Genomic DNA, 127,421 nt, shown 5'->3' with positions numbered 1-127,421 from the left:
AATACAAATGCTTGTAAATCAAAATAAATGGACATGTCAAAACATTGGATGTGTGAAAATAATCAATTTGCTGCATTGTTAAAAGCAATAATACACTGGTGAACTCAGCATTAGCTACAGACTACATTGGATGACTGAAGAATACATAAAAACGAAGAGCCCAACACAAACATTTTAATCATGTATAAAAGTTCAAAAAACATGTTTCCAGGAATGTGCTTTTCTAAGATCTAACTGTATACTGACCAATCAAAACTACTCCCAGGAACTGCCCAGCTTTATCCTAATTCTTTTAAATTACAAAATTTAATTTTACAATAAATCTAATTTCTCTTTGACGTCTGCAAATTAGTGACTTGCAGCATTTCAAAAAACAAAAATTATGAATAGATGAAGTGGCCTTACGAGGACTTACTGAGATACTTATTCATATGATTTATGTAAGTATGGATTTTTACAAATTCTTTGTTTGTATGGTGCATGTTTTGGTTGTAATATTTATGATTTGTTCAGGACTAATATATATATATATATATATATATATATATATATATATATATATATATATATATATATATATATATGTATATATATATATATATATATATATATATTTCTATATATATATATATATTTCTATATATATATATATATATGTAGTACTGTGCAAATGTTTTAGGCAGGTGTGAGAAAATGCTGTAAAATAAGAATGCTTTCAAAAATAGAAATGTTAATAGTTTATTTTTATCAATTAACTAAATGCAAAGTGAGTGAACAGAAGAAAAATCTAAATCAAATCAATATTTGGTGTGACCACCCTTTGCCTTCAAACCAGCATCAATTCAGCATCAAAACTGGGTGAGGAACAGCCAAACTCTGCTTCCAAGGTGAGGTTGCTTCTGAAGTCATACACCATGGCAAGACTGAGCACAGCAACAAGACACAAGGTAGTTATAGTGCATCAGCAAGGTCTCTCCCAGGCAGAAATTTCAAGGCAGACAGGGATTTCCAGATGTGCTGTCCAAGCTCTGTTGAAGAAGCACAAAGAAACAGGCAACATTGAGGACCGTAGACGCAGTGGTCGGCCAAGGAAACTTAGTGCAGCAGATGAAAGACACTTACTTCCCTTCACAATCGGAAGATGTCCAGCAGTGCTATCAGCTCAGAATTGGCAGAAACCAGTGCGACCCAGGTACACCCATCTACTGTGTGGAGAAATCTGGTCAGAAGTGGTCTTCATGGAAGAATTGTGACCAAAAAGCCATACCTCTGACATGGAAACAAGGCCAAACAACTCAACTATGCACGAAAACACAGGAACTGGGGTGCAGAAAAATAGCAGCAGGTTCTCTGGATTGGTGAGTCACAATGTGAAATATTTGGCTGTAGCAGAAGGCAGTTTGTTCGCCAAAGCAGAGTTTGTTCGCAGGAGAGCGGTACAAGAATGAGTGTCTGCAGGCAACAGTGAAGCATGGTGGAGGTTCCTTGCAAGTTTGGGGCTGCATTTCTGCAAATGGAGTATGGGATTTGGTCTGAATGAATGGTCTACTCAATGCTGAGAAGTACAGGCAGATATTATCCAGCATACAATACCATCAGGGAGGCATCTGATTGGCCCCAAATTTATTCTGCAGCAGGACAATGACCCCAAACATACAGCCAATGTCATTAAGAACTATCTTCAGTGTAAAGAAGAACAAGGAGTCCTGGAAGTGATGGCCCCCGCAGAGCCCTGATCTCAACATCAAGTCTGTCTGGGATTACATGAAGAGACAGAAGCATTTGAGGCTGCCTAAATCCACAGAAGAACTGTGGCTAGTTCTCCAAGATGTTTGGAACAACCTACCAGCCGAGTTCCTTCAAAAATGAAATGTTTATTTTGTTTGTTTTTTTGTTTTTTAAATAAGGTGTGGTACTAGTTTTTTTTGTTTGTTTTTTCAAATTGTGAGAAGGATAGACATAACAAGCTAAGGCTTCAGCCTATACATATTCAGTCATTGCCTTATTGTCTTGATGTATTGATTTATTGCTGTTTGTTGTTGTTGTTTTCTAGGTAAATTTTTTCACATGTAGCATGTTGTATGTAGCAAATATGTGGTAAAAACAACATAATATGAGACAGGAACAACAGAGCAGTACATTATAAAATACATTCTTATATAGCATTCTTCATATGAACACTCCAGAACGCTATATAAGGAAATACAATGAAATTCGTCTTGGCAAAGCTACTGATAATGTTCTTCATTTGAGATTTGAAGGGGAACCTTCTGCTTTTCCTGTAATACCTTCATGTCTGACAGCTTTGAACCACCCACATAGTAATCAGTCAGATGACCTTTGGGAGTCAGCTGCAGTGGATTATCATACCCATACCTTTCCTGGCCACTGATTTGCCCATATACAGGTTAAAACTGCTAATAATCCAACTATTATGACAGTAATGAATAACAATTGAAGTTATTTGATGAAAAGCACAAGTAAAATTCAAAACATTGGTGCTAGCCTTCCAAGCAGTTAAGGGGTCTCCCCCAGCTTACCTACAAAAAATCATCAGACCCTACACCCCTGCCAGACCTCTTCGTTCAGCCTCCACAGGCCACTTGGCACCCCCCCTCCAAACCTCCACCTCACGCTCACAACTGTCTGTTCTGGCTCCACGGTGGTGGACCGAACTCCCCGTGGAGGTCAGAACTGTAGAATCTCTCCCCACCTTCAAGCGCAAACTGAAGACGCACCTCTTCAAGCAGCACGTCTCCCCGTCCCTCCCTACCTCCCTGTGAACCTTAATTGTTGTCTTTGTGATTTACTTTGTGTATCGGTATTTTTAGTTGCCTAGGTAAGCAGTGTTGGATAGTTAAGTTTGGTCACTTTTGCTTTGTTGTTTGTTTGTTTATTTGTTCGTTAAAAATAATAATAATAATAATTTGGCCCTGGTCCTTCTTTGTTGTACAGGTAGCAGTGAAATTGTACTTCCCTCTAGGGTCTTTCAGCGCACTTATCCCTGGTTATGGGTATGCACTTTGTTGTACGTCGCTCTGGATAAGAGCGTCTGCCAAATGCCATTAATGTAATATAATGTAATATCATTATGGAGAAGAATGACATGACTGGATAACTTTGTCTCACTCTTAACAAATAATAACTTAGGAAACAACATGAAGATTCTTCCCCAAACCCTTATTTGTACATTTGTATTACTAACTAGTGTCAGGTAATGTCTAATCGTTTCATTACATCCCCTGCAGTATAGAACTACGGTATAACAAGCACTCATGACTCAAAATATCAAGGAAGGACACCACGAGGATCGCAAAATGTTTTAGTATAATAGCGCCCTCTGGTGTTAAGTATTTTAATTTGCCCTGATATGGGAAATGTGTAAATGGGTTCCATTACATTACATTACATTATTGGCATTTGGCAGACGCTCTTATCCAGAGCGACGTACAACAAAGTGCATACCCATAACCAGGGATAAGTTCGCTGAAAGACCCTAGAGGTAAGTACAATTTCAACTGCTACCTGTACAACAAAGATAAGGACAAGGGCCATTTTTTTTTTTTTTTTTTTTTTTTTTTTTGAACAAACAAACAAACAGAGCAAAAGTCACCAAAGTTAACTATCCAAACACTGCTTACCTAGCCAACTAAAAATACCGATACACAAAGCAAGTCACAGAGACAACAATTAAGGTTCACAGGGAGGTAGGGAGGGATGGGGAGAGGTGCTGCTTGAAGAGGTGCGTCTTCAGTTTGCGCTTGAAGGTGGGGAGAGATTCTATAGTTCTGACCTCAACTGGGAGTTCGTTCCACCACCGTGGAGCCAGAACAGACAGTAGTCGTGAGCGTGAGGTGGAGGTTCTGAGAGGGGGAGGTGCCAAGCGGCCTGTGGAGGCTGAACGAAGAGGTCTGGCAGGGGTGTAGGGTCTGATGATTTTTTGTAGATAAGCTGGGGAAGACCCTTTAACTGCTTGGAAGGCTAGCACCAATGTTTTGAATTTGATGCGAGCCATGACAGGCAGCCAGTGGAGGGAAGTAAGCAGGGGGGTGACGTGTGAGTATTTGGGAAGGTTGAAGACCAGACGAGCTGCTGCATTCTGGATGAGTTGGAGGGGTCTGATGGCGGACGCTGGGAGGCCAGCCAAGAGGGAATTGCAGTAGTCCAGGCGGGACAGAACCATCGCTTGGACCAGGAGCTGGGTTGAGTAGGGGGTGAGAAAGGGACGGATTCTCCGTATGTTGTAGAGGAAGAACCTGCAAGACCGGGTCACCGCCGCAATGTCCTCGGAAAGGGACAGTCTGCTGTCCATCACCACGCCGAGGTTCCTTGCACTGGGTGACGGCGTGAGTGTGGTATCCCCGAGGGAAATGGAGAGATCCAGATGGGGAGAGGTATTAGCAGGGATGAATATCATTTCAGTTTTACCTGGGTTGAGCTTTAGATGGTGGTTGTCCATCCAGCGACGGGTACAATTATTCAAAAGGTAGAGAAAACGTTACCACGTTCTTGCGATTTTTGACTGTAGAGAAGAGCTTTATATTCCTCTTTGATGACACTCAGTCATGCACTCCATAAATGATTTGCTTGTATGCAGTCAATAAAGGTATGCAGTTGGCCTATCAGTTTAAAAATATTTTATGCAACATCATTATGAGCAATAGATATAATAACCCTATGAATATACGGAATGAACACAAAACAGTTTATTTGGTTATGTGTGAATTTAAATGAGAGATTATAGCGTGTTTATAAATACAGTAGCCTACGCACATGCAGTACACAAACATTAGAGGGAGGCAGAGTTCCAAGACAAAAATGCGAAAACTCTGTCTTCACCAGTGTACCGATTGCCAACTTGCTTTTCCCATCAGATTGGCAAAATCTCAGTCGGTTCTGGCTAATTTTCCAAGCAGATTATGATGTATAGTTTTAGTTTTTGAAGTCAGTCTGGCTTTTACGGACTTGCCCGCCCCACAATGCAGTGTATTCCGGCTATTAGCGTTTGACACTGTTATTCACTTACATCGCTTACATTCACTGTTAATCACATTAATACTGAATCTCATGTTTAGTCACGGCGGCACGGATGGTGCAGTGGGTAGCACTGCCGCCTCACAGCAAGGAGGTCCTGGGTTCGAATCACCGTCGGCCGGGGCCTCTCTGTGCGGAGTTTGCATGTTCTCCCCGTGTCTGCGTGGGTTTCCTCCGGGTACTCCGGTTTCCTCCCACAGTCCAAAGACATGCACGTTAGGCTGATTGGAGAGTCTAAATTGCCCGTAGGTATGAGTGTGTGAGTGAATGGTGTGTGTGCCCTGCGATAGACTGGCGACCTGTCCAGGGTGTATTCCTGCCTTTCGCCCAATGTATGCTGGGATAGGCTCCAGCCCCCTGCGACCCTGATCAGGATAAGCGGGTTCAGATAATGGATGGATGGATGGATGTTTAGTCACTATTTCCACATTTATGTCTGTACAAAGATTACATACTGTGTATCAAACAGATCTAGACTTCTATAAATTAAGCGCCTTTCAAGAAATAACGAGTCATTTGGCACAGAAAAAAAAGGCCTACCAAAAAAACTATTTTCAGCATGATTAATTATTTTCTCCATACCGTGCAGATAGCTACAAGTGGGATGTGGGTTTGAATACTTCTTTCATTACATACCTTAAATAATAATTTTACTAAATTTGTTTGTGTTTACTCAGGCTCCCTCATTTTTTTTAAAGATCTGAAGCCATGCAGTGTGACAAATAGCCTATTCAATAATAGAGCAAATACTTTTTCATGGCACTGTGCGTAGCCTATATGTGATTGTATTCTTATTTTACGGCTTGAGGGTTTCTCTAACAATCTGCTTGGGTGACTGCTCCTCAATCTTGGCTAATGTATGTTTTTTCAAAGTGGCCTCAGTGCTTTCATTCATTAGGAGTTTATTCACACAAGCAGATCAATTGGAAAATATTAACTCTGCAAATTAAGCCACATGGGAGCACATGGGAACTGTTGACCTCCCTCCGCAGTCCACTTTTAAGTCTCCCTCAGTCTCAGTCAACTCAAGACTCGTAGCTTTCATGTTCCACTTCAGTTCCTTTTTGGTAAATTATTCTGAGATATGTATGAGCAGCACCATTGTGATTTTTGTAGTGCAATAAACAAATGCTTCAGTGCCCAAGACAGCTCAACTTTCAGAACTTTCACCAGCAGTGATCTCTGAAGACACATCTTTTCAACTAAGCATGAACCTTCTTGTGGAGGATTGGTGTCATTTCCTCCAGAATTCCAGATATTAGTACACTATGCCACAGCATGTACAGCCTACACTGATGACAACTCAGTGGTGTAAAATTCAATTTTCACAAATTTCACCTGTACTTTAACAAAATGAGTAGAACCTGTACAATCTAGACACTCCCTGTAGTAGCTACAGCCATACATTTACACTTGAATGGAGATATCAATGAGTCATGGCTAACCAAGCTGCAAAACGAATGGTTTTCCAGATAGCAAGTGAACAGCTGATTAATTATCGTTAATGATGAACGCATTAGGCGCAGCATAATTCTGAAAAATGTCCCCTGTTCAGATCTGCTAATGGTCCCTAAAATCAATTACCTTTGGCACTGGTAGGTCATTAAGCCTCTATATAAATCATCAAGAGTATTCTTCTTTTGTTGAATATGTGTAGTTTTTCATCATAATCTATTTTTATTATTTTACTACGCTAGTGTTCAGGTGGATTTCACAATCGACTTTGTTTTATAATATTAAGACCTTACTTTGTTTGTGTCAGCTGGTGCATATACAAATGTCTGATCAAGACATTATTTAGCGAATTTAATAATTAAGAGTTGGCACAAAATCCTGAAGCAGATTGGCCCTTGCTGTGCACCCCTGGAATTGAGGCAGGAAATTAACAATGGCATATGATTATAACACCAGTGGGTGGGTTTGCATTGTGGTAGGACTGCATGGGTTTAATAGTAATGTATATGGAAGTACATAAACTGTTGCCCTAGCTTAGCTGGCACTTGTTAAATGAGCTGTCTCCAAATAGGGGTCTCTGTGCCAGACATGCTCTCTGGGCAGAAAAGGGGAAAAAACTTGTGTTTGAGCTTTTTTTCTGACATTGGAAATCAGTTCTGTAAAACCCATTTGCAGTTCAGTAGCAGAACTGAGACATTTTGGGAACTGTCCAGGCATTGGTGATACCCAGCATACATTGTGCTCCTCTGTGTCCTCTGGTTGCCAGCCAGAGTGCAGGATTATATCTGTGAACCTGCAGTATGTAGGTATCCTTGGTTTTTGCACCTATCTTAAAAGCAGAGATATATTCATTCCTCGGTCAAAGCATAACATCCTGTGGGAAACTTTCCTTGCGAACTTCAGAGCACTGCCTTGATGTCTGATTCTGACTATCCAGTAACAGCCTCAGTAGTAACAGCTCGCTGACAGCAAAATGGAGACAGCTGTGATGGTTGGAGAACATGAACGGGAAATGTAAACAGGTTCAGGAATTAAGCCTGTTATATGCGTTTCTCACAGAAATTTAGTTACACTAAAAAAGCCAACATTGCCTCATGTTTCACTACGTGAAAGTACTTTGTAAATTAGCTTTAAATCTGAATATCTGACACTCTGAAGAGGCTTCCAATAGTCTTTGGTAAATTATAATTAAAAAGAAATTTGACTTATTTTATATATATATATATATATATATATATATATATATATATATATATATATATTATATGGGCACACATATATTATTATTGGCACACATTTCCCATGAGGAAAATTTGGGGCTTTGGAGTTGGAGCTCAAAGCTCATTCCCCTTGTACAGTTACGATTCTCTTCGTATGAACCAAAATGGCTTTCTCACGTTGACATTTATTAATAAAGATGTGAAACATGGCCACTGTAGACACCATGTAAGCTGCCAAGAATCCCAGCCCAGCTGAGGAGAGGGAAGTGGAACAGATATACGAGGAAGGAATTAAAATGAAAAGCTTCTAGAAGGCAGCTCCACTCAACTGGGATCAGCTGTCCAAGTAGATGGGTTTTCACCTTCAGAAGGCCAATGCTTTAGCATAGTGTTAGCACACCACAAGTTACATTCGCAAAATTATATATATGCATAGTAGGTCAAAGTATTTCCCTTTTTTGTACTCTTTGAGATTGATTGTAAACAAAAATATTTCCATAAAAAATGATAAGGGGTGCATAATGGCTGCCAGGTACTAACATATATTTTTATAGTCCTGGAGTTGAGACCTCCCCTGCCAGGTTTAGATACAGTATGAGGTCACATGACTCCACATCCCAGTCCCACTGGTAGGTTTGTCCATGTTAATTCCAGCACAAGTCCTGGAACACTGTGGTTGCATATCATGCCTCTTCCCATTGTAGGGAATGAGCAGGCACTGATTACTTGCCCTAATGCATCTAGCAGGCTTGACATAGCTTTACATTCACATATTAAACATGACATATGCATTTACATAGCTTTGCATGGAGTGTTGGCCATTTTAACAAGAGATTTGATCAATGTGTTGTGTGACTTGGATGCTTTCCTGGTCTGTACAGGACACCCTGCACTGTTCTGAAATTAAACAGGAAATGGCTCAGAACTACAGTTAACAGTTATAGAAGTGACATTCCATCATATTTCCTATACATAACAATAAGGAACTCAATTTGATATAATGCTCCCCTACAACCTCAAAAATATGTTGGCTGCCAGCGGTTTCAAAACGTAGCTTGAGCTGGTTAAACCATGTTGAGTATGGAGCTGGTCTAACTAGTCAACCAGCTATCAGCTGTGTCAAAACCTAGTTTAAGCTGTTTTTTTTTCAGAAGGGATCCCTTCAATATGACAAGTTTGTTACAAGCCAATGCATACAGTATCCACCCTAGATGGAGATGTGAGCAAAGACCTTGTGCATCACTATAGTCTTGACCTCAGATCATCTCATATCAATGCAAAAATGGAGGCTACAGTTGAGAGATTTTTCAGCACCAATCTGATTGAATCTAGCACGTTTCACAGCCTCAGTAACAGCTCAGTAACACCATTCATACAGATGGACATATACTGAAGCAATCCGGTTTTGGTATCCTGCCCGTTGGAACAACATCAGCCTTACCCAGGAATCAAAACTTTTACCATTACATTACCAGTCTAGTTCCTTATACTACACTGCCACATTAAGGAGTGAAGGTCCTCAATGATCTTGTGCTGATTATGATATAAAATTATATTATGTGACCAGGAAGAGAGAGAGGCTCTGAATAATGTACACGTGACCTCGGGAGATCAGCATCAGCACACGCAGACACATTCATTCAGATAAGATGGATAAGAGAGAGAGTAGAAGACCCCTTCACTGTGGGCCGAATGCCACGATGCGGAGATGGACGGTGACTCATACCAAGAGTCCTTGGCATCTCGGCCTAATGCGTGCCGGTGCCTTTTCGGCTGATATTGAGGAAACCGGTTTGTTTGACAGGTTTTTGCTTTCATTCCGGTTTCAGCCTGAACATGCTGAGCGTAGTTATTACCGTTTACACACACACAGGTACACACACACGCACACACACACCCCCACACAGAGCACACCATCAGACAGACATGAGCTAGAGCACTTCCATACTGAGTGTAACCCCACAGAGAAGACCACTGACTGGGGAGAAGACACATTCAGGGCAAGCGTGTGTGTGTGTGTTAGAGAGAGAGAGAGAGAGAGAGAGAGAGAGAGAGAGAGAGAGGAGAGAGAGAGAGAGAGAAGAGAGAGAGAGAGAGAGAGAGAGAGAGAGAGAGAGAGAGAGAGAGAGAGAGAGAGAGAGACCCGTTGATTTAGGTCCAACTGAATTGTAGTGATTGCCAAAGTATTAGCAATTCTGCCTGTATTTAGCAATATTTTGCTCATTGGAATTACAAACTGGTGCTATGGTCAGATTACACCAAAATGTAATGCATACAAGGAAAAACACCTCATATGTACTTTCAAATATAGTGGTGGGTCATTGATATTTTTGAAAGGTTTTGCTGAAAGTGGTCCAAGGGGAACCATTTAAGATTAATTGCACAATGAATTCAACAACATACAAGGAAATATTGGCAGAAAATCTGGTTGCCTCTGCCAGGAAGCTGAGTCTTGGTCGTAAATAGATTGTCCAGCAGGACAATGACTCCAAGCATACATCAAAATTTATCCAGAAATGGTTAAGTGGTTCTGAAATGGCAATTTCTGTCCAGACTTAAATCCTATTAAAAACCTATGGTCTGAACTGAAGAGGAAGGTATACCAAGGATATCAATGATTCAGAAAAGTTCTGCATGGAGAAATGGTCAAAATTAGTTCTCTAATCTTATCACAAAGTATAGGAAAAGACTCATGGCTGTCTTTTGCCAGGGGTGTTTGCACAAAGTAAACCAGGGGTACCAATAATTGTGCAGCCAGCTTTTTGGGGAAATCATTGTTTCATAAAAAATGTAAGACTTTGGTTGATTCCATTGAATCATTAATGAAGCACACTACTTCATGTTTTGTTAATAACTGTTATTTTGTATTTTACAGCACATTTGTTTGCACATTTATCAAAGGCGGCAATAAAAAAAAGTTGTCTTTTTTGAACATTTCTTTATTTTAAGTGGGCCTAAAACATTTGTTTTAAGATAGATTATTAAAGCATTAATACTGCATGCATCTAACTGATTGACATACGGTGGGTTTTATCAAACAAATAATATTCAATGTCATAAAATACAAAAAAAAATCATTTATACTGCATCATAGTCAGTCATACTGCTCCAGACAGGATAGCCAGGATTATATTAATACATTTAAAGGAGGGCAACTGCACTTTACAGATAATACCGTTTCCTTGAAACAACTCAATGGAAGTTGTTTTTAAATGATTTAATTGACACACAGTTGTTCAGACCTATGACCTATACACATAATAATTTCATATAAAGTTGTTATTAGGCTATAGTTGGAGGCCATATGATGAGGTAAAGCACACTGTTGGTGCATGGTAGTTTGTATTTAAAACCACATCTCACTGTGATCTCACAGTAAATCCTTTACCCTAACTCTGCCCATCTGTTTTACTTTCATTAATTTATCAGCACAGTCATGAGTGCTTAAGATGTACTTTCATTTTGTTTTACTGGAGTGACTTTTTTATGTGGAAGACTTTATACTTCAAATAAAGACATGCATCATAAAATCTGTGCAGGAATAAATATTTATTAAAAGTATCATTACTCTGACTATTATCATTTTTACAGAAACTACATATGAAGCAAAAATAGCAACCAAAAAATAGATACACATATAGTCCCATGCTAAATGTTCAACAACATCCCCCTATGTGTTAATCAAAATGAAGACACACTGCATTTAAACATAATTTAGTTTGAAAGTCCCTGTGCATATATGTCACTATTTTGGCAACTCCCACTGTAAATAGCAAGGCCAGGAACAGTGTACACACCCAGAAATTACACTCCACTATCCACAGTACTGCGTAACAGGGGAAAGGAGAGCCCTCAACACACCATTGCCAACAGGTATATTTACTTACTGTAAGTTGGATACATCAGTCAAGTCATTTGTGTCACTACTGGAGGTGTATTGATTAATACAGGGATGAATAAGCTCGTAGAACATTATTAAAAATGAGTTCACTTGTTCTCAGTTCTTGATTTTAACACTGCCTTGAATGTAGTGCTAAGTGCCCATCCCATCCAACACAACACACACACGCTCGCACACACACACATCTCCGGGTCTTGCTTTGGCAGCGATGACGTCACCGAGCAAGCTAGTGGGTTGAGCTGAGGGTAGGGAGAGAGAGAGAATCTGGAGTTGAAGGGCCTGCGGAGACAAGGAGCAGAAAGGGGAAAAATCGAAACGGATTTCTGTGTGTCAAGTGTTTTAATAACAACGCGACTGAACTGCAGACATTTATTTCGCGTATCCACCCCCCTCCCCGTGCCCGACTCGACCGGAGTTACACCAAGGTAAGAAACAGGGAGAGAGGAAAAATGGAACAGATTTGACCGTAAAGTTGGTGCGATCGGGGACGGGTAAATGCATGCGATGTCTAGCTTTGCCTTGTTTTGGGGTCCATTCAGAAATCGTCTTTAGCCGATGAAAGATAGCTACATTCGTTTTTAAGAAGCAAAATACATATAATACGGACGCAGGGCTCCGAAAGAGATTGGGGGGGTCCGACCCCTGTGCTGTTTGTATCCATGCGGTTAGACGGTTTCTATTGCTGGTCGTTCGTGCACTCCGGGGTTTGCTTTGTGTGCTACGGTACTACAATAGATGGTTTTTGATATGATCGCGACGATGGCGTTTCCCTTTTATGCAAGGGGAATCGCTTGGACATTTCTGCACGACCTTTGATCTGCCTTTTAAATAAATATATATATTAATATATTAATTATTTTTTAAACCTAATTTTAGAGATTACGCTATTCTCCAAATAAAAACGCACCAGTTAGCTGTGGGCTATGTCACGACGTACTTGCCAACTAGGGCTTTGCACACAATGAAGCCCAACAACGCTAAATTAAATTGCACATTCTCTCTGTGACCACCAACCCGACCCTGTTGTCATTTGCCTATCTGTGATGTGTTATTTGGCAACAGGCTATTGTTTAGCACGGTTTTGAAATAGTAACAATAATAAAAACCACTGTTGATATTCTTGACAACTTGAACATGGTAGATGGTAGCCTAACGTTATACACCATGTCCTACGTTGTATTCTCTCTATCACAGTGCTACATCTGTTATTAACTTACGTTACGTTCTTTATAATTCAAAGCGAAGGCCTAACCTAACCTAAAACAACACTTTTTTTACTGTAAACTAAGACGGAATATCTACTTTAAAAACATTATTTGGATACCCCAATAGTTTAACACGTACGGTCAGTTTTGATCCATTGCCACAGCACCTGCCAGAGCCCTTATTATGAATGCAACGATTTTTTAAATTGTATTTTGACACAGTGCGAAAACCTGTATTATTTATGTGACACTATGGCGGGTTGCATGTCTGTATACTGTATGTACAGCCGGAACGGTCAACAAAAACAGAAGCTATTTCAACAAAGTGAACGCCATTGTAGCCGGACACTATTTTACAGTACATGTTTGGGTCAATATCCTATATTTTCGTTTAGCAGGAAATACAAAATTTCACGTCTCGAAGAAATTTCCCCAAGTGTATGACTTAGTCTATAGCAAAGCTATATCGTTCAATGGGGATTGTTTTCTTGGCAGGCTTAAGGATATGCTGTGACTTCAGGGAGTGAAAAACTAGAACAGAGAACAGCTTGAGATTTTGGCTCGTGCAGCTTTTTGATTGATCTTTGTGACTCACGCTCTGAGCGAAACTTGATAAAAGTAATATTAAGTTCGGTTAACAGCATGCATTTCCCATGCAACTTTGCCTTGTACATTTCACTGGAAACCTCTGAAAGAACCTCTGAAAATTAGAATGTAGATGTGCATTAAAAAAGAAGGTGAAAAAGCTAAGATTAGTGTTCAGTCTGAATTATTATTATTGTTCTTATTGTTGGTGCTGTTGAACTGTTGTTTGGTTTTGTTTTGTTGTTTTTATGACGAGTAACATTTCAGTAATTATATATCAGTAAATATATATCCCTTTTTAAAGATGAAAATATTTACCTTTTCAACTTTTCAATATTTTTTTTTATATTTTAATAGTTAATATTTAAAATGAAATGTTTTTGCTTTACATAGTTGAGTGGAGGGCTTAACACGATAAGTCGCTCTAATATTTCTTTAGTCTTTTATCGATATTGCGACTATATTCTTGATTACTGGGGATTCTGGGAATGTGTGAGAATTTGGAAAATGGCAGGCACAATGATCATTTCGTTTGGGGACTAATACAGGAAACATTGTTGACTTTGAACCTTTTAAAGCTCTGGGCTTATCTGACTTTTTTTTTTTTTTTTTTTAAATGTGAGTAAAGGTGAACTGAGGGACTAGGCTATATACCTGGCCAACCAGGTGAGTTCTGCAAGCAGTTGCTGCTTATCAGATGCACAGCAGTCGGGACACTCCCACTGCTAACATCTCCATGGGAACACAGCACTGTGCATGATTTGGCTTGCGATGACATGCATGTGAAATGTGGGTCGACGTTTTCTCCACTGTGTTTCCTTCACGTGCGGTAATTTGTCCCAGAGGTGTTAAAGAAGTGGTAGTTTACAAAAAATACCTCCCTGCATTTAAAGCTTCGCTGATTTCAGGTTCTGCGTTCTCTCTGAGTGTTTTTGCGTTCCTCTTGGTTTACTGACGATGCAGCCACCTTGGGTGGTTAGACGCATTCTGCTTAAATGTGCGATTCTGAAGAGCTATAATGGAGACAAAGCCCTTCTTGCAGGTTAGCAGTGCCTTAATAAAGACCGAAAGAGTCAAGTGATGAGCCACCATTGCAGTCACAGGCAATGTTTCCCTCCTATGTGAAAGCCAGCGGGTGGGCGAACGTTTTCCCGGCACCTGTGGATTCGGCTTCCCTTTCATCACGTGAGCTTGAGCTGAATGGGTCTCTCCTGTGCGCTGTCCAAAAGCTTTGATTTGTTTCTCTTATCTGTGGTGGTTAGACGGGGGAAGCTCTCAGTTCACCGCATGTGTGGAAGTCTCTGAGTTTGTCCTGCACCGACAGGTTTTCCCTTCTCTTCAGCCAGATTCCATGTTCATTTGGTCATTTTGCCTGTGTGCAGCAGCAGATAACAGAAATCCAATAAGTGAATGCTTAAAAGAGGACCCACGCGTGATGAGTCGAAACAAGGCCGTTTAACAAGTGGTTTGTTCTTCCTCGGCCGCATTATTGGACTCTACCGTTTTCTGCAGGGTACCATGAGGCCCTCCTCCCAGTGACACTTTTGCATTTGTGAGGAAATTGAACGGACCAAAGATCACAAAGCTAACGACAGAAGCTTAGAACAGTCTTTTGGGCCTGCTTTGGTGCCCGCTGCAAAATACTACGCCTCATAATCTGCAGTGCTGCATGGGGATGGAACAGAATGCCATATGGCGCGACCGTTGAAATGCATCATGGGAGCCAGCCTCAACTCCGCAGATGCAAACAGCTGTGTTTTCTGTTCAGCCTCCCTGACCCAGAATAACATTCTGACTCCAGGGTTGTGATTTCTCCCAGTGGAGCTTTTGATTGCTTGTAAAACTGTTTGCGGAACTTGACTTTGATGATCGTAAGTTGTGGGCCTGTGGTTCTGCCTATTAGCCGTCACTCTGGGGTGTTGTTCCAGAGTCTGTGTCAGCTTACGGCAGCAGCCACCTGTTTTGGTCTAAGGTCTGTAGTATTGTTTTACCTGCAGTACTTTGTCTGAGAGGTCCACGAACACCCAAATGTGCAAGGTGCTCTTGGCTCTTGACGCTTTCAACTGACCACTGTGAGATGTTCTTTATGAAGTTGGTTGTGAATGTTTGGCCTGTGCCCCCCCCGTCTTCTGACTACATGGAGTTGGAGCTTGCCTTGGCCAATAGCCAATCAGAGATGATGACAAACTGCTCCTCAGGGAGGGATAAAAGTTCATTGTTGTCAACTCCATCCTTTCGTCACCCTAGATCATAGGATAGGGTCATGGTGCTACAGTCCCTCAGGTTCCATCGCGCAAGGGTCACAGTGTGCGGAGAATGAAGTTTCGGTAATAAATTGGGATGGATATACAATGGCAATATTATTGCACAGGTAGTGTGGCTTTTACTAGAAACTAGCTTAGTTTTTTGAGTGGAAACTTCTCGTTGGTGGTATCCTGCATATGGTAAGACTTAGTTCAGCTCAGAGTGATATGCATTTGGAGTGTTATCTCGCAAAAAATGTTTTGCAGATGCTGTTATCGGTGTATTAACATAATTGACTCTCCAGCATGCTTGCATTTACATACAGTGTAGGCCCACACACATACATTAGCATATTTTGTAGCTGAGTTTATTCTGGAGATGTAGATTGATCAAGGATTAAGCGGCGATGCTCTTCCTCAAAATCTTTTTCAAACATTCTTCTGCCCAGGGTTGAGGCTGACTCCTTATGGACCTCCTGTCATCGGTACTAGATGCATTTCTGGTCCTGATGACTCAAGCAGGTCAGGGTAAAGAAGTACAATCAAGCCCTTGGCCATCAGCAGGGAGTATGAGCTGACTTACTCGACTACACCACCACTGGAATCGCGATTACTCAGTCTTCTCTGGACTCTTGAACGCATGTACAGTATGTGTAAACACCTGACTATGGCTTTGTTTGTGTGGACATGTGGAAAGTGACTTCAGTCAGAAAGATGGTTTCTACTTTTTAGAATATGTGTTCAAAATACTTCCGTTTTATGTAGCTTATGCCAGGCTCATACAAGATCATACTTTTCTGTTCAGAAACATGAGTTTTGAGCAGATGTTGAACAAATATCTACAGTGGCTCCAGAAAGTAGTTTGACCGCTTCACTTTTTGCACACTTTATTGTGTTGTTTTTAACCCATAATGAAAACAAATTTTTAGAAATGTGGGCAAATTTATTAAAACTCTAAAGCTGAAATATCTCATTTCCATAAGTATTCCGGTGCATCTTGTTTGCATTATCCTTGAGCTCTGTGTCTACTATTGGAGCCCACCTGTGGCAAATTGAATTGATTAGACATAGTTTAGCATGTGTATATAAGGTCCCACAATTCACACTGCATGTCAGGACAAAAACCAAGCCATGAAGTCCATGGAACTCGCAATTGTGGCGAGGCATAGATCTGGGCAAGGGTTTAAAACCATTTCTAAAGCTTTGAGTACGGTGGTAAAGTGGGATCCACGCCAGGATCCACATCTTCCTAGAGTTGGCTGTCCGGCCAAATTAAGTAACCAGACAAGATACAGCTGTGTCTTGGTCAGGGAAGTGACCGAGAACAAAACGGTCACTCTAACTAAGCTTTGGAAGTGCTCTACAGAGATTGGAGAACCTGCCGGAAGGATGACCATCTCAGTAGCTCTCCATCAATCAGACCTTTATAGTAGAGTGGCTAGACGGAAGCCACTCTTGAGTAAAAAGCATATTAAATGCCAAAATGGCATTTAAAGCACTCTGAGAGCATGAGCAAAATGATTCTCTGGTCTGATGAAACAAAAAAATGTTGACAGATGCATCCCATCCACTCAGACCAAGTTTAAGAGGATCTGCTTGGAAGAATGGAATGAACTGCCCAACTCCAGGTGTGCAAAGCCTGTAGAGACTTACACAAGAAAACTGTAACTGCTGCCAAAGGGGCTTCTACAAAGTACTTCATTAAGGGTCTGAATACTTATATCAATGAGAGATTGAAGTTTTAGATTTTTGATAAATGTGCAAAAATTGTCAATTGTCTTGTCATTATGAATTATTGAGGTTTGGCTGATGGAACACAATAAAGTCTGCAAAAAAGGGAAGGGGTCTGAATACTTTCTGAAGCCACTGTGTATTATTTCTGTGCATTATTTGAAACTCGTAAGCATGACACCTAAAACAGAAATGTAGACATTTTTGAAGAATTAATAAGCACAACCGTGGTGGCAGTTCCATGGAGCTTCCTTGTGCTTACTTCTGAATATCGTCGAGATGAGACTTGTAGGCAACTAAGGTTTTATCTGTGCTAACTCAACCCACTTTTGGTAACACAGCATCTTCAAAGACGAGCACAGCAATGCTGAGGTTAATCGCTATTACGTTACCTCCTAGCCTGTAAAATCCTCTGAGCTAAGCGAGTTGGACCACATAGCATGTTACGCGTGTATGCAATTTCATTCACCTTCTGAATAGGGAGATGAGACGGGAGAGCGATGGCGAAGGACCTCAGAAGCGGAAAGATCGTTTATTAACGGTGTAGGGAACGGCAGCTACTTAATTTTTCATTAGACTCCATGCTGCCTGGAGAAGGGCATAAAGGTCTAAAAATACACCATGTTAACGGAGAAAGATCTGCACATCAGACAAATTCAGTCACTTTTCCTGAGAGGCTTTCCCCTCCTGGCTCTCCATAACTGAAAACATTGTACAGAGATCAAAGATATTTGGGGCCTGTTCGATACAGAGCTGCGTGTTTATGCATGCCTTGAAAATATAGGCACATTTTTTTAAATAATGATAATCAGCCAAAATGCCCTCCCTCCTTTCAAATCCGCAACCAGGTTCAAAAGAACCACAAGGTCTTCCAGTGAATCGGTTGCCAGAAGGATGATGTTTGTATTGAGTAATACAATGCAAGCATAGTACACTGACATGCTCAGAGAAGAAGGCTTCTCCACTGAAAACAGGCAGAAAAGCACAGCTGTACAGGTCCTCGTATTGAGATCCTGCACGGTGGCACGTCCAGGGGTGTGATGTCACAGCGAAACATTGACGTGCAGGGCACTGCCTCACAGACGAATAGAGTGAAGCCATTGGCACTGATGAGGCATGACTCCACCCACAATTCAAAAACCAAACTTTAATGGCCAATGAGAATTTGGGGAAATAATGTTCTTCATTTTTTTTCCAGAGGAATAGCACAATATTGTAATATATGCTGCCTCTTCACATGGTTTTTTCAGCCTCTAAGTCCTGTACTTGACTGTTTCAGAGCATATTAGGACTCAATAAAATGGTATAATTATAGTATTTAAAGACTTGGCTGGGTCTTACTTGTACTCAACCTGCGGTTTTATATTACTTGTCGGCTATTTCTTTCCCCCCATAAATGGTTAAGGCTGGTTGTTTTGATCAACCACATTGGTGGTTACAGGAAGTGCCTTACATGGAAAAAATTAAACGATGAACCCCAAAGAACACAGAAGGAAATACTTGCTGCTCATCACTCTAAAACCTGTGATTTCCAAAAACTTTTTTGTGTTTTTCCAATTTGAGTGTCTTAAATTATAGTTCTGGTATGGGAATGGTAAGCATCTCCATCATTATTTTTGCTGTATCTGAGCAAGACTGGGACAATATTGGAATTAAATGTGGAGGTTGCTGGCACTTTTCTGGTCAGCCAAAATCATAGTGTGGTGTTGATCTCAGATCTGTCCGGTCACCTTGAGTTGTTTGAAGTGAATTCCCGATAGACATGTAATTGTGTATCTTCTTCTCTGAATTCTTAGAATTTTCTGTCACTTACTATGAATTTCTTTAATACATTTCCTCAAGGCTAGTTTTAACTATCGATAGCTTGGGAAAGTTAAGTCCTTGTGAGCCATTTGTGTTTCTGTGTTTTAGCTTCTGGGAAAAACACACTTCAGAATTCAATATTCTACAAAAACAGGAAGTGTTGCTTTTTTAGCTTGGAGCTGAAATTATTTTTCTGACCTCTCACAGAAATGTAAGAAATGCACATCTTTCAGAGAATAAAAAAATCTCTTAAAACCCAGATCATTGAAATTTGGTCTGCTCCATTACTTAATACAGGCATAAAACAAAGGAACCTCTGAAGATTAGATAGAAATGCAGATTCATCTTGCTTTTACTGCTTACCTCTGAGTGAAAGAACATGGCCTTCCGTGGAGGCAAGACTGCCAAAACTGCAGTTGCCAGCTTTTTCTGAAGATAAAAGGCTCCACTGTTTAAACCGAACTTTCTCAGGACTCAGTGAGGGAGCATTGTGAATTCATACCTGAACAGGGAATGGTTTGGTTGTTGAATCCATGAAGGCATAGACACATATATTATGATGATGTCCTTCAGACAATCTGTAGCTTTCATTTAAGTTTTGTGGATGGATGTTCAGTGGAGAACTTGTTTAAAATAGTGGTTAAAACATCATTATTTTTTTAACTATGATCTACACTTAGTGACCACTATATTAGATAGACCTGTACACCAGCTTGTTAATGCAAATATTTAATCATTTGGCAGCAACTAAATACATAAAAGCATGCAGATGTGGTGAGGAGGTTCAGCTGTTTTTCAGACCAAATGTTAGAAAGGGGAAGAAATCTGATCTCAGTGACTTTGGCTGTGGAATGATAGTTGGTGCCAGACAGGGTGGTTTGAGCATCTCAGAAACTGCTGATCTCCTGGAATTTTAACACACAAGAGTCTCAAGAAAATGGACTTTGCCACTCCTAAAAGAGTTTGCAGAAAATGGTGCGAAAAAAGCATCCAGTGAGCAGCACTTCTGAGGGCAGAAACATGATGAAATGAGAGATGGTCAGAGGAGAAGGGCCAGACTGGTCGAAGCTGACAGGAAGGTGACTAACACAAATAACCATGCATTACACACAATGCGTCAAACCTCTAAGTAGATCAGCAACAGCACTTAATAAGTCTAAAAAAGTGCCCATTGAGTCTATAGCCTTACACATAGAGCAGAAGAAAGGGATGAAAGAAAGATAAAAGGGGGGAAATGACAGACATCTTTACAAATAAGATTGATGTCATGCATCCAAACATTTAGTCATAGTTGCGCGGCTTACCCTGTGCATCAATGTCTGTGACCTTTCTAAACCCAAAATATCAAGAAAATGGGACACCCAAACTGAATTAAAGTCAATAGCAGGCTCCAACCAACCTTTTAAGAAGAGGTCAAGCTTGCCAATAAAAACATAAATCCTTTCTTTATTCAATTCAGTCTGGTTGTCATCATGAACAATCCTAATTCCGGGCAAGCAAGCATGTTTACACTATGGGGAGAGCAAACATCTTGTGTATAAAACCTCGGACCTCAAACCGGCCTTACCTCAAGCTACCACTGCCCTGTAGAAATGCCGGTGCTGACCATGGTCATACAAGTAGGCCTATGACAGAGGCTGGCTACCAGTCATACAGGTAGGCCTATGACAGAGGCTGATGCCATTATAAGTGCAGGAGATGGGCACCCATTGATTCATGTAGAGACTGGCAGTCCTTCCATAGGGTAACCAGGCACTGAAGAACATGACATTGAGTAAAATACTGTTAGCTATCTTACTGGCGAATTGAGGCAAGACCTCTTTCAGGGATTAGTATGATGGCAGGGGGTAGTTGGGCTGTTTCCTTGGGAGAATTGCCCGCTCTAACAACATGTCAGCAATCCCAGAATTCCCATGGTGTCATCCCTTGGCGCGTGTCCTAATCTTCTTTGTGAGAGAAAGAGCAGAATTGCCAGTCTTTGGTCCGGCACGTTCCAGCACGCCTGGCTTAAATCTCCTCTCTAGTGACAAGAACTGGTGGCAACTCAACGACCAGCTTTCATACACTCACATGGGAGCCCATTCCGACACGTACAAACTGTGCCGCCCCGCTCGGTTATGGTACCTTCTTTGATTTATGGGCCGCGGTATTAGAAACGGCGCTGCTTCTGAAACGGCGATAATGAGGGTGTCTCTTTCGGAAAGGTAACGCTGAACGCGGATAAAGAGTGACTGATAACGGAAGCGACCTGCGTCTCGTGGCGGCGCAGCCTGCAGCACACAGTGTTCTGTGAACCAGACGGGCTGCGTTGCGTCACCCTCTAACTGCTGACAGTGATGTTACTCCAGGGAAGCTAAGCCATGTCCTGTCCTGCTAAGTGAATTGTCTGAACGCACAGCCGGCTCCTGCGCCCTCCCACCGTCGCGGTAATCATTACTAAGTTACAGCGTTTCTCATACTCCTCCCTTCCCCGGCCTGCTCTGATCTCTCCTCCTTTCAGGAATACCCCATGGCATTTAGACCTCGGGTGAAAATTTTTGCGGCTGTAAAAAGGAAAAATATAAAGAGAGCTTGAACTCCCACACACTGTATCTGGCGAAACAACCTTTAGTGAAATAACAAATGTTTCTGAAACAGTCCTTCCTCAGTGTCTTGGGTAAAAGATATGACACAGCAGAAGTTTACCACCAGATGTAGTTTTCAATCTATTTTTTGATTTAGTTTTTCTTCTAGCACCTGGCACACTAGTCAGGTGTGCAAACCTTATTCTCCTTTTAAGCACTAAAAAGGAAAGAAAAAGTCAATTTCACTGTCACCCTGTGACTTGTGGCCTGTTGGGTGGTTGCCTGTCTTGTGTGGATTACTGCCACACGACGATAACTAAGAACCCATGTAAGGACTTAAACCGCTTTTCTGATTATGCTTCACCCGTGCGGTTCTGGTCCGAATGCCCAGTGCTCAGCTTTCGCTGTTGCTAGCGCATGGTTGCAGGGGATCTCCTGCAATGGCTGATGGGGAGGCAACCTGAGCGGACTGGCAGATCAAAGAGTCCCAGAGCTCAGCCCGTGCTCTGATTGTCAGGATGCTGTAAATGGGACTCAATCTTTCACTCCCTCTCTATCTGCCCACCCTCTCTCTGCCCCTTCTCTCTCTCTCTCACTCTCACTCCCACTCCCCAGCTCTACTGCATGTCTCTCTTTCTCTTTCTCTCCCTCTCTCTCTCACTTCCTCTCTATCATTCCCTATCAAATTCTCTCTCACTCCCCATCTCTCTCTTTCTCAGGCCCTGTTCATTTCTGGGAGTGGGTGACACAACAGCTGAAGGATGGCAGTTTTATCTGTCACAGTGAACAGTTTACAAAGCTACTGGTTGTGAGTCAAGAGGGAAAAAATCCCCTTGCAGCGAGGGGGTGGGGGGTGGGGGGGGGGGTGAATTTACTTGGCTTGCTGTTTGGAGAGGAAATCCTTCTCTGGTGTGTGGGTGGACTGTGGTGCTTTCCAGGACAGACTTTTCTGTGGGTAACAAATACAGCAAGGACCATTTAAGATTCGGCTGAAGTGCTGTTTTGCTTGAGTGGAGTGTTCCTGTGTGTGTGTGTGTGTGTGTGTGTGTGTGTGTGTGTGTGTGTGTGTGTGTGTGTGTGTGTGTGTGTGAGAGAGAGAGAGAGAGAGAGAGAGAGAGAGAGAGAGAGAGAGAGAGAGAGAGAGAGAGAGAGAGAGAGAGAGAGAGAGAGAGAGAGAGAGAGAGAGAGAGAGAGAGAGAGAGAGAGAGAGAGAGAGAGAGAGAGAGAGTGTGTTCAGGACTGTAGGGCATTGCTGCAGCAGACCAATTGAAAGCTCTGTGATTTCCCTACTGCACCAGGAGTGGTAAAGTCGTTATGGAACAGCAGTAATTTACCGTGCTGCTGATTACTCTGATCACTCCCCCTGTTCTTTGGCTGCTAAGTGCATTCTGGGAAAATATATTATAAACTCACTGTTCCATTTTGACCACTCAGTGGCATTGATGAACAATTAAAATGATAGATAGATAGAAACACAAACGTCTGTTTTGATTATTTTCACTTCTCTGAGATATTTCCTGAGAAAATCGGAAGCAAGTGATAGTCACCTGGGTTTGAAGATTTTCTCATTCCAGCTAGGCCTATAAAGTCATCTCATTAGTTCTTTCACACGAACTCGCGATGCACATTCACAGCCTCCCTGTGAAATAATTTAATGTAATTGCTTTTAAGAGTTGCAGATCTCTCCCAGTCAAACATACGCCTTGTTTGCTCCTGTTTCTCTCGGTGATTATATCACAGAGCTGGGAGCACCTGAAACTGCTGTGGTGTTATTTCGTGACAGCAGGCTTTCCCACTGTGTCGACAAACTCAGGCCTTGGAGTGGTAGATGTCTCAAGGAGTTGCATACTGTAGCTGCTGCAGCAGATTTACGATGGATTAAATAACTCAGAAGGGTAAGTCTGCCACCTTGGGCCTCTCAAAAACAAAGCTCACTGTGACGGGCAAATCATCCCTACACTCCGGAGATTCCCAGGTCGCCATGCAACCGCCTGTATGGAAATACCCTCCGAGTATTCACCTCTCAGACTCGTCACCGCAAACAAAAACAGAGAGCACGAGGTGTGACTTCCTGCGTACAAATACCCTGTCAAACAAAATAATGAAACTTTGTCGCTTTAGCTCGTATTATCATCGACGTGTATTTAAAGTGTTGGCAGGTGCTTGTTGTTTTTAATTTGTTTAATTAACAGAGCTGACCTGTGTGGCTGTTCCGCCGTAATTGCGCGGTATGGTACACGGATTTCCTGCTCTACGTGGCGAAGGCACAGTTATCTCGAAGAGAACCTGCTCTTATCTTATTACCACAGTATGCGTTCATCAGGTAGGCTACTTGTTCATTTGCTCTGTCAGCCTTTTGTAAAGATTCTGTCTTATCGTCTGGACTGGTCTGGGGTTTGCTTTCACTCTCTCACTCTGAATATGACCGGTGTGATGTGACGGCTGAGGTCTAAACAAGCTTCAGGTTCCCACCATTAATACAGGTTTATTTCTCTCAGCACTGGTTCGTTATGGCCTACTAATCTTTATGGTCGAGATCGTCATCAAGACTCGGTGTGTGGATGGATCCAGCTTTCCAGTGTGGAATCATCATCATGCCAGTACCTGGTGAGGGTAGCAGCTTCTCAGTATAGTACAATTCGCAGTCTTGTTGGCCATTTTGGGGTTTAATCAGCAACATTGATTGTTTGATGTCATGTGCAGTGATCTTTCCTCTAGTCCAGTGGTCATCACTCCTGGTCCTGGAGAGCTGCAGGGTATGCTAGCTTTTGTTACTCAGCATTTAACTCATCTCACCTGGTTTCTTGGGTCTTAATTGATTGCTGATATAGCCTAAAGGTGAAAACAAAAACCAGTGAACCCTGCGGTACTGCTCTAGTCAATCAGATTCTGATCTGCCTGCACAAGCTACACTTGAATTGCACCCCTGTGATGCACTGTGTAAGAAGCTCAGCTAGTGTGGACTACAAAGTGATGAGAAGAAGCAGTGGCTACATATTACACAAGCGGCTGTCTGCTTATTTCCCAGAGAATTGAGTCTAATCTAGCCTAATGTGTTCAATTCAAATTTCTTTTTGTACTCACTTTAATGGGGGTTCATTTTCTTGCCAATTTAAAGTAGATTATCTAGAGTCATGCTAATTGAGAATGCCTAATAAAAGGCACGGTATACTTGACGTGAAAGATTGTTAAAGGCAGGTTGCAGAGTTCATCATTTTGGAGGCTCCTGTATTTTTTATGAGCTGGCAGATAATGGCACTTGCATAACTTTTATTGTAATAGGATTTGACATGCCGGCTCAGAATGCACTGTACAGTGTCAATACTATATATTTTTTAATGCACACACACACATATAAATACACTTTTTTCATGAAGGACCATTTATAACCCGTCGGATCAGTTTTTCAGAATGTTGCTATATTCCTGATGCCTCTAGACTTGTCACCAGTCACATTATTCATTGCTTAAATAGTGCAGGCACTGAGTGGAAGTTTACTCAAATACTTTTGTTTTAACAAAGAGGGTGGTGGGGATACCTAAGCTGTATGTTTCTGAAGGTGACCTTGTGCTACATGGAAGAGTTTCTCCTGCTTTCGAGGCTACAGCAATTACCTTCACCACAACTACTGTACTGTACTCCTCTTTCTCCAGTCTGTCCTTGTTATGTCACTTCCTGTTCTGTCCAGTTCTGTTCTGTCCAGCTGGGATTCACATTTGTTTTCTCAGGGCACTGTGATGTGGTCACTCTCTGAATTGAGATATGTTATTGTCTTACCTTATGTAACTCATCAGAGATCTCCGTCACAGAGGATGGGACCTGTGTTGATGGTGGCCTGTGGATTTTTAGTCCAGGCTTGGTGAACCTCACCAGAATTTCCCCCTGATTTTCATTGAATTTCTGCCACAAAGCTGCAAAACAATTAGCAAATCGAATCGAATGTTGTGGTTTATGTCTGTGAGGGCCAGCAGAGTGCTACCTGGCCATGTTTCAATCAGGAGGGGCTAGTTCTAAATGTTGGGAACTGTAAAATGGTTTGAAAATATTGCGATCTCCTCATCCCCCCTGGGCTTATATGTACCAAGGAGGTCAGGGGAAGGACAGGAAATGGCCCAGAGCGTCTCCTTAACCCCTGCACAGCTCCACATTCCAGTGGGTCTTGGATAAGACCAGTCTTTCATGCTTTTTCCCCCTGTTGTTCACCGATTTGTCCGCTGGCACGACAGTGCTCATCACAACCGTCAATTCAGGAGAATGCAGACATGCCTGCGCTCCCGTCCGAAACCGTCTTCGTATCACGCAGTATTTTGGGGTCGCACAGACATGAGTCAGAGGAAGACTCTTCATGTGTGGCTCAGCAGACGAACCATTTGTCTGCTCAAACAGCCAGTCACTGGTTAGTGATTTCATCTCGATGGACTGTACCCCATCCGTGGCCGACACTACAGCCCGTTGTCCGTCACCTTACAGGGCTGCCGACCGCAGTTGCCATTGGCACGCTCCGGATTCAATATCATTCGCAGACCTTGTCCTCTCAGAGCGTTGCAGCCGTAATAACTGACACAAAACTCAATGCTCCACATCCCACCGCTCAGGAGTCAGATCAGCGAAGAGGGGATCACAGGTCACAGACAAACCGATTTCACCCCTCATCCAGTCTCAAACCGAAAAGGTGAAAAGGTTGGTAGCTATTCATTTGAGCATTCCCGGCGTTATTTTCTCACAGGAAACACACGCAATAAATAATCGTGTTCGTTTCAAGAACATCCTATTCCTTTTGGTTTTTGGTTTTTTTTCCCCCCTCTTAGGAAATTTCAGACCTTTGAGTCTTTCGGTAACTCCAGCAGTGCAGGAAGAATCTGTTGCTAATATGAAAGGAGTTGATGGAGATGAGCCGGCTGTCTCTCCAGCTCAGTTCTTCCTCCGTTTACTCTTCTCATCCATTAATTCAGGGCGAGGCAGTACGAGCTCCAGTGAGACGACTTCCCGCTTCCCGCTGACGCTCTGTATCTTCATCACGACTGCCTTCCTCCTTTTCTCCTTCTCAGAGCTCACAGTCTTCCTCTTTCCGCACGCTGAGATTGTTATTGCTCAGTACGATGGATTCAAACTCTATGTCCTTTTGCTAAACCCAATGAAAGGCAGTTTATTTGCCTTAACTAGTTTTTTTTTTTGCAAGACAGAATTCCATTTCAGCCATACAAGTGAATTCCGATTTACACGGGCTGCACTTTTTTGTGCTTAAATGGATGTATCGAATTGCAATGCATCAGGTGGGGTCATATTCATTCTCAATGGACAGGTATTGACCCCCAAGCTCTAACCTCCTCCTGTATCGACGTGCTTTTTTTTCATACTGTTTAGGAGCCAGTCGAAGATGGCATTCATTTTAAAAGGGATTACATTTGTGGGTTGCTATTGCCTGTAAGAGACTTGCATGTAAAATAATTAAAATATTTGCGCAATCTTATTAACTCAAATATTATTGTTGATTTAAAAAAATAAATATTTATTATTCAAAAACCCATATTTATGCTTTAAAACGTAGCTATAAAGCAGAGGTTTAGCCTGCTTAGCTGGCAAGAAGGTAAAATACTCCCGATGAGTTTTCAGTTTTCTGACCAGTAGGAAGGAGGCAGGGGTCCACTGCTGTGCTGCATATTCATGGTCCTCTGCCTCACATAGTGTAGGCCGGCCCTCTATGTCTGCTGCCACTGCGGCAGATTGGCTGTTTGAAGTTAAAGGAAAAATTAATTGAGACCGAAAGAGACGTCAGTTTGATGTTATGAGACAGTAGGGGTTAAGGATTGAAGGAGTCATAACCCGCTGTGCCACGGGGGGAGAGAGAGAGAGGGGGGGAGAGACAGCACTTCCCTGTCTCTCTGGATCTTTCTAGAAGGCTTCCCCACGGCATTCCAAGTAGCTTCTCCTTCAGAAGCATGCTGCCTGCCTATTTTTACCGCCCGAAACGAAGCTGCAGACCGACCGGGGACAGAAACGACTGTTCTTTTTCTTTCTTCTTTCAGCTCATGGCTGGCGAGTGCAACTCGACTGTCGGAAAATTGCTGTAAATTTGCGTTCCGCTGCATCCCAGGGGTTTGTCTTGGCACAAACAGTACACATTATGTTTGTGTTTTTCACAAGCGTAACTTGCTTAATGCTCTCAAATAGTTATGTTGTGTAGACTGTTGCTGTTCCTAAAAGGTCTTTAATTTCAGAGCTCTTTACCAACTCTGTTCGGATTTTTATTACGTGATCATTTGTGCTGCTTTTTTACCCAACTCAATAATGTAAGATAATGCCTAGCTTGGATGGCAGTTCTGTCTACCGAGTGGAAAATAGCTTAATGACTGCAGTGGAACGCCTGCTATTACAGTTGTGCGAGCCATAATTATTTCAGCTGTATCATTTTTTTATTATTAAAAACCCAGCACAGTATTACACTGTATAGATTTATTGTCTGCTGTTTAAACTTGAGATATACACTCACTGAGAACTTTGAACGTTTTTTGAAGGAACTGAGAAGGTTTGGCACGTTGTGTGTTCAGAGATGGTCCACATAGCCTACCACCGTTGTAATGTCTGGTTATTTGGGTAACTGTCACCTTCCTGTCAGCTTTGACCAGTCTGGCCCTTATCCTCTGACCTTTCTCATTAGCTACACGTTTTTGCCTGCAGAACTGCTGTTCACTGGATGTTTTTTGTTTTTCGCACCATTCACTGCAAACTCTAGAGACTGTTGCGCGCGAAAATCCCAGGAGATCAGCCGTCTCTGATATACTCAAACCACCCTGTCTGGCACCAATTATAATTCCACGGTCAAAGTTATTTAGATCACATTTCTTCACCATTGTGACATTTGGTCTGAAAAACAGTTGAACCTCTTGACCGTGTCTGCATGTTTTTATGCATTTAGATGCTGCCACATGATTGGCTAATTAAATACTGCATTAACAAGCTGGTGTACAGGTCTATCTAATAAAGTGCTCAATGAGCGTAGGCTAGTCCTTATTACAATTCCATGGTTTGGCACATTGGTCCTGGCAGTGATTCCATAACAGAAAGTAGGCCTAATTTTTCCAGTAAGACAGGAACCCATGTTGGAATGTGACCTCTAGATTTCCTTTATGACTGACTCTTTCTCCGAGTGTTTTGTTCTCGTCAGAGGTTGGTGTTAGAAGCCCAATGGCTGTCCATTGTTGTCAATGTTTTTTCAGAGGTATAGCAGCGTTAGTCAATGCTGATCTTTGGGGAATGTCAAGGTTCTGGTCTTTTGACTATATTATACACATTGAATTCATTATTTGGATGCCAGATAACTCCCAATTTCACATGCTTCGAGTTGATGGCATGTCTCATTCCTGAAGTGAATGTGAGTCTTATTTAACCAGTAGAAACTGTAGTTTTATCCTACTGCTTTCTTAAAAATAAAAATAAATATGACCGTGTTCAATAATTCAACAGTTTAGCATTGGGAGCCATAAAATGCTCTTGCTTTAAATTAATTGAACGGCACATCTCGAGCATCGCATGACATTCCTTTCCTAGTAATTCAGGAGCCTGTCACTGTCTAAGTGCAGTTTAAACACTGACTGAAAACCTCTATTTTGTGTCAGGTACACAATGCTGGACAAGGCTGATGATATCATCTGTGCACTGCTAAACCTAGTGTTTAAGAGCACCTTGTCTAGGTGACTCGCAGAGCACTTAAAGAGCCTGCCATCATAGCATAGGTGATCAAGCAAAGTCCATATTTAACTTCTTTATGGACGTTCTTGTGTCTGTGGAGTTTGTCTGTTCAGATCGAAGGCTCTGCTTTGTAAAGGTGTTCAGAAATTATTCCACACCCTTTTCCTTGATTGATGGTCCTGTCCAGGCAACTCCTAGAGAGGTCTTAGGGATGTTTCTTTTCCAAGTGCAATTAGGGAAGTTAGCTCAGACTGTTTCTGTATAACTTCTGAAGCAGGTCTTTAAGCCTAATAGTAATGCTTGCAGGGATTGCTCATGTCGGCTACTCCTTGAGTATTCATTCAGAAATTTCCAGTGATGTCTACACCAAGGAACTGCATACTGTGACTCTGGTTGTGACACGTGTGGCTGTGCAGTATATTGGTTAGAAATCAAGGTTTATAACACTTATCCCATGAACAGATCCTCTGGAGCACTCATATTCAATGTATTTTGGCTGAGTTGCCCTGGTAAATATCCAGCTGTAAAGTCTAAATTGATAGCTAGTAGGCCTATGTTGAAATGTTTTTTGTTTTTTTTCCCTGGTTTGCTAAATGTCCAAGTTTGGCAGAACAAGGGCGGCCAGCGAAATAAACCCCGATGACAAGGCAGAGATAACATCTCACACTTGGAGCATCCATTACGGCCTGTCAGCTTAAAACCGGGGCACTAAGAATGGAACACGATCATGCAGAAAGCAGCTAGCGAGCGCGGGCGATAAATTCACCAGTGTGTTGACACTGAGGCACAGGGCGAAGAGTGGGCCTTTCAGGGGAGGGGAGCACACACACACACGCACACACACACACACACATACTGCGTCCCTCCCCCCGGTCATGGCCAGAGCATCATAAACACAGCATTGTCCGACTGCGGACACGTTTCCGCATGCTGTCCACAGTGGGGCTATTTGTGTTAGCGCAGGGATCTGATTCCAGCCGTTCTGATTCGAGCAAAGCTTAGTTGGCCATCTACCAAAGGCTACAGGGGGGACTCGGGCTTCTGTACCTCCTGCGTCATCGTTATGGGAGAGCGGTACAGCACCCCCCACCCCCAGTTGTTTGGATAACCTTTCCCTCTCTGCTTCCTGTTTCAGTCATGGGCCTATCTCCCCCGGCTCGCATCTTCAAGCTGTTTTAATGAAGCTGTGCCTTATGGTCACGCACATTTCACAGTCGGGGTTGACGGCCGGTGTTTTTCTCTTTGTGCACTGAAAAGCGGCGCTATCTGGGCCGAGCATGATGGGTGGCTCCGTACGTTCTCTCCGGTAATCACACGTCTGGTTTACATCAGGCGCGTTAAGCGAAAACGCGCTACGGAAGAGAACAAAGACGGGTGGGTTTTTAGTGGCCTCTGAGTGATGGTGAAAATGCAGATAGCGCGGGTAGCGTTCCCGCATTAGCATAAAAATGAGCTTTTCTTCCTCGCAAAACAAAGCAAACCAGAAACAACAAAAAATTCCAACACAGAAACAAGGCTTTGGGTTAATCAGGGCAAAGACGTTTATAGCTGCAGTGGGTCAATGAAGTGGAAAGCAATTACTGCGGCGTTGCTTTGTGATAAGGTCATGAAAAGCATCCTGTCTCCCACCCTCTCTGACTCTTCTACTGTTTTTACTTCCTGGTCCATTTAGCGTTGCCTCAATATTGTTCCAGTATTCAGAACAGGGTGGCACACTTGACTGTAGCTTTTTTCTGGGACTTGTCCCTGTTATCTGACTGCTACTCTTGTTCTCTGTAAGATGCAGGTCTAAATCTCTTAACACAGATCAGTCAGCCCAGCAGAATCTCAAGCACAGTTCCTCTCCCTGTTGAGGGATGTAAATTACTTGTATTCATCTCTCTGGACGGCATGGCCTTGACTGCAGCTAATGGTTGTGGTGATACTTCAATAGAAACTGGGCATTTGTGATTGAGGACTGTTCTTGCCAAGACAAACAATTCAATTATCACACACTGTATTCAAAAGCAGCCTATTGACGGAGCTTGATGTAATTTATGGTTATTTCTCTGTTGTCTGTCCCGATCGGTGATCTGTAACTAACTCTCACTGTATTGGAAGGGTTCAGATTGACGCTGGTGAATCCAGAACACGTTTCCTGCATGTGGCAATAAAATAATAATTTCTTCAGCTTTCCAAGTTCTATATTTTCATTCATTGTATCTGTAATTGACTATTGTAATTTCCTATGACTGTTGGTCCTGTTCTGTGACTACTGGACCTATTCTCTGGCTACTGGTCAAGCTCGCTGACTATTGATCCTCTTCCCTCACTCTTTCACCACTTTCCATTGCAACCTCAGAAATACAATATTGACTGGTCAACAACAACATGGCTATATAATACTGCAAGCAGCGTGATTATATTGACGCAAGGTAAAACAAAAATGAATGTGTATCCTAATTCGATCCCAAATACAGCTTGTAACTGACTATCACAGTTGTGATTGTCAACTATTTCAACAACTTTTTGAAAAGTTTATGCCACCTCAATTCCTGAGGTTGCGTAAACAATTCCTTAATTGTGTCTCTGGGGCTATGACTGCGTGTATCTGCAATGACAAAGGGGCTCAAAAGTCAAGGATGAGGATCATCGTTTTATTTAGATCCACAAAAATGAATACAATCCCCAAAGAACCTTAGTCATTGATGTTTAGAATTTTCCTGAAAGAGTCAAATCAGACCCCCGTGCATCACATCATTATTTATGCGGATAGAACTAGCCTCAAGCTGTGCTTTTAGAAAATTAGGACATGGTTCAGAAATTTAGCGGTTCTGTCTTGGGAGCCGGTGTTCTCTTTTTTTTCAAATGAATTCAACAGCACAGCAGGCACCATCCCTATCTCGGTAGGGCAGGAGACCACCACAGATACCCGGTTTGAAGAACTCGGCTGACTGAAGACATTTCAGTCACCCGACAGGGGCTATGACATCATCAGCTGGGAGAGTGCGTCGAGCGGCGGCTTGCGTAGGTGACACGGGTAGCGTGTAATCGCAGCCGACCGTCGCCACGGAGGCAATCATGGCGCGGAACAAATCCAGCTGCCTCCAGATGAGTTTCGCCGATGACATTATCGTCCTTCGGGCCCTCACGTAGTGACTCACTCGCAGGAGCACGGACCCCCCGGGGGCCGGATCTGCCGCTCGATTGGCCCCTTGCATGCCACGGCCCCTTCTGGGGCCCCCGCACTGACTCACTCTCATGCGTACACGTTGGCCCTGTCCGTTGTTGTCACGGGTTCCTATTTGACGTCTTCACGAGTCGTTTGGAGAGCGCTTCTCGGTAGCGCACTACCGGCATATTAAGAAGAGCACGATATTCAGGAATCATAACCCCTGCCATCTGTCAGAACAGCAACGCTCGCTGCAACGCTGGATGTCATCGTACCAGACGCAGCAGAAAAACCGACGAGGGCTCTGAAGCCGTGGCACGAATATTAAAAGCGCTGCTCTACATTTGTTGGGAAGCGACACAGCAACATCGGTCAAGCAGAATTACAAACCTCATTGACTGCCTCTATTTCCTCAGGCCTTGAACACATTAGGAGTGCCACTGAACGGTTCCAGAGACTTCCGCCTGTCAGACGGGGCCAAACACCGTTATCTGTTTACATTCTTCCAGTCGGAGTTAAGTAGCCGCGTGTCGGGATCGTACCTCATGTGGCGTTGCATTAAATTTCCCTCTCCTTGTTTCCACTCATGCCTCCGGTTATACATTTTTTAAAAGAACGGCTGGGTTCTGCAGACACGCCTCGCTTCACACAGTGAACCCACAAACCTGTACCGTATCTTTTGCATGCTCTACTTTTATTCCCTTTCATTTTATTCACACTGGACTGGTTTTCTTGACTTTCCCAGAACATGTTTTGTTATTTATGACTTATTAATCACTCCAGTAAGAGCAGTCCCATGTGAGTTTTGCTGGGAACGTTTCCTGGCAAGTTGAAACCTTCCCCAATGGGTTTACTGGACATTTTATCGTGTTTTCAGTGCATCTCCAAACCCCTTGGTTATTTTTATTTCCAGAATTTTGTTTAGTTTACATATTACTATTACTAGATCCATTTTATATCCACTCAGCAGAGTAGATGGAGAGTTTGTTTTTCATTAATCCTGTTCTTTTTTTTAATGCTCCAGTGCCCCTTTCCACCAATTCGGAATGCCCAGTGGTATTTATCAGCCCTTGTCACCACATCCAGCACTATTGATTCTGGAGAGTTCAAACAAGCACAGGCTCTCCTCCTAAGCACGCAATACCCAGCACTGCTCCATGCAGGCCTAGTGCTGTCCTTCTGGCTTTGTTAGGTGCTCTTACATGGAATTCACTCTGGATAGCACCAGCATTTATGTACGTTTGTATGAACACTCTGTACTTCTAAATACATTACATATGCCATGCCACATGTGAACCACTGCATAAGAGAGTGAGTCATGACTGCAGTGCTTGGGAGACAGTTAATATTCAACACCCCTTGCTGAGAGGGAATGGTCACATGGGTAAAATGTTATCCATGACCAAGGCCAAGGTTTCGAATAAAAATACCTGAAAGATGTAAGAAAAGGCAGTCCTGTATTAAACAAGGGACAGGGCAGGGCATTCTGTCCGTGCTCTCCGCCATGATCCCGCTCACATTCCTTGGCGACGGAACATACCATAATAAGGCAAAGAATGGCAAAGAAAAACACAAAGAGCTGCCAGCCTAATGCTGCTCAGTTTAACCGACGACCCTCCTTTGCTGCAGCAGCACGGAGGGTAGCAAGCATTTCCCGCCTTATAAATGCTTCCGGAATGTTCCGCCTCCCGTGCGCTTGAACGGTCTCCCTGTCAAGCATCCCACCGCTACCCAGAATCATGGGTAATTGTGCATTTGTGTCTTTTTGCTGTGCCTACATTTATTAATACGGGTACTTCAGTCAGAGGGTGTTAAGCGTCAGGACTGTGAAGACACATTGATGTAAGTGGTGTGTGTGTGTGTGTGTGTGTGTGTGTGTGTGTGTCTGTGTGTGTGTCTCTGTGTCTGTGTGTGTGTCTGTGTGTGTGTCTGTGTCTGTGTCTGTGTCTGTGTCTGTGTCTGGGGGTGGGTGGGGATTGAAGGTGTATGACATTGCTACTCAGACAGTGTGTTCCGTAGCGTAGCATCATTCGTCATCAAGGGGAATAATTCAGTGGCCGTTACCGTGCAAAATGGAAGACGGGAAGGACAGGTAGAATTGAAAACCAGCCAACTTTCATTCCTTCATTCTTTCATTACCTTTTACCCTGAGATGACGTTGTGAATGTAGAGTGCAGTCTGTAAGTGTTTGGACAGTGACACATTTCTTCTTTCTCACACAAACAGTGACACACTAAAGGCTTAATTACCTCAGCTTCATATGGATGGAAAAACCTTTTCCTCATGCACCAGCTAATCCTGAAGTGCATCCCTCCATGAAAGCACCTGAGCCTAAAGCCTAGGTGTGGTTCTCCAAGGCAGGCCAGAGAGAGAGAGAGAGAGAGAGAGAGAGATAGATAGGGATCATGGGCATGACCTTGCTAAATCCGAGCAGAGATTAGCAGCTATTTTGGGGTCTGTATCTGGAGTTTCTGGTGGACAAAGAACGGGAATTTCCTTTTAGCAGCATTTTTAACACATAGGGTGAAGCCTCTGCCTGTCACGTCTGCTATGTCTGCGTCTTAAATCATTTGTCCAGTCACCCACAGATTAGGCTTAGCAATATTCCTGCCTAGATGGTCCCTCTGGCCATTGGAGCAGTCCCCTTAGCCACTATTACACATTACTGCTTAAGGATCTCTAAATACCACTTTCCAGTCTTGTGATGTCTTGTGAATGGATGCCATTGCAAAAAATTCTAAAACCCAGTTTGCAATATCTGCAGCCGATATAGTGAGCTGACTCCATTTTGAGCACCCTATTTACGATATTTACTGTGATTTTACTGACTCCTGTGGGAGCTGTGTAAAACTTGTTTACTGTACAGTGATAGTACAGACTTCCTCAGGAGCTCTAAACCCACAGTTAATGATTCATGTGCTGAATCTACTCAGAGCTATGTAACACCCTGTTTGCTGTAGGTTCATGGACCCTTTTTGATGATCTGTTGATATTGGTTACCCTAGTTACATTGATTTTGCTGACTCATTAAGGCACTGTGTAAAACTCTTCTTTGTTATAATAGGTTCAATGAATGTATTGGGGTTCTGTTGATACCAGTTACCATAGTTACACAGATTTTTACCCTCTAGGAGCTATGTAAGTCGCTATACTGACCGCTTTTGGAGTTCTGTTGAGTTATGAGCTGTAGGAGGGAGCCTGTCTCCTAAGACTGTGGATGGCTTAAATGTGGAATGTGATAAATCTTTCAAAATGTACATCTCCCATGTGTATCTTGAAATGCAATATAAATTGACCCCTCAATATCAGGACATATAGGATGGAGTGAGGCACCTGACGTTCCCTAGTCCAGCCTTAGTGCACAGAGAGAGAGTGAGAGAGAGACTAGCAGACAGAAGGCAGTGAGAGACTGTGTTCCCTGAGGGCTGTACAGGTAAAGGTCATTCATGTCTCATTGTGTTATCCCCGCAGGGTGAGGTCGGTCTCGTGGGGAGGGGCAGGAGCACAGCTTTATTGTCAGTTCACCGACAAAAGACATTCAGTTAACAGGCTCATTTCCTGCTACTGATGCATAAATTGTTAAAGGAAGCAGGTCTGGCAGGAAAACCCATTCGGACACCCACAGTGTGTTGTTCCGTTGACACCTTGTGTTTAGGGACGGTTCAATGGAGGAAGTAACAAATAGAGGCAGAGAGATAAGGGCCCTTTTCCCTTCCTCTTTCTTTTTTTTTTTCCCCTCTCTCACACATTACTCACTGTAGAGAAGTTCAGAAAAACTATGGCCCTTGTCGGATAAAACCATCTTTATTAGCGTGAACTCAGTGGGGCCTCCTGCCTGAACCAGGCCGAGATTGGTTTTAGATTTGCTATCGATCGATTTTGGCAGGCAGCCCTCTTGCCCGCTGCAGTGTTCGGCTTCTGGGGAACAGGAAACCCAGTGCCCTGCCCGTAGTCCCTCACCCACAGAGACTTCCTGCCGCGGGGGTCTGAAGAGGAGCTGTCTTTGTGACAGCTGTGGAGCATCGGAGACAAACGTGAACGGGACCGAGGCGTGAAACCGCAGGAGGAGCGGCCCCGGGGGCCTGCCTTTGTGCTGTTTCTGAAATAAAAAGAACATCCGCAGTCTCTGAACCCCCCTCCCCCCAGTAGCTGACTACCCCGTGGCCCTGACAGCGCTTCTCCAGAGGCTTCTCCCGCACGGGCTTATTTATCCCGGTCTGCCCATTAGAGAAATTACCGGCACGGCTTCACGGTGCTCTGAATTGTTGAGACGTGCGCCTCTCGGGAAATGGGTTGAGTCATTGTGGGAGTGGGGGGGGGGGGGGGGGGGGGGGGCTTGGCGAAATCGAAGGTGAAAAGAGGTCCTCTCTGTAGGTCGCTAGGGAAGGCTGCGTTTTTACAGCAGAGGAATGGCTAGATTTCATCCTGATTTCTGTCAGTTTGATTTCACTGTGGGTACTGAGGGATGAGCAGTTGACGTGTAGCCTATATGTTTGTGTCTGTGTGTGTATGTGTGTGTGTGTGTGTGTGTGTGTGTCTGTGTCCATGCCCATGTGTGTACCTGTGTGTGCACATGCTTGCTTGTGTATCTGCACATATGTGTGTGTGCGAATAGTAGAGTGAGAATAGTAGAGTGTGCAGAAGTGGTCTATGGATGTGTGTGTCACCAGGCCTCTTGGCAGCACACAGACACTGGAGACTGCAGCCTGTCCTTCAGGGACACTGATGTGGTTTGACTGATGGCAGAGCTTGAGAGCACATCCACATATCCCCTGTTAAACCAAGAAAGGTGACAGTAGAGATGAAGGGATGAATTGGCATTATTGAGCGAATAGTTTTATGTGTTTATGTATACTTTGAGGTATTTTTGTGTTCACATACTGAGGTATATGTGCATTCATGCGTGTGCGTGTGTGTATGGGTGTGTCTCTGTGACAGGAGATGAAGTGTGTAGCTTTGCATAGGCATGGCATACCACACTGCTGATGCAATTACCTCTCACCTCTGAACCGCTAGCTAGCCTGAGCGGCACAACACCGGGTATCTTAGCAAGTCTGCCAGGTAGTGTGTGTGTGTGTGTGTGTGTGTGTGTGTGTGTGTGTGTGTTTGTGTTTGTTTGTGTGTGTGTTTTTGTTTGTGTGTGTGTTTGTGTTTGTTGGTTTGCGTGTGTGTTTGTTTGTGTGTGGTTGTGTGTGTGTTTGTGTTTGTCTGTGTGTTTGTTTGTGTGTGTGTGTTTGTTTGTGTGTGTGTAAGTGTGTTTGTTTCCTCGTTCCCCTCCACAGCTCAGATCGAGTTGGCGCCTCCAACCTCAGCCCATCGACTAAAGGGGTTGCTCGATCTTTGGGACTCATTGGTGCTGGGCATGGATTTAAAGGCCCAGGCTCGGCTCGTAGCGATTGTCATTAGAGTTCTTTGCGTTAAGCTCAGGGGATGTGTTGAGATTTATTGCATTGAGATGAGGCACTGGTACGTGCCTTTGCCAAGGTTGCATGTAGGTTGTATAAGCGCGTGCTATAACTGAAGGCATACGCTTAGACGCCTGCACCCAGGGGCCTCTTGTTCCTGTCGTCTCCTCCGAGTGATGTACAGGCATGTAATCTCACTGGCACTCCATGGCTTCCCAGGAGGAACTCAAACCGGAATCATCCGTTTGGCGAACGCTCGTTGACGTCGTGCTGAACAGCGAAGGCCGCGAGTGATAAGACCAGAGCGGTTCGCCGTTATTTGTTACCTGGGGGAGCGACGACGTACGTACAGTCTTATCTACTCCGCTGGTGAGTTTCCATGCAAATTGAATCAGCATCGAGGCCATAGATATTCTGTCATCAAACATGGCTTGTTTCATCGCTGCACTGTTCGCACCGAATTGTTCATTCTTTTATTTATTAGTCTTATTTTTGGGTAGCTGCATATGTTTGTGTGTGATGTCGGCTCTGGATAATGCTGGTTTGTGTCTTTGCGGCAGACTGAGACGCAGGGACCTTGAGTCGCAGGTAGAAGCAGTCCGTCAATTTGCAAGGACGAGGAGCTGCATTGATTCGATTACATTTGAATATGATTTAGTTTCTTCTGTCTCTTATCTATGTGCAGGAATGAAGGAATGGCAACCATTTATTATTATTATTTTTTTTCAAGGGATTAGACCTTATTCGGCGTCGTTATTGTATTTTTTATTACAGTTTGTACTGCAGGGTTTATTAATCGTGATGTCAGAATGTGAGTAGGAATCAACCTGCAACTCTGTCTCATGGGTTTCCATGCAAATTGAAACCACCAGGGCACGTGTACGTCTGACGATGGGGGGCAGGGGCAGACGAATAGCTGAATAGCGCAGCTGCCGCTGGGTAGAGATTGGAGAGCTCTCCAGAGGGAGATCTCGCGTGAGGAAATTTCTCCAGGCCTTAGTCATTACTTGGGGGCATAGATTCGGCATGGTATCTGCTTTTCGGCGTGTGGAAGACCGAAAGAATCGGAAACATAGTGTGCCATGATGCCCACACCCGCCCTGCCGCCCAAACTAGCCTGTTTACTCTCCTCTTCTTTGACTCGCTAAAGCAGTTTGGCCCCTTGGGGTTAAGGGAGGGTGGGGTAGGAAGGAGTAAAGGGGTTTGTGAACCGATTTCCGGTCGGGGTGGGGGGAGACTGAGGCTTCTACACTGAAAGGCCTGACAGCCTATCCCCTTCCTCGGAGAGAAGATTCCAGAACAAGCTGTTGGTTTTGCGGGGAAAGGCTGCCGCGTCCGTCTCGCAGGGTGAAGGGCGGTATTGTGCGGAATGAATGGAGGCCTGTGAGAATTACGGACAGACTTGAAGAGCAAGTGCCAGCCAGGCCAGTGTGTTTTGACAGGTGGTTAGCTGCTGGCGTAGTCGGTAATTTCGGGCGCTGTGTAATTGTGACCGGCGGTTTACCAAGAGCCTCTGAGGACGCGCCAAGGCCTCTTTCAAAGACAGGTGTCAACTGTGAAGAAGCTGACGTCTAGTCAAGGGCGAAGGGTTCGGGTAGCCAAGCCCTGAACAGGAAACACGCTTCATAATGACACTACTTCTAAAGTTACTCTACTTCCAAGTAGTTTTTGTAGGCAATCATAGAATAATTTTTCTTCATTATGCTCCATCTGTTACCGGTTTAAGACCACTCCTTGGCTCTCCTCCTTGTTTAATGCCCGTCCTCCCACATTTATGTGCCTCATTTATACAAGGTAATTTGCTGGTGTAAATCGAATGCGATTTGCTCAGTCCAGCTTTTGCCTGGAGTGCAAATGGCCAGATAACATATGCAGACTAATTACTTTATCTAGCCAAAAAAACAAATTAAAAGAGAGAGGCTGGCACGTAATTTGCTGCGTATTCCAGAAATTATTTTATTTCTTTCGACCGAATGGGGATGAAGCTTGGCGTGGAAGTCTTGTGTCTCGGTATTACAATCAGACCGGATAAACAGCAGGGAAGGTCCGGGCAGCATCTTTGTGATCAGTGCTTCTTGTGCATTCGCATCACATCAGGAGCCATGGATAGAGGCTTGCGTGATCGTTCAGGAGGTTTAGCGTGTGATAATGCTGGAGAGATTTGATCATAAGTGTGTTCGTACAAGGGTTCACAATAGCTTTGGGGGAGAAAAAGACCCTGCTGCCCATATCTATAGCCAGACAATATCCACAGTGTTACATACATTACATTATTATACGTTACAGGCATTTGGCAGATGCTCTTGTCCAGAGTGACATACAACAAAGTACATACCCACACCGATAACTTCCGTAGAGGGAAGTACAGTTTCAAGTGCTAAGAATACAACAAAGATAAGGACTTGGGCCTTGTAGATTAATCTGACAATGGATTATATCTATAATACTGCTTTTATACAACATAACAGGGCGAAAGAATTAAATGCGCTTAAACACATCGCTCAAAGACTTCATTATGAGAGCTCCCTTTTGGCTCGTACCACTGTGTCACCCCATCACAGTTTCACAGTTTGTCCCTGACTCTTGGGGCCCTTTAACCTTAGCCCGCGCACTAATCCTGAAGTGGCAGAGTGCCCTGTGTGATCTGTGAGCCTCGGTGTGCCTTACCCCCCTGAGCAGCCCTGCCGTTAATGCCTGGGCCTCGATCTGCCACGCCCTGCTCAAGCCCCACATCCCCCCTGGGGAAAGGTCACATGACAAGATCTGTGTTGTCTTGGTTACCCAGGTGCTAAAGAGACTGGGTGTGGCTAGCTGTCAAAGTGGTTGAGGAGGGCCTCTATCTCATTTGAAAGGTGCTCCAGTGGGGAAAGACCGACACACAGCGGGCTGAAGGCTATAAACATAGACCGTAATCCACATCAGTGATTAATGTTATGTATAACAAGCATGCCGTGCTTACTGTACATCTGAGATTGCTGCTGTGCACACAGCAGCTTCAGGGGTTAGAGTGCGGACAGGAGAGAGGAAAGGGACCATTCAAACTGCAGCAGCTGCTGACTGTGCGTGTGTATGTCTGTGTATGTGTGTGTGTGCGCGTGGGTGCGAGTGTGTGTGTTTGTTTTGGCATGTGTGTGTGTGTGTGTGTGTGTGTGTGCATGCACACAAGTGTTTGCTTGCGTGGGTGAGTGTATGTGCGTGCATGCTTTTGCTTGGGCGTGAGTGTGTCTGTGTGAGTGTGTTTTTGATATGGGTAGAGATTCGCCTCGAACACCTACGTCTGGCTCAATCATATGCGGCATTCAAGGCCAGGCTTAAAACCCAGTGTGCTTATCCAAGTTTATTGATTGCATGACACAGATTACTGTATTTTAACTGTGATTTTGTATTACTGCATTTTGTTGTTTTGTACTTTGATTGTTTTATATTTGCGTTCTGTAAAGCACTCTGAGATCATCAATGTATGATGAAAAGCGCTATATAAATAAAATGTATTATTATTATTTTTTGTATGTATTATTTGTGTGAGTTTGTTTTTGCTTGCATATGCTGTGGAGGTTAAGACTCCAGTCTTAACGCCGTGTGTGTGTTTTACTGTGCATGCATACGTGTGCTTCATTCAATGATCAACCATCTGCATTCTTCGCATCCCCCTTGTTTGAATCAATTAGTGCATCCTAATCAATTCTAGCTCAGAAGAGATATGCAGATGACGGTAATGAATTTCACAAAGAAGCCCAATGGGAATTCTTCGCGATCCGGTCGGATAAGCAGGGGAATTACTGTTATACAACCCTCCTTTCCTATCTTTACTTATGCATGCAGATTTATTTCTACCCCTCTGTCATATCCCCGCTGTGTTTCTGTGATACATTCGCAGCGTTACCGTAGAAAGGACTACGGGCTTTGCCAAGATTTTACACTGATGGGAGCACCTAAGCTAAATCTTTCGATAGCGCGTGGAAGCAGCGTCGAGGCCGTGGATGAGCGAGGCGGAATACCTTCCCTGGCTTCATTGCCATGATGTTTGCTCTGAATTGTTTATTCTTTTATTTATTAGGCTTATTTTTGTAAAGCTGCATATGTTCGCATGTCTAGTTGGCCCTGGATAATGGCGGTTTGTGTCTTTGTGACAGACTGTAATGTAGGGGCCTTGAGTCACAGGTAAAAGCAGGCTGTCGCTTTGCAAGGACGAGGCCCTGAATTGATCGGATTAAATTTGAATATGATTTTGTTATTTCTGTCTCTCCTCTGTGTGAAGGAATGAAGGAATGGCAACCATTTTTTTTTCTCAAGGGATTAGACCTTGCCGCGATGTTATTGTATTTTTTATTGCGTGCTGTACTGCAAGGTTTATTAATCGTGATGTCAGAATGTGACTAGGAATCAACCTGAGGAATTGCTGTTTTTTTTTTTTTTTGTATGAAATCTGAATCCATAGACTATTTCAGTGTCTGACACACTCTTAAGATTGATTATGCCATATCATAATGACTCTTCCTGTGGCGATTCTGGTGGCAGTTCACGGAGAGACTAAATACATAATCGTTTTGAATTAAAATACATTCCTATGCTTTACCAAGCTTGTCTAGTGTATTGGAACCTATGAAATATATAAAATGGCAAAAATGCCTTCTGGTCCTCTTGGTTGGCTCAATTGCACCAGGCAAGATCAATTGAGCACAGACAAGTATTTGAATCCGAAGTACGTATTTCTGGGACAGCCCGACATATTAGCGGTGAGGTAATGGAAACAAGACCTGAATTTACCATGGTGTTATTTCATGCTTTTCCCTTTTTCACGCCTATCATTGCTGTAACCACTGGCATCTTTTTGGGAGCATACTGACAAGCCTATGCTCTCTGTCCTCTGCTGCCACTTCTCATTTAACCACCAGAGTTTGCCAGAGTTCAGACAAAATAACAGTTGGGAGGAAGGTATGTCTTATGTGCCTCAACAGGTGGACTTTCAGGCCACCGATGGACCTGAGGGGGCCAGCAGTATCACCCCCCACCAGACTGAAACTGACCCATCCCTAGGTGGCGCTAAAGGCCCTGTCCCTGGCCCTGTTTGCACTGCCACCCTACCCTGGTATTTATGATGCTTCTGAGCAGAACCCTTGAATCATCGCTCGTTCCCCGTGTGAGTCAGCCCTCACATTCATTCTTATAGCGCTAAGTGAGACTGGGGTGATGAATCAATGTTTATTAATGGTGCTCCGACCCTGGGGGAGAGTTTACGGTGAGGTTTTTTAATGTTTTATTTTTAATTTTTTTAAGTAATCTCCGAGAGCATCATTAGGCAGACATGCAGATGCAGTTTCTTCACGCCTGTGGGAGACTGCTGTTAATTGAATCAGTTAAGGGAGCAGCGACAGTAATGCGCTCGTGTCAGCCGTTATGAGCGTGACGGCACGCCGGGCTCGTCGGGGAGAACAGAGCTCCGATTCCCCCACATCTCCCTCCTCAGAGCGGCTGTGTAACATGCGTGTGACTGAGCCAGGAATCTCATTAGGTGTGAAATGGAGGATGCGCTTCTGTTTCGTTTACCCATGTGTGGCAAGTTGGCTCGGTTTTTGCAGGAAGGAAGCAGGGCAATCCGAGAACCACGCCGACTGGTTAAGAAGGCGCACTACGTTGCGAGTGAGTCCAGGAGTTTATATGGTGTGTGTCTTTCCACAGTAAGTGGCTGTGACCGGGGAACCACTGTCTGAGAGAGGTGTTCATGGAGACAGAGCTGGCTACGGACCTGAAAAGCTAGTTTGGTTTGATTTATTTCGTCTTTGTTACTTTGCCTTTATTATTTTTACCCAGAAAAAAACCCCCTCATGGCTCCGTAAATGAAATAAAACGCCGGTGCAATCCAGAATTTCCGTATCCCTGTGTCCTGCTCTTCTGTCCTCCCACGGGTGTGTCACGGCGTGACACCATGGTTTATTGCAATTGGGGATCGGCAACTCGATTGCCATTTTGTTTGCATTTGCCGCCTACGCGTGCACTTTATGCGGTTGAGAAAGTTGGTCCTCACTTCATTCTACAGCGATATGGTATTAAGGCCAGCGGTATGGAGTGGTGATCATTCGTTCGCCTCCGAACCCTCAACACTCGTTTATTCGGCGAAAAAGGCCTTGTGCGTAAGTCTGGGGTGAGTCAGCTTAAAGCAGAGTACTTAACCTGAACAGAAGGTTAGCTGCAGTTCGCTAAGACTCTGCTGTAATAATGGGTAATGTGTCAAAGCTAAACTGTGTAATTGGTTTCCATTGTCCCTAAATGGGGAGCCTTGTGAGAAATAAATGATGTTTCCAATGTAATTTTAATCTGAAGTACAATGCAACAAATGCCTGTGGGCGACCTCAGCTGCGCTTCTTGCATCGTTAGGCCTACATTACGCATGGCGGGGGGAGGCACTGCCTGGGCTGTGTATCCAAACAATGTTCAGTTACAGCTTGTAAAGTAACATATTTTTATCTTTTTTGTGTTCTGTTACAGTCCCTGCTACGATAATGGGGTACCAATGTGTGTAATAAAGATTAAGTTCTGGATATTGAGCCCCTAGGAAGACAGAAAATATGCAAAAAAAAAAGATGTAAAACAGATGAAATGGTTCAAATTCTGGGTTAAACAAAGTAATTCACTTTGGCACCAGAGTTGCTCTGGTGTCGACTCAGCTGGGTTTTGATAATGATGGACAAAATCAAAATCATTAGACTAAATCTCTTTAGCACAGTTTAGGCAGTTCATTATTCTGTGTGAAATTGTTAGGGTTATGCTGTTGTTGCTTTTGTTGTTGCTTAGAGGCCTGTGTTTGACTGCTCAGTTGTAGGGATACAACTCTGTTGGTGTGGGACTGTTTGGTGGGGTGGGGGTGGCTCTCTGTTGTTCGCTCCATTAATGCTGCGTCGAGCGCCGGCTTGCCGTTACCATGGAAACACAGCTAACAATTTCCGTGTGCGCTCCTGGGGGGTTGGAGGTGGGGTAGGAGGTAAAGGAGAACTGAGCTGCGTGTTAGAAATTGGGATTGAATGACTGGTGTTATGTTTTATTAATTCATCGATATCAAATGTAAGTTTTTAAAAGGCATCACCCTATGGCTGGAAGGAGTTTCGAGGCGATCAGCAGCACTGTAAGTGAAACCCAACGGAGCAAAACAACATTCCCCACGGACACCCGGCAACCTCTCCAGCCTTCCCACCTCTTACGTCTCCTCACTTAGCCCTCCCCCTCCGTGGGGCTAAAGGTGTGACCCCTTTTCACCGAATCTCCTGAGGAGCTGTGGAGGTGCAGGGAGGTGGGCGGGTGGGTTTGGTAAGGCCCGTTTGACACAGTTCTTGTCCTTAAGGCTCGAGTGCAGCTCTGCCACCCCTCTCCTCCTGTGTGCCGCTTTTTAAATCCATCAACGGAAGAAATAAAAGCAGCCAGACTGATACTGTCCCTCTCCAAACACCCTGGCTAAGCGTGAAACCAGTGCCTCCTGAGGTCTTTAATGGAGTCCGGGCGGTACCGGGAGGTCGTGGTTATTTTCTCTTGCAGAGTTAAAGAGTGAAATCGAGTGAGGCGGGGTAAACAAGGCCAAGAATTGTCTTGGGGGTTTGTTTATGAATGCCCTGACTGTGCTTGGAAAGTGCAGCTTTGACACATCAGAGGGATGTCTGATCAAAGGCGAAACACTCTGGGGTATTTAGAGAAAGGAGGGAGAATGTCCCATGATGCAGGGCTTCAGGGGAGGATCCACGAATGGTAAGAGAAACTGACTGATGCAGATCCTGTTGGTTGGATCCTTCTTCTTCTCCTCTCTACCTCCGGCGGAGTACATGTAAACAAGTCTGTGTACTCGATTTATTTTTTCAAATAAAATTTGTGTTTGGTGTTTTGTTGTCTGGGGCAGCCTGTAGCCTAGTTGGTACATGACTGGGACCCGGACGGTTGGTGGTTTGAGCCTTGTTGTAGCCAGGTACAGCTGTGGGCCCTTAAGCAAGGCCCTTAACCTCGCATTGCACCATGGGCAATTGTCCTCTGCTTAGTCTAATCAACCATAAGTTGCTTTTGATAAAAGCATCAGCTAAATAACAAATTATTATGATTATTTCTGTTGTTATTCACCTAGCTATCCTGGCAACCCCTTGCACCTGTTCATACAAACTGCACCCATTTGTGCCCCTGGGCTCTTAAATTTCCCAACATCCAGTGGATCAATGCTAATCACTTTTTAGCTTCTCTGAGATACTGCCTCTAATTGGATTCCGGGATCAGACTGATTGTGATGTTTCGGGGTACGGGATCAGTTGTTGAGGGGTCCAGACTGATTGTGATGTTTCGGGGTACGGGATCAGTCGTTGAGGGGCTCAGACTGATTGTGATGTTTCGGGGTTTGGCGGTTGATTGCATCAGCTCGTCCCCGTGTCTGACTGAGGATGAAGCCTATCTCAGGGATATGAGTACGTTTTTCCTTCATTCTGATATAATTCTGTATTTTTATTGACATTTATGACCCTGTTTATTGTTGGCATATGGAATTGTGCAGGCTATGGGGGAAAGCCTTTAAGTAGATGAGTCTGGCTGGCGGGCCTGCATAACTATCCAGAGGGATTTGTCTGGTGTTTACAGTGACCTTTGACCCAGCTTTCTACTGCTGCCTCCACTCTCAAAGTTCTGCCTGTATGTGTGAGGCGAAGCTGAAGACTTTGAAGATTTTTGTGCACTGCATCTTTAATAATGTTTTTCCAGCAGGCTGTTGGACTTTCTCCAGGGCCCTGTTTTGCATTTTGAATCTTTTTCATCCTTTCTTCTTCGACTATTGGATAAGTTTTCTCAGCAGTTTAGATGTTATAACAATGAAAAAATTGAGATGTTTGCTGAAGGAGGAGAGGGAACAGTAAAATGCCATTTTGATTTCTCTCTCTCTTTCTCTCTCTCGCAGATATCTGTGGAGGGTTAATATAGCTAAAAGCTTGAATCACTGGCAGGTGTTGATTACTGGTCGGTGGTTCCTTCCCTCTGAAATAAGCAGAGCAACACCGTGTCATTGTCACAGGAACCCGATGAGACGTCTCATAGGCAGCACTGTGCTTTTGTTGTTTATTTGACTTGTTCACTTGTGATTTTGACCTGTTCACTTGTGATCTAAAAAAATGTATTTATTTTCCAGGTTTAACAGTTATTTTGTCAGAGCGGTTGCCTGCTGCCCTGTGCTACTTTACAGAGCAGGAGGACATTGTTTGCTGCCGTTGTTGGGGAACTAGGTGTTAGGGAGGTTATGAGTGTCCTGCTGTCTCATGAAATGACTCGCCAAGGCCACCCCACAGTTCCCACTCACTCACATCACAAAACTGAACGGAGAGTCTACTTTTGGACAGTTTACTGTGGAAAAGGCTCACCACACCACAAGAAACCGAGCCAGCCCCACCTCACTGTCTCACCCCCACCCTCTCCTGCTGTTTTGTTCTAGAAGCAGGTCAGGTGGCTCTCCCTTTGAGGGGGTGGGGGTTGATGGAGAATGTGAGTCCTTTGCTCATGTTCCTTATCCTGTATCAGATCTTGGTTTAAATGGTAGATGCCATGGCAACCACTGACACAGCAGTGGTGATTGTGTTCACCAGAGGTCCATGCCAAGATAAAGCAAGCTGCTATAAGAACCACTGCTCCATACAGGTGCGTAGAGATTTCAGCAGGTCCTCCTTCTCTTTAAATGAGTAGCATTACTGTCATCAGAGCTCCAGCCATTCATAACTGTTAACACCACTGCTCAAGTCTTAGAGTGCGGTTGCAGTACATTTAGCCATGTCACTGTATCGTCAGTCCCGAAGCAGTGAATCATCACACTGCAAAACACGTCTAGGACATGACACAGGCTAAAGTAGTTGTCACAGAACTCGACAGGCCTGCCACCACTCTGTCAGGGCCGCTCTGTGCTCGTTTGTGTTTGCCTGAGTGTGTCTGAGTGAGGCAGTCAGCATTAGCTCATGGCTCAGCTCTAACACAGAAATGCCAGCTGACTGTAATTCAATCCCGTAGGTAGTTGCATTTCAATCATCACAAGGTCTTTGGCCTGCAAGAATTTCAAAGGGATAATTGCTTCGCACAAACACAGATACCGAGCAGGCTACCCGAAGTAGGCTGTTTGAGTCACTCACTGCCTACCCTTCCTCACTGCGTCTTACGTAACTGTATTACCGCTAAACTGGGTCAAAAGCTTTAATTTTTCCTTCATTTTTCACAGCAGTTCCTTTCGCTATGCTTTCTAGGATAATTTGTGTTCATTTCTTTTCCTCCCGCCTGAGCGTTTTGCTGAAACAGGCTTAAAAGCATGCCGTTCTCGCTTTTTCAAGCAAATTATCTGAAAGTCGTGTCGCACAGTTTCTGGAAATAAATGACCACATTTAATGCTGACAGTATTGTGTTCAAGCCTGGTTCTAAAGAAAATGCTTTTCCCCATTTTTTTTTTGTTCATAGCTTCCCCCAAAAAGCCATCTGCTTGGAGCTTAGACCGTCAAACTTGGGTGGTTGTTTTTTTTGTTTTGTTTTTAAAGGAAGTCTCTGCTTGGACTAGTGCTGATATCACCTTGCAGTCAGGCCCGGGATTTGCATTTGGGGAGCGTTGCGGACTTCGTTTGGGAATGCAGCGAACCCTCCCAGCCTCCCGCCGCTTTGAAGTTGTGACCTTTGAACTCTCTCCCAGGAGTCGGTGGGAAGGCTGGGGTTACTTGGGGAGAATACGAGTAAGATTAAGTTTGACTGGCAGATTAAACAGAATCTGCCTGTCATGTTAAAGATGATGTGCAAGTAGTGATTTATGTTATGTTCATTTCTCTGTGGCAATCACTATGTTCCGAATGACAGAAAAAAATTATCTCACCACTGAATTCCTGGACAGCAAGCCATTAAATCAGCTTGAATTTCCAGTGAGATCCAGTGAGTGAGATCTCTTACGTAACACTTAGTCTGAAAATCTCAACATAATTGCATAATTGTAGGGTAGTGGCTTTAAACCCGCAACATGTTGACACTCACACAGATTATTGAATCCCTGTCTCACGGCACTTCCTCTGTACATGGAAATATTCTGCGGTTTGTGTTTGCACAGATATGAAAGAATATTGTTGGCTAAACAGGATTAGTTTTGCGGTAAACGTTACCATTGCAGCAAAGATACCATGGTATGTCTCTTTTCGACCCTGTGTCTGAAAACTGTGAGATTTCTCTCTCTCTCTTACTGTGTGTATGCGCGCGTGTGTGTGTGTGTTTGTATGCGTGTGTGTGTGTGTGTGTGTGTGTGTGTGTGTGTGTATGCATGCCTGCACTCAGTGAAGCGATGAGATCCAGATCCCTGCAGTTTGCTATGGATCCCTGTGGGGTTGTGGGAACATCCTGGCCTGTAGACACACTGCAGGGTGTGATTATAATTGAGATGCCTGCTCTCCTTCTCTGGGGCGTAAGAGACGTGTGTCGGTGGCTGTCTGTGTCTCGTGCCTGTGAGCTGAACCTAAAGTGGCCTTTAGGGTGTGCTGATTAATCTAATGGTCCACTGTCTATCTGCACCGATTCACTCTGTATATGTAATGCCCCTCTCTACTGCTCCACTCTGTGTCTGTAATGCCCCTCTCTACTGCTCCACTCTGTCTGTAATACCCCTCTCTACTGCTCCACTCTCTGTCTGTAATACCCCTCTCTACTGCTCCACTCTGTGTCTGTAATGCCCCTCTCTGCTGCTCCACTCTGTGTCTGTAATGCCCCTCTCTGCTGCTCCACTCTGTGTCTGTAATGCCCCTCTCTGCTGCTCCACTCTGTGTCTGTAATGCCCCTCTCTGCTGCTCCACTCTGTCTGTAATGCCCCTCTCTGCTGCTCCACTCTGTGTCTGTAATGCCCCTCTCTGCTGCTCCACTCTGTGTCTGTAATGCCCCTCTCTACTGCTCCACTGTGTGTCTGTAATGCCATACTCTGCTGCACCACTCTATATATTTAATGCTCCACTCTATTGCTCTACACTCCATTCTACTGTTCCACTGCATCTTTAATGCCCCCATCTTTATCTCCATTTTGTCACTGTGCAGTTCAGCTACTTTCTTTTAAGCTGAATGCAGGTGTATTGTAATCTCACTACACTAATGTGTCAGGTATAGCATTTTCACTATTTCTCTTAAAGGTCAGACTCGGAAAGCTTTCACTTTGGTCTTCACTCTCTGTCACACGTTCATAATTAAGGCACAGTCTGAGAGCGCTGAGTGCCTTTTAGCACACTCATTTGCATTTGAAAAATATGCTCTGCCTGAGATATGAATCTTACCATGAGTTATTCAGTCTTTTTCGCTGAAGCTAGTGTGTGAGAAAAAGAGAGGCCAAAATGTTTTTTTTCTTTTATTTATTTTCTTGACCCCCCCCCCCCCCCCCCCAAACATTTGTAAATTCAGTAGCTGAGGATGACTGCAATATCTTAGGCCTAGTTCGCCTAGATAATCAGCACCAAACTGTGCATATAGTCTGAGAAATGAGTTCTCTTAGTGGCTGTACTGTACGTGTGTACCCTGAGTGATGCCAAGGTTGCATATATTGACAGTGGTCGCACTCCTGTCTGGATAATAGGAACTGCTTCTCAAAATTTCCACAGAGCAAAGGTCAACTCAAACTGCTGCCTCTGCCATTTCCTGCCATCTCCCGCTCCTCCGCCCCTCATTCCCTTCACACATCTGCCTCTCTATCAGGTCAAGTCTTTCCCACCAGCTGGGGTCAAAGGGGTTGTCGGTCACATGGTTCTCCAGACCTAGAGTGCACTGCAATTGGAGAGCAGATGTACACAAGCACAGCCTGTGCCCTGCTGCTGTCCTGTAAACTGACACCATGAGTATCTCGGTAAACACACGCGTGAACACACACACACACACACACACACACACACACACACGCACACTCACACGCACTTGCACACAGAAACACACACACACACACACACGCTCATGGACACACTGTAACTGACATCGTGAGTATCTCAGTAAACACTCGCGCAAACACACACACACACACACACACACACACAGACACACACCCAGAAACACGCAGGCAAGCACACACACGCTCATGGACACAAGCGCTGGATCCGAAACCGTGAGTATCTCAGTAAATGTACACACACACACACGCACGCATTCATGCATACACACACTCTGGATCCTAATCTGACACCATGAGTATGCCAGCTCATGGGCACACACACTTCCATATATACTGAGGCAACTGTACTGCATAAAGATATGCCCATGTTTACTCTCACTCAGACTTTCATACAACACAACGAGTGCTACTGCATTATACCTCTTCATCTCCGTGGGACTGGGGGCTGGGTAGGCTAGATAAAAGGGTTCTGTGTGTGTGTGTGTACGTGTGTGTGTGTGCGTGCGTGCGTGCGTGTGTGCGTGCGTGCGTGTGTGTGTGTGTGTGTGTGTATATACAGGAAGCAGCAGAGGGGCCTGAGACAGGGAAACTGCAGCGTAGTGGTTCAGGTAAATGACTGGGACCCGCAAAGTTGGTGGTTCAATCCCCGGTACACACGATAAGATCCACACAGCTGTTGCGCCCTTGAGCAAGGCCGTTAACCCCACATTGCTCCAGGGGGGATTTTCCCCTACTTCCCCAGTCCTGTCACTTTGAATAAAAGCGTCAGCTAAATACCATGTAATGTAATGAGAATAAATAGACATTTATTTACTTTAACTACTGTTTATGTTGTAAGTCCTCTGTGGTATTCATGAATTAATATGCTTATTATAAGCATGCTTTTATTGTTGCCTGTCCCCTTGTTAAAGGTGGAAAACTTGGCAGCGTTAGAGAACTAGGCCATGGATTCTGAACATTTGCATTCTGTCCACAGTTTACTGTCCTACATTTACATCTGCTGTCATCTGTTGTTGCTTCCCATTGGCATCACTTTAAAATACAGGACAATAGAGAATGAATAGAATATTGTCTGGGCACAGTCACCAGTGAGCAGAAGTTAAATATTTTATGGTTGTGAGTTGAAGCATATTTGAAATGTATTGATGTTTATATTTATCCTTATTGTGCAGTGCTTGTCCGTTTAATTTCCCATCGGCTTTCCACCCTCACACACACACAGACACACACATTCAGCCCGACTCCTGACCAGTGCCTCTGCTAAACGAAGCGTAGCCCATGTGATTCCACATTTCTTAATGGGTGAGCAGTGGTGGAGCTTGTGGCTGATTCACCTGCCTCTGACTGAAGTCCTGTCCCCTCCAAAGCCCATAGACTACGCCCAGACTCCCATTACATTAAAGTCTAAACAACTGAGGACCAAAGTCCAGATCTAATCATAAGCTCCCGCTCCGTCGTTTATAGGGTCAGCCGCTGAAACGAGCAAGGTCGGCATGAGGTCATCGCCAGCAGTTAACATTACTTTTACCTCGGGGTTATGTCTCGCTTGTTCATGCAGTTTGGAGTTTACTACTGTATGTGAATTCACATTCAGAATAATGCTTGAGGGTACAACAGCAGTGCAACACCTAGCTATTGAACTTGCAGCCTCCCAGTCCCATGGTTCTCACACAGCTGCCATCTGTGGAGGCAGAAGTGTGTCTTTCCTCTGTTTGAAATGTGTTCTGGCGGAGAGTATTATTTAGAGTTTTGAACTTCGAACTTCAAAATCTTAAAGCGTATCACCCCTTTTAAAACCAAGTTCAAAATTGTACAACAGAACACAAGAAGCCATTCAGGCAGGGTTTTTTTCTGTCAGATAGACTTCTCTTTCAAAATTCCTCTCAGTGTTGTAGTATCCCTTCTCTTGACTACTTGACCTGTATTGCTATTTTCTTGGTGCAAATGTAAAGGAATAACACAGGCCCGGAGAAAAATAACAGAAGTACCTGTTAGCAATTTAGCTCCTGTTTAGCAGCAGGATGAGAAAAACGGAGTCATTGGCTCATTATATCTTTTAACACCTACAGTATGTCCAGTGCTTTGCCACTGCTAGCTTTTTTTTTTTTGTACATTTAAATATAACAGCATTTATCTAGAAGTTGCTGCAGTCAGTGCAGAGCACATTTCATTCCTTTCTTCACACTGAGTTAGACATGAATATATATGAAATTATATGAAGACACATTTTCATATTCATAAACAGTTTGTATTGACAGTTTAAAAACTGTAAAATCCAGTGGTACAGGAAATGAGTGACTGCACTGGACAGGGCTGACCCCAGCATTGCCTACCCCCTCCTTCATGTTGTTTTGAACTTGATTGCAGAAGCTGAACTTATTTATTTTTTATTTGTCTGGAAAAAGCCCCACAGATAGGATTACTGCACTCAGTTAGAATTGAAGCCTGGTGTGTTTTGTCTGCTTGTCCGAATCTCAAAACGCAGTCCCAGACACATTTATGCAATTACATTAATCTGAGAAACCTGACACAATGGGTTGGCTTCTGGTGGAGGGGCAAGCCTGTCTGTCAATTCTCAGTTTGTTTGTCCTTTACAACAACCCTTCCAATTTGCAGTTAATGTTGTTGTACCCTTTCCTTTGAAAACGATATTTCAGCACCTCTGAATACGAATCAGCGAATCACCTTTAGTGTCATAGGCTGTAGATTTATGTTTTGCCTGTTTCACCTGCATGGTTTGCACATGATCTTAAGAATGATGTTATTTATACAGCTTTAACAAAGCTAGGTCTAATTTTAACTAGCCTAATTCTTGGTTTCATAGGTGTCTTACTCATTGCAGTATTGCATTTTCTCTGCTCACTTTTATAAAGCTGCCAGCTTATATTCAGCGAAATGCTTGGCTAAGTGGCTTGGGTGCCCGGGGCAAAGGTTTAAAACTGTGGTCTGCTTGGGTATATTCTACAACATAAAGACCATCTAAAATGTTAAGAAACTCAACTCAGAGCACTGAAGTATACAGATTGTAGATTTCGGTGTAATTAGCAGTCAGCTAGCTGCTCTCTCCAAGGCCGTAAGTTCTTACTGTAAGCTCTGCAGTTCCAACTGAGAGAGGGCATAGTTCCTGGGATATAATGGAGCGTTATCCTACGCAGTCACATGCGTGTGGTGTGTGTGTTTCTGCATGCATGTGTGTGGGCGTGTGTGTGCGCTTGCTTGTGCAGAGGGAGAGTTGGTGGGGGTAAGGCTTATAGGTCTTAGGTAAGAGTGATGGATTCAGTCACTTTGGGCGATGCTGTCTAGCCACAGTGCTCGCTAGAGACCCATTATTTTGAAATAGAAGGGGTGATGGCTCAGAGTCGCATATCATAAAGAGAAGAGCAGAGAGGTAGCCGTCCCGCGAGACGAGAGGGGCTCTTTCCCAATCGCGCACCGTAAAGAAGTGGACAGTTTATGCGTGGTAACAACTTTTTTCCACTCTGACCGTTTCTGTCGCACATCGTGAAATGAAGTGGACAGCGCGACTGTGTAGCAGCGACCGGTTTCCCCCGCAGAAGAGAGAGAATGGTGTCAGGGTCGCGCGTCGCTCAAAGAAGCGGACAGTGTTTGTGTGGGAGCGGTGTCAGCATGAGTGCGGCTCTCTCTCGCTTTCATGAGGAGTGAGTGGAGGCCGCCCCTGGCAGGCTCGGAGCGTCGTGTCCAGCGCTGGTGTAAGGACGACCGCCTGGCAGGAACAGGAAACGGCCTGTCACCGCAATAACTGCGCGCGGCTGAACCTCAAATGCGGCTCGAGCAGGAGTAAGCGCTTCTCGGAAGGGTGTTCCGTCTCTCTCTTTCTCTCCCCCCTTCTTTTTCTTTCTTCCCTCCCTCTGTTCCTTCCATGTGACCGCACTCAACCCTTGTACGTTCATCTCTCTCTCTATCGTTCCCTCACTCCTGCTTTTCTAACATGCCTCCCCATTTTTCTCCATCCCTACTGCCCTCCACATCTTCCCTCTTTCTCTCCCCCCTCCCCCACCTTCCCTCCTCCCCCACTCTCCCTCCGTCCGCGATTCCTTCCCTCTCCGTGAGGCTTGGGAATACATTACCCAGCCTTCCGCTGTTTCACACAGTTTGGTGGAGGATACATCCCTGGATTTGTTTTATTTATCGGTTATTAAGCCTGTAGCCGTACGGAGCCAGCAGCTCCGGAAGCTTCTGGAGACTTCACACCCACACCGCCTCAGCGGCTGCGTTTCGTTCCGCCGGCTCTTCGCACAGAGGATTAATGCGCGGCGGCGACGGCGACGGCCCTGTTATTTACGAGAACGGCCTGCCCTCCTCCCCCGGGGTACACAGCGGCCCCCGATCCGTCCGCGTTTGCCGCTGCACGTGTGCCACTTTTTCGGGTTTCCTTGACGGCGCTCTTTTGTTTGTCTGGAGAGTCGGAGCGCTAGACTCCCCCGGCTCCCGCGAGTTGCCCTAATTCCAGCTCGCCACTGCCAAGAGCGACATTTCACGGCAGGGAATTGAGACGGACGGGAAATAAGGGGGTGCCAAGGGAACATCCGTTTGGTTTGTGGGCAGCCAGGAAACCAGGCAGATGTTCTGAGAAACAGGTGGACCACGGATTACTTATGTACGGTTGGACATTTTCATTCTGAAATGAAAAAGAGGGAGGGAAGCATTTTAAAGTGTTTTTCTTTTAAATGCAAGCAACGACTGTAAAGACATCCTAGTACTTTGGCAGTACATCGTGACCTTGGAATTATTATGTGGGTTTTGAGATATTGAGCTTCAGAGATAAAGGGATGAATAGGCTCCAAGCAGATGCAGCCTTTTAAATGTTCACTAACTCATTTTTTTTTAAAATGTCAGTTAGAACCTTATAATTCTATGGTCTCCGCATCTCTTTGCCAATGTATCATCATGAGAAAGCAGTGGGAGACAGAAAATGTTTTGGAGAAACATGTTGAGTTGCAGTCCATCTCCAGGGGGCGATTGAGAAACGTTTGTCTCTGTGAGCTGAGGAAAAGGCATTAACAGCCCCTCTCCCCCTCTCTGGTTCTGTCTCTTTCAGAAGGACTCCATGAAAGATGACAGAGGAGGTCATTGTCATCGCCAAGTGGGACTACACGGCGCAGCAGGACCAGGAACTTGACATCCGGAAAAACGAGCGGCTGTGGCTGCTGGACGACTCCAAGACGTGGTGGAGGGTGCGGAATTCCTCCAACAAGACGGGCTACGTGCCGTCCAACTACGTGGAGCGCAAGAACAGCCTGAAGAAGGGCTCGCTGGTCAAGAACCTCAAAGACACACTGGGTAAGGGCCGGGAGCCTTGTGTCTGAGTCCATGAGTTTGTGAGTCCATGAGTCTGTGAGTGCGTTTCTCGGTGCACTTATGTCTTGGTGTGTGTGTGTGTCTCGGTGTGTGTATTTGTTAGTACTTGCTAACTTGTTTTGGGCGGAAGCCAAAACATAAATGTGATTTCACATGATTGAGCTCTGTTCCTCAGTTGAGGGTGGAGGATACCTCTGGTTGTTCCTTGCAGTCTTTGTGCCTGAAATTTTATGAGGAAAACAACAAGGTTGTAAAAAAAGTCCTGTGAAACCAGCAAACCAGCAGTGACAACTGCAGTCTCCTGAGTGTGAGTCATGTGCTATGCGAGTTCAGACAGGGCCAGGCTTGCTGTGATGTGTGTCTTGTCTGACGTCTCACCATCTCCCCTCGGTGTTTATTTGTTGTGAGATGAGTTGTGTGATACTAGCTGTGCCGTGGGCCCTGTGCGAGAAGGACACGGCATCTGAGCTTGTAGGGTTACACGCCGCTTTAAACACTGATTTTTAAACTGCGGGGAGATCTCTGCAATGAAACACCTCACTGTGGTCCTCGGTGCCTGGCAGAGAGGAGTGTGAGTGTAAGTGTGTGTGCGTGTGTGTATGCGCATCTTTGGGAGCATGTGTGTGTTTGCCTGTGTGTGTGTGTGTGTGTGTGTGTGCGTGCCTGTGCTCGGGCGGATGTGTGCATGTTTTTGTGTGTGTGTGTGTGTGTGTTTGTTTGCGTTTGTGTGTATTGCATGTATGTGTGTGTGCATCTATGAGTCTTTCTGTATGTTTGTGCATGTGTGTCTTTGTGTATGTGTGTGCCCACCTGTGCATATGTGTATGTGTGTGTGTGTTTGCCTGTTTGTGCTGTGAGTGTCTTGGCCTGTGAGTAACACCAGTGGCTCTCCAGGGTGACTGGAGTGTAAATAGGGCTGTAGTGGTTGGATCATGCGTGGCGTGGAGACTGGGGCAGGATGGATGAGCTCTTTCTATGGATTACCTGCTCTGTCTCACTAGAGCTCTCCGGTAGGTCTCACACTCATCTGCCTGGGCTCTGATTGGCACAGGCCCTGGGGTGTGAAACCAAGCTTTTGGCACCTATCTTAGCAGGCGCAACCTGCTTTTCTGTGAGCCAGCTGTCCTGTGCTCCGTAGCGGTTTCTCCGGGGGGTCCCGTGATACTTCTGAGTACAAGGACGGTGATGTGTCCAAATCCAGCACACCAGTAACCGGGTACCTCTTGCCCTAAAATGGTAAAATGGTAAATGGTTGGCATTTATATAGCGCCTTTATCCAAAGCACTGTACAATTGATGCTTCTCATTCACCCATGCATACACACACTCACACCGACAGTGATTGGCTGCCATGCAAGGCGCCGACCAGCTCGTCAGGAGCATTTGGGGGTTAGGTGCCTTGCTCAGGGACACTTCGACACAGCCCGGGCGGGGGATCGATCCGGCAACCCTCCGACTGCCAGACGACTGCTCTTACTGCCTGAGCCATGTCGCCCTAAGAATTAGCTTTTGGTTTTCCCATCTTTTGGCCTTTGTTAAATTCCATTTTCGCATTATGCACTCCATTTCTCAACAGACCCATGCAGCCTCGCAGACACCTATCTTCGCTCTCTAATTTTAGCCGCATTCACCCCCAGAGCTGGTAAAATGCATTGAGGCAAATTGTCTTCTCAATGCGTCTGAATTAGCGACCATCTCCAGTCGGTCTTGCAGTCGAATCGGCAGTGGCAGCCGTATGTGATGTGATGGGGAGAAACGCATCCACCTTACAGTGAAGTCTGAAGCATTACGGCAAACGCAGGGAGGTTGATTCAGGGCGCCGGGCCGGACAGCCAACCAGCAAGACGGATAGGTACCTGCCGGGGCTCCGAGGTTTAATTAATGTGTGGAGCCTTGGAACCCAAACAAACATATCCGAGGAGAGAAACGGTTTGCCGGGGCTTTTGTCGTGTAATTATTCTTCTGGGCCATGAATCAGGGGGCAGGTGTGGTGTTTTCCCATCGATCCTTAGAAGCCGCCCCGGTTGATGAAGCGTTTCCATATCTCCGGTTCAGGGGGGCTGCGGGGGAGGGGGAGGTGTGAATGATTTGTTGATCTGTTGATCATGTGCTGAACGCGAGGGCCCCCCCGAAGAACCGGCTCATGCTGGTTTCTTGGCCTGTCTGCCCAGGTCCCCCAAAATCATAACCAGGTCATGGAGCAGTGCCATTTTCAGTCAGGAGGGGGCTGCTGGCATCATAGTGATGGAAGCGGAAATCTAGCGCTTGCAGTAATGGCAGTATGAGTCATAGTGATGGAAGCAGGATGCTTTCTGTCCGGAATGTTGGGGTGATGGTGATGGAAGTGGGAATCTCGTGGTTGTAATGATGGATGCGGGAATGTCGGGATTGTAGTGATGGAAGCAAGAATTTCCCATTCATAGTGATGGAAGCGGGAATCTAGCACGTGTAATAATGGAAGTATGACTCTCTGAGTCATAGTGATGGAAGCAGGAAGCTTGCAGTCCGGAATCTTGGGGGGATGGTGATGGAAACGGGAATCTCTGGTTCGTAGTGATGGAAGTGGGGAATCTCTGGGTCATAATCATGGAACTGGGAATCTCGTGGTCGTAGTGATGGAAGTGAGAATTTCCTGTTCATAGTAATGGAAGCGGGAATCTCAGGATTGTACTGAGGGAAGTGGAAATGAGCCACTTGCCAGAGGCAGGAGTGCATTGGCGATAACTGTGCTGTCCAACAAGGATTGGACAATGTTACGATTCGTCCAAGGTATCCAACAAAGGGGGAGGGAGGAGGGAACATTTTCCATCCCTTACCATAAACCATAGAATTTGTATAAAAAAATTAAGCCATTATGTGCAATGTTTTTTTGGTTTTTTTTGGAAACATAAAGGGCTGAATTCAGCGGAATATTGTCCATTGCAATAGTTTCTTATCAGACTGACCGGAATTGCTGAAGGAGGGTGTACATTTTTCAAGCCACAGGCTACATGCGCTTAGGAAACCACCCTGGGAGTGCCGGAATCTTCCTTGGAAGCAGCAGCCACTGGAGACGAACACAGAGAATGTGCTGAACCAGCGGAGCTGTCCTGCAGCTAGGCGGGAATGCAATTAAGGGCCCAGAACAAACAGCGAGAGGCACGGCGATGTTCCGGCACGTTCTTCTCCCGGCCTCCCATCCTGCACCATCAAACATGTGGCTCTTGGTCAGCAATGCATCCTTACTGAGAGAAGGTTCCGGATGCAAGCCCAGTCAGACGGAGCAGAGACGGCATCTGGGGCATTTAGAAGGGAGCCTTTGCTCAGCTAAAGTATTGAGATGTAGGAATAATGATGCCTCTCCCTGCAAGGTTGTCCCCTGCAGAGTCTAATGAGCTGTTCTCTCTACCCAGTCACGAAAAAATGAGTTTTTGGTTAGCAGACGGCTCACGAATGTCAAGGTGTGGCGAATGATTGACGTTTCGCTGCCTGTGGGTCCACCGCTGTGTGATCGATACTTGGCGAACACCCTCATTTCTCTGATTTGTGTTCATCTCATTACCAGAATCTCAAGGTCACTGTCGTACCTTTATAGATTGCCTGTAGCTGAGATTAAGAACCTGGAGGAATATGATTACGCAAGACTGGTGACATCTTCTGCATGCGAGACCACTGGGGTGGACCCCATGTGTCCCAGGAGATTTCGTAGGGTACTGATGTGGCTGCTCTGATCTCGCTTAGCCCAATCACATCCTCGGTTGTATTTTATAAAGCCTTTGCCATCCAATTAAGTTTATTTGATAATGACAGACCATCTTGCGCATTCCCGTCAGGTGGTGAGCTCTCAACGCAAACCCACCCACACCCACTTCATTCCTCCCTGGAGCATTGTTTTGCTTTTAGATGCCTGCTTGTGATTTCAAAAGACCAGAACAAAATGGCCATGTTTTAAACAAAGAACCACGCACTAGACGTGGGAGGAAATTGTTGGTTGACATGATTGATATGTTAGCAAAAATGAAAAAGAAAATCACTATTCCTGACAAAATCTTTCTGCATGTGAAGTAGCAGCACTACATTAGAAAATAAAATGTTGGGATGTGGACTATAGTTTTATCTAGGGCAACAAAGATGCATCCTTGTATACTATACTTGTTCTACACTCATGTAGATTTAATTAAAATGAGTCTCAAGAACTAAGCATATTACTGTAGTGTTGAATGCCAACTTGTGTAAACATGACATCACTTTTTCTCCCAGAAGTACATGTTAAGGTCCATACCGTCCACAGCCTGAAACTAGACCCCATTCTCCACACTATTCATAATTACAGAAGAGCTCCCCTTGTGGCAGCAGTAAGAAAAGCAATTTTGCAATTTTATCACAGCATATGAAGGGTTGAAAATCTGTACACGTATTCAAGTTCGGGTGGAAAAAACGGATATATTTTAAATATTTAATTCTCCTCCTGAATAATTACACCAATTAAAGCTGTTTTCCTTTACATTGTAACATTAATGAACACTATGATTGCCCCCTCTGTAGAGTAATTAATATTTAATGTTTTCATCAAATTAAAAGGTCATTAAAATACAATTCAAGTCCCCCTCCCACAGGCTTGTATATCATAAGAAATATTAGTTGTTAAAGATTAATTTGGCTGGCGTTGTCCATGGGCAAGTATTGCTGAATTTACAGTATACGGCAGTGTGTCTAGGGTTTATCTACCGTCTCTGATTATCAGTATCTACTGTATAGTTAATAAATATTGCTAGAGTGGAGAACTGGAGAATGTACAGTAAAATATTAACATTTACAGGCACCTTAAATTGGAGAGATAAGCAGGAAAAATCTTCATATCACAAACTATCAAGAGTTCAGCAGTTCAGAATATTAATTTCTTCAAGATTTTTCAGAGTAAACACGGTATAAAATGGCTCTCTGTCGAGAAGGGTTTCTTTTTTAATACTTCCGCTACACTTCTGACGCCGGGCCCCGTCCCTGAGGCTCCAGCTGTGCGGAGTTTGAGAAAGGAAATAAAGTGACTGGTGAAATAAACAGGGAGTCCCCCTGGGATGAGAGCCTCTGCTATACAGTAGCCCTTTCAGATCCCTCCATCTCTCTCTCTCAAACACAAACACACGCACACATACACATAAAAACATTCACTCACTCTCAGCCAAACACACGCTTGCACACATACACATAAAAACATGAACTCACTCTCAGCCAAACACACACACACACACAAACAGAAAAAACATGAACTCACTCTCAGTCAAACACACGCACAGGCATACACATACACATAGAAAAACTTTCGCTCACTCTGTCAAACACAAACAGAAAAACATGAACTCACTCTCAATCAAACACGCTTGCACACACACACAAAACAACATTCACTCACTCTCAGTCAAACACACACACACTCACACGCAAACAGAAAAACATGAACTCACTCTCAGTCAAACACACGCACAGGCATACACATACACATAGAAAAACTTTTGCTCACTGTCAAACACAAACAGAAAAACATGCACTCACTCTCAGTCACTCACTCACACACACACACACACACACACACACACATTCACACGCACACTGAAAAACATTCACTCACTCTCAGTCGAACACGTGCACTCGTACACACACAGAAAAGCATGCACGCTCAGTCGAACACACACACAAACACACACTCTCTTTCCCCCCCCCTCTCCCCCCGCGTACTTTCTGTCAGTTCTCTCTTTTCCTCTCTCGCTCCCTCCCTCTCTCCTTTAGGCCCTTTGCTTCAGAGATATTTTTACCTCGATAGACAAATATCAAAGTGTGCTCTCACTGCAGAGAGTGCCGTACCCACATAGCTGCATTTCAGCTTTAAAGTTTATATAACAGAATGTTCTGGAAGGGCAGACACCTCATAGGCGAATAAGGGCAGAAAAAAAAAACTTTTTAGTAGAGCATCACAGCATCGATTGCTATAAACGATACTTTGCAGCTACCCAAACTTGGGGGTCACTCTCATTGTAATTCATTGTGGAAATGAGCCAATATTTTCCAGAGTAATTCAGGTAGAATGGCCCAACTGATATGCGTGTGTGTGTGTGTGTGTGTGTGTGTGTGTGTGTGTGTTTGTATGTACTCTGCTTATGTATCTGTGTACTTGTGAGTGCTTGTCTGTCTATGTGTTTGCATATGATTCAGTCTATGTCTTGTGGCATGTATTCCTGTTTGTATGAGTTTGTGTGCTTTCCTACATGTGTGTGTTTCTGAATGTGTCCATGCTTCTGCGACTAGGGAGTATACACTATTTTTTTGGGTCAATGCTCTTCGGTCTATATTCTTCCCTGAAAGCTCTCTCTATAGCGAGCGGAGCAGGTTCATTGCTGAAGTGATGACTTTTAGGCTTGTGGGCAGTTGCTTTGACACCTCTGGCGTGGAGAGATTGGATTTTGCTGAAGGGAAGAGACCAACGACCAGAAAGTTTCCAGGGCAGAATATTCTATTCATCCCTCAGAGTGGTATTAACCTACTTTAGGACAGCACTCTCTCAAACTAACGCAAGGCCCCAGCCCTGCTCTCATTCTTCCATTGAAACCACTTCCATTACAGGCCACAGGCTCCTTCCTGTACGCTCTACACTCTACACAGCCCTAAATTACAGCAGGCCCGAGGCGTGGCGTCTGACATCGGTGCTGCCCGTTATCGATCCGAGTATTGACCCGTAATAGACTTGCACAGCCTAATGGTAATGGCCCAGACGCTACCCTCGAACACCCATTGCATTAATCGCTGCATCTCCAATGCCCCTCAGCTCAGTTATTTCTGCCGGCACGTTAAAATAACCTTGGACTAATCGCGCCGTTCTGGACGGAGGCACAGAGGATTGTGCATGTCACGCTTGCAGCTTGGCGGCTAGGGTCAAGGGGGTCCCGGGGAAGTGAGAATTCTTTTTTTGGTAGAAGCTTAGCCGGTCGAGGTCGAGGCGCTGGGGCGCAGAGTACTGTCATGGCATCGGTGAATTCCCAACTCCCCCCCGTGTGTCCGCAGGGTCACCCTTCCTCTCCTGTTTTGCGGAGGCTCCTAAAATAAAAATCGAAGCATGAGCTTGGTAACGGCCTTAAATGGCCTCCCCTATGACGGATGGTTCGATGGAGACCGCCCCCGGAGGGGCAGCGTTTTCAGGCTACCTGCTTAAGCTCAGGATGTTCCAGGTGCGGTGTCTTCTGGGTAACTCCCTGAAGGTCGTCAAGGCTGGCACACTCTTAGGGGGAAATGATGCAAAGGCTCTTATATGTGAGGTGCCTTTTGAAGATAGTTTTGTTGGGTCCTGGACGAATATGCGTTAACATGGTATTTCTAACGCAATCCAAAAATTACGGAACTATAAGTGACTGAGAAACTAAAATAGGGGGCTATCTACTCTGCCACATGTGCTTCGACAAAACTTAAATAACTGCCAGTTTTTCAGTGTTTTGCTTTTTTTTTTTTTTTTTGAATTTGAATTAGCAAGTTAGCAAGCTAGCCTGTTAACATTGACTAGCTAGTCTCCGGTTTGGCTTCTTTGCTGCCTTGTTTATATCGGCCAGCTCGCTCCCTTGAGTCAAAACTCAGCTATAGCCACCTCAAGTTTTTTTTTTTAAGCTAGTAATTCAGGAGTTATGAATTGTGTCGCAACAGTTCTGCTGTGCAACACCAGCTCTGAAGTTGCAATTCCTGTCAGTCACATTGTTGTTCCTCTGTATTGACGAGATGTCACCCTCAGAAAGTGAGTGTCATCGCACAAGTAATCTGTCAAAAGCCTGCATAGTCTTTGCCAATACTCCAAGCTCTCTGCCTTCTTCTTTCCTCCCTGTCCCTAAATGCTTATTGGTTGCTGCTGGGGTTACAACCCCCTCCTCCCACTATTGTTCACAGATTCTCCCATATCCTCCATTAATGAGCCGTTTTTCTCTTGAACAGACTCGGCGACGACCTGCTCTCGGAGCAACCCCTCATTCCTCTTTGTTTATCTTTTCACTGGGCCTTTTAAGGAATATGTATCTTTTGTGTTGCAGATATCAGCAGGATATCTTTTGCATGATAATGAGATTGAGAGATGGGGGTGGGGGGGTCATTCTTTCTCGTAATGCTTTCAATACTCGAAAACGGGAAGTGGCAAGCAATTGCATGTACTGAAAGCATGACATTTTAAATTGCTGGGCAATAAAAATAAAAGATAAATAAAAATGAGGAGTTGTATTGGACAAATCTCTGTGTTTTGTTGGATGCTCAGACTTCACCTGATTTTGACACATGCGTTTTCCCAGAATCCCCATGGGCAGAGATTTGTATAATGTACCACTTATGGATCATTGGCTTTGCTCCCCTCCAACAGGAAGTGACCTTGTGCTTCACAAGGACACAAGTTTTTTAGTTATTTATTATTTATTTACTCCTCTGAAATGCACAGGGCCCACAGCCAAGATTGCCCCCCCCCCCCAATTCAACTAATTATTGCCGCCAGCTGGGTTTTTATGGACTCACTCTTCACTTGTACTGCGCTAAGCAAATGGGTATGGAGCCAGGACACTATTTGGCGACCACTGGGACTTTAAATGGGCCAGGAAATGCTGAACAACTTAAATAAATAAATAAATTAATTGAAAAAATGAGATCACAAGCACATAAATAAACAAATCAATCATTCTGCAGGATGACAGTGGAATGCCATTAGGGTTTTAATGATGTGCCTCCCTCCCCAATTCATAGCCTTCTTATCTGTCACCCGGTAAACAAACATGACTTGTGGACAGAGGTCTCTTACTGAGGCGCCTCCAGCCCCCTGAATAATTAATCCATTAATTGACGCATGTAAGCAGATTAGCTTGAGCCTCCTGTGTGCGCATTGTTTGTGTCACGGCTGAAGACGTTTCTCGTTTACTTGCTGGGGCTTGGGGGGTGGGGGGCTGTCCCTTACTCCCTCACTCCCTCACTTTATCACTCCATCACTTCCTTCTCTCTCTCATCTGCATCTCAGAGGCAGCTTGCGCTCTCTCTCTCTCTCACACTCACTCACACACATATAAACACTCACGCACGCGCACACACACACACACACATATACACATATAAACACTAACACTCTGTCTTAAGTGAGGCATATTCAATCCTGCTCACACAGATATTCAAGTTCAAAACCACAATGCTAACAGTTGAGGTGTGCCAGTGGGTGGCGTCAGTGGGTGGCGTAGTCGACCAATTCCACAGTTCAAAACCTGGACGATTACCTCCTGTTACAGCCTGTTACAGTTGACATACATGTAGACAGCTACAGATGGAAGTTCCAGGAAAGAAGTTTGCACTGCAGTGTACTTCTAACCCTCACAGTCCCTGCTCTGTACTCCCGCCTACTGCTAAGACTGCCACTGGACTTGTCCAGATGTACACTGATGTGGGCTGTGGACGTCAGTGCTCCTTCTGTCGGCTCTAGTGAGTGCTGTGGAGGATGGTCGGGTGGGTAGCTGGATCGACAGGCCGGCCCTGATCTCCTGCCAGCACGCCCGTCTCTAATCTCCGGCCCCTTGATATGGAAATACGGGCTCCCCCCGCAAGCCGGTGGGCCTCTGTGGACTCGGGCACATCCATTAAAACCCGCCCTTCCGTGCCATGGCACAGACTGTGGCCCTCTCACAGGGACATCTCACAGGGTTTGTTGGAATGTTCTGGAAGTTTCCATCTGTACGTCAAAATCCACACCATGTTTATTTCTACTGTACAGTACCATTGAATATTGTGGATGTCGACAGTGACAAAATGGTTTTTCATACTTCTTGTTTTTTTTTTCCATGTGTCGAATTTGCCACTAAAGGCTAGAAGTGTTGAGTTACCTGCCTATTTTGGTGTTCTTACTGTACGTGGGTTGTAGTTTGTAGCAAGCACATTTCGCTGAAAGCATAAAGAGAATCTGAAGAGGCTCCTTAAAAGCAAGTTCAACTACTTTGCTATAACTGTTGCCAGTCGTGTGTCCTTTAAAAAGTTGCCTTAATGGATTTCAGAGAAACATACTGAAAACATATTTAAAATATTTCAGTTCTGTAGCAATATTGAGGTGAATATACTGGCATCAGCTTTGAAAAGAATGTGTAATTGTGTAGTTAGTATGTGTGTGTGTGGATATGGCTGTAGGCGTGGGTGTGTTGGACAGCTAAGCTAATGTACGGTGAGAGACGTATTGTGAAATGTTTGGATTGAACAGGAGTGTAAGAGGTCTGTCTCTTGTCAGTGTGGCTGATTAATATCTCATTGATGATTGATGGATGTGGATGGGAGTATGAGGGGTTGAGGAACGGGCGGGGAAAGGCTACTGAATTAAATTACTTTTTTAAACAATCAACGTATATATATCTACAGTATATCTAAGGACAAGCATCAGTATATCTAAGGACAGTCATCAGTACATCTAAGGACAATAGTCTAATCTGTAACTGCTATGACCAATAGTCTCGGGTCTAGATGCGGCTGTGGCTAATAGTCTGGTGATGTCATATGCTGATCTGATATGAGCCAGAGGTGGCCTTTACACAGACCAAAAATTTACAGAAAGAAAGAAAAACAATGTCATATAAACCTCCAGTACGTCTTGGACGCACTAATTAACTGGCCTCTCAACGTATGGAGAGTGAATTTCAGAGACCTGTGCTTTGGTCCAGTGTATGTCTTGCGGTGATGCATCCTACGTTTCCAGTCCACGGTTGGCCCCTTTTGGCCTGCTGGGATTTTGCAGGTAAGGAGGAGAGAGGTGTGGATAATTGGATCTTTGTTAAACAATGAGAGCTGTTTGAGTTGAGATTCACTGTGCTCTCTGTGTTCAGACAAAACAAGGTTTTAAACGCCAATTAACTGTGATACAGATTACCAGGTCTCTACACTCTGGTGCGCCCGCCTCCTCTCCCTGCCAAAGTAGTTTAGTGTCTAAACTACGACCTGATAAAGATGAGCTGATGCTGAAGTTAGAGCAGCACTAGCTTCCGCGATATGACGTATATACGAGTGAAACAGATCTTTCAGGGACATTTTTGAAGGGCGGGGAGTCACTTTCATTGATGTCAAATGAGGATACATGACGCTGTGTGGAAAGGATATTGATTAGAGTGGAACGGACCTTTGATCGACATACACAGCCACTGGTACACGATGATGTGAAATCTCGTAAAATCTCATTTTCCAGGAAGTGGATGGAAAGAAGACTTATTACAGTATTACAATTTTTTTTGGAATATATACTTTAAGATGTGTTTGTAAAGGTTATGAAGAATTCACCATAGAAAAAGTTCATTTTGATTGCAGCTTGTCTTTTAAGAGTGGGAAGATTGATTGCCCTACCATGCCATTGTTGTGTCTGATCAGAGACACACAAACACAGAACAGACACAACAATGCCATGGAACAGACACAACAATGGCATGGTAGAGATACCTTCCTTAAGGAAACTGTTCATGAGTCTCCCCAATAATCAGATTTGTAAAACCCTTCACCCTGTAATTAACTGCAATGGTTGACCAATCACACCTGATATTCACATTCCAGCAGTGATGCATAGTATTCCAGTGGCAGAAAATATCGGCAGAAAGTTGAGGGTTGAAATAGCGGGTGGGGAACTGCAGTCGTGGGGTACTTGATCACAGTGTTTTCACTCTATATGCGGCAGAGTTAATGAGTCAAATTGTTAAGGTATACTGTATTGTTGCTGTAGATTTAGAGGATCTCCTGGGAAATAATAGCTTAGATGTGGGAGAAAAACCCTCATCATCCAATACACTGGTAACACCTGCTGAGTTACATTGATATTGGCTCCTATGATTAGGAAGTGAATGAATGTTTTAACATGGGTGATGCTAATAAGTAGTGCTAGAGATCAGACAGTCACAGGGTGTGTCTGATCTCTTTTCTTATTCTGCCGTTGTGTAATTACACATATTAGTTATTTCTATTGGCGCTAAATTTTCATGACAGTGTACCTTCTTTGCTTTGTTAGCTTTGTTATAAAACAACTCAACTGCTCAGAATGTGTGAGAACTAGTGATGCTTCAGCAAGCAACACTAATATCAAATCAAAGGATATGAATCCACGAGAGGATCAGTTTTTTTCTGAGAATGTATCTTTCTCTTGTGCCTTCCATTTGACTGGTATCATTATGATAAGGGTGTTTATTGTTACATGGGGAATTGTATTCTACTCAACTATGAGTGCTACTGAGCAAGATTTCCTGTGTTAAACACACTGATAATGTCCACTAAAATTCCCGAATATGCTTTCCTTAAAAATATAACCCTTTAAATTCAGTATATTGCTAAAAAAAAACACCACAAGTCCACATATGTAAAATAATTGTTACATCTGATTGTCGTTTGTCGTTGGTAATATGTGGGTGAAGTGGAGTAAAAACATGGCCAAACATGGCTGTTTAGATGCAGGCCATCCAAACCCGGAGTACAGGGTACAGTTTGCAAATGGACTCAGTGTTAGCCGTGTGATATCCAAGATCCATTTTGCAGCTTCTGCAAACTACAGTTCTGCTTCCTTCAGTTAAATCCTCTCATTAGCTGTGTGCAACACTTACCAAACATTCTTAGATGTTAGGGAGACGTACAGTAATCTGCTTATTGATGGTTTATTCAGAGTTTCTTGCCATGATGCTGCAGCTTTAGTGTTAATTGGCTCATTTGTGAACAAATAGCTTCTACGGAGAAGGAAATTGTTGCAGTAATGAGATTATGTGACAAGGGCGAGTGACGTCCATTAAGGCTGTAACGGTGGCCTCCCACACCATCTCACGGTAATGTTGCATTGCATCATGCTTCTCGTAATTGCATCAATTGCATCTCCGCTTGCATACTGCAAAAACTGCATTCACCACATCTGCGGGGCACTGTCATTCCAAACAGTGTCTCTTTCACTGTACTGACATGGCACCTATCTATGTGGGGTTAGTTGATTTGTATTGGAATGCCCTGGCATGCTGCATTTCCCTTTGCCGGGCATTTGTCACCATGACATCGAGCGTAGCTGTAGGCTCTCTGGTCTTGATCCCGGAGACGTGGTTTTGCAGTACAGAAACTGGCCAGCTGAAGTCCAGATGTCTTGCTAATGGTTTGGCATGGGGAAATATTTGGATACTAGTGGCCTGGGGGCTTTGCGGTAGTTCTAGACGGTCTCAGTTACGTGATGATCCAGTCTCAGAACGCGACTAATAAAGCCGTGATGTTGTCGACTGCAGCACGGCGTAGTGTCTGGTGACTCGCTGACATTTCGACTGTCGCCATCCCTGTGGCCTTTAGTCTATCCAGTGACAGTCCTGACATTTTATAAGACATGATTAATCATCCATGTTTCCCCATAGTGTTTTGTGCCCATGGCTGGAAGTGTATTGTTGTAAAGAAAAATTCTACAATCGCATCCGTATTTCTATCTCGTATCACTCTGTACGGAGTGGTGACTGCAGGAGTTGGCCTAGGTTTCAGAGTGTTTGCTTTTTCCTTGTAAATACAAATTGTGCTGCCTATTCAGCCATCGCCATATCTGAAGATGCCTTGAGCTTATCTCCTTTTTATGCTTTTTCATCTTTTTTTTTGTTGGATGTCTTAAAATATGCATATCAGCGTTCATTCCTGCAACCTAACCCCCAGTATCAATTTAGGAGGGTACCGACAAGCATGTTTTCTCCCCTGAGAAAGCACCTTTTTGCATAGCATGGTTCACAAGTCAGGCTGGCAACCAGTAATTGGTGTAAAACAAATACCATGGCCAATAACTGGTCGTGTTGTTGGTTCTGCATGTAGGCTACCCAAAGGTTTTGTGAGAGGTTAAAGGCCTTGGTAAATCTGGCCCTTAAGGTGCAGTTCGACAGATGGACTTGGTGGCGCTCGATCAACCAGCAGAGTTCTACTCGGGTGTACACTAGAGCCAAATGTGCAGTACCCTGTGGGCTAACAGGAAAAGCCATCACTGTTGTGATCCGGATTCGATAACAGACCGTGGAATCCATCCATAGTCCAGTGCCTTAACAGGAGAATCCTCTCAACACCCCTGAAAAAATGTCTTGCGACACATTGGGTAAGACACCTTCAGCCACATCTTTTGAAGACAATGTTTACATACACACCTTGAAGATGCCAGTGCAAATTAATTTGTTAAATCATGTAATGTTTTATCAACTGATTTGTTGACTCTTACATGCCAGCTGAAGCTTCACTCTTTTTGTGGCCTGCCGTATGCTATCTTCCGCTGTGTTTCCTTTGGCCCAATTTGCGGAACGTGAAACCCGAAAATGAGCTATCTGATTGTGCTTGTGTGTGTAGTGGGTTGCTTATGTGTGTTCATTTAATCATACGGGAGCCTAGAGCCCAGGGTATGTCTGTTTGTGGAGCCGCATTCAGACCAAGCTTTTCTTCCTTCCTTGGATGTCTAGTGATTCTGCTGACAGTGTGTGTCCAACCTCACGCAAGGAGGACGTGCGGGAGCTGACAGTAGCTGCAGTGATATCCTGGGTTTCTCTCCTGCTGACTCTGCCATTTTAGCGATAATTGGCCAATTGATTAGGAGCCCTTTTAGTTGACGGCCGTTGAGCTTTGAAGAGTTCCTGCTGCTGAAATGCAACTGTTGGGACGTGGGGGTAATGGATCCTGAGACAGGGTCCCATTCCATACCCTTTTTCTGACTGCACTGGCCCTCTCTACACAGCGAGAGGATTCGGCACTTTAAAACATATGCAAATGGGATACATCCCAAATGTATGCTGCTGTGATGTACTGCCAAGGGGACTGGAATTGCATCAAGGAAGACTTGCTGGTTCAGATCTAAGGCAAGGCACCCTTGAGCAATGAGCTCACCCTGAATTACTACAGGAAAAATGTCAGGCTGTGAAACTAGGTGCGTGTATAAAGCCCTGTAGTATATTGATAGTAACATCCTAAATATACAGTAACGTATGCAAGTCATTCATCCAAGATAAGGGTGTGTGCTTTACAAGTAGCACTGTGATGATGTTCAGTTCACTTTCTCTTCAGTTCCCTTCGCTTGTCCCCCCTCATTGTTTCTACACTCCTCTAATGTGTGCTACAGTACATTGCCTTGGTAATTAGCCATTTCACTGTTGCTGATCTGCTCCTCCTCACTGTTCTTAAAAGTAACACCTCTGTGTGAACTTGATTGAGCTCCTTGGAAAAACGTCCCTCCTACGGCGAAGTGCGTTCCTCCCGAACATTTAGGTGCCCACCATGTCTTTGCGGGAGCAGTATTTCATCTGACGTTGAGTTTTGGCGAGAACGTGTTGTCATTGCGTTGACATTGACTCGGTGCTTTCAGAGTCCCTGAAAGAACTCAGGTATGCACGCAGGAAGGATGTGTACGAGCAGGATCTCCTCTGAATACCAATAGGCCGTCAGCCCGCTTTCAGATGAACGCAAGCCCTTCGACAGCGGCCGGAGTTAATATCGCACGCCCGTTAAAGCCTCGACTTCGCCCGTCACCCGCGTGCTTTAAAACCCCGGGAACTGTCAAGGCGAGTTTATTATCGCCTCATTTGGCCGCAAAAGTAAATGTAGAAGCTGGCTGGCGAGCTTGTGAAAGTTTCGGAATTATTTACGCGCTAACCGTGACCGAGGCTAAGTGCTAGCATTCCGCAATCCTTCATTCCGTCCTTCTGTCTCCGTCCCTGTACCTATCAGCGGTTACATAGAGTGCGGTGACACCTCCCCCCCTACTCTACCAAGGCCCTTTGTGGAGATGCCAGGTTCCATCCCGTTCCCATCACACGCCTTGACATTGACAAGCTGAGCGCTAGAAAGGAAAGTAGTGTTCCCCCCCTCTACTGCTGTGCGTAGATACCGACTGAAACGCTCGGTGGTAAAAATAACCTGGCACATCGGTGACGAGCGGATCGAAGGACGCGTGTCGCTCGTGTATCTGCTCTTTTGTGCTGGCACCTGTGCGGGATTCAGCTGGAGGAACCACTGCTGCGTTTGACGGAACAAACAGCGCTCTGTGATATTGGCAAGCCGTGCTTCTTCAGCTGACGAAGGGGTTGAAGTAGTTTTTTTTAAAAGCAAGTCAGGCATTCAGCGCCACTATAGCACACTCTGTGTGTGTGTGTGTGTGTGTGTGTGTGTGTGTGTGAGAGAGAGATGGAGCTATCAGATTGTGAGGGACTGATTGACTGATTCCAGGCCAGTGTCACATACTCTGTGTGTGTGTGTGTGTTTCCGAGAGAGAGCTATCAGATTGTGTGTGTGTGCAGCAGGTTGCTTATGCTTGTGTTGCTCACCTTGCTTATGTGTTTATGTGAATACCTGATGTGCTGTCACAATGCCTGTCCACCTCCTGGGTTTTGTGGCAGTTAGAGGAGAGTAATCAGGCCCTACAGGATGTTGGAGATGTTTGGGCCATGTGTGGGATTTCTGGTAAAGGTCATTTGTGTTCTCTTTCCTCCCCCTCCTCCAGAACGGAGCTGCCCCAGTGTATTCCCATCACTAGCTCTCACTCCAGTTCTGTGTTTAAGTCACTAATTACCCAGCCCTCCAGTAGGGTTTACCTATGCGCCGGGCCCACAATGGAGCCTGCAGCCTCAATTAAACTTCTGACTGCTCAACCTCTGCTTTCTCTCTGTCACATCCTCAAAAAACGCAGCCCCTCACATGAATACTAATGAAGTGGCTGTGCACTCTTGTGTTTGAGTCCCGGGGCACATTTGCATTTTTGTTTAGCTTTTCAAACGGCTGACTAGCGGGGTCTATTTTCAGCTGTTCTCTGCACTTATAAACGTTATGCAACTCCATGCGGTCGGATGAAGTGTTTTTTTTTATTGTGTGTGAGATGTGTGTGCGCGTGTTGGAAGTTTGAAAACGTAGAATAGCTTAAACTGAATAACGAGAGAGGTAAGAAATGACTATCATTTCAAAGTATGAATGCGTATGGCAATGGTCCTCACTGCTGCTCCCGGAGAGCTGCAGGGTCTGCTGGCTTTCGTTGTTACTCAGCACTTAACTGGTCATTTAAATCCGTTAATTACACAGTTAACTCACCTCACCAGGTTTATTGGGTCTGAACTGGTTTCTGATTTGAAGGTGAAAAGAAAAACCAACACATCCTGCGGCTCTCCAGGACCTGGAGTGAGGACCAGTGCTATACGCATTCATTTCATGACTTTCATTTCATGTTTCCATTTCAGTTATTCAGTTTAAGGTATTCTACCATTTCTTCCAACTTCCAACACGCACACCCACACACATCTCAGGACCACTGGCATATAGTATCACAAGCCTCAACATCCCTCCCTCCCTCCCTCCGTCCCTCTCCAGGTCTGGGCAGGACGAAGCGGAAGACTAGCGCCCGCGATGCCTCCCCGACGCCCAGCACAGACGCCGAGTACCCGTCCAACGGGAGCAGCGGGGCGGAGCGCATCTACGACCTCAGCATCCCGGCGCTGGTCAAGTTCGGCTACTCGGCCGAGCGCGAGGACGAGCTGACCCTGGTCAAGGGCACGCGGGTGGTGGTGATGGAGAAGTGCAGCGACGGCTGGTGGAGGGGCAGCTACGCCGGCCGGGTGGGCTGGTTCCCCTCCAACTACGTCCTGGAGGAGGGCGACGAGGCCTCGGGGGACCACCCCGGCTTCCTGTCCTCGCGGCAGGGTGGGGCGGGGGTGACGAACGGGCAGGGCGGGAGGGTGCTCCACGTGGTGCAGACTCTCTACCCCTTCAGCTCGGTGACGGAGGAGGAGCTGAACTTTGAGAAGGGGGAGACCATGGAGGTGGTGGAGAAGCCCGAGAACGACCCCGAGTGGTGGAAGTGCAAAAATGGCCGGGGCCAGGTGGGGCTGGTGCCCAAGAACTACGTGGTGGTGCTGAGCGACGGGCCGGCCCCCGGGGGCCCCGCCGGGGCACCACACTCCCCGCAGATCGGGTACACGGGGCCCGCCCGCACCGGCAAGTTCGCCGGGAAGGATTGGTACTACGGCAACGTGACGCGGCACCAGGCGGAGTGCGCGCTCAACGAGAGGGGGGCGGAGGGAGACTTCCTGGTGCGGGACAGCGAGTCTTCGGTGAGTGTGGTTGGGCAGTCGAGGAGGAAGGGGCTTGGTCGGGTCAAGCTTTCTGGGGTGTCATTGGACGATGTGGCTGAGAGGGTGGGGTCTGACGTTGGAGGGGCTGGTTGAGGAGTTTTGAGGGGGAGAGCATTGTGCCTATGTATCTGAGAGGGAGGTAGTCTTCCTGGAGCAGGATAGAGAGCTCACACTATTGAGATATTTGGGCGGGGGGGCTATTTGGGGGCTGTTGGCAGTACTGGGATGGGGGCAGTACTTTTGCTATGCATTGCTCTCTTAAATATGTATGCTCTGGCTGTAAGGTGCAGAGTGAAAATGTCACCTTCAGCCTAGGAACTAGAAAATGAAAACGCACACTTGCATGTGCTCTGACGTGAGAGCTGTATGTACAGGACAGAGAAAGCCGATTCAGAGAGAAAGCCAATATATCAGCTTTTATGAGTCTGACAGGCAGCAAAACATTACATTATTAACTGTTGCTTTTACCCAAAGTGACTTACAGTTGATTACACTAGGCTCGGGCCAAACCCCCCCCCCCCCATGGAGTCATGTGGGGTTAAGGGCCTTGCTGTTGCCACACTGAGGCTTGAACTGCCAGCCTTCCAACTCCTAGTCAAGCACCTTAGCCACTAGGCCATAAGCTGCCCAACTAACCTACCGAGGCAGCGTATACTCTGGCCTCAGGCCTGTGGCCACTGCCTGTAAATACAGTCCACCGCAAACACTGAGGTGGACGTGGTCGCGTTGGGGTGCGTTCATCTGGGCTCTGCTCCATTTCAGCAACGTCCCACTCCATTACATTTGTTTTGCCTCCTTGCAGTTTGGCCTAAGGTAATAAAGGAAAGTCACTGTGAAGCGTTTCATTATATTCGTTTTATTGGCAAGAGGCTCTTACACTCTTACATTGTTATTATGATGATGATGATGATTATTATTCTTCTTCTTATTATTATTATTATTATTATTATTATTATTATCAATTTGTACAGCTGTTCATGTTAAATTATTTGCCCTGCAGTTAGTTATTTAAACAAATTGATCCTGTTTGAGACCTTGATGATATACATAATTGCTTTGGATTCAGATACTTTTCTTTGCTCAATCTTGCCTGCTGCAATTGAGCCAACTCAGAGGCCCAGAAGGTGGGGTTTGCACTTTTTGAGGGTTTTTCATAGGTTCCGATACAGTAATCTTAATGTGTCGAAAACGTATTTTAAACCCCCCAAACATGTATTTTTTCATGTACAGACCCAACTGATTCTCAAACGTACAGCCTACTGGTTATCAAGTTTCATTCACTTAATAATTGCCCTGTTTTGTTGTTATGTAGTCTAATTAAGTTTGCCTCAAAGAGATTCCAGTATTTCCCACAAAAAGTGGAACCAGATTTGCAATGTGAACACATGGCGCCCCCTATTGGCCGTAGAGCATGACAACCATTCCCATAGTTTTCCATTCCAGGCACCCAATTAGAATCAGAAGACAATTTACTGCTCCATTTTAGAGCAGATATTATCAAGCATTTTGTTATCATTAATGTGTCCTTCGAGATGAAATTAAGTATTTAAGTGAGTTGTCAACAAGAGTTTTCAGTCACAGGTGTATTGAATTACAGCCTGTGTCTTTCTCTCTCTCTCTCTCTCTCTCTCCCACCGACTCTCTCTCTCTCTCTCTCTCTCTCTCTCTCTCTCTCTCTCTCTCTCTCTCTCTCTCTCTCTCTCTCTCTCTCTCTCTCTCTCTCTCTCTCTCTCTCTCTCTCTCTCTCTCTCTCTCTCTCTCTCTCTCTCTCTCTCTCTCTCTCTCTCTCTCTCTCTCATAGCATAGCCCAGTGATTTCTCAGTGTCTCTGAAGGCTCCAGGGAAGAATAAGCACTTCAAGGTGCAGCTGGCGGAGGGTGTTTACTGCATCGGCCAGCGGCGCTTCGGCACCATGGACCAGCTGGTGGAGCACTACAAGAAGGCTCCCATCTTCACCAGCGAACACGGCGAGAAGCTGTACCTCGTCCGGCCCCTGCTGTGACCCCGCCCCAAGACAAGCCTTAGTTCCGGACTTATCTCTTCGCCGAGCAGAACGTCTCCGGCACACGCGCTTCCCTGGCTTTCACTTTTAACCCCCCCTCTTCCCCGGCAGGCTGCGACCACCGCGCCGGTTGCCTACTCGGCTCTGTGCTGGGGGCCGAGTTTCTTCATGTTTCTTTTTAAATAGGCCGCGCCTGTTTCTGTTCTTTCCATTCAGAGTTCATTTCAGCCTTTCCCCTGCGATTCAGATCGATGTTTGAAAAACAGTAGAACGGTCTTCACTAAGTGGCCGTTGTCGGCAAACGCTCTACCCCTTGTCTGGGGGAATTGGTTCTCCGAGTTGGGAGATCGGAGAAAAAGGAGAAGGGAGTGTTTGTTAAAGGGAGGGAAGGGAGAGTTTTATTTTATTTTATTCCCCCCCTCCGCCATTATTCCAGTGTTATCCACCTCCAGGTACTCTCGTTTCATGCAGGTTTCTGCTACTTACAGTTCTTCTGCTCCAAACGCGCATAATCCGAATCTACAGGATCTTCTACGTGCCACACTGACCTCTGCAGCCTCCTTCCTGCAGGGTCATGACCTCTCCTCTCTGGGGCTGAAAGACTGCAGCATGGCCAAGCGCTTCGTCACACCCAGGTTTTTACAGTTCAGATTTAGCGCTTTAATATAATGAAAGATTGTAGGGGGGAATAGACTTCAGATGTAGATAGAAAAAGAATAATGAAAAAAACGAATAATAAGTGTTATTTTGCCGGAGTGGAGGAGAAGCTCCCTCTGGTGGACATTTGGAGAAGCCGCAGCTCGAGCCCAAGCTGAGGAAGTTGAATGTTCGTCGACGTACAACCAAATGTGCCACCCGTGATCTGCGCGTCTCCATGCTGTTCTACTCCCGCCGGTCCCACAGTTCTTCTCTATTTAAAAAAATGTATTTGTAGCATATTGTGGACACTAACTCGAGATTAGTAAGAAAAAAAAATTAAGATATGGTTTTATTTGCATCGGCGATGTCTGTTTACCAATGAGCGTCTGTTGATCATCTGATTTCTGAGCTTTTTTTAAGTATAATGTCTGAATGTTATTGAGGATCGTTATTTAATTCCCATTTCCACTGTATGTATATTTAAAAAAATAAATAAGAAATAAAAGGTGCATATATAAATCATTTAGATCCTACGTTAAGGTACTGTACCTCTGACAGTATGCTGAGAATGGAAATACTTTTGTTCTATTAAACGTTTTGCAAAACAACTGAATGTGACACTTTTCTTTCTTGTGAATGACTCAATGTGCTAGTCTGCGATAATACCAACCAAAACACACACATCATCCATTTTAGCCCAGAGAAGTGGGATTATAAGAAAATTCCATATATTTATATTCCATATTTATAAATGCTTCTCTACCATCACAAAAACATGTTTATGCGTGTCCCTGATGCACATGCACGTCTTCACCAAAAGATGGCGCTGACGTTGTAGAATAGGATATAAGGCCTGTTTAAATGTGCCAGTTCGGCGATGCAAGCAGTTCTTGTGTGTTTTAGAAGGTAGATTATCTGGATTCTGGAATACATTTACTGGTTACAGGAGGGACTAGCAACATGTGCTCTGTGCTGTGCTGTTCAGTGGACAATGAAGATCAGTTAGCAAAGCAAGAATGCATCTCAGTGACAATGCTTCAGCACCACAAACTGCCATTTTACATGGAAAATATTGAATCTCAGGACTACTATACACGTAACAACATAATGAGGAGGACAGGCTATTCAGCCGGACGATGCTTGCTATTTTCCTACCACAAAAGTGTACAGAGAATAGTCTTTCCTGTTGTATGGTACCCGGAACTGCACACACGTGTGACTTTACAAAGGTATAGGTATAGCTTCATTGGATTTAATAATGTATACTAATATCCCAGCATCCTGTTTGTTTTCTTTAGTGCTACAGCATAGTGCCTAGGCCATAGGATCTTTATCTCCTATTAAGTCTTATTTAAACTGAGCACTTTCCAAGTTTGTTCTTCCTGCCTAATGTTTTTATTTCCGATAGAACTTTAAATGTACATATATTTAATGAATGTACAACACCTAAAAAGTCTGATTCCTTGTCCTGTTACCAATTCCCAATTGCAATTGAAGTCACCCATAATAATAGTCTCACCTCCCTGATAAGCTCTTTATACATTTCCAAACAACATTGTAGTCATACTTTAGCTCCATCAGTATTGTTGATGATTTGCCCGATCACATGCTTAAAAATCTCAGATCCAGTATTTTCATTGTATTGTCGGAGAATGGTCATTGTTCATGCTCCACCACTGGTAGTCTCTGAGCTTCAAATTAGCGCTCCTTTCTTCCAGTCCATGTGGCTATTATGCTGTGGCCTATTCAGCAGATGTGCTAGTCATTGAAAGCCTGTCATGTCAGGAGTTCATAACATCCTGTCTAGATAGCGTCCTGATTGCAAGTTGCTATGGCAATGTCATATTGCTTCGTTGTGTAAGTAAATTTGAATGCAGCAGGCAGTCTTTGCAGATGCCTTTATCAACTCTGGGGCAGCATATTTTTATTTTTTGACACATTTATTTTACACTTGATGATGTCTATTGAAGAAAATAATACTTATTGCCAATTTGGGGAAGGGATATTTGGGGGGGGGAGGGGGGTTTGTCTGACACAAGTTCATTGTGTTGTACCTTCTGAGAAAGGCGGATTTTAGAACCACAAAAATTTGGAGCATGTGAAATGAATGCTATTGTTAAAATAGTTTGAACTACTGACATTACTAACATTTACAACAGGGCCGTGCCCCTGCTCACATACCATCAGCCACTGCAATTGAACACTGGTAGCATCACAGTGGCAGCATGATTGGCGGTCGACCCCAGCTCCTGATCTCATTTCCATGGATCATGGTTGGGAAACCATTCTGGGCAGTGGTGGCGGGGGGAGGAAGAGAAGGTTGGTGGGTTGGTTCACAGTTTGGACAGGTCTTGTTTCTCTGCTGGGGAAGTGTCCAGAACTCCCGGTCTCCATCTGGCTCCTGTGAAGGGGGCTCCTGACACACAATGGGCCCCTTTGAGAACCTTCGATCAAGGTGCTAGAAGTGAAGACGCGGTCGGAAAATCGGCAGCGAGGTCCGACATACGGAGCGGACCTGCGAAAAACAAACAGCCAGGCCCGGCTCTTCTCCTCTTTCCTTGGGTCCGAGCAGAACTACCCGACACGGCGACCAGAGAGGACCGCAATCCCTGCTGCAGGTAAGCACAAACTCACACAGAGGCTTCTCGAAAATGGCAGTGCCAGAGCAGAGCCACAGACCCAGTGGAGTCAGTGCTTTTACTGTTCTTCACAGTTCAGGTGTCACAGTGAAAATCGTTTTTTTTTAGTCTGTTCGGGTCTGTTTGCTTTGGTTCTGCTCCTGGTCCTGTTCCTCCAACCTCCTCTCCTTTTTTAGATTGTGTACAGGTGCACCATTATTGTTATTGTTGATGTTGGTATGCTTTATAATTCCATTTGTTTTATTCTTACTTAAGGAACTACATAAGCTATGGAGATATGCATGTTGAAATATTCAGATATGTCATTAAAACAAAGTTGCAGATATGGAGTTTCATGCTGTATGTGTGTGTGTGTGTGTGTGCCGACTCCGTCTCCCTGTAGCCCGTGTGAAACCATGCCTCGTTTGTGTGTCGTGTTGCTGGGATGCACTTTCCTGCTGGCGCTGTTCTGTCTAACAGGTATGTGAATTCATTACTGGCCGTCTCGTTGCCGTGGGAAATGGCGTGTGATCCACTGCCCACCTGCACTGCCTCACTACCCCAGAGGGAGTCTATAATCTGTCTGCAGAAAGGACATGTGATACACCTTTGCATTTAACTATAAATATATATCTTGTGCAGTCCACAAGGATTTTGGACAGTGATAGATTGTGCCTCTGTACTCCAACACATTAGACTTGAAATTCAAGGGTATTTACATTTAGGAATTACAGGGCCCCCCAACTTAATTTAAGGGACCAAATGTAATTGGACAACAGCTGTTTCTTGGCCAGCTGTGTCTCTGCAACAGTAGTTTATGTATGAGAAAGCAAACAAAAGGTATAGACTTGGTTCTAGGTGTGGCATTTGCACTTTTTAAAATATGTTCCTGTGAAGTATATTTGTTATAATTGTTATGTAAAGTGTGCATATTTACAAGGTATTAAAGTAAATGAGTCTTCTTATTCGTTTTATGGGAAATCCTGGTTCTCTTGAGCTGTGTGTGACCAGTCTTGATTAAGGAACTGGACTGGACAGTTTTAAAATCCTGGTGACCTATCAAAAAATTTAATGCACTAGCAGTTCTGATGCCAGGCAACAGGGGAAGCACAAGAAGCACTATATATAGCATTAGAGAAGCACTACAATGAACTCACCAAATGAGTTTAACAATCCTGTGTAAAATGTTCTCTCTGAACAGTAAGTCAATATTCGTTTTTTGACAATGAACTGTGATGGCAATGCATTTCCTTTTTATTGAAATCTCAGCTCTGCATTCCTCCATTGTACACTTGAGTAAGGTGATAAGCCTGAATTGTTTCACCTTCGATGGACGGAGCTCAGAGCTGTGTGTAGTGACTCAGTGTGACAGCCTGGCCTGTTGGTCTGGTCCTGTGCTCCCTGCCACTGGGGCTTTGATGTGAAGAAGGCATTAAATGGCAAATGTGCACTGACCGCTGAATGTGTTTGCTCTTCGCCTGTCTCCCAGCTGACCACCCCCTGGTACATAGTGTTAGCCGCCTGGTGAGCTAAAGAGACAGAGCGAGAGAAACAAAGAAAGAGAGAGACAGCCAGCCACCGTGGTTGGTTGCAGGCCAAGAGTTTCATCTGCTCCTGCATTCCTTAATTAAGGGACACCCACAGGCTAGTCTACAGATGATACAATAACCGGGACATAAAAATAACATAAAGGGGATCTCAGGAATTAGTGTAGTTTCATTATTTCCATATTGTAGATTCTTGTGCATGTTTTTTTAATTTTTTCTCAGTGGAAGAGTACTTCGAAAAAGGATAGTTCTTCAGACCTGCATCAGCCAAAATATCCACAGCACCAATGCACAGAACAGGCACCCAACACAGCTACACTATCAGACTTATTCACTAAATATCCCAATGTGAATGGAAGGATTTTGTTTTATTAGCATAACAGGAAACATGCGACGTCACCAATGCGTTTTAGTAAAACATGATATAAGTCAAACAACCCCACCCCACATTTGGTAAATAAAATAAGTGAGTTGTGATAAGAAGATATGGAATGATGAGATCACTCTTCTCTCTCTTTGTGAACTGCAGGGGCAGAGGATGCTGGGAAGGGTACAAGTGAGGAAGGCCAAGGTGAGCGCTCCGCCTTGGGAGAGCACTGCTCCTCGACCTGTAGGGCTTGTTCATCTGTGCGTTCACATGCAAGAAGAAGTGGATAGAGAGAGAGAGAGAGAGTGATTGAGTGAAAAAGACTTGGAGAGAGAAAAAGAGAGAGAGAGTTTAAGTGTGAGTGATGGCACAGGAGAGCACCTTTCCCAGCAGGGACCGGCGGTACAGAAACGGTACCTCTGCTCTCCACTCTGGCCGTGTTCACGGGTCACTGGCTGGCATCACGGCGGTGTTAAGTGCTGAGCGGTGTACTTAACGCTCTCTCAGGGCCCCACTGTGGGCTTACGTAACCCTACACTCGGGTGTTAAGGACATGCTCACCACCTGCTGACTAACCTGCCTACAGATTCCTTCTTCAGACCTAAATTCACCGAGCACTTCCAGAATGTTCCGTTACACATTATTTTGATTAGAGGTATTCGCATTGGATTTAGCTGAAAGAACATTGTGTAAACTAGTAGAATTTCTGTGTGTTGTTCTGCGAGTAGGGTGTTGGGAGAGTTAAATGGTTTGTGCACTGCAGAGGGGAAAGGCAGGAAGTGTATTGTAGGTTGAGTGGACTGTCAGACAGGAACATTGTGATCGAAACAGTCATAGAGATCGATTGCTACTGCACTCCCCCACAATAGAGACATTTGTATGCATTGATGTCAAGGTCTTCTACAGTATGACCACAAAAGAACAGTCTGTATCTCCATCCGTTCTGCCCTCCCCCCCCCCCCCCCCCCGCCTCTCTGAATATGGCCAATGTCTGGGAGCACATCTAAAAAAACTGACAGTTTAGCATATGCACATGCATATGCTATCTTATCTTATCTTATCTTATTACTATGTACTATTAACCTGAGATCAATCATCTGGCCCTTTTTTCGTATTGCTGACAGATTAGTTTTATATGGCACAGCATTATGTTTTATGTCACTGCTGTATGTCACTGTGGGTTGTGTTCTGATTGGCTTGCCTGAGATCTCAGGTCCTTACGATTGGCTCCCTTATAATAACTTCTGGCTTCAGTTGGCCCTGTCGCTAACTGGGCTGCCTCTGGCTTCTCAGCAGAGACCAGGGACAAGCGTAGCATGCCCAACTGGAGCCTGACGTCCTCTGACTTCTTCGCCTGGGTGGAGCACCTGCGGGCGCACGCCGGGTACGACCGCATCGAGGATCTGGCACGGACCTTCTGGGCCCACTTCCCTTCTGCTAGCCAGCTGGGCTATGACACCCCAGATCCGGATGAGTGAAGAACGGAAGTTAAAATGGCCCCCATCAACCATCTCCCTCTCGCAGGGGTGCAGCGTGCTGTATGAAAAAAATAAACAACTAAAAAATATGCTCAAAAATATGCCAATTCATCTTTATGTTCATCCTGGTGTTTCATATGCAGACACAAGCCACGTTGTCATTGTTAAATGAACCTTTATAATCACAAATGATGAATCTGTTCATGTGCTTGCTACTTGTACACCACTTTTTAGAACCTTTGTTGGGCATTTTTGTTGTGTTCTTTCTTAAAGCTAAAAATGCTATTGCTTTCCTGTTTTCTTAAATCTGACATTTTTTTGATAATCTGAATCCGCATTATAATGATAGAGATTAACGCAAAAAAATTATGATAATAATAAATATTAATGAGTCTGGTGACATGTATTGATGAGCTGCATTGAATTACTCTCTGATTTGAGCCTTTCTCAGAAGAGGTTTTTATTCGTTCTGTTGATCTACTATTTAAAATAAAATTTTCACTGTTCAACGCCTTGTGTAAACACCATAAAATGTCTGTGCCACCCAAAAACGAAACAAAAAACTGCCAGAAAATCAGCCAACAGTATAGTCTAAGTCTCTGGAACACTTGAAGGCTGTGCTATTTAAAATATAAAACAGATCATGGACCATGTAAAAATGACACTTCCACAATATGTCATCTATTGAGGTGGTACTGTAAATGGAACAATCTACATCTTACACTTCTAATACATTACAAACTAAAAATAAAGAAGTTGATTATTAAAAAATTGGTTCAATTTCCATTAATTTTGATGAAAAAGAAAATGCTTGTGACACAAGAAAGGAAGGTATTTTTAGGCTTTGTGAGTAGCTGCCCCATCCAAGAGTTTCCGATTGAAGTAGAGAAGTCTGTCAAAAAGCAAGGGAGATATGCTAACATGAAGAACTGTGCGAATCACATTTCCAAACTTATCAAATCACCAAGATGGCATTCAGAAACTCAAGAGGTCTCAGGGAAATGCAGTCACATTATAGACACCCAAAGGACCTCCCCAGAATGTAGCAAGGCAAATTAGATTAGAATTTTGAACAAATTAGTTTGTAACACAATGAATCTGTTCCAAGGCAACTGATCAAAGAGATCAATCATTCCCTTTTCCCCTTCAGATGTCCTGCTCCATTTAACATAAGCAATGTTTAATCTTGGCGGAAAATTCCTCCTGTCCTTAAACACAAATTTTATTCATGAGCATGTTGCCCTTTGCCAAACTGAAATTAACAAACAGTGCTTGTTTTGCACATGATGCTGGCTGCAGTGAGTTTCATAATTTAACCTCTCCATATTCATAAAAAACTGCTGTGTCCTGTAACTCAAAAGCTGTAGGTCTGCTTGAGTTAGTATGCGTGAAAATCCCAGGAGATCAGCAGTTCCTGAGATACTCAAACCACCCTGTCTGCCACCAACAATCATTCCACGGTCAATGTCACTTAGATCACGTTTCCCCCCATTCTGATGCATTGCACTGCTGCCACACAATTGGCTGATTAGATAATCGCATTAAAAGTAGGTGTAATAAAGTAAAAATGTAACTAATTAAGTGCTCAGTGAGTGTATATGTATACAGTCAGGTCCATAAATATTGGGACATCGACACAATTCTCATCTTTTTGGTTGTATACACCACCACAATGGATTTGAAATGAAACAAACAAGACTTTCAGCTTTAATTTGAGGGTATTTACATACAAATCAGGTGAACGGTGTAGGAATTACAACAGTTTGTATATGTGCCTCCCACTTTTTAAGGGACCAAAAGTAATGGGACAAACTAACAATCATAAATCAAACTTTCACTTTTTAATACTAGGTTGCAAATCCTTTGCAGTCAATTACAGCCTGAAGTCTGGAATGCACAGACATCACCAGACGCTGGGTTTCATCCCTGGTGATGCTCTGCCAGGCCTCTACTGCAACTGTCTTCAGTTCCTGCTTGTTCTTGGGGCATTTTCCCTTCAGTTTTGTCTTCAGCAAGTGAAATGCATGTTCAATCGGATTCAGGTCAGGTGATTGACTTGGCCATTGCATAACATTCCACTTCCTTGCCTTAAAAAACTCTTTGGTTGCTTTCGCAGTATGCTTCGGGTCATTGTCCATCTGCACTGTGAAGCGCCGTCCAATGAGTTCTGAAGCATTTGGCTGAATATGAGCAGACAATATTGCCCGAAACACTTCAGAATTCATCCTGCTGCTTTTGTCAGCAGTCACATCATCAATACAAGGGAATACAAGGGAACCAGTTCCATTGGCAGCCATACACGCCCATGCCATGACACTACCACCACCATGCTTCACTGATGAGGTGGTATGTTTTGGATCCATACTCTCCTCTTCCCATCATTCTGGTACAAGTTGATCTTTGTCTCATCTGTCCATAGGATGTTGTTCCAGAACTGTAAAGCCTTTTTTAGATGTTGTTTGGCAAACTCTAATCTGGTCTTCCTGTTTTTGAGGCTCACCAATGGTTTACATCTTGTGGTGAACCCTCTGTATTCACTCTGGTGAAGTCTTCTCTTGATTGTTGACTTTGACACACATACACCTACCTCCTGGAGAGTGTCCTTGATCTGGTCAACTGTTGTGAAGGGGTTTTTCTTCACCAGGGAAAGAATTCTTCTGTCATCCACCACAGTTGTTTTCCGTGGTCTTCTGGGTCTTTTGGTGTTGCTGAGCTCACCGGTGCTGTTCTTTCTTTTTAAGAATGTTCCAAACAGTTGATTTGGCCACGCCTAATGTTTTTGCTATCTCTCTGATGGGTTTGTTTAGATTTTTCAGCCTAATGATGGCTTGCTTCACTGATAGTGACAGCTCTTTGGATCTCATATTGAGAGTTGACAGCAACAGATTCCAAATGCAAATAGCACACTTGAAATGAACTCTAGACCTTTTATCTGCTCCTTGTAAATTAGATAATGAGGGAATAACACACACCTGGCCATGGAACAGCTGAGCAGCCAATTGTCCCTTTACTTTTGGTCCCTTAAAAAGTGGGAGGCACATATAGAAACTGTTGTAATTCCTACACCGTTCACCTGATTTGGATGTAAATACCCTCAAATTAAAGCTAAAAGTCTGCAGTTAAAGTTTCATTTCAAATTCATTGTGGTGGTGTATAGAGCCAAAAAGGAGAATTGTGTCGATGTCCCAATATTTATGGACCTGACTGTATATCTGTTTATGTAACAAATCTATCTGCATCTAGGTCCCTACTCCTCAAGGAGACAGTGAATCATCTCAAGCATGGTGAAAGTGGGAAATTATGTCTTTGGCATTGTTCCCTACTATAACTTAAATGCTTGATTGGGTCCTATGCAGTACTCACCCCACCCCCTCCCCCCTCTAGGGAATTGCTGCATTTTTATCCCTGCTCTTTGCACTTCTGTTTGCATTCTAAGTCAGAGCATCTGCTAAATGGCAGTGCAGTTCAGTAAAGGTCGAGATCTAATGACTGAGAAGGCATTAGCACATGAACAGCAATACTATGCTCCTCAAGAATTTTTGTCACTCATTAGTTTTAATTTATTTTTACATTGTTTGACATTCAACAGATATTCTTATTCAGAGCGAGTTCTCTGTAGGGAAGAAATGTTCTATGAGGTGTAGATGATCAGTTTCACTAAAGTTTCAGCTGACAACATAAGCTTTAGCTTCTAACTATACAAGCCTACCAAATAATTTCAAACACCAAAATCTTTCTCTGTTATAACAGACCATGTTTGCCATTGCTTTAAAAAAAATCTAATTCTCCAATAATTAACGTTGAACAGAAAAAAAATCTAATATGATCATATTTAACATCCCAGCTGCCACTTTGTTGACTTATAAATTTAAATATAGGCCAGCATCAAATCTGCAACTGTATACTAAAGAATTAGTCTCACAGCAGGTGTCTGGGTAAATCCAAAAGATCTTCAAAAAGGACAAACCATAGAAATAAGCCCACAATCTCAGTTTAAGGCAAAACCAGTCAGTGGCGAAAATGATACCCAGTTTGTATTTCTATTTGCGAGGTAGTCCATATTTTGATTCAGTTCTGAAGCATAAATAACAGAAATGCCGAGTTCCACGTTGATTTAATACCGTTACATGAATAAGACAAACGGTGATCCCATCTGTGGATTTAATCTGGGAACCTATGAATAAGTTTGGATGGTGTGCACTGGCATGATTGCGAATCATGAATAAAAATGTCCAGTGATCCGGCACAGTGATCGAATTCTGGGTGTGTGGGTAAACAGCTTGACCTCTCCACGACGCTCTGATATCGCGGCAGCGGAAGAATTTAGTGTGCAGAGATACATGGCTTGGGCCGGTCATTTACTCTTGCCGCTACAGCCCCGAGCCAGCACTCCTCCATTACACTTACCAACAGAAAGGTTCACCACTCTGCCCCTGGTGTTTCTGTCAGTGGTAGAAGGAAATAGAGTTAATGGTAGGAATGTAACTTTTATTGGAAATGCATAGGTCTATACACATTTCCAATAAAAGTTACATTCCTACCATTGTATTGTCATTCACTTCGGGTTTGTTGTCATGACTTCCAGATAAAATAATTGACGGACTATGAGAGAAATGAATGCCGTTTCCTTGATTCCTTTCAAATAAAATGACATTTGGATGTTTGTTGTATATGAATTTTTTTTTGCTTTCACAGATTTCTTTGTTATCGAACAGTACACACATTCACTATTCAAGTGTGTAAGATGTTTGCTATTATATAATTGTATGATAAATGCACTACATTTGTACAGTTGTATATACAGCAATAACTCATGACTGGCAATGGCATATTGTAATTTTATCACAGTTAAAGGGCGTGGTTTGGTCTGATGTGAGGATAGTGTACAGTATATTACAATATACCACGTCCTGGAGATACTGCTTTTATAAAACGCTTACCATATATGATAATATAGATATTATTGACACAATCCAATAAAAAGCGTTTTTTATTAACAATGTTATTACAAGAATAATTTACAAGAAAATAGTTCCTGGCTGCTCGAAGGCGGGCGACATAGTAAACATTTATTCTGCCAAACTAGCAAGCTAACGAGCTAGCAAGCTAGCATACGTGAGGAAACAAGAGTCTTTGCCTTATGCTTATTTGTGCGTTCCCATTGTGCAAACACTGAATAACTGCCCAAACCACCATTCGGAACCACTCGGGGTGACGTTGGACTGTATAACGTTTGCAATAGTGTTGCTTGTTCTTAGCAAAATTATTTTTTCTTTTGGAAAGCGCCATCAGAATTCAGTGGAGTGTCATTTAAGAGAAGAAATTATAATAAGAAATTATCCTTTGATCTGGAAATCCATGCAAATGTTTTGTGTCTGTGTTATGTCAGACTTCCAAGGCCTATTAGTCTACATATTGTGAATCTGTCTTCCCCAAAATGTTTTTACTTATCCTGCTTTGAGAAGAGAATACAGTCACTGAAAAAAATCCCAATGCCAAATGGCCCAATGTTTTTAAAATGCAATTGAATATGATTTGGCCCAAAACAGGGCAAATATAAAAGTAAGTGAGAAAGAAAGTAAGTAAAAGTAAAATGAGTAAATAAATAAGTAAATAAATAAATAGCTGAACAGTAGGCCTAGTTACTGTAGATGACCTCTGGAGCGCACAGCCAATTCAATCCTGGGTAGAGAACGTTAGAGTTCTGCTATTTTGCTATAGTTTAAAACTGTATAGCCTGTAGTAGCCTACATAGCCGCATGATATTAACTCAAGCAAGGCCTTTAGAAAAGCAGATTACATTTCACCGACGCAAATGACAATCTAACCCGAAGTACTGTCATTAGAAACACCCCAAACCTTATTTTAAAACAGAGACGCCTTTAAAGGGTATCATTTTAATGACAACAACGGTGATTCTGTTTCAGGATGGCACTATTTAGCTCAGTTTGTGCCTGTGGTTAATGGTACTGTAACTTCAGGAACGCTGTTTAGGAGTCACTCCATAGGGGTTATGTGTGCATTCCTGTTGCATCAAGTCAATTTTGTGTTGAGTGTTCTCATCCGTCTTAGTTTAATTAGCGTCCTGCTCAGCATTTTATGAGAATTTATTTTCTGTGAGCCTGAAATGGGAATTTCTCCTCTAATAGATAGTTATTTCTTCAATTAAATTGTTTTTCCCCATCTGTATACAATTTCCATAAAGTAGTCATTTAAATTACTCTGGTTAGATCCTATTTTTGGTCATCCTATTCCGATTCAGACGCAAATTAAGTGTAGCTGCATATTTTATTCACACAAATTGAATTACTATGCAATTCCCATAAGGTATACAATGAATTGAAATAAATGTATTAATATACAGTAATGTATATATATTATATAATATAATGTATAATATACATGACAAGCTATGTGATGAAAATTTTTAATTTTTTTGAATTTAATAATGCACAAATCACTCTTTGAATCATTTATTTCCTTTGAGGTCTGTCTTGGATTAAGGGATAGAAGGCAACATGACAAAAGTTCAGTGACTCCATTCAGAGAGAGAATAAGGCAGAGATATTAATTTATCTAAAGCAAGGGTGTCAAACTGAATCCCCAGGGGGCTGCAGTGTCTGCGGGTTTTTGTGGTTTCCTTTCAATCAGCTGCCGTGTGGCGTGTGGATACTTTAACCATTCAATCACTTGAATGAACCCAGAATACCCCAAAAACCAGCAGATGCTACGGCCCTCCAGGACTGGATTTTGACACCTGTGACCTAAAGCTTGCATTGTCTGCTGTTTTTTCTGATTTTTATCTATACTATAAAAAAATATATGCAAATTAAGCAAAGAAGGATTTACTGTTCTGATTCAATATACATTTTGTCAACAGGTTGTGTAAGGCTCAATAAAATATTGGAATCAAAGTAGCTGAACTGAAGCGTCTGACCCCTCCCCCACAGGTAATCACATAACCAAAACTAATATGAGCCAAATGGGACAGAAGAGAACAGAGGTCAAATTTCCCCATAACCGGCAGCGCACTGCTTAAGCAGAAGGGGAAAGAATGCACACGCAGACACATGAATATTCACTTTACGGAGTCGGCATGTCCCTGGTTGGTTGGATTAGCCGGTTACGGCATTCCGCTAGCACCCGCACATTTCCTGTAGGAATGTTTGCTTGGTGCTCCTCTGTGTTCCCTTCACGGTCTTACTTCTGAAGCTGCAGTGTGGAGAGGGGGACCATGGCTTCTCACAATCTCCGTCTGCATATGCTGGTCTTCACCACGGTGCTCACCTTCCTGGCTTTTGCAGGTAACCTTGTTTCTTTCTGCTCTCTCTCCCTCTCTTTAATTATTACAGTTTGTGTCATGCATAGTGCACTGAGAAGCAGGCAGGTTGAAAAGGGAGAGCTGGGTGGGTGTTTGCACGAGAACGGATTCTCTCTTTTGCAGAAGTAATGGAGTTGGGGGATATCGAGAGAGAATGGGAGCAGGCATGTTTACAGTATCAGGGTTTCATGAATGTGACTGAAGTGTGAATGAGACCCTGTGCTCTTTATGCACCAGTAAGAGTTTGTGCGTCCAAGCTAAGGGGGTCTTAAGACACCGATGTTTGCCCCCAACCCCCCCCCCACAACCCCCCCGCCTCTTTTATGAGAGGGGTGCTGGAGAGGAGTGGAGGATGAAGACGAACGAAAGTTAAGAGGATAAAAGACTTTGAAAAGTGCTGCACAACTTTCAGTAAAGTCCAGCAAATGAATCAGCTTGCGCATTTGAAGGAGATTCTTCATATTAGTGAGTTTGGGCTCATTTGAGTTTCTGTTCACTCTAAAAATCCCTGATTTTCCTTCACATACTGTATACTGAGAGTGAGAGAGACAGACAATTTTCCACAATAATGCAATGAACTAATCATGGGGATGTTTAGAATGAGATTTGGTTTATCAGCTTCAGAGTGAGATTAATGTTGTAGCTACTGAAAGAAGTCTCCTGAAAGTAGTTGGCAGTTAAACAGAGTGCGGAGAACATTTCTTGTGCCAGCATGTTCAGACAATTTAAAACATCTGTGAGCCGTTTCCACGACCACCCTGCGCATACTGAGACAGTGCACTGGAGGGGAAAACCAGCACATGGAAACTTGCTCAGCCCAGCAGAGCCTTTTGGCACAAACCCATTTAAATCGCACTGGATTTGCTTCTTTAAGCTGGCTTTGCTATCAGCATTGTGCATAATTGCTTTTAAGCAACTGCCCCCATTTTCTGTAAAGAAGAGAGAAAATTGACTGTGTAGCACTAGCAGAAAGATATGTGGCTTCCTTTTACAACAATGAGAGACAGTGAGGCACCTTCCCCTGTATTTATGTTGTTATTATGTTTTGTTCTTATTACTGTCCTTAGTTGTGTTTGTCAATCAACTTGTAGGTTGTCTGTAGGTTAAGCTATTTAAAATCACATATATTCCTTTGTATTCGTTATACAGTATGTTACTGTGTCATTCTTAATCATTTCATTGCATATTTATTTGGCAATATTTTTAATAAGCAGTCATGCTAATTAAGAATTATTTAATTGAATTGAGAGAGAGAAAGAGAGATCTTTTCCCCCTATAATGTATGTGGGTTAGCTAAGGACAGCGTCTGGTTGCAGGTATACCAGCTGACAAACCAGGCTGTTAAAAACAAAATCGAATAAAAACATATGTGGAACCTTTCCTCAAGTTACCTTTTCTGTTTACTTTTTGCAGATGTTTCCAGTGAGAGCAAACTTCAGAAAATCCTGAAGAAAAGGGAAGGTAATGTAAACAAATGGAAATGGAAGAAACCGTCTTTCAAAAGTCTGTCACTCATTGTCCTGCCAAGGGGTATATGTACCAGCCAAGAAATCTTCACAAACAAATGCAATATTGGTGAAGCTTCTCTGTTCTTCAAAACACTTTAATCCCCCCATCCCCCACCACCACCTTAGGTGCTTCTCTCTGTAATTAGGTCAATTCAGTCTTGATTCCCTGCTGTTTAGGGTGTCAGGTGGTACTTGTGACAGCCAAGGCTAGAGGGTTATGAAAATGAGTGGTATTTATAAGGAGCTGATGATGGGTGGTGAGCAGGAGGCTGCTAGAATCCCCTAATTTCACCACCAGAGGGAGGGTGACCTCTTGTGTGGTGTTGAATTCACAGCGGTATGGGCAGAGATTATTTCTAGTTCTGACCCCATGTCTCCTTCCTCCCCACCCCAGTTCGGACTGAGGCGGCAGCCTTGCCGGAGGACGTAGTGGTTGTGCCGTCCAAGGCCAAAGAGTTCCTGACATCTCTGAAGCGGTCCAAGAGGAACATCTGGGACCGCACTCGACCGGACGTACAGCAGTGGATCATGCAGTTCATGTACATGGGCTACGACGAGGCGGTAAGTGGGGGAGACTGATCCAACGGTCGACTGCTACCTGATATTCAGGGCGTAGATCCTGTCCCTGGTGGCTGCCATGTTAGCTGTAAGAGTGGCTTTCAAAAGGTAAAAACTCTCACCAATGTGCAATAGGACCCTCAACAAACACTGGTAAAAATAAGAACAAATAGAATGAGCTGGCATATTGTGAACATAGCATCCAGACACTGATTCTACAGGAAAGGCAGAACGAAGGTACAGAGTGTTCTGATGTGTCTCAACTTACAGAAACTGTGGTATGGGAAAAGAGGGGGTGGTTAAAATGAGAGCAGGCGGGGGGGGATCACATAATTCCCCCCCAAATCTGAATCGAATTCCTGTAGAAAATTCAAGCAGCGACACGTGTACATTTCCTAGCTTTGCGCTCATCCCTAGTGCCTTATCTAGGCTGAGGGAGAAAGCGTTAAGGGAAGTCTTCCCTCCTGCCGCTCACGGTTAGAGTGCAGGATGAGCTGTGCAATTCGTTCACTTGACAGCTTGGCGAGATGGGCACTCTGCGATCGCTTTAATGGCCGTCACCACCACATCTGAGTCTCAGTGGCCTCAGCTGGGCGCCCAGCCGGCCTGCATCTCGCACGTCCTTGGGGGTCTGCCCCACTGCCACTCCTGCTGGCCGCCGCTTCCACCAACATCTGCGGTCGCCTTCCCAATCTGCTGTCTCCTTCGCCTGGAGCCTAGCAACACAACTGCTCTCTTTCGTCCAAGAAAAAACGTGAAGGAGATGCTTCATTAATGTACGCTACCACCCTACAGGCAGATACAGCATTACCTAAGGATTCACATCACTGACAATATCCTGCTGTGTTTTTCGCAAGGTTTGATCATTTTTGGTGATGGCTTACAACAACCATTATCATTTCTGTCAGACTCTGACCTGCATTCAATCAAAACATTTTACTAACCTTGACTGAAATATAAATGCATTTGTTGCCACAAAGTTAAGCTTTCGTAAGAAAAAGTTAATATGTAAATGTATTGCTTTTTACGTTTTTTGGGAATTTAGCATGACAATTTATCAGACTCCTATCCAGTGCACCTAGAGCATGCATCCAGAGAATGTGCCTTTTATTATTTATTTAATGATAAGTGATTGTGGCTTCAGATACAGAGAACACCAAAACAATAGAGTTGTGTGTGGCCCCTCACAGTGCATGAATACTCTCACACTTTCACACATCTTGGGCATTTTTCAGTTATTGAATTATTGACATTTCTTAGTTGTCTGATACAGCCTCCTTCACAGACTAATGCTCAAGTATACTAACCCATAGTTAGGGAAGCCCTACCCACAGCAGTCTCCTGGAAACAAATAATAAGACTGTATACGTATGGACAGAGCATCATTAACTGTCCGCACAATTGTATCTGTCCGCAGACTCTTGAAACTCACCTGTCATATTGGATGGACCATTCCCGGTCAATGGACCAAGGTCGCCAGCACCACTACGACGAGAACGCTCCAATTGGACCCCGCGATCCAAGTACTTACAGGCACGGTGCCAACGTCAACTACGACTACTACTAGATAGCCCCCCTCCCTCTCCCCTACCCCGTATGGAGGTAACACAGGAAGCTCACCTCCCCCATGGAGCGCAGTGCCCACGTCCCTGACCTAGCATGCCATGCCAATAGTACCAATAGAGAATGTGTCAGGGTTTGCTTTCCACTGGTTCTGAATGCCTGAAATTCCAATGCACCATGCAGTCCACAGTTATAACTGTTCCTATTTCTATATGTGCATCTACTTTTTGTATACAACACATTGTGTTAAGTAAATAAGGAGAAGTGTGTATTGTGCCCTGCCATGGGTCACCAGAATAAAGCAATACGTGTTCTCCTTTAAAAAGTGTCTTAGGTGTGCTCTACAAGGCCATTGCATGCCTATCTACAATAAGATAGCAGACACCAATCCATAGTGCAACAGCATGATGTAGTGCATCCAGAGGAACATGGGGTCTTGGAACACATTTATCACTAACATTGAAAAAAAAAAAATCAAATAGCGTAATCCACCTGCAACACATTGCATAATTAGTACTGTTGTACTTATGGTTACATAAAATAACTTTTTTTTTTGTCAACATTTCAGTATTGTCCGCACAAACACACACAGTATGCACACATGTAAGATTAGGTGCTTTCATAAATTCGCAATAACCTTTATCCATTGTCATGTCTTGTAAACAGCTACATATGCCATTGCAACTGTATGGAAATTATCTTCAACTCTCTTAGCCACCTCTCTCCCTCTCTCTCTCTCTCTCTCTTTAGCAGATGTCTGTGGAGGGTTAATATAGCTCTGTTTGGGATTTCCAAAAATTCCTCTCTCACACACACACACACACACACACACACACACACGGCACCCTAGCCCATAGCTCCTTGTCCTGACACACACAGTGATTCTTGAATACTGAATCTCACTGACACATTCTTTAAATCCCTTAATCGTCATCTGCTCCTTCCTTGACAGATTGTCTGTAGCAACCAGGTGGTCAGGGCCTGTGTTCCCTGCTTCTGTTTTCTCTGTGTCCCTTCTGCTGCAGTGGTGGTATGGCAATTAAGAAACTGATTAAGACCCGAGAAACCAGGTGAGGTCAGTTTACTGTGTAATAAACTGCTTTAATAGGCTCAATTAAGTGCTGGCTAACAACAGACAATCTGCTGCTCCCCAAGGGCAAAAGTAAATGGCATCATTCTTGGAGGTTCCAGTTGAAAGCAGGAGGTATCCAGGTGCGACAGTATATAACAGTTTACAAATATTCATAAGCGGGGGTTTCCAAGGAAAGAAATTCCATTCCCAACAGTATTGTATGAGGCCACACTCTTTCATAAATATGTATGAGCCTCAACGATACAGGAATAGTCGATATTCAGGAAGCTGACCATCTGGTTAGTCCCAGGAATCTGAAGTTCCAGTCAACAGAGGATGTGTTTCGGGAATTCCAGCAGTGGAATGCTCAGGAGCAGGGCAGAGTTTTCAGAGCTTAGCATCTTGTTCCAATGGAGACGCTGTGGCTAAGCTTCTCTCCCGCCTTCCTACCGTCCTACCCATTTCCTCACCTAGATTTCAAATGTGACATGCATCCAGACAACTGTGAACTAAAAATGATTAAATGTCAGCGGAAAGTTTATAAACCTGGCATTTAAAACAATTATGACTCACTTATCACTGCTGAATGCCATTTCTGAATGCTGGCATATACTATTTCACTACATTAGAAGGGGGTTGGAAAGATAAATTGGTGAAGTCTGATGTAGCCTATTCTTCATTCTTCACATAGCAGCACTCTGAGATCAATTGAAGGTGCTATAAATCTGCAATTACCATTCCTGACAGGTGGTCACAGGCATTATTTGAGAATAAAGGCCTCCAATACTTACATCGGCAATCAAATATCAATGCGTCATTACCCACAATTCCTTCCTTCACCCATAAACTGTGCCTGCTTCTTTTCTGCCGTTCTGAGAGGCAGTCGTGCACAGAGGAAGTCAACCATCTTTCCATCTCCCTCATAGTCTACAGTAGCCCAGATTCACAATTCATACTGCAAGGGCCTCATACGGTTGGAGAAGAGAACAGCAGAGAGAAGAGAAATAAAGAGATTTTTTTTTTTTGTTGAGTTCTGAGAAACCCGGATGAATGTCAGTTAGCTGAGAATCATGTTTGATTTCAGAATGCCAGCACAGCAACCAAGTAGCATATACTATTGCAAATTGCAATACAGTGTGTTCTTCTGGATTTACTGGAAGAAGCAGAGGTGGAAAATTCACGTTCAGAATGTAAAACTCCTCCCCGGTGCATTGTTCCATCAGCTGGATTAGCATAATTGTACACCCAGAAGGTAGAACGAATTGGTGAAATCATCTGGCTGAGTTTATGGGTGGAAGAAACACATGGTGGGACTTTTGCTTTCTGACCCCGGGATCAACAGGTGCTTAGAATAAGAAGAAAAATAATCTGCTGATCAGCTTTCAATAGTTACTTTACTTTGTCCCCCTACAATGAATTAGAAGAAAACCCCAAACTGCAGTCCATGTAACTTCCATGACTCCTGTGGCTATAGAGAGAGGGAGTCTTGACAAGCAGTGTGAGGTTCTTGAGCTGTGGTACTCGGCCAGAGATTTCTTACCCAGCCACAGACAGTCAGAAGCTTCCAGAGGTTAGATCCCATCCTGACAGAGCTCATAAGGAGTAGGGTAGAATGTAGAATAATCTAGTTCATCTCTGGGGCCTTCTCCTGAGCCTCTCCTTATTACTTTAAAATCCTCCAGCTTACGTTTGTGGCAATAGCGGGAAATGGCCGAGTCACTCCACAGTGGAACCCAGAACTGTAACCTCCCTCTTAACATTCAATTGACAATCTTGTGTGTATATTGTCTATCTGCTTTATTAAGTGGGTTTATTTGTGTTATTTTAAATAGCAACCGTGGTTTAAGAAATAAAAGGGAAGAGCTATTTAGGGAATAGTAGTTTGTATAGAAGTTCCTTGCAGTAAGTACACATACATGACAGATTATTCCCACTCTGGTTAGGAAGTGAATGCAATAGTACTGCACTGGAAAATTCCAAATTATGAAATTGGGAACAGAATTCAGCCTGAATCACAGGTACTTTTCAAACTTTTATGGTTCAGTAGGAGAGATGGGCATTTGCACTGGTGTGAGTTCCTAAATTAGACTAACTTAGTATTAGTAATTAGTGACTGAGTACAAAAGTTTAAGAATAACACAAAGACAATAATTTTATTACTATCCCTACTACTAATACTACTACTTGTACTGCTACTATTACATGTAATGGACATGTTTGGTTCTTTAAAACAGCACAGGAAAGCTGTGCAGTATAATTTATTTTCTCCAGACATTATTAGTTCTGTCACATGGGCTTAAGAGGGGAGAGTGTTTACAAGATGTGTGATTAGGGCTGCTGATTGCTCTTTGGAGCTTTCTGGCGCTCCTTTTAGAATTATCTATGGGCACAATTGAATCCATGTGATAGCAAACAGAAGTCATGCAATGACTCATATTTAGATGAGGCTGGTCAACTGGACAGCCACCCTGAAACATTGTAATTTTGAGGTTGTGTGAAATATAGTTAGGTTTCTCATAGCAGCAGGTATATGTTAACATGCAGTCCTTGCTTAATGGATTGTATCATTGATTTATAAGTTAATTGAAAAGGTTACATAACCTAATACAATACACTTAAGTCTTCTTTGAATCTAGCTGTTTTGTTCCTTTTTTCATTTGTTTTCTCCTCCACCAACTTGCTTGTCGGGGAGATATTTCAGAGGTTTTCCACTGGTACCCAACAGTAACCGCTAGACCTAAGCTTAGAAACGAATATGAATCCATTCATCCCACACTTGTTATACCCAGCAAAGCGAACCTACAGTATAAGCCATCGGCATCTCAGAGCTGAATTTTCCCTTTGAATGTGCAGGTATGTTCATATGTTCACAAAACCTTGATAGGAGGTACACTATTTTTCATTAATATGGATTCTTTCTTCTCAATTCCTATCCTTTTCTTCTTTACAGTGGTGTTCTGTGCTTTTGTCCTAATCACCATGACATGTTTTAGCTCTTGTTAGGCTAATTTTTCTATAAAATTCTCTGGGCAGACAGAGACTGTTCTTTCAGAGAATGTGATTGAATTATATATGGCTACATAATTTGATCACGGATACTGTACTAACCCACTTGAGAGAGAGAAACAGCAGTTTTCACACTCGTCACAATGGCATTCGGAGCCACACAACAATGGATAAATGTTATTGCAGATGAATCAAAGCACCTACAGTGTACCTTTTCCTGACTCGCATAACGTCACTGACTTATTCAGTGGATCATTCATAAAGAAATACCCCACTGGTGTGTTCTCTGTGTACAGAGTGCCAGCACAGATCACACGGGACATTCCATTCTTTTGGCTTGTGCTTCTTCCATTGTGCGTTTGTCATATTTTACTCAAAGCACTGTTGGCATATTGACTTTCATACCTCTCTATGTATGCTGGCATTTGATATTCTGTTTAGTGCACCAGTATAAAACAATGCATCACATGTCTGAAGAGAGCAACAAGGTGCCACAGGGTCTGGCATCAATGGCTTCACAAGATGGAGAGTACCAGGGAAAGTTTTAACTGTTGGAATGATGTCCCTGCCAGACCACTGTTGTCAACCGCTGTTGGTCCACCAGTGTTACAAGTCAATTACTACAGTGGTCCTGATGCAGCAGGACTGCTCACTAACTAAGTCTTCTTGGACTAGCCCATCATGGTCATCATGTGTGCAAATAGTCCTCCGTGTGCTACCAAGCTGGGAAAGGTAATGACGGAATTTGAATTAATGGTATAAGGTACATTTTGCAATAAAGGGGAATGACAAGAAAAGGCAAACAGGATCAGTACATCGACTTTCTCTCTAAATCCACCCATGCATGTTCTCTTCAACCACTACCCCCAAAACCCCTCTACCTGTAGTAATCCATCTCCATAATGTGCGTGCCCAGTAGAGCGGCTAATAGATGCCATTTTATTCAGGTCTCTACTGGTGGCTGGGTTGGGAGCTCTCTGTAGCTTATCAGTCTCCCTGCACTGCACAGTTGCTAACTAAATGGCCTTGGGGAGGGGAGGGGAGCCTCAGTGTCTGCAGGTTTTCTCTAGTTTCTTTTCAATCAGAAGCTAATTTTAACCTTGAAAGGTATGTGGACTCAATCAGTGACTTAAATTAATCTAAATGCTGAAACACAACACAAACCAGCAGGAACATTTGCCATCGAGAACTGAAGTCTGATACCGCTGAACTGGTGTCTTCGGCTTTAATACTTTATGTCTCCTATTAGGCCTCCATTTTGTAGACATGGCTTATAAAACTAACTTGAGGGGGTGCATTCACTAACAAAGCTGGGATATGAGAATTACTTTGACAGATGCTCTGTCAATGTAGACTGACTATCATGGAGATGCTTGTTGAGAAGAAAGTGGGGATGACGAAAGTTGGGACGACTGGAGATTTCTCGCGGTACGACCGGTTTAGACATCAGGAGGCGGGTCCAATGGGTCATTATAGAGGTGTTCCTGAACTGCGGCTCGGTTCAGCCCACCATATCTGGCCCAGTTTTCCCACCTCTGAGGCAAACTTTGACTGAACGAGGCACCTGTGTGCTAGGAGAGATCACCACCAGGTATGCCATGCTCCACATTAACACCAGCCACAAGAACTTTCTGGACAGATGTTTGCTTTCAAAGATAGTGAGCTTCAATCAGGCCATTGTCATTCTCTCCTACATCTTCCAAAGTTTAACAGCTTTGCATATTTGATATGTGGATCGGTGGGCAGCGCTTGGATGAAACGGCGCTGATTAAATTACACCTCAGTCATCTGCACACTGCATGCACCGTTAACACCAATATTTCTTTGAAGTCATTTTTTTCTTTCCAGGGACTGGGGTTGGGGGGAGGTATTTTATGAAAGTCACCTTTTTCATTAAATAAAAAAAACATACTGCTATTTCCTTTCCCCCCAGCACCAGGAACAAGACCAATATTAAACATAATTATCAATCTTTACACAGACACACAAACAGCAATCTTTTTCAATCAAAACAGAGATTTGAGTCTTTGAAATACACTCACTGAGCACTTTATTGGGTATTTATTACACTATTTCTTTTTATTTACTTATTGGTCTTCTGCTGCTGTAGCCAACAACTTAAGAGATTTAATGTGTTGTGTGTTAAGAGATGCTCTTCTGCATACCACTGTTGTAATGTGTGGTTATTTGCTTTACTGTCACCTTCCTGTCACCTTTGACCAGTCTGGCCCTTTTTCCATACCATTCTCTGCAGGCTCTAAAGACTGTTGAGTGTAAAAATCACAGGAGAACAGCAATTTCTGAGATACTCACACCTAGGGATGTGTATCATTAGGATTTTATTGATACCGATACCAGTACCGATACTCCTTTTCGGTGCCGATATTTATCTTATCTTATACTCTTATAGATACCACGGCGTGCAATTTAGTGTATAAAATAAAGACGTTACAAGATGGTAAAAGATTAAATCGTTTTTTATTACCACAGGGGGGGTAACACCAGCAACATCATTAAACAACTTACAGCACCTGCCTTTTAAGCCCTTAGCAAGTCAACATGTGCAGTGCGAGGTATGTCAAAAAATGAGCAGGCAGCTCCATACAGCCTTAAAGGTAACTGTCAATGTGATAATTCTTCAACAGAGCAGAAGCTTAACTTAAAATTACAAATGCTTCTCAGAATAGATTAAATAAAATAAAAACCTAGGGAGATGACCAAAGCCCTTGCCTACATGTTCAACCCAACAGACACATACATGTAAACCGAACAGTGTGGGGGAGGCGCTTCTCCTGACGCATTTAGCCCTAATAGTTTTTTTAAGGAAAAGCAACATATGTACTTTCTCTGGCAGCAGCCGAGATCGCTCTGGACAGAGTGACGTCATGCTATACCATCCATTATCTTAACCCGCTTATCCTGAACAGGGTCGCAGGGGGGCTGGAGCCTATCCCAGCATACATTGGGCGAAAGGCAGGAATACACCCTGGACAGGTCGCCAGTCCATCGCAGGGCACACACACCATTCACTCACACACTCATACCTACGGGCAATTTAGACTCTCCAATCAGCCTAACCTGCATGTCTTTGGACTGTGGGAGGAAACCGGAGTACCCGGAGGAAACCCACGCAGACACGGGGAGAACATGCAAACTCCGCACAGAGAGGCCCCGGCCGACGGGGATTCGAACCCAGGACCTCCTTGCTGTGAGGCGGCAGTGCTACCCACTGCACCATCCGTGCCGCCACGTCACGCTATACACTCGGATAAAATTTAATTACTTATTATTTTTAATCCAGCTTTACTGGCAGTCTTAAACCTTTAAGGATGTATATATTGGGAATCAATCTTGTAAATTATGCCAAATTAATCTAGTATTTCACTTCCCCTTTAATGATTCATACACTCACCGTGACTTGATGAAGAAGCACTGTTGGAGTCACAGCTTTATGCAATGGGTAGACTGCAAGTGTTTCATGATGTTGCTGGTGTTACCCCCCTTTTACGCAACTACTTTCTTGCATATATTGCATTGAGCCGAGGATTCATTGAGTTTGATGAAGTGAGCCCATACCTTAGAGCGCTTAGCTCTTACGGCTGACATATTGACTACTAGAGAAAACAACGGGGCGCTGCGTTATAACCTGTCGACGGCGGCAGTGTCATAATTACGCGACAGTTAGGTAGACTCTTAAAAAATACCGAAAACAGTATCGTTTGTCGAGAATCTTTAGCGGTACTCTGGTACTGACCAATTAGGAACCGGTACCAAAAAATACCGGCTCTCGGTACACATCCCTACTCACACCACCCTGTCTGGCACCAATAATCATTCCATGGTCAAAGCCACTTGGATGACATTTCTTTGACATTCTGACATTTGAGCTGAAAAAGAGCTGAACCTCTTGACCATGTCTGCATGCTTTTATGCTTTTAGTTGCTGCCACATGATTGGCTGATGAAATATTTGCATTACAAGCTGGTGTACAGGTCTACCTGATAAAGTGCTCACTGAGTGTATATTGAAGTCAATTACTTGAAAGGGTAAATAATTCTATCAAAAGCCCTGCATAGTAATCTACACCACAGTCAACATCAAGAGAAATCATTTCACTGATATACAGATAATGTAACATGCATACAAAAACACTGAGCCATGTTTTATTTTCCTAAGGAAGGTTATTTCTAGTCAATAATTCATGAGCATTCTATCCCTTCTGCCTCAATATGATGTAAATATAACAAAAAATAAAAAATGTTAGTTACTTATTTCTTAGACCAACGCAAAGTGGCAAAATCAGGTAAATATACAAAGAGCGGGACAGCTATATTTGTGTTACATACATACTTTTATGACGGAGTACTGAATATGTGTGCATGGCACGGCTAAACATCACGGCTCAGGGTGATCAAACAAAGGACTTGCCATTCTCTCACAATTGGAGGTTCTCTGTTGATGGTGTTTTAATGGTGTGATAGGGTCTGAGAGTTGCAATTAGTGGAGGAGTGTGTAATTAAAGTCATCCAATCAGCCAGTGTCCTGGCAATGCCTATCTGGAAGTCTGGACAGCCTGGATGTGAACATCTAGTGAATCCCTGTCAGGGGAAAAGGCTTGGAAAAACCTATGGACCAGGCTATTTAAACATAGCCTGGTGTAAAATACAGCCACCACAAGCTTGAAATACCAACTACTAGCTGTTTCAAAACATAGTTTGCACTGGTCAAACCATGTTGAGTATGGAGCTGGTCTACCTTGTCAACCAGCTACCAGCTGTTTCAAAACCTAGCTTGAGCTGTTTTTTTTTTTCAGCAGGGCAGTGTACCTAGCCCATTAACCAATCCTGTTAGGGGCTCCAGACATACCTTCCTGCTCCTTGGTGTAAAGTGAATTTTACCAGTTGCAGATGTCCTTATGCCTGAAGCAAAAAGACTAAGGGCTACATTAACAGAGTGAATGACTGCTATTTTTAAAAGCAACTTGGCCACTAACAGTAATGATGGCCCTTTGTGAGAAGGCTCCAGCCACCTGCCAACCCCTCACCCTGACGACACACATATTTTTACACCTGGCAATGCTGCCACCTGGCCTGTTACCAGCTATGAGGGTTATAGCCAATTCCGACTTTTATATGAAGAGGCTCCAATCGCGGCTTGGCAGGGGCTGAAAGTTTGTGCTTTCATACTCCCCATGTGGTCAGTGTGGTGGCCCCCATGTGGTCAGTGTGGTGGCCGCGGGGTCTACCAGAGTGGAATGTGTGGAACCGTTCGAGGTTCATAACCAGCTGGTGCCCTGGGACTCTCTCAGCCCATCCAATGCACATGCCATCCACATCCCACCCAGTGATACTTCCAAAGCCGCCTCTTTTGACTGCACCAATGCCCTCATTATGCTGAGAACTTGGATCCCAAGGGTTTGAAAGCTCCAACCTGCCTTTACCGCTAATGACACAACTACACTGTCATACTTACCCTGCTACAAGGTATCCTACTTCATCTCATGGCTATAACTGAAAAAAGTAAAGATCTGCTGTCTCCTCCTTTCCTGATTACAGCTTTTGCTTGTCTTAAATGGTAAAACTTCACACGGGTTCATTAAGGTTAATGACTGAACCGCCTAGTCGGGAATGTTATACTCTAGGCCAAGGGTCTGCAACCCTGGTCTTGGGGAGCCACAAGCTCTGCTAGTTTTTGTTTTCACCATAAAATCAGCACCCGATTCAGACCAAAGTAGGGTGCGAGTAGGAATACTGTACGAGATTGTGTATGGTTGTGATTCAATCACAATTGTACTTAACTTATAATTAAAAGCAAAAAATATTTTTAATTCTCAAATACAAGCATAGATCACTTTGGAAACCATTAAAACTAGCTAACCAAAGTTAGTGAAGAAAAAGAGTTGTGCTTTGAGGAAAAGGTTCAGGACAAATGTTGATCGAATACAGATCTGCGTATGTAACTGCATGTGCAGAAATGTGAATGCCTGAGTGTGTGCCTGGTGACCATTTCTAACAGAGACAATGAACTTTCTTTCACCCACTCTTTTAAAACACTGTACAAATACACTCTTCTGTTCTGACATAATCATGGCCATCTCCAAGCACCCTGGGCTCCCTTGTGAAAACAAAATACAGCCTCGCCTAATGCATCAGTCAGGACCAAAAGAACGGGATTCTGATGCAAAACAGAGCTAACGCTATAATTCATTCACTTCCGCTGTCACCAGATTTACCCAACATACTAGAAGGCTCGTCTGGGACCTATACACCCAAAATATAAATAAAACAGAAATAAATCCTTAAATGTACACATTCAGATGTCCTGTTTGCACAGTGATATGGCACTTGAACATTGGGGGGGAATTCTGTAAAAAAAAAACATGCTTTACTCAATTGTCAACTGTGTGCCTGCCTTTTTTTCACCACAGGGATTTTACAGAAGCGATAGATAGATAGATAGATAGATAGATAGATAGATAGATAGATAGATAGATAGATAGATAGATACTTCTATCTATCTATCGCTTCTGTGAAATCCCTGTGGTGAAAAAAAGGCAGGCACACAGTTACGGAGACAATTGTGTGAGGTTTTTCCGCAGGTTTTCCTGGAAGTATTGGTGGAGACGGTAATAGAATTATCTCCACTGCGTCGTGCATCAGTGAATCTACCGACAAAACTGACCTCTGCCTATCGCTCCACTATAGGGTGTGGTAAATTTGTGCTTTTGACTTCAGTCAAACCGTTGAACTATGTCTGCAGGTTATGTGGTTTCCATTCAATCAAGAGAGTTTTAAGTGTTTCTTAATGCTAACATCAATGTCTCACTTTGTCCAAGTGCTGAAAGCAGCGAAAACTGACATTCAATGTGCTCTTCCAGTATTCTAGAGTTTTATCAACCTCTCATCTAGTACGAAAAAGTTAATAGGAAAAGCTAATTTGCCAATGTCTATACAGTATATAGACATAAAACAAGCTAATATGTTCTACTTGAGAGAAAAACAAAAATCATATTATTACAAAACTAAAAAACACTTTTGGTATGGTATGATCACCACCAACTGCCAATCACAGAACAGACCATTTTTAAATGAATTTAAGAATTTTATTCATTAATTTTAAAGCTGTGCATGACCTAGCTCTGTCCTACATTTTGAGCATTTACTGCCGTATAGTTTTGGGAGATTGCTCAGGGTCTCACAGGATCTTCTGACGGTCCCATGCTCCAGGTCAAAAACTAGGGCTCCTAAGCTCTGGAATGCACTGCTTGTAGCCATTAGAATGGCAGAGACAGTCACTTTGACAAATGCACTTTAAAGAAATTAGATTGGGCGACTTATGTTTGTTTTTATTGTGTATCTTAAAACGGTAAGTTCCTATCTTCACTGCTGTCTATATTTTGTTGGTCTAATTTTATGTTGTGTTAACTTTTTTGGAAAGCGCTTTGGGCATCATATTCTATATAACTATATAAATATAAATACTATATAAATAAAGTTACTATTATTATTTTATTTTATTATTATTATTATTATCATTAAAACAAACATGACGAGTTGGGCATCAAAAGTTCAGACCAAAAAACATTTGAAAAGAAAGCAAATAAAAAGAATCCCTTGCTCTCCGCACAACTTTCCTAAGAAGATACACAATCATTAACATTTGACAAATGGGTAACCATAACAAATAAACAAATGCACAAGTTATATAGATATATAGCATACTGTATACCCTAAAGAGACCTTATTTGGTCAGTCATGTTTCATGTTGTTTCAAGGAATATAAATTGCAACTGAAAGACACTGTGGTCGATAAGAAATCCCAGTGATTTTGTTTTCAAGATATCATCTTCTTGTTACAGTTATTTAACTTCTGACATTTCTCCCAGCCTGAAGCACAGGGCAGAAAGAACAGCTTTGTCAGTTTATAATAATTCACTCTCAATGATAATTGTACAAGGCAGATATGACATTTTCAGAGTTTGTTTTGCATGAGCAAAATGTGAAAGGGGAGCTACTATGCTGGCACAAATGAAATATCAGTGTAGAGAATTCAACTTGTACCACTAGGGTTGTAAATTTTATTTCCAGGTAGGACCCAACCACTGGACCCATGAGCAAGGTATGTAGCATGAATGATTCAGTATCCTTGGCATTGTAATCATATCTCTATCTGCCATCATGTCAAACCTTTGTTGGCACTTAACATGAGCAGAACATTGTATGTCTGTTTTTTAGGGGGTGGGCAGAGGTGGGGCAGAGGTGGGGTTTGGGGTGTAGCAGTTCAGGCCTTGGGCATGTAGGTCACAAGTTCAGTTTTCCAGGTAGCATCTACCCATTTACAAGGAACTTAGCTTACTTGCTTTAGTAAATATCCAGCTGCATAAACATACCTAAGCTGTGCAGGCTTTAAGTACATACTGTACCTAATGTAGCCCATGTACAAAGGCTTGTTGAGCTGACAGCTAACACAGAACAGATGCAGTACTTGCGTTTAGATACTAGGATACCTCAATCCTAAAAGCTTCATTCGACATTAATATTTGACCTGAAGGTACATTGTGAAACAAAATCTAATTATATTAAGCCAACAATGTTAACCATGTGGCTGGGGTGGCATACAGAATCTTCTGAGCCTTGTTTACAGATACTGGTTCCCTCTCTCCCTCCCCAGGCGGAAACACCCATCCTATGAGGTTTCTAATGGCAGCTGTCAAAATTTTCCAGAAGGTTTAACGCTCTCTGCAGCACAAAAATGTTGGACATTTTTTGTTGCCCCTGTATTTCCATAGCCGGGCAAGAAAGTTGACCCATATTTCTTCACAGCAGGCAGCGCCATCCAATTTACAGTGTAGATGTGTGGTGCTACCGTGGTTGCGTTGTTGGTTCATTTGCATCTGAAAATATGTGTGTGTGTGTGTGTGTGTGTTTGGGGGAGGGGGGGGGTGAGACAAAATAATAAAATACATTTATTAAAATTAAATTAGGCTGGCGTGTGCGGCAGGGGATTTAACACAGCCCGGCTGCTTCCGTCAGACGCTAATCTGTGGCACTCATGTGGAGAGAGAATACTCAGCCGGCAGTGGCCCGTAATGGTGGCAGTCACTGCAAACATCCCAGCCCATTTTTCCACAGACGTGAGCCGCTAACATGCCACTTTGAAGAAAGCCCCTAAAATCACTGAGGTTCACAAATCCTGGATATTGGCGCTAATAACACTCCCTTAGTGCTGGCTAATATAGGAAGGCTCTCTGCATTCCCCACTGAGCTCTATGACTCAGATGCCATACAGGAACCTGTATTTAGTCTGAGTAATTCATTCACCCCTCGTTCTTTAAGTACGGTCCCCCAGATAAGAGTGGCCACATTCTAAACAATGCATCCCTATTCCAGATGCGGCTACTCAAATCCATCATGATGTATATCTCAGCTGATGTTCAATGAATATCAACAATGACACATTATAAAACATCATACAACATGAAAAATGGTGGAAACAGCTACAGGATTGCGTGGTCTCCAGAAGCAGCAAAATCACACAGGCTTCTATGTAAGGCTATTATCTTCATTTGGTTGCAGGCTCTCCTTTTTGTCGCGCCTTTGGAAACAGCGAAATTGAACAATTAGCTTTACAATGGAAGGCCATGCCAGACTGCTAACTGCACTTTCTGATTATGAAAACCTGGCCAGGTAAAAAGATCAGGCACATACAGGTGCAAATTAAATTGCATTACTGAGGTGCATGACTGGAATATTCAGAAGGCTTTAATTACCATCTAATCTAATCTAATTTTTCAAACTAATGATATTTCCCCTCAACCATGCATAAGCAATTAGTCTTCTCACGGAAAAGTGTTTGCTATTCCTCTCCAAACAAAGTCAAATGAATGAGCTCTGTTGGAGTCATGCAGGCATTCACTACTTACATCATCACAATACAATACAAATGAATATGTACATAAATAAATGTGGTACCAATGGAGGAAAATGTTGTCTTAGGGTATTTCAAACTGTGTGTGCATGCATGTGTGTGCACATGTGTGTGTGTGTGTGTGCTAGCATGTGTTAGTGTGTGTGCGTGTACATGCATGTGCGCGTATGTGTGTGTGTGTGTGTGTGGGGGGGGGTACAAAGCCTGCTGATGAGATGAAGATGTTTGGAAGGGAGTCATTTATAACTCTGTGTGTAATGATAATCCAGTACGACACAAGAGACAGGCATATCTCATATGACTGACATAATTTCACTAATTGGTAAATAGGAAGCTCAGTTGACACAAAAGGGTTAGAGGTGACATAAAAATCATATTTTTTGTAACAGATGGGAGGGTGATTTCACAGGTGCAAAATAAGAGGATACACAAACAGAAAAGTAAATGAACTCACCGAATTGCATACACTCTCTCATAATCTTTACCTGGACCTCTAGTGGTCAAACACTATCTCTGCAACAGTTTCATAGTGTCCAAACAAAAAAGTAAAACAAAGGAAACAAATAAGTAAAGTATAACTGATGTACAGTCCCCTCCAACAGTACTGGAACAGCAAGGTCAATTCCTTCCTGTTTCTGCTATACACTGAAGACAATTGAGTTTGAGGTCAAAAGTACATGAGATTAAAGATCCGAATTTCAGCTTTTATTTACTGGTTTTTCACGTGAATACTAAATTTGTGTTGGATAAGAAAAACCAACAAGAAGACCAGAGAGCTGTCTTTGGGAGAAAAGCAGCCATTCCAAAGCTTGGGAAAGAGGGGAAATCACATTGGGGATAGCTTGTACAACAACTTGGAATGTCCTGAAAAAGAAATAAACTGCTGGCTTACTGAGCAATAAACCAAGGAAAACAACAGCAGTTGATGACAGGAACATTGTGAGAGCTGTGAAGAAGACTCAAAAAATATCAGGCAGTGACATCACAAACAATCTCCACAGGGCAGGGGTGAAGGTATCTCACTCAACCTTTCAAAGAAGACTTGGAGAGCAATATAGAGGCTATACCACAAGATTAAAACCACTCATCAGTAGTAAGAATTGGAAGATGAGTTCAATGTTCTGGAACAAAGTTTTATGGACCAATATGAATCTCTACCAAAGTGATGGAAAGGCCAAAGTGTGGAGAAAGAAGGGATCTGCTCATGATCATCCTATAGCTCATCTGTGGAGCATGGTAGATGAAGTGTCATGGCTTAGGCTTGCATGACTGCTTCTGGAGTGGGCTCACTAATCTTTATTGATGATGTAACTCATGATGGTAGCAGCAGGATGAGTTCTAAAACATTCTGTCTGCCAACTTACAGAGAAATGCATCCAAACTATTTGGGAGGAACATCATCACGCAGCAAGACAATGTTCCAAAACACACTGCTAACCCAAAAAAGGCCTTCATTAGGGAGAAAAAGTGGAAGGTTTTAGACTGGCCACTTTAGAATCACCAGTTAACCCAATTGAGCATGCATTTCACCTCCTGAAGAGAAGATTGAAGGGAAAACCCCCCGAAACAAACTGAAAGAGGCTGCAGTAAAAGCCTGTAAAAGCAGGGTTGCAGGCTTGATTCAGTTATTGCAAGCAAAATATATGTTTCCAAATATTAAGTGTTATTTACTGTAATTTACTTTACTTTACTCTCTGTTCCAATACTTTTTCTCACCTAAAAATTGGGTGGTCCGATTCCAAAGGTGCTATGTTCTAAGTAGTTTCATGCATCTAGGTGTAAATACCAGAAAATAAAAGCTGAAATTCTGAAAGCTTGCCTTGTGTTCATCTTTTTATCTCAATGTACTGCAAAAAAAAAAATTGGCTTTGCTGTTCCAATACTTTTTAAGGGGACTGTATAACTACAATACTGGCAGTTCTCCCTAGGAAGGAGGTTAACACAATATGCATTGCTTTTCATCTGAAATAGTTTTCATATTTCAGACAATGCAGACTTGAGCTTGCACTCTCAGATTCATCCCTAATTGGAAGCCTGAGATTAGATTCTGTATGAAATATCACTCATATCTCTACAAAATTAAAAAGAAGGAAAGAGGAAGAAGTCTTAAATATTTCTTTAATACCCCAGCCAAAGGCAATGTCCCTCCACTGAGAGCTTGGGAGCACCTCTCTTGCTTTCTGACTGACTCATTGCAAGGCATGAACAACCATTTTATCATGAAGTCCGGGATTCTGTTTGTGTCACAAACAGGTACACTTGACACAATGCCCACGTCTTCACTGTCCATTCAGAACATGTATTCATGAATTAATTAATAGAGCCAAAAAGCCCAGCTGTAATTTATTTGATGGTTTTCAAATCAATTGATCTCTGTGCTTGAAGGATAATTACAACTGAGAAAAAAGTAATCCTTTATCTTTTCTAGAAATATTTCTTATGGTTTTTTTCAGCTTCTCTTGGGGGTTTTATTGTGGCCTGACCAGTGTGAAGGGGGAATTTGTGTAGGGCGGATCTAGGCTGACACAGAAAAGCCATCGTCACAATTGATGAATAAGGGTAGAAATTCAGAACCGCAATCAAAAACCTGCACACTGCTAGACCTTTATGGGGAGCACAGACACTCATTACTGCAAGTGACTAGCAAAAAACAGCACACGCATGCATGCAGACACGCATGCGCACACACAAACACACACACACAGGCAGCACAACCATATATCATTTATGTACTGGAGAATTTCTTCTGCAACTTTTTTTCTATTTATTTTCTGTGCACTGAAGACGATGTGGAATTTTCCCCAACCCCCTATATTTTTCAATATAAATCTGCAGGCTGATAATTGAGAGAGATTGTGTATGACGTGGGAAAATAAGAACATCCTGTCATGTAATCGCTCAGAGGAGAAAATGTGGCTTCCTGAAGTTCGCACAGATCTCCTCCTGGTGTTAAACGTGCCTCCCGTTCTACTAAGCTCTAATACGACAAATGCTCAGGGGCTTGGGTACTCAGACCTTCCGTTTTTTGACAAATACAGACTGAAAAGATAGTTGGACTTGAGCCACATTCTCCGTGGGTCAAGCAGCCTGTTGGTTGCGGTACCTTCTGCACACCTATAGCACAATGTTCCACTTCACGTGCCATCCCACATGCTGCAGCCATAGCAATCACATTCACATAGTTCGCTTCCAGGAGACCCTGAATGTATTCATCTCTTGCATTATGTAAGGCTATCAATCACGTTTACTAAAGAGACCCTGTGATGTTATCAGTGTGATGTGATGTATATCGAGAGTGTGACAATGCCACCCAGCTACAAGCAATTATTGGACTCAATTTTTGAGCGTCAATGCCTATGACGAGAGACAGTTGGACATGCTAGGACTTGTAGCAGGTAAGGGGCCCGATGGCGTTCAAATGATAATAATAATCTTCACTCTGGGGGTCCACCCCTGGATCTGCAAATTGGGAGGAAACAGGCACACATGCTCAGAAGCTTCAGTCACTCCGTGTTTCGCATTACCTACCATGCGATGGCCAGGTTACCTTTATGTAGGCAAATTAACAGTTTATCCTAAACTCATTGTGTAAATCAGAGGTTAATTGAGGGATCAGGGAGTTCAGGGACTTTTTAAGATATTATTATATTTTATAGATAGCATAACTTTAACTTTCAGGTAAAATAGTTGAATAAAATATGAACAAAGTGAAATATAAAAAAATAAATTTTTCATCTTTCAGTGGAGTCTTATTGCCTTATTCGTTATTATGGCTGGGATTAGGTTAAGGGCTGAGGCATGATGAGAGTTATATTTAGGAGTGAGGGAAATGGCTAGTGCAGGGATTAGTCTATAGTCTTTTTGGATGACCCAATTTCTTTTCTCTTTTCTCATCTGTCGTCTTGTGCATTTTGACATTATTTGCAGGGAGACATGTTTCATAATAAATTACTTCAAAGAAATTTGCTTGTATTCATTTGTGTTGAATTTATGGTCTTTATTTTTTCATCCATCTTAATAGAGAAATCACATAGTTAAGATGCTTCTTCAGGCTATAAATCAGGTTTAAGGTTTCAGTAGAAAATAGGGTTTGGAATTGAGGCAAGATTAGGGTATCAGACATTTAGAATGGGTAAGTGCATGGATTAGTCTTTGTTTTTGATTTTTACACTATAGTGTGGTAAGACTAGACTACACTCAGCGAGCACTTTATTAGGTATTTTTCAGACTTATGTTTTAGACTTACTAAGTCTGTAGCCTATCCACTTCAGAGATGCTCTTCTGAATACCACTGTTGTAATGCATGGTTATCTGTGTTACTGTCACCTTCCTGTCAGCTTTCACCTTTCTCCTCTCATTAACTCCTCACTCCATTGATCGTTCTCCTCTCCTCTCCTCTGTTTCCGCCCACAGAACTACTGCTTACTGGATGTTTTTTGTTTTTCGCTCCATTCTCTGCAAACTGTAGAGACTGTTGTGCACGAAAATCCCAAGAAATCAGCAGTGTCTGAGATACTCAAACCACCCTGTCTGGCACCAACAATCATTCCATGGTCATTTAGATCAAATTTTTTCCCCCATTCTGACATTTGGTCTGAAAAACAGATGCATGGTATGCATGCTTTTATGCATTTAGCTGCTGCCACAAGATTGGCTGATGAAATATTTGCACTAACCAGCTGGGGCGCGTTTCACTCGCAATAAAATGCCTTGCACGAAAATCCATCCATCCATCCATCCATCATCACCCGCTTATCCGGAGTCGGGTCGCGGTGGCAGTAGCCAAAGCCGGGTATTCCAGGCGTCCCTCTCCCCAGCAACGCATTCTAGCTCCTCCTGGGGGATCCCGAGGCGTTGGACGAGCCCGGAAAACCTCCAAAGGGAGGCACCGACTACATACCTCTCGCAAAACCAATTTTCTCCCTTGCAAATATGCTATTTCCTCTGATAGTGCAGATAGGCTACATAGACAGGCTCCAGAAAGAATACCATTATTCTAAGATCTGCATCCTAAAGTGGTAGGCTATACTTTAATTATTTTTAAACCATTTACTTCTGGGAAGTACAAAGAAATTGCATTTTACATAGCCTCTACTCTCTGTGATTTTGTTCAGAAAAAGTACTTTAGACATATTGTAATGGTTGACAGCAACCGGTTTCTTGGGGTTTCCACGCAATGGAGTAAGTACCTTCTGTTCAGATGCGTCCGTAAAGCACCAACATGTAAAAACTTAATTCAGTTTTCCGAGCCAAACACAGTAAGCAGACAAGTGAAATTTTGCACTACTTGGGCTCCCAAAAGTACAGAGCCATTGGGACATTGCAAAAAATGTAGAAAACCGTACTCATGAGAATCAGTAATTGAAAATGATTAGACAGGGTCAAATACAGTGGATAAAGTGTCCTTGGTTTAAATCCCAACTGCTGACGTTTTCATTTTTCAACTCTTAAATTGCAATTGACCTAGTTCAGTTACATTTACTTTTTTGTTGTTGTTGACATTTTAGTCGTTTGGCAGACACTTTTAATCCAAAGCAAGTGCATAGGTTCTTCACAGGTTAAAACATCATATCATAGCTTGTAAAATACAGATGAAGGGCTGTTCTAAACGAAAAGACACCAGTCATCATAAATGCAAATTCTTTTTTTTTGGGGGGTGGGGGGGGGGGGGGGGTGGGGGTGAGACAGGAGATTGTGATTTTTAGAAGTAATTATATATTTAAATACATTAATTATTTATAGGCTATTGGGCCTCATTTACAGTCTTTTAACACATAATAGACTTTGATATTCCAAAAGCTTAATGAACGGATAGATTGTTAGTTTTCTCGTGTGCACAAGTTAGTATCTCATGCTCAGTACAAAAGTCCTTAGTGTAATTGCTAGTTCATAAATTTCCATCAATGCACAGACTGAGAAAGCACACGTTTGTGTGTAGACATGGACAGGCTACCGCTCTGTAAAAATCGGTATCAGCTGCGGTTAAATAAACTGGGAACTATAAAGTGTAGGCTATGATATTAGGTGTACCAGGTAGACATAAAACATTAAAATTACATTTGTATTTTACAACAAGGCTAGGTATTATTATTATTTTTTGATATTTTATCTGACTGCAAAATACATTTTCCACCCTTTGAAATATCGACGTCTAACACGCATGGCCAGCCACACAAGGCTTCTCCGCTTCCAGAGTGGAAGAACAGATTTAAAGCAAAATAAATGCTTTTTTTTTTTTTTTCAAATGGAGAGTCAGAGATGAACAGAACCTTTAAATTATGCAACATGTAGGTATAGGTAATCTAAAGATATTGTAATGTAAAGGTTGTGTCTCAGGCAAGCCAGTTATCATCCCTGTTTTGCTGCATTTTAAAACAAATTACACCAAACACTTCACAGTTGCTCACCCGTAATTGCAATGAATGACACACTATCAACAAATAATAACAAGTTACAGTGTACTGATATCAAAGTCATGTAAGCGTGCTCTTTGTGCTTCCGGGCAATTACTGCATCCAGAAATTACACTATATTGCAGGGAAGGGACCTTACAGATCCCAAACTCCACAATTATTACATGTATCTCCACTCCACACTGCAAAAGGAACTGAAAAGGCAAATTACATCGGCAAAGGACACAAAAAAGACAAATGGAATGGCTGTATTCAAATGCAAAATTGACTGTTAGACCTTGCATGGATCATGCTTCTCTGCAGTAGAAATATCAGCAAAAATAACTTTTTCCTTGATAAAGTGAAATTGTCTTAATTCCATTGGCAAATCTTTTTTTTTAGGCCTTTTTCAGCTTTATTGGACAGTATATAGTATAGAGAGACAGGAAGAATGGGAGCGAGAGAGAGGGGAAGACATGCGACAAATGTCGGACGGTCGGATTCGAACCGCCAACGTCACGGCTCGCATGCGGTCAGTGCTATACAGGTTGCGCCACCGAGACACCCTATATTGGCAAATCTTGAGGTGAATGACTGTCTCACCTAATTGGCAATTGTTTTGTTTTATTTACTATAGCAAATAAGCAAACATTAGTCTACTTTACATATATGACTAAAATACATTTTTACTTATTTTTTGAGGTGGTTCGGGCATCTGATCAGGATGCCTCCCGGGCGCCTCCCTTTGGAGGTTTTCCGGGCTCGTCCAACTGGGCGGAGACCCCGAGGGAGACCCAGAGCCCGCTGGAGAGATTATATATCTCTCCTGGCCAGGGAACGCCTCGGGATCCCCCAGGAGGAGCTAGAATGCGTTGCTGGGGAGAGGGACGCCTGGAATACCCGGCTTTGCCTACTGCCCCCGCGACCCGACTCCGGATAAGCGGGTGATGATGGATGGATGGATGGACTTATTTTTTGGCTTTTGCAGTGCAGGCAGGAAGACGATAGATAGCTGCTCTCCGTTGGGTCGGTTGAAGTGCCATGGGACCACTTTCCCAATCACACACCATCAAGAGGAAGGACAGAGCGGTTTGCGAAGGGTGGATTCCACACTGATGAAGTGATTACTGGTACAGGGAGGACCCGGTCTCTCAGTCCAGGCGAAGTATCTTTCTAACGACGGTTGAGCTCAGCTTCATCAAAGAAAAAAAAAAATCCTGACACGGTTCAGACCTATCAAATATGACCATTGAGCGGAGCCAATCCATGTACATGAAAGACAATGCAATACTGGTAACTAACACTGCCAAGAGTCCATTCATTAGCATGAATTATCATCCCCAATGCATTTTCTGACGGCTTCATTCATTAGCTGAATAAAAAACTGTGGTAGAAGTAGTGGCATGAATATATTCTGTTTTTATTTTCCTTTCAGATGCCTGTGGCTTATCATTCATGACTCTATTATCTGTTCTAAAAATAATTCCACATACAGTATATATGCACAAATGATACACAGAGCATTGCAGCATATAGTACACTCACTTTATTTTCACATAATATTCATCAACAAGTATGTCAGCTTATATTAACCTTCAATTCATAGCAGCTAATTTTGTGGATTTCAGAACTCATTTCCATGAGCTTGATTGCAATAGGTTGATGTTTCTCTAAATAAGTCAAACCATCTTTTGAATTGTTTTATTTGTATTTTTTATTTTGAAATGTATTTGTGTATCTTTTCTGCCACTGTTTTTTCAGTTGGATGCAATAAAGTAGTGGCTTCTGTCTCTGTCATTTCTCCATGCATTCACATGGTTCATGGCTTACCCGTGTCTGTGCATCACAAATTCAGATGATTCCATGAATCTCAACTACACCATTACTGCACGAGTGAATGATTGCCTTCGGTCTTCCCTGCTATTTTAGCCTTGGCAGGAGCAAGGAAAACGCGCATCCAGCACTGTTGTGCATTTTTAGCACACTGACCCATAATGCAACATAAAAAAGAATGTACACTACAAACTGTATTCCAGCCCCTGAGAATAAATCAGATCTTTGGCTTGAGTTTTGGTCATCACTCATGGCAGTGTAATCATATGTAAATGCAACAATTCTGTAATGTTTTTAGTAGTAAAGCAGGACTATTAATTCATGAAGGACACAGGCTGTAATGGCTGACAGTTATGTATATCTGCGCCTGAATCCCATGGCTCACCCCCTGTGCGGCATTATTACTATTATTATTAGTAGTTCATTCGAGGCACCCGAGTGCCAGACTTTAATTGCATAACATTAATTAAAAACAGCATTGAATACCTGCTGTTCTTTTCTTACTGCATGCTCATTGTTAATTACCATGGCTCATTTAATTAAAATTTAATTTTCAGGTAATTTCATTTCGATTACAGGTTCATACCTTCACTGATGGAACACTGCAAACTGGACAGATTGAAAACATATGTAAACTTGCCCAGGATGACTCAGGGAATGCTAAACTCAATCCAGAAAATGTTTGCTGTTAATATACAGTGGGCTTCAGAATTATTGGAACCCTTGATCATTATGCATAAATAATGCTGTAAACTAAGAAATACAGTTATTGACATGAGCTTTGTTCCCCAGCATGTGTAAAGCAGTGTGCTTTGTTTGTTAATCATTCAATTGCATCAACCAGTCTTTTTTTTTATCCTGCCACCACCACCCCACTTTAGAGAGCAACTTTATTAATTCAGTTATAATATGTTTGTGCTTGAATCCTCCTGCCCACCACCCAAACAAAAGAACATACAAAAAACATACACAAAATGAAAGTAAGTACATTCTTTCTTCTCCCTTTTCCCCCCCATCTCCCAATTTTCTTCTATCTGCCCTTCTCCTCCTCCCTACCCAAACCCTTACCAACCCCTGTGGGGACAACTCCACTAATAATTTCTATATTTATTAATTTGTTTAGTTTTTTCTTTATTATACCCTAATGGTCATTACAATCCTCTTCTACCTTATACATTAATTTATTTCACATCTTTATTTAAATATAATTATTTATTCCCAACATTCCCGCCATAAAACAAAAAGTCTTACAATTTTCAAATAAACAAAATATTTATCAAAAAACAGGTTCCACAATGATTGGTACCCCTGGTTTAATACTTTGTGCAAAGATGACAGTATTTTCTTATAATTTGGTTATAATGGTTAGAGAACACATTTGGAAGGATTTTTGATGCAGAACCTTTCAGGATCATTGATATCCTTGGGGATACCCCCCTCTACACTCCAGACCACTGGTTTTTAATTGGATTTAAGTCTGGAGACTGAGATGGCCACTGCAGTACATGGTTGTTGTATTCACTTAACCATTTCTGTGTGGATGTTGATCTATGTTTGGAGTCATTGTCCTGTTGGACCATTTATCTATGACCAAGACTCAGCTTATAACCCCAACCTCATGTCTGCATGATTCCTATTTTCAGATCCTGCTACATTATTTTCATTAATGACCAGGTGTATCCAATAAAGTGGTCACTGAGCATTGGCTGATTTTCAGAATTTTTTGGCATTGTCTGACACTCATAGCAAATACTAAAGACTGGAGCATAAAGAAAACGCTCAGATTTGTAAATCACCTACAATGCAAGAAATTAATGAGTGCTATGGTCAGTTCATAGCACATTGGTGATAAATGATCCTTTTTTCAGAAATACAGAACTACTGTTCAGCACTGTCTCACGAACAAAGCCCTTTCTTCTACAAATGTGCTGTGCATATGTAATACAATTACATGAACAAATTAAATATGTTGTAATGTAAGCTGTTGACTTGATTGAAAAACATGATAAACTGTCCCCACTGAAAACCCAAGCTCCTATTCCTAGCTGAGGCACAGGAAAGTGTTTTTTTAATTATTTATTTTTTATATATACGGTGCAGGAAATTACAGGGAGCCATGCACCAGGGCTTGGATTATTGGCAAGGATCTTCCACGGGTGGTTGGAACACAATTAAGGCCTTGTTAAGTTGGCAGGAGAGGACAGCTGTTTACGTTCTCTCTGGTGGAGCGGAGCCAACACTTTAATACAATGGCTGCAGCTTCGCTTGTCAGGTTCACTATCTTACGGTACTATGGCCATGACCAGGTTAACAGTCTGTTGTAAGAGTCTGCCTAACTATCGGGTCCAAGGGCAAAACCACAGGAGACTTACCAATGAAAACCAACGACAGTCAGTCAATAACATTTCCAATCTAGCTTTAATGCATAACATTACTCTTTTAGACAAATTAATCTGTTTTTGTTTTCAAAAGTGGCATTTGAAAATTTTTGTGCATTTTTTAACAGTTGCTAATGCCGAAAATTTTACAAGGTTTATAGAAAGTGCAACTATTTACAAACGGCACCCCATACCATAACCATGAAGGTCAATAAATCTGAAATTCTGCACTCCAGAAAGCCAGTTTCTTTGTTAACCTGTACAACCTGTGTGTGCAGATATGCGTGAGGTTTCACAGGTTTTATTTATTTTATTTATTTTTTGGTGATGGTGATTCAAGAAAGCAATCAGTCACCAGATCATTAGATCTGAGAGGCTCTTACCAATGATCAGCCCTGTAGATGTTTGCTAAAGACCAGGGTTGATGATTGCGCAAATTACACCAGCGGCTGTCAGATTGCAAGCAATTGGAACAAAACTGAAAAAAAAAAGAAAAAGTTATCTCAGGCTCCCAAGGCAGCAGCTTTTAGAACTAGAAAAGTAATTCCGATAGAATTAGCAAGCTCTCTCAGTAACATACAGCTGGGTCCAAAAGTCTGAGACCATATAAAAAATCTGGTGGGGGTGGGGGTGGGTGATTCAAGTAAGGCAAAAATAAACAGAAAGTTTTAGGATTTTGAAAAATGTAAAACAAATTTAAGTTACTTCCAAGTTTTGCAAGAACTACTTGAAGACAAAAGAAGAGAAAGAAGTGTGACACAATCCTCAATCACCTGACCATTGCACATTTATGGGGACACTTGAAGACTGACAAAAGCCAAGCATTCAGTAACATCACAAAATACTCTTTGGAACATTGTCAAATAATGCAGGGATAACATGGATCATCAGGTTTTGCACAAATTTGTGGAGTCCAAGACAGCTTGATTGCAGGTTGCCATTAAAGTAAAAGGGGGGCATACTAAGATATTCAGAAATGAATGTACATTGTTCAAAGATTTAACTTTTCATTCAATTTGTTATACTGATATTAACATTTGTAATTAAAAAGTTTGTACTCAACTAGAAAAGAATGCAAAATTGAAACGTTTTCACTTGTGGTCTCATACTTTTGTTGCCACTGTAGATACACATAGATTTGATAAAAATACATTAAAGAAAACCTGCCTGCAAAGTAGCATGTACACATAATCTGTGGCAGGCCGGGGGAATAGAAACAATTGCTGATTCGCAGATGTGCACTTGTGGCTTGCAATTGTGATTTCTGTGTGAAACACTCCAAAAAGGGCTGGAGAAATCTACGGCAGCTTGCACATCTCAGCTCCAAAGTTGAAATTTTCATGAAACAAGCGGCAGGATTCTATTAGCTATTTCATTAGGCAGAAAGAAGAAAAACGGGAAGTAGAATGTGTCAGGTCCCGTGTCTCTCTTTCCAGGTATTTCCGGGTCTCCCATTTCTATGTATTTTCGGAGGCTGTGTTCCTTTTCAAGTTTTTAATTTGCCCTGTTCTTGACCACGGCCACCGGCACCTGATATGCGTTTCCTCATTTTGAAATGCTCTTACATGATCATTGTGTCTTGTTACCAGTGTATATAGTCTGTCTGTGGCTTGTATCCATCTTCCTCTGCCCTTCTCCTCCTCCAAGCTCCATCTCCGTTCCTGGCTATTGATCCTGGACTATCTGACCTTGAGAATAAAGCACCTTAGCTTACCAGTTCTGCATCAGAGCTTGGTTACAGATATTATATATTTTGTCCACGACAAGAAATATCAAAAGCAGTGTTTGCCTTACAAAATAAAAACCCTAAGTGGACACATTCAGGAGGTGCAGGTGAAGAAAGTGAATCCTTTGAAGTGTTTTTGTGTTTGTTGGCTGAAGCAACATAATCTGCTTTTATTGGGAACATTGTTCCATTCTTCCGTGAGCACGTCTGTAAGATACGCTTGCCTTGTATGCTGTGCCCAAGGACGACATCAAAGCTAGCACGGAGAGGGTCTTGGAAGTCAGCCGGCTCAGAGTAACCAAATTAAACTCTGTGGGGGTGTTCCTGGCCTGAATGCTTTGCCCTACAGTGCATAGCCTTCATCTGGTTGCCTTGATATAGGCTGATAAGACAACCTCATGCAGGGAGCTCAACTCAAACGGGGAGCAGGCCTTCAAAGACAAGTCCTCTTTTACTTATTTTTCCCCTTCCTGGTCTCTGGGGCTGCAGGCTTTCCTTCCCTCTCCTCACACATTGTCTGGTTCACATTTTGTTATGCAACAGTCATTGAGAAGACCCTCTCCTCTTCCTAGAAGACTTTCACAGCTTGCCATGTCAGCAGTTTGAGAGTCTGGGTCCATGCCTTTTCAAACTGAGGGTGGTTGGATTTGTATTAAGATTAACTCACCCAATATTTCCAAGATTTACTTATACAGTACACTGTTCTGTATTAAAAAAAACAACAGTACTTTTCTTGCCTTAAAAAACCATGATTTACAACCTGTTGTTACAGATCAATGTTGCCAGAATGAAAACTTACCGGTGTGGCCACACTGTGGCTTGAGTCAAGTTATTAGGAGTCAAAATTCCTTAAATCCCATGGGATATCATACTGTACAGTTGCAAATCCCTCTCTAAAACTTGAAAACACAAGATTCCAATTCCCATGAATTCCCACCCACATTCACATGTCTCTGTTTGCTCTGCGTTATCAGCTCCAGGTGTGAGTGCTGCGCTCACGGGGGTCTGGCCACTGGGCATGACCTTCCAGAAACACCATTGAAGCCGTCAACCATTTTGTTGGCACTGCGGCTTCAGACAGAAAAAAGACTAGCACCTTGTGCTGCTTTAATGCGATTTTACCTTTTCTCTGTGAAGTAGAAACAAACAGTACCATATCTTCAATTAACAGTTGAGGACTCCTTATTTTGATATAATTGCATCCTGATTTCTGCCGTACATTCGTTTATTTTCATTGTTATTGGGTCACATTGGATAGAGGTAGACACACTGCCCTTCCAAATGAACACACAAACGAAAAACACTAAATAGAGATAGAGCTATGGCTCTTGTTACCGTTTTGTAGGTTCCTGCCTTGTCATGCCTGCATCTAAGCAATAAGACTTGACCTTACAATTATTCTTCCCATGGTTAGCCAATATTCTAGGCAGGAATGGGACTAAATGGTAACTGGTTGGCATTTATATAGTGCCTTTATCCAAAGGGCAATTGATAATTCTCATTTACCCATTCATACATACACTCACACACCAACAGCGATTGGCTGCCATGCAAGGCACCAACCAGTTCGTCAGGAGTGTTTAGAGGTTAGGTGTCTTGCTCAGGGATACTTCGACACAGCCTGGGCAGGGGATCAAACCGGCAACCCTCCGACTGCCAGACAACTGCTTACAGCCTGAGCCAATGTCACCCCTAAAGACTAGATTATTATAAATCCAATTATTTTTTAAATTTAATAATAATGCTACAATGAACTCAATATAAGCCTAAAGTAATAATAATTCTGTAGTTCTGTTTTTAAAATATAGCTAGATCACCAACTTTTAATTGGCTAAGATAGACAGCATTAGTACAATATACATTATGCCTGCTGTCTTCTTGTATAGTCATTCAACACGATATGAAAACAGCCATCACTGGTGTTCTGTGGTTTACCTCATTTATCAACCCCATGCAGCATCAAATATCAACTGTCAGGTTTCAGTTATATTTAAAAAGCACTAATTAGCCTACAGATGTATGTAAACACTTTGAACTTTGAGGCATGCTGCCTGTCTTATGTGCTTTTCTTTTCATTGATAAGCCGCTGCCTGGATTCAACCACCTGATAAGGATCTCTGAAACAGTGCTGCGTGTGTGTGTGTGTGTGTGTGTGTGTGTGTGTGCGGTACATACAGTTTCCAATACTAACAGCTGTGATAAATGGCCTATGGATACTGGCTCACATGACATGCCAATTGCCATTTCCTGTACATTAATCACTCAGATGATTGGCTACTGTCTGACATGGTCATGGTCAAGCACAACATTAATTAATTAACAAAAAAAATATGTTAAGAAAATTTTTGCATTTGCTGAAAGCCTCAAAAGACAGGAAATGTAATTGATCAGCCCTTACACTAACATCAGCCTGTTCTCCATCAAGGTATCAGCTCAGATCAGACAACATGCAACAGCCCAGTAGTTTATATTCAGTTTGTGCAGAACTCTCATGTACACCCAATTATTTGCATAGCATTAGCATGACAGCATATTATCATTTCAACAGAAACAAAATTAATTAGCCTACAGCATTATGGAAAATAATAACATATAATCCCTTTGTCATTGTACAGGTATATGCAATGCAATTCAGGCACGGGGAGGGGTTCTTACAAATAATAAAACAACTAAGAATATAAAACTGTACATCCAAATTTGCATGCACACACATGTGCACACACGTGCACACACCCACAGGTACACATTATGCCTACATATGCATCCTTATATATTCCACGGAAATAAAGAGCAATAATTACAGAATATAGGACAAAGGTATATGATATTGCACAGGGGTTGCTATTGCACAGAAGTATTGCACAGGTAGTTATTTCACAGCATAGGTATTGTCGATGGGATGTGTTCTTTCATTGCAGAGTTCAGTGTGGAAATGGCCTTAAACTGTTCATCTCTTGGTGCGTGGTTTGATGGACCTGTAGCACTTTCCTTAGCCCTTATCCATTTTCCTGTACAGTACCTCACTCTTCACACTCCACAAACCCACCTCATCCCCCACCTTCAGGGTCCAGCAATGGGCTATGGTACTCTGGTTGGGTTGGGAGCCAGCGAAAGCTCTGGGAATGAACAACTGGAATTCAGAAAACCAAACAGAGTGGTTCCTTGCCATGCCTCCAACTATTTATTTACATTTTCCATCGTCCATTTTCAATGTTTTTAATTCCTCTTGGACCTCATTATGCTTTACAGGCATGTAGTAATGCCACTGGGCTGGATCAATTTTAGATAAATGAATAAACAGACATATGTGCCATATAATGAATAAAGAGTGGAAAAACTGGAGAAAAACTACTGCTGAAAATCTAAATTGGTTTATTTAAACCAATAATCTAGTCAAAAAACAGTTTGTATTTTAGGTATTTATTTTTTCAAAGATTGAAATTCAACAATGATTTTGAATCTCTTCAGCCCTCAAACACTAAAAGAACACAACTTCAGCAAACTGAGAGGTACCTTTGTTTTTCTTTCACATCATATTTAAAAGTGATGCGCGACTAACGTATAATCTATAATATTAGCTCAGTTCAACTCAATAAAAAAAAAAGGTTCATGAATTGACATTAACTAATGTAGTTAACATGAATTAATAATGGACAAACACATTAAGTACAATATTAACTTTGTATTACTTCATGCATTTGTTGACAACTAATGGATTTGTTAAATGATACTTATACAAAAGCAAACCATAGAATGCACTGGGGTGTGAACAGTTAAACGGTTAACCGAAACTGATTTGTAACCGGTTACAAAAATTGATGACAGATTCAATTCATTCATTCATTATCCTAACCCGCTTATCCTGAACAGGGTCGCAGGGGGCTGGAGCATATCCTAGCAGACATTAGGCGAAAGGCAGGAATACACCCTGGACAGGTCGCCAGTCCATCGCAAGGCACACACACCATTCACTCATACACTCATACCTGCGGGCAATTCAGACTCTCCAATCAGCCTAACCTGCATGTCTTTGCACTGTGGGAGGAAACCGAAGTTCCCGGAGGAAACCCATGCAGACACGGGGAGAACATGCAAACTCCGCACAGAGAGGCCCCGGCCGAAGGGGAGTCAAACCCAGGACCTCCTTGCTGTGAGGCGACAGTGCTACCTACTGCACCATCCGTGCCGCCTTGATAACAGATAAGATTTTTTTCTTCTTTTTTTTTTTCCTTGAATGTGAAAAGCTGTTTAAAATAAACGCACGTTCATCACCAGGCGTATTATTGCAGTTCTAAACTAGCAATCGACTAGCTTCAGTAGTTCGAACAAGCAATCTGGCGATTTCAGGGGGTTTAAAATGATCCTCATTGTGTCTTGTTATCTGTGTATATAGTCTGTCTGTGCTTCTGTCTGGCCTTCTCCTCCAAGCCCCATCTCCATTCCTGGCTATTGAACACCACAGGGAATTGAATGCTGCCCTATTTCTGTAGGAGTTGGTTGATTTATGGCTTACTGTAACGTTACGTCATTTCCTAAGGCTCACAGAAGATCCGCGTTTATTCGTTGACACGCAAATTCAAACTACGGCAAACTGAACGTAGCTTTCCATTATGCTGTATCTACATAAAAATATTACAATACACTGTTTATATGAAATCCACAAGCTACAGTCGTACAAGCAAGCAATCTGCAGCCATTTCAGAGGGCTAAGAATGCAAACACCGCATGAAATTGAATGCCACAGTACTATAGTTGTCAAATAATTTGTGTGTGTTTTAAAAAGAACTTCGCTTTCAACTATGCGGTACCTTCATAAAAATAAATAAAGCAATACATTATCATTAGGCTATTTATCCATCGGATATTGAAAGCGAAAATTCCTTGCTTTCAGCGAAAAATGGACACGTTAATCTCACCATCATGATTGTCCATTAACAAATACATTAATTATGAATAGGCAATAACTAATGTAGTTGTTAACATGAATTAATGATCTAAAAATACATTAACTATACATGAGCTATACAGATTAATTCAGTTATTGGTTACTCATTTGTGGTTCATCATCACCGACTAATGACCTGGATGTTTATTTCATGTTGAATTGATTATCTGGGAGCTACATTATGTTTTTACATATTTTAATCAATGGCACACATATGCAGATTAAATAAATCAGTATTTAAAGGTACAATAGGTAAGATTAATGTTGAAACATCGTTTCATCCCTTCCTATCATTGAAAAAGGCTCACTGACATGTTGACTCACCCTCTGCCAGTGTTTATAGTCCTTCACTCAGAAAAGTCTTACTGCATATTACTTAATTATTGCAACAGAATTACTCAAATATTGAGTAGATTTTAAAGCTTTGAAATTGGGTAAAACAAACCTTCAATAACGAGTAGATGTAAGAAATATTTTCAATTATGTCTGAATCAATTGGTTTAGCAGAATTACCTAATAAATTGAGTAAATGTAACTGAAATACAAAGTACAACCTATTAAAAACATAAGGAGAAATGACTGAACAAACAGTAGATGTAATTAAACATTTGTAGGATTTAACTGAAAACTTGCCAGTTACTTCATAAAACAAATGTTACATTTTTTAACTTAATTTACTACATGCTATAAGAATATTTAACTTGAAGAATGTATGTTAATAAACTTAATTTTAAGCTCAATGTGTCAATATTAATAAATATGATCTCATAAATATTAAATTAGTAACTTTATTTGCACAAATGCAAACGCTCCCAGAGCTGGAGAATACGGAGGAAAAAGAAATAAAAAAGTGGTGATGTGGGGGTTGGTGGTGAAGGTGGAGGAGGAGGGGGTTGGTGGTGAAGGAGGGTGGGTTGGTGGTGAAGGTGGAGGGGGGGGGTTGGTGGTGAAGGAGGGTGGGTTGGTGGTGAAGGTGGAGGAGGGCGAGAGTGGTCATGAAGATGGGGGGGTTGGTGGCGAAGGTGGAGGGGGGGGGTTGGTGGTGAAGGAGGGTGGGTTGGTGGTGAAGGTGGAGGAGGGCGGGAGTGGTCGTGAAGATTGGGGGGGGGGGGTTGGACTACACTGAAGAAATAAATTAAATAGTTGGTAAAACATGGCAGAATATTGGGCAGAAGGGGGAAGGTGAGGAACAGTGGTAAGCAAATACTAGATACAGGGCCACAGGGCTTCAGACAGGTAAGTACTAGGATTCGCTTGGATCTCTCTACAGGTAAGTATGACCGGTAAGTATAAAGTGGGGAGCCCAAAAGGTTTGGAAACCCCTAAGATGTATGTACATATACTGCAGATACTAAAAAACCATCACTGTTGAATGAAATTGTGGTGTGTGTGTGTGTCTCACCTGAATGAGCATCTTCCCTAAGGAGACAACGGGTGTGCTGAGCTCTGTCAGGAAGAGGCAGCCAATGAAGTGGTCACCCTGGTCCTTCCTGAAGAACTAATGTGAGTATATCATCTTATATGGCTAACTATATGCACGTGTGCGCATGCATGAATGCGTTTTTTTTTATTTTTATATATATATTTTTATATTTTTACATATCAATATGCCCTTTAGGGCTAGAGCCAAAGCCCACCTGAGCGGTCAACGACAACTAGTCAGACTCGTTAGATCAGAGTGGTATATGAAACATCGCATCGTCAGAGTATCGTAAGAGTCGTGACTTCAGGACCCCAGGCTCTGGACTGGATGGAGTGCTACAGAGATGGTAGGCCTTCTGTCAGGTTCTCCCCATAACTGCACAGGAACACTGAAGCTATTTAAAAGTGACCATTGAGTAGCCTATACCTCACTGAGGGTAGAGCAGAACAGGGCTGTCCTAAGAGAAATTATATAACACAAGATAAAGACACAGTGAAGTCTAGCCAATCAGGTCAGAAAAGCAGGAAAAATCACATCCCTGATAAGTGATATCGACATACACATGATCAGGGAATAAAAACATTTAAATTCAAACTAGTCCATTAAATATTTTGGCGCTGCTTAGACCAATTTGGTTTAGCTAACTAATATTAGCTAGCTCGCTGCACTGAGTGAGCCCCAGATAAAGCTCTAGCTAGCTAACGTTAGACCCACAAATTGTTTTATTATGCCGTGTACACACGGGATGCATTACTTCACAGCGGAAGTCCAGTCATTTCAAATGGAAGGTTACAAGACGCTGCATCATTGCGTTGCAGAACCAGTGGATTGCCTTTCATGTTCTGCAGGACTTCG

General features: G+C 43.2%; 3 protein-coding genes across 6 annotated transcripts; all 3 read left to right on the top strand.

Moving 5' to 3' along the window:
- The first annotated feature begins 11,807 nt into the window (after positions 1–11,807).
- On the top strand, positions 11,808–77,512 carry nck2b (NCK adaptor protein 2b). 4 transcript variants are annotated; one of them, XM_061235404.1, is made up of 5 exons: positions 23,965–24,064; positions 24,240–24,348; positions 55,926–56,167; positions 73,504–74,243; positions 76,071–77,512. In XM_061235404.1, exons 3-5 carry the CDS (start codon positions 55,942–55,944, stop codon positions 76,263–76,265), a joined length of 1,161 nt encoding a protein of 386 aa, XP_061091388.1. In that variant the 5' UTR covers positions 23,965–24,064; positions 24,240–24,348; positions 55,926–55,941; the 3' UTR covers positions 76,266–77,512. The 4 variants fall into 4 exon arrangements, with proteins under 4 accessions (XP_061091386.1, XP_061091388.1, XP_061091389.1 ...); XM_061235402.1 differs by lacking the exons at positions 23,965–24,064; positions 24,240–24,348 and adding an exon at positions 11,808–12,035; XM_061235405.1 differs by lacking the exons at positions 23,965–24,064; positions 24,240–24,348 and adding an exon at positions 54,487–54,664.
- A 2,426-nt stretch (positions 77,513–79,938) lies between these two features.
- Positions 79,939–82,914, top strand: otos2 (otospiralin 2). Its single transcript, XM_061233633.1, has 2 exons — positions 79,939–80,002; positions 82,730–82,914. The coding sequence occupies exons 1-2, from the start codon at positions 79,939–79,941 to the stop codon at positions 82,912–82,914; spliced, it is 249 nt and encodes an 82-aa protein (XP_061089617.1).
- A 7,165-nt stretch (positions 82,915–90,079) lies between these two features.
- LOC133125226 (augurin-A-like) lies at positions 90,080–94,137 on the top strand. The gene is made up of 4 exons (XM_061236981.1): positions 90,080–90,218; positions 91,649–91,696; positions 92,138–92,304; positions 93,719–94,137. The coding sequence occupies exons 1-4, from the start codon at positions 90,149–90,151 to the stop codon at positions 93,866–93,868; spliced, it is 435 nt and encodes a 144-aa protein (XP_061092965.1). The 5' UTR covers positions 90,080–90,148; the 3' UTR covers positions 93,869–94,137.
- Positions 94,138–127,421: the final 33,284 nt, after the last annotated feature.

Source organism: Conger conger, chromosome 3 (genome assembly GCF_963514075.1).
Source record: "Conger conger chromosome 3, fConCon1.1, whole genome shotgun sequence".
Classification (NCBI taxonomy): Eukaryota; Metazoa; Chordata; class Actinopteri; order Anguilliformes; family Congridae; genus Conger; species Conger conger.
This window is presented reverse-complemented; position numbering and strand designations above follow the sequence as displayed.

Bases quoted from the DNA above. Each gene is read 5' to 3' on its own strand.
- otos2 (XM_061233633.1), top strand. From the start codon at position 79,939: ATGCCTCGTTTGTGTGTCGTGTTGCTGGGATGCACTTTCCTGCTGGCG. The intron at 80,003-82,729 runs GTATGTGAATTC...CTGGCTTCTCAG, and splicing joins GGCGCTGTTCTGTCTAACAG to CAGAGACCAGGGACAAGCGT.
- nck2b (XM_061235402.1), top strand. From the start codon at position 55,942: ATGACAGAGGAGGTCATTGTCATCGCCAAGTGGGACTACACGGCGCAG. The intron at 56,168-73,503 runs GTAAGGGCCGGG...GTCCCTCTCCAG, and splicing joins GAACCTCAAAGACACACTGG to GTCTGGGCAGGACGAAGCGG. The intron at 74,244-76,070 runs GTGAGTGTGGTT...CTCATAGCATAG, and splicing joins TGCGGGACAGCGAGTCTTCG to CCCAGTGATTTCTCAGTGTC.
- LOC133125226 (XM_061236981.1), top strand. From the start codon at position 90,149: ATGGCTTCTCACAATCTCCGTCTGCATATGCTGGTCTTCACCACGGTG. The intron at 91,697-92,137 runs GTAATGTAAACA...TCCCCACCCCAG, and splicing joins AATCCTGAAGAAAAGGGAAG to TTCGGACTGAGGCGGCAGCC. The intron at 92,305-93,718 runs GTAAGTGGGGGA...ATCTGTCCGCAG, and splicing joins ACATGGGCTACGACGAGGCG to ACTCTTGAAACTCACCTGTC.